The sequence below is a fragment of the Nyctibius grandis genome, chromosome 5 (assembly GCF_013368605.1).
Source record: "Nyctibius grandis isolate bNycGra1 chromosome 5, bNycGra1.pri, whole genome shotgun sequence".
Taxonomy (NCBI): domain Eukaryota; kingdom Metazoa; phylum Chordata; class Aves; order Nyctibiiformes; family Nyctibiidae; genus Nyctibius; species Nyctibius grandis.
Window position 1 is genome coordinate 62,309,297 of NC_090662.1, and position 141,576 is coordinate 62,450,872.

The 141,576-nt window shown below is 47.8% G+C and overlaps 4 protein-coding genes across 11 annotated transcripts; all 4 read right to left on the reverse strand.

Annotated features, from left to right (window-relative positions):
* Window positions 1-21,626: 21,626 nt before the first annotated feature.
* On the reverse strand, window positions 21,627-31,796 carry MCM5 (minichromosome maintenance complex component 5). Of its 2 annotated transcripts, none has more exons than XM_068402255.1 (17): window positions 31,733-31,796; window positions 31,338-31,520; window positions 30,307-30,433; window positions 30,067-30,195; window positions 29,431-29,603; window positions 27,999-28,154; window positions 27,726-27,892; window positions 26,954-27,125; window positions 26,663-26,774; window positions 25,755-25,898; window positions 25,367-25,432; window positions 24,312-24,488; window positions 24,095-24,207; window positions 23,525-23,653; window positions 23,128-23,270; window positions 22,439-22,527; window positions 21,627-21,984 (listed from the first exon to the last, which is right to left on the reverse strand). In XM_068402255.1, exons 2-17 carry the CDS (start codon window positions 31,502-31,504, stop codon window positions 21,883-21,885), a joined length of 2,166 nt encoding a protein of 721 aa, XP_068258356.1. In that variant the 5' UTR covers window positions 31,505-31,520; window positions 31,733-31,796; the 3' UTR covers window positions 21,627-21,882. The 2 variants fall into 2 exon arrangements, with proteins under 2 accessions (XP_068258356.1, XP_068258354.1); XM_068402253.1 differs by having other exon boundaries at window positions 22,400-22,527.
* A 2,534-nt stretch (window positions 31,797-34,330) lies between these two features.
* On the reverse strand, window positions 34,331-40,877 carry HMOX1 (heme oxygenase 1). The gene is made up of 5 exons (XM_068401478.1): window positions 40,652-40,877; window positions 40,213-40,333; window positions 37,301-37,792; window positions 36,577-36,685; window positions 34,331-35,069 (listed from the first exon to the last, which is right to left on the reverse strand). The coding sequence occupies exons 1-5, from the start codon at window positions 40,681-40,683 to the stop codon at window positions 34,933-34,935; spliced, it is 891 nt and encodes a 296-aa protein (XP_068257579.1). The 5' UTR covers window positions 40,684-40,877; the 3' UTR covers window positions 34,331-34,932.
* Window positions 40,878-51,861: 10,984 nt separating this feature from the next.
* Window positions 51,862-73,373, reverse strand: TOM1 (target of myb1 membrane trafficking protein). Of its 2 annotated transcripts, XM_068400733.1 has the most exons (15): window positions 73,259-73,373; window positions 65,795-65,879; window positions 64,047-64,125; window positions 63,753-63,902; window positions 63,507-63,641; window positions 63,124-63,270; window positions 62,007-62,123; window positions 61,421-61,554; window positions 60,720-60,753; window positions 60,024-60,132; window positions 58,884-59,004; window positions 56,031-56,106; window positions 53,786-53,845; window positions 53,398-53,434; window positions 51,862-53,293 (listed from the first exon to the last, which is right to left on the reverse strand). In XM_068400733.1, exons 1-15 carry the CDS (start codon window positions 73,308-73,310, stop codon window positions 53,145-53,147), a joined length of 1,485 nt encoding a protein of 494 aa, XP_068256834.1. In that variant the 5' UTR covers window positions 73,311-73,373; the 3' UTR covers window positions 51,862-53,144. The 2 variants fall into 2 exon arrangements, with proteins under 2 accessions (XP_068256834.1, XP_068256835.1); XM_068400734.1 differs by lacking the exon at window positions 65,795-65,879 and having other exon boundaries at window positions 73,259-73,342.
* Window positions 73,374-74,593: 1,220 nt separating this feature from the next.
* On the reverse strand, window positions 74,594-90,109 carry HMGXB4 (HMG-box containing 4). 6 transcript variants are annotated; one of them, XM_068402191.1, is made up of 11 exons: window positions 89,939-90,018; window positions 87,611-87,715; window positions 86,912-87,030; window positions 85,476-85,551; window positions 83,345-84,537; window positions 82,068-82,149; window positions 81,492-81,556; window positions 81,098-81,203; window positions 80,369-80,538; window positions 78,886-79,008; window positions 74,594-76,010 (listed from the first exon to the last, which is right to left on the reverse strand). In XM_068402191.1, exons 2-11 carry the CDS (start codon window positions 87,699-87,701, stop codon window positions 75,990-75,992), a joined length of 2,046 nt encoding a protein of 681 aa, XP_068258292.1. In that variant the 5' UTR covers window positions 87,702-87,715; window positions 89,939-90,018; the 3' UTR covers window positions 74,594-75,989. The 6 variants fall into 6 exon arrangements, with proteins under 6 accessions (XP_068258292.1, XP_068258290.1, XP_068258291.1 ...); XM_068402189.1 differs by having other exon boundaries at window positions 74,594-76,925; XM_068402190.1 differs by lacking the exon at window positions 89,939-90,018 and adding an exon at window positions 87,837-87,914 and having other exon boundaries at window positions 74,594-76,925.
* Between the last annotated feature and the right edge of the window lie 51,467 nt (window positions 90,110-141,576).

Here is a 141,576-nt window from a genome sequence, read left to right on the forward strand (position 1 = left end):
TGGGACTCTAATGCTTGGGATTTGCGGGTGCCCACACGTGAAACAGAGTGACCTGGAAAGGGATGGTGAGATTTCTTCATCACCCCTGAGCTAATGTCTGCATGTCTGGGCTCACCTTGGTCTTGTCTGAATCACCCCGTGATGATCTCTTGTATTCCCGTTCCTGCTCTGTGACAGTTTCTCACCTGGCCGTGGGATCAAGTGAAGGTGTCATCCTGAGTGGTTGCACACCAGTGACCCCATACGACACCTCTGCTGCTGCGGCATCCTTGCGAACGCCAGTGAAGCCTTCATCTTGCAGGTGCACGACCATGAGGCCTGGAGGCAGAGCGATTCCATCAGACGGTGGCATGGTCTCTCTGCTCATTTGGGCCAGCCACCATGTCAGAGAGAGGAGAGGCAACGGTGAGGGGCAGAGGCAGGAAGGAAAGCTCCTCGCTGCATGGAGTCAAGCAGGAGGCTCGGAGTGTGGTGGACCACACCATATATCTCTCTCTTGAGTTTGAAGCCATGTGGCAGCAGGACCTGGGAGACTCTGGTCCTGAAGAAGCAAGAGGGGCCAAGGAGGTGGTTAGAGGTCCCTTGGCCCTGCAGCCCACAGAGCTGGGGCTGAGCCAGGGACCCAGGCAGGGACCTGCTGCCTCTCTTTGACAGCTCCCTCCCACTGCCCTCAGTCCTGCTGGACACCAGTCCAGACTTCAACACTGGGTCTTTGATCACAGTGTAATATCCATCCTTTCAGCCAAAAGCATTTTGGAACATGTATGTTTAAGCACCTGGCTAAAACTAGCTCGAGAAATGACCACATCATGTCACCTGTCCTCTTAGTATAATGATATACATGCTGTGCATACACGCAATGGCCCAAACTCACTCAGATTCACCAAAATAAAGAGAGACAGCGACATTTAACAGCTGTTTCTGCAGATGGCTTAAGTAAATTTTATTATTCTTTCATGTTTGCCTTCAATAGAGAAACGTGATTTAACTGCACTAGTATTTGCAAGGAAGCTTTAATTCATTTTATAAAATAAGCAGGGTAAAATTCCTTTACCTAAATTACACGTGTAGATTACTTTTGATTCTTCACCTCTATTTCTCCCCAATTGCTTGTTCCCATCTTTCTTTCTCCTCTCACGTTGGCTTAAAATGTATTTTTTCTTTGTTCCCCATATTTCTCCCTCCCTCCCTCTCTTCTTCTCTTCCTCCCTCATTTTTGTTTCTTTCTGTCTTTAGTTCATTGAAATTAAAAAAAAAAGAAGAAAGGTGGATTTTTTTTTTCATCTGTCTGTCCTAAGGAAATAAGACATGAGACAACACTCTCTGGCCATCAGTCTCCCTAGTTTCTACAGGGAAAGTCACAAAGATAACAAGTTCTTACAAGTTGCATGAAAATCAATGACCAAGTGAAGATATCCAAGCTAGGAACTTGCTGAGGGAAAGGCCACAGTGTACATTTAACAGTTATTTTACCAGTTTGGTATGCTGTCAAGCCAAACTGCAAATGGGTATAAGCCAGATGATCACTCTCTGTGTTGTTTGGGCTCTGAGTGGACATAGAGGCAGGGACAGCGGGTACAAATTTATAGGAACTCACATTGCATTCTTTCTGCTGTTCATTGGATAACTTGCTTTCTAAATTCCCTAGAAGACATTTTATTAAAGTAAAAATAAATGAACCCCCTAGATACATCTGGTTTATGGGGGAAAAAAGGGTTAGCGCTGAGAAAGGGAAAACACAGGAATGATGAAACATAGAGAAAAAGATTTTGGGACTGAATGCTGGCTCAAAATCGTGAACAAAGAAACTGTTTTCTGCTGTTTCATTCCTATTTTGTCCAAGAAAAGAGGGTTTCTTATACCTTCTTTGTAAATAAAGCAGGGCTGCGATAAGGAAATACACGGCTCCATCATAGGGTTTTTCTCCTAAATGAAACAGTCCACAGGACGTTTAAAATTGGCTAACCATGCAAGTCAAAAAGGGATAATAGCTTTGTGAAGTGAAACAAAATGATCCTGACATTGCACAGACCTGGTGTATGTGCATTATCTTAACGCTCCACTTCTGTTTATTTTATACGTGTTGACATGTCAGAGCTCTGACAAGGCTGGAGCTGAGTTTCTATTCCCCTGCAAACACTTAACCCTCCCAAGACTGACAGCCTTGTTCAAATGAACAGAGATGAGCCTCAACATCCTCCCATCCTCTCGACCTTTTCCCATGCCTGCTATCTCCCCCCACCCAGAGATACAACTTCTAAGCTCTTCTGTCCTCCAGTGGCATCCAAACTGCAGTACTGAACACTCCAAAGCATTAAACTGGGATCTATGAAATTCCCAGCTGTACTTTGAACTGTGGAACGTTAATGGCTGAGAAACTTTGGGTTCACTGTCTTTCCCCGCTGATTTTGAAATTCCAAGGTATGTTGGTCTTCTTTTGTCAGATTTGTCTCTTCTAGCACAAAAAATCTGCTCTTTTTTTTCCTTTTTCTTTTAATTGAAGTTAAGATGGTCATCTAGGTCATGGTTTCTGGGGTTTGAGCTTTAGAAAAGCAGCATCCCAGATCACAGATAAAGACTGTGATAAAGGTCGAATAGTACTGGCATCTGCTTTAGTGCACTTTGAGATTTCTGCTCTTGTCTTGTCTTCCCTAGTTGCCAAAGGGCTTTCTTGACTCCCAACATGAGGCTCTTTACCCTCATTGTGATGAAGAGGATTTCTGATGCCAAGAAAGAAATTCATACAGATCAAGTACATCATGATTCAGTCCAAAAAGGGGTCACAGATTGTTTTGCTTTCCAAGTTGTCTCAATAACCTTACCCACATTTCCAGCTCTGAAATGCTGATAGCCCCATTTCTCAGATTTCAGATATCCTTTGCCTGATCGATGCACCTGATGCTGTCCAGCAACTTAAGTGTTAAGAAAGTTTACTTTATTGAGTTATATTTTCATTCTGTCTCTACCATTCCCCATCCCACACCCCCGCAGGATTTTATAACCTCCATGCTCTATTTCAGCTAGTGATGTCAGAGGCAGAGCAGTTACCATGGAGAAGAAGGGGACAGACTCCACTGAGACGGACACAAACATAGCCTAAATCTACAGCAAACTTGTGATTCATCAGCCAAACTGCATGTCATCATTAATGGCTTGCAAAAGGGGTCATCAATAATTTTTCATTTTAATGTATGCGGTGGTGGAGAAGTTTATTAAAAACTTCATGAAAGCCTGCCTAATGTTTACATCAGAGGAAGCCACAACACATGTTATTAATGAATAAGTGGAACAATATCAGGCACCATCTCAAGAATTGTTACAAGAACACAGCTATAGAAACCAAGTTAGGGGGCTGGAGTTTTTCACTGAAAGCAAACGCAATTACTCATTGCATACTAGGATCAATGTTGCAATGATGCACAGATAATGCAAGGAGCTCCTTAAATGGTGAGTAGAGAGCAAACCCAATGGCACTAGGTTGTTTAACGGTCATCTTCATGAGGATGCACTGATGCATTTCAAAACATTTCTGCTTTGCTTTCTGTTTTTTTGTTCATTTCTGATGTTTGGTTTACTCTCTTAATTTTGCTTGTTATGTGAAACATTTCACTCCTGCATAACCCTCTTTTCTCAACAGAGCATTGCTCTAGGAACATTTTCGTAAGGTGAAAGTTCCACAGTAGCCTTCGCCTTTGTGTGTGGCTAAGCTCAGTACCAGGCAAGGCTGTAGGAACATCGTTTGGCTCCAGAACACTGTGACATCCCATGTATTCACCAGCCAAATATGTGTTTAAGATCACTGGAAAATCCTATATGCTACCTGGATTTGGGAAAAGCAGTTCAGAAACACCAAGTAACCCTTTTTTGGTCATAGAATTTAGCACTGAAGTGCTCTGCAAAACTGTTTTATGAAAATAACTTTGCACGTTATTTCTTAGGAATAAGAAATATTCTCTTCTTATAAAAAATAAAAACACAGTTCAGAGTTATTTGTTTTCTCTGTGTCCTTGATAGTTGGGAGACGTTTTAGCTCATCATCAGGCTGCTGGGAGTATTTCTCTCTCTAGCAATAGTCTAAGCTGAAACGACAAATTCAGCTCACAATCCAACACGTGCAGAACTGCATCCAGTTCACTCTCCTATAATTTTACAATGTTTTGAAGACCATCAATTATAAAAATGCAGTTAAAATGACAGCAGTAAGCACTCTCTGAATCTTGGAAAAAAATGCTCATTATTTCACAGTGGAACTTCTTGCTGAGGTATTGTGGTAGCTATAACTGGGTTCTCCAGTGGTTATTAAACATAGTGACCAAGAAGCATATCCCAGCTCAGAAATTCCCATGACCACTGATTTTTGGAAGGGTTCTCCTGAGGCAAGACCACTCAAGATTTGCCCTGCATGCTGTACTCTTCCTTATGCATGCAAAACTTTGCTGGAAGAGGCAAAGGAAAGCTGGATCTCAGGTTTGCACCACCACAGCTGTTTTTACCTTATGTTCACATCAGGTCCACTGACATGAATCACATGAACCTACTTTGGAAATCCTGACTCTTCTTTCTGTCACTGCGTTGGATGCGCAGAGGGAGAAGTATGGGTCTGCTAACAAGTTGTCGTCTTTTTCATCTTGCAGCTCACTGCTGTGGATGCAACTGCTCTTCAACAGCTTATGTAGTTGTAATTGCTGTCATGCCTCCAGGATCCAGGATCCCAGAGAGCACTCTTCTGTGAATATGGCCATGCTGAGACCAGGAGCAGTGCTGTTCCTAGAGCCAGAGCAAACACAACGCACCAGTGAAAAGGGCTGAGAAATGCTGTCTGGAGGCTGCTACAACACCGCATTAATCTTGTGAATGTTTTAAATAGTTTGACTCCAATTAATAACCAATACCAGTACCTTTTCAAATCTTTGGGATTTATATTTGAGAACATTCATTTACAGGGTCAGTTGTGATGGTAATCATCCCTCTGCTAAATCTGGGGTTTTCTGTATGCAGTAACACTACCCTTTTCCCTAAAGGTCCTGACCTCTCTCAACTGGACATGTTCTCTGCCATGAAACAGGGAGTCCTGCTCAGGCAAGAAAAAGTTATAGTATCCTTCCAAACACATCCCACCCTGCTAGGGTAGGGAAAGAAAAAAATATTAATGAAATAGTGAAAGGCTCCCAGTTGTGCTGCAGTGCAAAGGAATATCTTGTTCTTTTTGAGATCCATGTGGGAAGCTTAAAATGAATTAGTTTGCTTTATGGATTTTTAACTCTGAAGTCAAACAATACCATGTATAACAAATTTGTGGACTGGGGGATCCTGCCACAAATCTGCAGTTCAAAGAGAAGAAATACATCCCTTTTCGCTCCATTTATTTCCTTTCCTGACCCCCCATCTCCCAGCTAAGGGAGAACTCCTGCAGAGTGCTTTTCATTAAACGAATCCCATTTATTTGACGTCTGGAACTCAGGGAAGCAGGAGTAAACATTCCCCATGAAGCAGTAATGTAAATTTATTTAAGAATCGGAGTTTGTAATGACCAAACCACATCTTGTACTCGTAAGCCACTTACATAACCAGACTGAGAGTGCCCAGAGACTGTCTGGGAGCTGTTTTTAGAAGAAGAAATATTTTGTTCTGTTATCTGAGCTGTCCCAGGAAGGTCGTGCTGAGAGGATGTTGTTACCAAAGGGTGTCCTAAGTGGGTATTCATGGAATGACCCTCTGTGCAAACTGAGAGATACCTGGGACATGGAATGGCAAAACACTGCTGTGGAAAGCCATCTGACCTCTCCTTTAACGTGTTTAGAGATGATTTATCTTCTTCAAGATGGATAGCCATCTTCACCAATTTTCATTCCTGGCTTTGGTGAAAAATGTAGTATTGAAAATTAAAAAAGGATTTCTTTTTCTTCTGAAATCCCAACATTTTTCTGTTCTCTATGACAAAGCAAACATTAGGAATGTGAAGGTTTTTAAAAAAAACACACTAAATTTTTTATTGCATTGAAATTTTTCATTTGCTGACCAGGTTTTCCTACCAACAATGCAAAGACCCTTGCCCTCCATCCCATTTCTGCTGAAATCCACCCTCCTTGGAGTTAGACCTCACTGGCTGAAAGCTCTCAGGGAAATGGTTCCCAAGACGATAGATTCACAGTTGCCTCAAAATGAATCATCTGAAAGTGGCCACTGCTGCGTGTCACAGCCTACACGCTCACCACTAATTGGATCTGGCAAATCAAGTATGACTGACCTTTTTCTGAGGAGTCATTTATTTTAGTATACCTGTCATTGCTTTTTCCACTCTGCTGTACTCCAGGTCCGTCCTGATGACCTCGGTACTTAGAGATAATACTTCCCTCCTCCTTTCTGATTTCAGGTGTTCCTGGGTGTTAACTTAATCAACATGCTTGTGTCTCTTTCTGCTGTGTTCTGCACATTCCCCTGGACATGGGAGCTATGTTGCCACTACCTCTGCACAGCAATAGTGCTTTTGGGCTCTGGAATGGGTGCAAACCGGTCACAAGAGGAGATGCTAGCCCTTCTGTCGTTAGGGATGGGTTTTTCCACAGTTGCTGGAAAACTTATTTTACCATTGTATCTCACACTGGCTTTTAGCAAATGGTCACATGTGAAGCCCAAATCAGTGCAGGGCAAAACTAGAGGCCCTCAGGAATGCACACAAGAAACAGGACTGCAGCGCTGGCTCTCCCAGGGCCCAAAAAGGCTCTGTCCTAGTTGCAAGGATCTGGGCTGTATCTAGTCATACTACCTCAGGGATATCACAGCATGCCTTGCTAGAGGACAAATTGCTTTTAGGTGGAGATGTCCAGGAGGACTAGAGGTCCCTTTGATGTAGAGGAGGCCAGGGAGAAAGCATGATGGTCAGTGGTAGGGTGTGCTTATCTTGGCGCATGCTGACACATTTTCCAGCTTGGCCAAGCACGTGGCTGGCCAACAGCTGGCATCTGCTTACCCTGAGGGTGCAGCGACATTTTTTTGTAGTGGCTGCAAGCTCTGTTTGGCCTCAGCCCTGCTTACTGCTGCTCTGTCGCTGCTCATGTCTCCTGGGTTTTCCTTCCCAGACAGGGCACCAAGCCTCACCAGCTACCTCCTACTGCTCCAAGGTGGTCTGAAAGCCAAAAGCTGGCTGCCTGCACTGGCCCTGTGTTATGCTGTCACTCCTAGGACTGCTGGACTGTCCACTGCTGGGACAACCCTACACCAGCATAGGTGTAGGTAGCCCAGTGGCACACACTAATGACCCCTGCCTTGGTCTGCTGAATCTGCCTTAGCCCCCATCAAGAACCTGCACTGGCTGCAGAGTCCCCAGTCCCTCCCTAAGCATCTCCTTTCTGATCCCCTTCCTTCATCCTCACTGGGGTCTCCTCTGCTTCCCCCCACAACAACCCCACTCTTGTCCCCTTAGCTACTATCTATTCCTCTGGCATCTTTGCAATGTCCCTTCCCTGATCTTCTTCCTTGACGTAGGTTCTCCATGACCTTTCTCGTATTTCCTTCTGCATAATCTGTGGCAACCACTAGCACCAAACACCTAATCTCTCCTCCCTCATCTGCCCTTCCTCCTTCTTTCTGGCACTGTCAGTGATGTCACCCTTCCCTCTGTCCCACAGGTGCCAAAATCCAGTGTGACCTTCAGCTCCCTCTTCCCTTTCCTCCTTCCCTGACTTTATAATTAATTCCCGCAGTTTCAGCTCAGCTACAGTCGAGGAGTGGCAGAAGCCTGTGGACCGACCAGGCCCTGGGACTGGGGCTGGTTCTGCAGATCTGTACGTACACTATCAACAGAGGTTTGTGCCAGCTGCTGAGACCAGAAAGCAAGGATTCATTCAGCCACGAGCCCCTTTAAAAAAAAAAACAAACCAAAAAAACCCCAAAGGTTGGTGAGAAATTGCAGCCATTTTCGTGTTTTGGGATGTGGGAAATTGCAGTTCTCCCTGGTTATTTATGCTGGTAGTGTTTTCAGCTGGCATTTCTCAGGGGTCTTTGGGACCAAGGAGCTACAGTTTTCTTTTGCTGAGGGGCATGGTGATTTATGACTTTTACAGTTGAGGGCATACACGCACACACACACGAACTCTTGCACATGTCAAAAGTGGCAAAACCCAAGCAATGCACCAAAACTGCAGACAACCACATAGTCACACAACACTTCCTACCTGCAGAAACCTTACTTACAGGTCCTGTGAGGAACTGTCAGAGGTAACGGCATGTGGCCATTGTCACCATCCTGGAAAAATCCACATCACCAGGCTCTGTCCTGTGAGGCAGACTCTGCCACTGCTGATCAAGCCCGCTCTGGACAGTGAGTTAACTCTGAGCAATAAAGTATTAGCAAAGAAACCACCACAGATCCATTGGGACTTCTCTAGGAAATCATTTCTGCTTCATTCCCACCGATCCAGCTTTACTCATCCCGTATGAATACAGAGACAAACTTCAACCCCAAGGAAATTACTAATGTAACATGAAAGAGACCTTCACTCCTTATCTGAAAACCTTACACAGATCCCACTCCCTGAAAGCCTCCATTGATGGGGTGGGGTACCAGCTCAAGCTGGGGTACATGCCATCTACTTTTGATGACCTGTCCCTCATACAGTGACTGTGATACTCTTATACCATGTATGCAGTCAGAAGACAGACCCGTTCCACATAAAATAACAAAACACAGTGGGCAGAATCAGGGGCAGGGCAATACTTCAATTACAGTAAAAGATCATAGAATCATAGAATGGTTTGGGTTGGAAGGGACCTTAAAGACCATCTAGTTCCAACCCCCCTGCCATGGGCAGAGACACCTTTCCCCTAGACCAGGTTGCTCAAAGCCCCATCCAACCTGGCCTTGAACACTTCCAGGAAAGTGGCGTCTACAGCTTCTCTGGGCAACCTGTTCCAGTGTCTCACTACCCTCACAGTAAAGATTTTTTCCTAAGATCTAATCTAAATCTGCCCTCTTTCAGTTTAAAACCGTTCCCCCTCATCCTATCACTATATGCCCTTGTAAAAAGTCCCTCTCCAACTTTCCTGTAGGGCCCCTTCAGGTACTGGAAGGCTGCTATAAGGTGTCCCTGGAGCCTTCTCTTCTCCAGGATGAACAGCCCCGAGTCTCTCAGCCTCTCTTTATAGGAGAGGTGCTCCAGCCCTCTGATCATCTTCGTGGCCCTCCTCTGGACTCACTCCAATGGCTCCATGTCCTCCTTATGTTAGGGATTGCTTGCCAGAAATAGTCTTTTCCTTTTTTCTTCTACAGATTGAGAAGAAGTTTGTGTCCCTCTAAGTCTATGAAGTTTGGGTCTCAGAAACATATTTAGGCCTTATGGCACAAAATAAGCCTCCTGAATGGGATTGATGTAGGCTTGAGCATAAGTGAGTGGTAAACTGGAACAATCGCAAATGTACTGATGATTACGGATTTTATACAGTTTTTTATCGTATAATTGTGGAATTAGTTCTCTAGGAAAACTGCCATGGACATCAAACGAGCTCAGATCAAGGGCTTAATTTCAAATAAATATTTAAAATGACCTCACAGCCTTTCCTTTTCTTCTCACATCCTTCCCCAGATCCTATCTTCATCTGCCTAGTAAGTACCACACCTTTCCATCCATTGGCATGGCTCTGTACAAACAGTAGATAAGAAGCAGAAATTAGGCAGAGTGGTAGAGGACACTCCTGTGAGGGACGAAGCTCATAGTCCTGCAGTCCCAAATAAAATGGGGAGGGCACTGCTGTGAAGAGGAGCCTGGTACTGGGCACAGGATCGGTCCTCTCCCTCGAGTCTGCTGCAGACGTCGAGGCCAAAAGGAGAAAAGGCAAGTGTGGGGATGGGAGGCTGGGGAGCTGCAACTGAGCAGAGTGCGACCTTATGAAACTGTTAGCATTTCTCTGCTTGCCTGCTCAGAGCCAGCTGCGTGTTTTGTCTAAAGCCAGTCTCTTATATGAGCTGCTTGAGAACAAGCACTGAGGAGCCCCTATGGTAAATGCCACACAAAAACACAAAGGAGAGAGCCCAGAGTAAAAAATATTACAATAATAAAACTGTCAAGGCGAAAAGAGAGACTAGAAACCTTTGTAACGCCAAGTAATTAAGTTAAGAACACTGACACCTTCTCCAAAGCACTTGAGATAAACTGTCTCCTTAATACTTTTATTGGAGAGAAGCAGTTTGGGGTGAGATGTACGTGCGGGCTAGGGGAGTAGGTGACCCAGGGAAGAGAGCCCAGGAGCTGCAGGGGTTGGGTACATGGCTTGAGCTCCTGCCAAGAAGCATAGAAATCCCTGCTCCCCTGTGGGCTTCCCGATGCTCCTTCCACAGTCTCTCCAAATTAGGTCACTCCCACACAGTCTACGAGTAACAGCAGCCAACACTGGACCACCCAGGGCAACGGGGAGGAGGCTAATGAAGATGGAGCAGAACCACAGATGATACAACCCGAGTGTGGATTGGGCAATACAAACATACAGTCCAGTGAACAAGGGAAAACAAAAGGTCCTCACCAGTGATGGTGGAATGTGATCTCTCAGTTGTGGCCCAGCCTAGAGTGGGAAGTCCTCTGTGCACGTATGCAGCCTGGGCTGGCACACGGGGTCCATCGCTGGCCTCGCTGCAACTGCAGCACGGTGGGTCCTCAGCCAGGGTGTTTTCCTGCTGACAGCAGAGGGTTGACTCCGCCAAAGGCATCGGTTGGCTCTGCCCAGCTGGGAGAGCTGTCCACATGCTCAGCTCTCAGTAAGAGTTCAGCAGCAAGGAATGAAACATGATGTCAGGGCCCCAGATTATTTCTCAGTTAAATATTGAGAATCCCCCTCCTCCTGTGAGCCATTTGGGATTTAATCTTCTCAGGACTGGACCAGTGGCTGTTTTCCTTCCGCATCTCACAGCCCTTTTCCTACCCACACAGCTTTTACCATGGGTCTGGCTGCCTGAGACAGTGAAGAGTAACAGCAATAGATCACTGAAATCCAGTTTCCCTCTCTTCTTCTGCTCTTCCCAGCTTCACAGGCCACAGGGAGCCCTACCAAGTAGATGCCAAATGAGAATCAGGCCTTTCTAGGGGAAATGATGATGAACTCCAGATCTGGATGGTCTGACAGAATCTCACAGGGGTTCAGTTCACCTTTGGGTTTGCAAAGAGAGTCCATCCAACAGACACAGGAATACCCTCAGGCTGGTTATTCTTCTTCCTCACTGTCATTAGGAGAAGCCACCTACTTATTGGAGAAAAATCACATCTGGTTCAACTCACAGAGCTGAATGAAGCAGACTGTGGCCCCTGAAAGCCACTCACACACCTCATGGCTCAAAGGCAAGACATAGATTATTGTGGGACTAGGAAGAGGATCCATGTTTTTGAACAAATCACCTGCCGTTTTTAGCCCAGACACTGTGGCGTAAAAGTGCGCCAAATGAAATCATAGATAAAGCACAGACATGGAAACCAAGACAACCAAGAACTAATGGACTTCAAATGACAGAAATAACTCCAACAGATCAATACGAGACCAGGCAACCCAGAAAACCCTGCAGTCTCAAATAGTCCTCTGTCAGATTGAGAGCAGAAGCTACTTCCATTTCAGAAGTGATGGAGTCACTCGCACGCCAGGTATAAAATATAAACACCAGACACTTGGCATTGTGCAGCTACCTGACAAAGGCATTAAGTCAGTTGGACTTGCTTGAAGCACAGTCTTTTTATATTTTGAAAACACCAAGTTCCGTGCAAGTATTCAGGCTGCCATGGCAACATGGCACATTTGTTCCCGAGTGTCATTTCCCATCACAATTGGGTTTTTTTTTTCAGAACTTTGCCCGACTTCAAAACTTTGGTTGCTGAGGCAACATCTCCCTTTGAAGGGAAGCAATTGGCTTTGCCCATCTGTGCTGAGGCAAGGGCTCTTCTTTGAAGACCGGCCTGCTACAGCAAGGGAGGAGGTGTTATGGAGGCTAAAAAGATACCCAGGGAAGCAGGGGGAGAGGAAGGAAATGTGCTGGGAAGTGCCTGTGGAGGGGTGGCACACGCCTTCGTTTGAGTCAGGCGGGATGGGATCTGAGTGGGAGGCTCCAGGCTTAGCACCGGTGAGCTAATGTGCCATGTTATATCACTGGGAATATTAAATGTGGTCTTAGTGGAAAAAATGCTTCGCTTTTCATATATCCCATGAGGATGTCGTGGAGATGCATAGTCCTCACAAGACCTGTGCAAGAAAGGAATTTGTCACTGGGTTTGTTTGTGACAAAGCGACCGAAGCAGAGAGAGCTTGAATGAACTAGTGAAGGTCACACAGTAAATTAGTGGCTGATATAGGAATAAGCCCCTAGAGGTGTTATGTTTCATTCGTCGGATCATCACTCCTCTGATATTTAACTTACGCTTAAACAGAAACCCATTTGCCTTCTGCAGAGAAGCGCTGCAATAACTTTTTCTCTCGCTAACATATTACAGTCCTCACCTCTGCTATTTGTCAATGTATTTGGCTGAAATGCACTGAAGCAGGGACTCCTTCCTTTCCAGGCAGTGGGGGCTGGATCCATACTCTTCCTGAAATCCTACTGCAATCAACGTGATTGCCACCAACAATCATAACAGCTCTGAGCCGCTCTTTAATTGGGGTCATTCCCCCTTTCTTTTGACTGGAAGCACGGAAGGGACACAGCACCATCCTCGCTTGGCTGCCTATGGGCTCTGGCCAACTCACAAACCCAGTGAGTGGCTTCGGGAGGCAGCAGTGTGCTGCATCCAGCAGAAAGAGCAAATGGGTTGTGGAGGAGGCCCCGGAGCGGTGGCTGGGTGAGCATTCAGCAGAAGCTGGTGGCTCTGAGGAATTGCACAAGATGAGTTCATGCACGTACCACAGAACGGGCACATGGCAAGGAGCACAAGATGAGATGAGAACAAGCAAGGGACCACGAGAGGACAAGAGGATGGAGGTGAGCATGGCACACCGCTGCTGCTAATGCAGGGACTGAGAGTGAAACCTGGGAAATCAGTACTGGGAAGTCTATCGTGCCATAAATCAGTATGAATGGCATGAGTAGGAAAATTAGCTTTCATTTCATTAAAGTTGCTGAGGAGACATAATTGAAGCAGCAGCAAATATAGATCAGCCAGGTAAAACTGTTCAGAGGGGATTTATTCACCATGTCACTGGCCTCCTGTGGGGCAGAGGTGTTCCTCACAGAGGGCTGTGATTCAGCCCATGAGGAAAGGAAAGCTTGAGATGGAAGAAAGGTGGGAAACCAAAAAAAAGACCTAACAACAGAAGGAGGGGGACATTACGGAGGTGAAAAGTCATGGCACACGTTTCTTTGCCTCTTAAAGAGCAGGGGAGAGTTCAGGAAGATTAAAAAATACTGTGGATGTGGCATCTGTAGTATGAAGGAAATCCCCATGAGCAGAGCCTAGGACTGAAGAAGCTGGATTTCATCCCTCCTTCTTTGCTGTTAACCCTTGTGCACCCTGGGCTAAGACATGCTGTTTTCCTGTGCCCCAACTCCCTCCTCTGCAGGAGGGATGACCGGACTTCTCTACCACCAAAGGGTTTGAAAGACAGATGAGTTACTGATTGCAAGGTGTCAAGTCACTGCTGGGACTAGGAACCAGTTTAGGACTGAGGAGTGAGGTTCCACAGGCATGCTTTACACAAGATCTCCCCTCTTGCCTCTCAGCAGCCCCCGTTAGCCTTGTATTTCCCTCACCTCCACCAGCACCCATCGGTCTTCTCACATGCACTGTCCAGGCAGCCTTCAACTGCACTGACAGCCCTTTGCTCTGCTGTCACCTTCACATGAGGGAGCCCACAAAAGTGGCCAGAAAAATCAGAGAAGCTGGCTTGTTTAGAGCAATTTGGGCTGTACAGATTTCACCTACCTCTTGCCGCTCACTGTGGGACCCAGAACAGAACCGTTTACATCCTTTCGTATGTAACAAGCAGGTGGTTTACATGCTTAAAACAAATTGCCACTTCAACAGAGGTTTTCCAAAGCCCTCGGCTATTGCCCTGCCTGTGAGTCAGCATCCTTCCCAGCCTGGAGATGCGCACAGTAGGTGCTGCTAAAAAGCAAAGCCAATGAGTAGATATAGGGTTGGTACCAGCTGTTGCTTGACCAGAAGGCACAACTGATTCATTAGGCTAGCTCGTTATGTCTCCACTTTGCAGCCTGTATCTTAGTGCCCCATTTCCAGACTGATGGTGGCTCTGACGCCCATGTATGGGTCACTGGAGATTAGGCTTTGGTTTCTTTCCATTTCAGCAATTCATAGCTGACTGCATAAGCAGAGTCAGATACAAACCCACTGCCTGGATCATCACCTGCCTGTTCCAAATCTGGGTCAATGCGGCATTTGAAAACACAAACAGCCAACACAGCCCCACGAGGCAGAAGCAAAGAAGGAAAGCAAACATGAGAAGTGCTCTTGATGTCAAGAGAAACATACAGACACAGGAGGCAGCAGGATTTGTCTTTCTCCTGCATTTAGTAGTCTTTGATGCTTCCTTCCCGAGGACATTGAATTTTAACTGCCTCTTCCATGTTGATGGAGGAGACCAAAAATGGCCTACGCTGATGGTATGCCTGGCAGGGAACTCCCTGAGGATCCTCTGCATCCTGGGATACTTTCTTCTGTTCACATGACTGCAAAAGCAGCCCAAGGAGTGACTCCCATGGTGATAATATTTCTCTGGTGATTTCCAGGGATTGCCCACATCCTGAGAATTCTCTTGCCTGGGCACCAGCTACAGGGAGTTTCTCTCACCAGTCTTGGGTGTCTCACAGTTTTGGCAACTCCACCTCATGTCTATCAGTGTTTGCTGAGGTTATGAGAACCCAAGGTAGTGCACTGCTTCTGCTGTCCCATGAGTGACATAGAATGTCCCTGGGGCATAGATGAACCAGGTGGAGAAGGTGAAGGTGACCCTATAGCCCCTGATATACTCCAGCACATGGCAGAGTCAACCTCTGAACCTCTTTCCTGCCTGCTGATCCCAGTGTGGGGGGAGCAAGTCCTCTCCCGTTCTGGAGCATCTAAGAATTGCCTGGGAGTCTCCTACTCCCAAAGGCAGGACATTCAGCAGCTGCTGGATGACCCAGCAAACAAACAACCTCTGTAAAACATATCTGGACATCAGCCATATTAACCATGAGTGCTGCTGTCCCCTGTGGATACAACAGCTGCCCATTGGAATAAACAGGAAACCATTTTATCCTCTGAGGAGCAAGAAAGGTGAAGGGGTCATGACTGTAAATTGTATGTCTCTGGGTTTGGGGCATGCATCATGAGCCACAAACAAATAGGTCTTCTAATTTTTCTCATAGAGCAGGGACTCAAATGCTGGGCTTCTCCTTCTGAGATGGTTCTCTGAACTAATGTTACCATTTTCTCTAGTGCAAGAGACAAAAGAGCAGAAGTCCTGGTTTCTCCACTGAGGTTTTGGAAAACAGTCAAATAGCATGGCACTACGCTTGCCAGGTCACGTGAAATACAGGTGTGGATCTGTCTTGCCTGATTCTGTAGGACCACACGTAGTTGTTAGGTGCAGTCCCGACCATGAATACATGTGCTTCTGCACTTTACCTTGCTACCAGTTGGTGGTGGTCACCAGGGAAAACTTTGAGCCCCTTTGGCATCAACTTTTATTGGCCATTTTGGAGTCTTACTTTTTTGTCCTCTTGGAAAGCAAACCAATTTTACATCAAATGAAGGCAGCCAGTGAGAATTTGCTTTTGCCCATGGAGCACTTTGATTGCTGGGCTCTTTGGCTGGACCTCTAGGGCCTGTGTCACACAGGTGGTCAGGTGAGCTGGGCCAAAAGGAGCCTTCTGACCTCAACACCTCAAGTTTCACTTCAACTAAAGGGACTAGGGAAGCTTCACCCTCTTTCCACGTGATGTATCCATTACTGTAAGTTGCATCTGCACCTGAATAGGGTACAGTAAAGTGACACTGGTGCAGTGTGGCAGTCATGATGTTGCTGTGGAAACTATGATATCTTAATTGCCTGACTCAGGAGCAGCTAGGTAAATCAGACACTGTGGATTCCCCATTGCAGCAACTCTGGTGCCAAAAGATCCGGACTGAGCATCGGGGATGTAGTGCTCTGCCCTAGACCAGTTTATGAGAGCCATGAGGCACTGGGAAAGCTGTTCCCCTCTTTGTGTCCTTTGGTTCTCCCCAACCCAGGCCTTCACCCTTCACCTGCTGGACCCATATGGATGGTGAATCTCCCAGACTGGTGACAGTCTCTACACTCCTGGTCAGACCACCAAGCACCTCTTCATTACAAAGCACAAATAGAAGATAACTGATAATGCCGAATGTGCACCTTATTCTGGTGCAAGGGTCTAGGATGGTGGTAGTACCTGCATGCTAGATGACCTGTCGACTGTTACTTTAAAAACCTTATAAATATTTCGAGTCCTAGTGATATACTGAAGTTCATCTTTATGATCAGTTGTGACAGAGTCTACAAAGTATCAGGTGCAGTTTGAGACCTGACAGATTCCATCAAATGAAGGATTTTCAGAAAGGAAAGATGCCTACATACCTATTTATAGGTGCCTATTTATACCACAGAGGTGCTGGATGCTGATGAGCACACAGCATGTGGCCAGCTGTGGATAGACCTGCTTTCCACTCAGCAAGCGTTTCATGGGTACTTTGATCAATGCAAGCAGGATAATGCTCCTGCTTTCCTTCTGAGGGCCCAAAAGCATGTGGTACAAAAGGCATATAAACTAGTATTGCCTGGCTTTTCTGGCCAGAGCTCTGTGTGCTTTCTGGCCAAATTGCCCACAGCGGAGTCTGAGAAAATGAAAAGAAAAAAAAAAAAGTGTTAGAAACAAAAAGGAGTGGTGAGATGAGGTAAAGATCAAGAACAGGGAGAGGTGGAACAGCTTGGCCAGATGAAAGCTGAAGGGCAGAGAGGAGAGGAATGGCCAAGAAGCAGCAAAATGGGATGAAGAGCACTAGCGGGCATTTGCACATCATAGCTGTGGGAGCATGAGTGGCTTGGGATTTTGAAGAAACCTAGCCCAGAACTGGGGGATACAAGCCGTTAGTCAAACCTCCTAAATGACTTGAAACTCAATTTCAGACACCCCCCCAGCAGACCACATCACAGGCACTCAGAGCCATGACACATGTGTGCCTTTCCACAGGGTGATGTCATGGCAGCATGGCATTGCTGCACCGTGGCCTCCCTCCCAGAGACTTCTCCCTTTGTATCTTGGTCTTTTCTGGCACTATCCAGAGCAAACCACAGGGATTTCCCTGCCTCCGGGAGATCAGTTCTCAACCTGTCAAGGGCTGGAAAGGCTCTAGCTCGTGTTAATATTATTTGTGTCAGCAGGGAGACTCTGACACTGAGATTGGGCTACCATTGTGCCAGGCACTATAGAAAATCATGGTAAGAGGTGGTCTGTGCTCCAAAAAGGTTATTATCCAGGACAGGCAAGGAGATGAAGTTGCTTGCTCAACTGGCCCAGTAAGTCAGTAGCAGAAAGGGGGAAGGAGCCCCGGCTCTCTTTATCCAAGGTCAGTGCTTGGTGGACCAGCTCAGATAATTTCTCATGTTGCCTATATCAGCATATTCCGCTTGCCAGTGTTTATCTCACATCCTTGAGCAATACCCCTCAGGACTCTGCAGCTTGGTTTTGTTTTGTTTTATGGAGGAAGTGACACTCACAACATGCTCAGAGGTTATGTTGCTGCATTGCAACAGCTCTCATCCTACACAGAGATGGAAGAGATCTGAGCGGTGCAGATGTGATGACTCAGCTTTGCTGGATTTTACAGTAGTGGATCTCCACTGACATTTCCACAGAGATATTCTGATGAATTTGGTGTAAGAGGAAAGAGAATCAAACCTAGTGAAACTGTCCTGAAGTCAGCTGCCCAAAGCAAGCCTTCACCAAAGCCCTCCTCCTCTGATACAGCAGTGCAGCACATGGGGAGGAAGGACATGCACATCTCCCCAGTTTGGGATGTCTGTGACATAGGTATACCCACCTGGCCTAGGTGCCCTGACCTTTCATAGTTAATGGAGAGGAAACAGATGCAATTAGGGCACAGCTTCTCTGATTTCTTTTAAGCATTCACTTTGGAGAGAACAACTTGCTGTCTGGAAGCACTCAGTCCCCTGCACTGACACAGACAGCAGACTCACCTTGCTCAGACATAGCTCTTGACGCCTGGTCAGATGAATCCCAACCTGGCCCTCCCATGGAGAACCAAAAAGGCTGGCAAGAGCCCAGTGCACTGGACCTCTCTGGAGTGAGAAACTGCCCTCTGCTCACACAGATCAGTGCATCTCATGCAAGATTACATGTAACCTGCAAGTTCTTTGGGGGCTAATTGCGGCAAGAGGTGGGTGGCTACCACACCTCACCAGAGCTTTGAATCAAAGGCATCGGAGCATCCCTGGTGGCTGCCTGGTTTGGGGTGGTTACATCCACCCAACTGTACTTCCCAAGGAAACAAGCCAAGGGTGGGGAAGAGGCCTCCTGTGCCAGTGACATAGCACTGAGTTAAGGAAGGGACAAGGTCAGCTCTGTACGCTAGGTAAGGGAACGCTGCGCTGCTCAGATGCAAAGTGGCTATGTCCGTCTGGTTTTACTCTCTTTTCACCTTGGATTTGAGAGTAGTATTTTTGGTATTTTTGGACACCCATACAGGGACTCTGTCCCAAGTCTCAACATGCCAAAACCTCAGGGATGACCAAGAAGAGACACCTTCACCAGGAGGATGACCTCTCCTTTATCAAGTAGCATCATTTGAGGAAAAATCTGGTCATCTTCACCAGAAGGACTACCAATCCCTTACCAAATAGATACCACCAAGCATTACCACTTTACCCAACTGAGAACTGCGTTTCCTCCCAAAATTTCCATCTGCAGTGTAATGATCAAAACAAGCCATTATTAATCAACGATCTCGAGTTCCAAGATAATGCCAGAGTTGCGCACATCCCAGCTCTGCTTCTTGTGATAGAGCTGCATACATTAGTTGCTAAACAACGTTGTTTCAAGCTGTACGTAAGCTTACATAACTTTGTACCATATAATCAACACATTTCCTAGCACAGAGATCAATCATTCTGATCCCTGTCACAGAAATATACCTCTGCCTCCCTATTGTGTCGTGAAAACAACAACACCACAACACCACAACACCACAACACCACACCACCAAGAATTTCCAACCTCCACACCTGTCAACACCCAGCAGAGCTTGATGTACCCTGAGCTGCTGGCTCTTTTAAAGCCGGTGAGCACCACATGACCACCACTGGCAGTCAGCAACCCAAATCCAGCCATGCACTACTGCTCCAGCACGGAGCAAAGATCATGGGGGAAGGTTGGGGGGAAGTCTGAGGGAGGGAGGGAATAAGTATGATGGAAATGGAGCCCTTTACACTCTGTTCCCTTCCCCAGTCCCCTTCCCAGGACACTCTCCCTCCACCCAGCACCTCTCCATTGCTGGGTGCTCTTTCCAAGCCTGGGAACAGAGGCTCGCAGCCTCCTCCAGAGGCAGCATTAACAGCAGGCTGTGGGTATCGGTACTGTACTCACCTCCCTGTTTGCTTTGCTCTTGCTGCACCTCTGGAAGAAGGACCATAGATAGATGGGTACTGCCAGCAGCTCTGAAGCCAGGACAGAGGTACCAGGGAAGGCTGGCAGTGGCTGCCAGACCCATAGGACCCGTTACTCCAGCACTGCAAGGGCTATGGTGTGCAGCAGGGAAACAGCCATGACACCACACTGCTGCTTCGGGACGTGTTGACCCTGATCTAACGGGCCACTACCTGATGCTGCAATATCAAGTGCTTGATCAGGGGCATAGGATCTTGCAAGGGAGGCGGGATGCTTTCAAACAGACTCTGGCAGTTTTGGAAACTTCAGTCTCCGGGTGAGGATCTGGCCCTGTTATTCTCACATTCACTTATTCCTCCTCCCTGGACCTGATCCTCTGCATGGAGCAGCATCTCAGGGCAGCTGCATCCCTCTCTTATTCCAGCCCTGTCTCCCAGCCAGGGAACAATGTGGGGAGAGAAGGTGTCTCTTTTTACAAAAAAGGGGAAAAGAAGGGTGCCCACTTTTGCCCCAGCATTGCTTGCTGCAAGAAGCGCAGTGAGGTGCTTGGCACCTGCAAAAATATGGGGCAATAAAATCACTGGGGTGAGCTTTCTGGAGACCTATCCCTGCCTATCCTATTGGGAGCCTGTGGGCCAGCATTCTCTCCCCTCCAGCCTTCCACAAAGATTAGGACCTTCTGAAAAATTGGGAGAATGAAGAGCAGGGAGCTGTTTCTCCAAGGTGCAGCCAGTCTCACCACCCTGGCCCCTCCAGATGGACCCCTAACCCCATAACCAGCTCCAGCCACATCAGGAGTGCACTGTGCACCTCTCAAAACACCCACACAGTATCAGAGAGGGATGCTATTGAACCTCCCCTACCCCTCCAAGGGTTGCAGTGAAGCCCAGCCCTTGCTTGACAGCTGCTGGGCTGGGTTCACCCTGCACCCCACTGCCCCATCCCAAAGGGACCCCCCGATTTTCCCTCGGAAAAGGATGCAGGCAGCACGCAGAGCCGCAGCCCGGCATCCTCGAGGCTCTGGTACCCTCTGCTGGCCCCGAGCATTTCTTGTGAATGAAGCTTCTAACGAAGCCTCTCCTGGTGTGTGTTTTTCAGCCTGAAGGTCACTTGCAGACGCCGCAGGAGCCTCTCCAGCACCTGCAGCAGCTTCACTCGCCTGCGATGCCCAACACTGCACCACCTTGGGAGGGCACAGAGTCCCCCACCAGCGCTCTCCTGCATGTGAGCTGGCCCCGACCTGCCAAGGGTAGGGACCTACCTGCACCTTGCCTTTGTGAGGATGCTTAGGAGAACCAATACTACTTCGCTAGAAATGAAAAAAACCTGCAGAGTTTGACAAGTACAAGGTCGCACAGCAAATGCAAAAGGGCGAGCGGCTGCACAAGTGCACCCCACTGCAGAGAGCCCAGGAGAGGCTCCCAGTGAGCAGAATATCCCTCCCCACGGCTGTCAGCACACAAGGTGGTAGAGGCTATGGGAAGGAGAGCATACAGCTCTTGGACATCGCCCTGCAGCTCCATCCTCACTTGGCACTGCTCTACCCCACGGGGGCAAGCAGGGGGCCCTGCCCACACCTCCAGCAAGGCTTTTCACGCAGCCCTTTTCACTGCGGGGTGAAGCGTTTACCTACCACAGCCCTTGTAGAGGGGAAGGAGGGATAACCAAAGAGCAGCTTTGAAGCAGGGAACAGCAGGTTGTATCCTTCGCTGCCACTGGAAGATGGAGAAGATGGCGGCAGCCTGCACAGTGACTGGGTAAGGTGCCTCCTACACCACTGAGCCCGACATGGCAGCCTGCACCAACAGGATCTATGCCTTAATAGACTGATCAAACCCTGAGCCAGAAATTAGTTTCTGCCTTCAGAGTTGCTGGTGCTGGCCACGGGGCTGCACCCTGCCTTGAGGCAAGTCCCCAGGGTGGGTGCTGGGCAGTGGGTACCCCAGGGCAAGCAGGAGGAATGCCTTTCCAACCAAAATCCTGCACCCTCTCTCCCTCCAGGCAGCCAAAGACCCTGGGCTACCAATATCAGCTTTTATTTTAATACAAACTAAAAGCTTTTGGAGTTCAAAGAAACACTGACATGACACAGTGACAGAGCACCCATGGGGAACCCCAACCACCCCAAACTCTATTTCAAGAGGGAGGCTCTGGGTTGTTTGGCTCCCCAAGGAAAAGCTTCTTCCAGGAGCAGGTACCGACCACACAGGGCTCTCTGTCCATACGCAGGCAGGCGTCAGGCAGCAGCAGTTCCCCCCATACATGGGACGGGGAGGTCACTTGATGCGGTAGAGGACTTTGCGTTGCATGCGGTGCTGGATCTCCCCCCGCCGCATCATCAGCTGCAGCACCTTGTAGATGGCATGTTCTGGGTATTTCTGGAAAAGGTGAGAGCAGGGGCAAATAAGCCAGCAGAAACCTCCAACCACCACTAAAGCCTTGCTGTGCCTCTCAGGAGGGAAGGAGCCCAGTAGCACCAGGCGCTGACGCTCCTTTCCCATTTCACTATTTCAGGTCTGACTGCAGCCAGTCTCACAAATAAAACAGTTCTGGTTTCAAGAGTAGGACCCCAAACTACCCCAACAGCCCCAAACCTCAGTGCTTGCCTCACTCCCCTTAAACTCTACAATCACACTGCCCACCACTCCCTACAAACAACTTCAAAAGCAAGTATGACCAAAAGGCTCTCCAGCCACCTCTTGGGGAATGGGTTTCACCCCTCAAGCAGCAGCCTGGGGTGCCTGGTTTCACAGCCCACCCCCTCCGCAAGGTCCCAGTCCCCCCGCAGTCCACCTGCCGCATGAAGTCCTGGACAATGCTGTGCTCCGACACCTGAGAGCCAATGGCAAAGCGGCGCTTGAGCTGCTTCTCAATGCGGGACAGCATCTCTTGGTCCTCCTGTGTCGTGAAGCCTTCTGCCCCTGGAAGGAGAGGCTGCGTGAGCTCTGCACTGCCCTGATATCACTCTCAAAGTGAGAGAGCCCGTCTCCCGTGTCTCCGACCAAACCTGCATGTCTTGGAGACTTTAGGGAACCCATAAGCAAACCCACCATCAAAGGTTGTGGAGCTTCAAAGATACAGCTGAATGCAGACTTGACTGCTGGAGCTTCCTTGAAACCCTTCATGCCACAGTCTCCCAAGGAAACATTGTCTCCACCCCCACAGGGAAAGAGGTTAGAGGACAAACAGGTTGGGGAACCACCTCCGGCACTGGACTCTGCCCTTGGGACCACCAGGGGCCAGACCATCCTTCCCTTGCCCAGCACGGTTAGAGATCCTCGGTGTCATTTGTCATTGCTCTCCCTGTGAGCCACAGCCCCACGGCCATGATAGCCTCGTGCTGCCACGGGCATCACTTTGTCTTTGCTCAGAAAGCAGGTCCAGCACCTGCCCGGGGGGTGCCTGGTAGCACCCCCTGCCCCTGCCAGCCCGGTCCCAGGAGGGGAGCTTGGCTCTCCTTGCCCTGAGCACCCAGGCCCAGCATGTCCCTCCTGCCCGAGCAGAGAGCATCTCCCCCTCACCTGACAGGCTGCCCGACATGGCCGCATCAAGTGTGGACACCTGGAAGAGCCGCAAGGCCTCCTCAACGTCCACCTCGGTGGCAAAGGGCTGAAGCTTCATCTTCCCCAGGGACTCAGCAATGCGCACAATGGCCTCCAGCTGCCTGCGGCCAAAGGAGATGTTCCCCGCTTTCTACTGTGGCTCCAAGGGGTCTTCTCCTTCCCCTTGACCCCTGACACCCCCACCTACACCACTCCAGGCACCTCCTGCCCCCCCCGTGGCACCTCTGTTGTTGCCCCATTCACAGAGGGCTCCCCCAAACCCCAGCACCCCACTAACCCCCTTTCCTGGGCTACCCCAGCAGCATAACCCCAACCCTGAGAGTTTTGGTGGGGTGAGGAGGGCAGGGCTGCTCACCGGATGGTGATGGGGATGCTCGAGCGGCGGTCGCTCTCCTGCTCGTGCTGGCGAGTGCCGCTCCGCATCAGGACGTAGCGGTTCTTCAGCTTCTCCGCCGCCGCTGCCGACAGCCGAGGGCCACACTTCCTGCACGAGGGGACAGGAGCTGGAGGCAGTGCCGCTGGGGAGGGTCCCCTGTGCACCCCTTGCTTCCTTGGGCCACGCTGCGGCACCACCATTGCAAGCTGCTCTTTCTTCCCTTTTTTCAAGGCAGGAGTTAAAAAAAGGTCACCCAGATCACAGAATCACGGAATCGTTTTGGTTGGAAAGGACCTTTAAGATCATCAAGTCCAGCCGTTAACCCAGCACTGCCAAGTCCACCACTAAACCATGTCCCTAAGCACCACATCTCATCTTTTAAAGACCTCCAGGGATGGTGACTCCACCACTTCCCTGGGCAGCCTGTTCCAATGCTTGACAACCCTTTCAGACAGAGCGCTTGCAAATCTCAGCTGCACGGTTTGCTTCTCACCACTGCCTCCCACCATGCAGCCCAGGCGCTGCTGAAAAGTCACGCCTCTCACTCACGTCCGACAGAAAGAGATGAGCTTCTTCAGCTTGTTCAGCTCGATCTCACCCTCCACAGCCTGGGTCTGTGTCAAGGCACTCACGTGTAAGGACATCACGTGCTTGGCCAGCGTCTAGAAGAGCAGAGGGCAGTCAGGAAGCTGGAAACCCCGCTGCCTCCCCCTCCCAAAAAATGAGGCACCACGAGTCCCAGCTGCACCCATGCACCCCAGCCCACCATGTCTCGCTCCTCGTTGTGCTCATCCTTGACGATGAAGATCATGTCAAATCGGGACAGGATGGTGGGCATAAAATCAATGTTCTCCTCGCCCTTGGTCTCGTCCCAGCGCCCGAAGACGGAGTTGGCAGCTGCCAGCACTGAGCAGCGGGAGTTGAGTGTGGTTGTGATTCCTGCCTGTGGTGGGAAGGAGAAAGGGATGGGGTCAAGACCACCTCCATGTCACAGCAGGGCTAGAAGGCTATTAACTCCTAGTGAAATGCCCAAAGCGGTTTGCATTTAAATAAAACCCCTTAAGTAGCACTCAACTGCTCTGTAATGGTTCCACAATGGAGAAGGGTCAGCACAGGAGCTACATGGGGCTGGACCCACATGTCCTTCTGGAGGATGACTGGCTTCAGCTGAGACTTGAGAGCTGAGTAACTTCATTTAAAACATCATGTCAAAGGCAAGTACACACAAGACACTATCACCAAGTTTGCAACCCAAGACAGAAACTGGGCGGCTGGGGCTGAGTCCTCCTGAGCAACCCCAGTGGCAAAGCATGGGTTTGCAGGTAGTAGGGCAAGAGTAACCAGCAAACAAAAGTTGTGGTGGGCATTCTGTTACCAGGGACTGAAGAGCTAAGGGGTGAGCCACAGCAACCAGGAGTGAGCAGAGGTGCTACAAAGAAAGGTTGAGCAGTGGAAATGCAGTTTCTGTAGGTCTTCTGAGGGTGTGCAGAGCAGTGGGACGGAAGAAAAAGAAGTGACACCAGGCTGTGACACAGAGATATCAGCAGAACTACTAAATCTAGAGGAGCAGAGGATAGGCAGAGCAGAGGGAGCTTGTCTCAGTCCTGCTGAAATTCAGGCTGCCTGAGGGAAGACAACCCAAAGTCTACAGGCAGGGCTGACCGGTCTCAGATCAGAGAAACCAGTAACTATCAAAACCACTGCCTGGACAAGCCACTCTAAGATGGGTGAAGGATGCATGACTGCTGGTTGATGGGCTGTTGGGGAAACCCAGCAGCAAGTCAGGCTCCTGCTCCAGGGTGACACACACCCACAGCTCACCTTAGCAATGGAGATGGTCTGCTGCTCCATGGCCTCGTGGATGGCCACACGGTCATCCTCCCGCATCTTCTCAACCAAGGTTGGAGAAATGAGGTGGTGAAAAAAACAAACAAACAAACAAAAAGTCACCATCAGTCACCTCCGTGGGACCTCAGCTACACACCCATTGATGCTGACCCCCGAGGTAAAGCTCTGCGAGGACCTCTGCTCAACAGTGCAGGACGTAACCAGAATTTCTCTGTAGCCCCATCCCCTGATCTTCCCCCAAAAGGAAGAAAGGCAGACTCAGGAGAGTCACCCTTTCTCCTGCAGCTCTGGGCTCTCCCAGGAGCAGCCGGCAGCCCAAGAGCTCTCTTCCCCACTCCCGTGCAGGCAGCCCCATGGGTACCTTGTCAAACTCATCGATGCACACCACTCCCCCATCCGCCAGCACCATGGCTCCTCCCTCCATGAAGAAGCTCCTGGAGGAAGGGTCGCGGATCACCGAGGCCGTCAAGCCAGCAGCACTGCTGCCTTTGCCCGAGGTATATACCTAGGACAAGGAAGGGGACAGCACATCAGCCACCACGGGACCCAGGAGGCCACCACTCCAGCTGGAGGACAGAGCACACCCGGCACTGCAAAATCCAGAGCTCCTGGACGAAATGCAAAGCCCTCCAGGAAGACCCCTCAGCACATGCCAAAAGCAGACCTGCTGGGTACAGAGCAAGACTATTGCATAATCCCGGGCCTCAGACGAAGCAGATGTGACACACCGGAGGGCTTTTGCAGACACACAAATACAGGTATTAAGTACAGAACAGGGAGTGATTCATTGTTTGGTGGGCTGCTGTATTAGCTTTGTTTTCCCCTCGAGTGAACAACACAGTCAGAAGCTGAGTTTAATGGAGACTACAAGAAAACACAGCTGAAAATATAATTTCATGCCTGGGCTCAGCCTGGAGGTCCGTGTCTGAGATGCAGTCAGCCTCACTTGTCCTGACCAGCCAGCTTCTCTGCTGATCAAGTCTCAACAATAAACAGCAGCACCACTCGTCTTTGGACATCTGCAAACACCCCGGCTCATATCATAACAAAAGGCATTATCTGCTTTCCCTTCCCTCCCTCGTCCCCTGTCCTGCACCCCATCTCTTCCAGCCTAGCACCAGAAACGGCAGTTCACACCTCTGCCAGCCGGTATAGCTATGGATGCACAGGCAGGTATCTGCTGTGACCACCGTCTGGTCTTCAGTGCTATGCAAGGAGCAGAAGGAAGAAAACAAGCTGCACTACAAGTGGGCATCTCAAACTACCTACCCCGATGGGCGAACACTTCTCAACAAACTTCAGCAGCTGGGACTTGGCCGTGCCAGGGTCACCCAGCATCAGTAAGTTGATGTCTCCTCTGCGGGTCAGTCCATCTGGGAGCCTGGAGTAACAGGGTGAGAAAAAGAGGGAGGAGTGATGGTGAGCCTTCACTTTGATAACCAAGCATTGCTGACAGGCGGCAGGTGGTTGGTAGCACCACCAGAAGACTGTACAAGGGCTTTAAGCTGTGAATGACACCCCTACCACCACCTTCTCTCCACCAGGCTGGCTTCTCCCCACCTCTTGCGAGAGCCTCCAAATAAGAGGCAGGCAATGGCCTTCTTGATGTCGGTGCTGCCGTAGATGGAGGGCGCGATGCTCTTGGCTACAGTCTCATAGATGTTGGGCATGGCAGCAAGGCGACGAAGCTCCTCTTCTTCTTGAGGGGTCACCGAACCAGCAAAGCTGTGTCCTGTACAGGGAATAGGAGAATGAAGCAACAGTGAACAAACAGATGTTTTAAAGTAAATGACACTACTCCCCTCACACCCACTACCACCAAAATCCCTTCTTGAATATCATGCCAAGTGCCACCAGGTGGGAAGGTGGAGAGGGCAGGTGTTTGCTATCCCAGCAAGGCTGGCAGGAAAAAGCAAGGATCTTGGGCAGAGCAGCTCTGGAGGAACCAGAGGCAGAATTAGTCAGAACCATGTTTTAAATACATAGCTCAGTTTTAACCGTCGACTTCAGTCCAGATCCTCAGGGATGGTTTAGCGGATTCCCACTAAGATCAATAAGACAAAAGCACTTGAGTACCCTGGAGGACTCAGGCTGAAGCCTCCTCATTTAATATCACTGAAAAAAGTCACACAGGACACCTGAATGTAGAGCATCGAGGGCAAGCCAGAGCCCTGGCCTGGCTTGAACCTTCTGCTGTATAAGCAGCAGAGAAGGGCCCAGGCTGTGATTTTGTACAGCAAGCTGAGGGACTGCCTTGTCCCCCTGAGGGACTCCGAGGGAGGGGGCTCTCCCAACACCAAGGTATCAACACAGACTACAAAGCAGCCATCACCTGAGCCCTCCACGTCCACCTGGATGCCCACCACACGGATATAAGCACTTCGGATGCCCACGCCCACGTTGTCACGGCTTCTGTTCTTGCTCTGGGCAGATTTCTTGATGGAGTAGATGCCCATGATAGTGACTCTGTTCCCTGGGACAACTTTGTCACACAGGTACCTAGGAGAAGGAAGGGGAAAGCAAAGGACAGTAGCAGGGAAAAGGATGGCACCAGCAACACCTGTGAGCCCTGCAGGGTGTGGGGGGGGACACACCGCGCTGGTACCTGTCGCAGTACAGCTGCAAGTGCCGGGGCATCTCCCCGTGTGGCACAGCATCTGGGGACTCCTGCAGCTTCAGGACCTGGAAGTCCACGCACTTGCACTTGTCTGGCATGATGAAATAAGGGTCCAGAGGGCACTTTGGGCGGCCAGCTTGTTCTCTGTGCAGAGAGATCAATCAGGGAAGGCTGCTGGCACTCAGAAGCCACCCCTGGGAGACCCCTGTAGAGCTGCCCCTCTGAGCGGTGCCCAGCAGGTGAGAAGGGCAGTCACACAGGGCCGAACCAAAGGCTCACCAAGCCCTGTGTCTTGTCTTCAACAGCTGCCAAAAGTGGGCAGGAGAACATGCCAAAGACAGGGTGATACTTGCCTGAGTATTCGCCCTGCCTCCCCCCTGCTAGCTGAAAGCAGGGAGGAAGGTAATTCATTAATTACACAGAAGGTAACAGCATAGACTCAGCAACATGGCAGGGCATTTTTCTTTATAACCTCACACACGAAGCAAATGTTAAGTGATTTCTGGTGAGAAAGCAATTAGCAATGTGACAAGGCTGCCATCAACCTCCCAGTCTCTCGAGACGTATCTGCCTTGCTAGACTACAAGCTCTCCGAGACAAGGAGCACTTCCACATCCCGCTGCTGCCTCAGTAAGTCACTACCGATGCGTGACTCCATGCAGGCAGGGACAGGGCTTTCAGGGAGAGTAACAGGAGGGTGCAGATACGCTCATGCAGTCAAGGATCAGGAGTGAGGCGCTGTACAGACCACATGCAATAACAATCCCCATCCCAAAGACCTCTCAAGCTGCATTAGAGATAAGGCGCAGAAAATAAATACTGGCAGGCAGGAGCTTGAAGACACAACCCACCATGATCGGTCAGTGCAAGAGCTGCCACAGTTACCTAATGCTCACGGTTTGCACACACGAAGAGCTGCAAAGGAGGATTTGAAGGTCAGTAGCAAAGTGTCCCTACAGAAGGCAACACAAAACAGCCCCCTGGGGAAGGGGAACACAGAAGCAAGCGGTTTGTTTGAAAAAGTTAAGAACTTAATAGGAAGTTAGGACAGCAGCTTAACGCAGCATTATGGGACAGCTGGAGGCAGGAATGAACCTTTAGGTACAACATGCAGAACACCCTAGAGATGAAAAGAACTCCCTGGACACGGTTGCTCAGCGCTGCTTGCAGCTCTGGTCATGCAGCGTCATGACCAGTGTGACCACAGACAGTTGGAGCTAAGACCTGCCAGCCACGGGTGCATGCAGGCACAAGGGCAACATGAAGGGAAGAGGCAGAGAGCAGCGCAGATGCTTCTGCCTTGTGCTACTGGGAGCTGCCTCGATACAGTGTGCACGGGATGGGGAGGGGGGCAGGAGGAGGGGACGCAGCCTTTTCTTCCCCACCAGCCCGCCGCACGCATCCCTGCGTCAGTCCTTACGTGTTGCATTTCCTGGGGAGAGCGTAACCCTCCAGGCCCGGGCGCACCGCAATGTTACTGATGGTGTTACGGCAGCTGCGGCACTGGATGGCTATTTTGGTGGCTTTGGCTCTCACGGGGGTTGCTGCAATTACGATCCCAGGAATCTTCACAAGGTGGGACATCTGGTCAGACTGAAAGGGACAAGGTGAAGGGAAGGTGAGAAAGCCATCACTGGAAGATGGATGGGAAACTGAAGATGTTAAAGAAACACGGTTCTTACTTAGCTACACTTCCCACATTCGTGAGACTAAGGTACCAGAACAAAAAAAAGCCTGTGCTTCTGGACAATGTCATTCTCTTGCTCTAGAGCAGTAGGGGAACGTTGCATGACTTAAGCCATGCTGACTTCAAAACAAAAGAGAAAAGGACAAAACACTCCATGCAGAACATCACTAGTAGCGATAACAGGGCAGCAATCAGTAATAACAGTCCTTTGCAGTCAGATTTAAATTGCAGAGTATCCCTGCTTGTAAATTAGTGTACAACCCCCGTCCTGAACTATGTGATCAAGTACCAAAAGCTCCCCTGCAATCACACCCACACACGAGCAAGCCCTGCCACTCACTGCTCAGCGTGGCAGCGGATTCACCTCACCTTCAGGCTGCGGATATTGGCTGCGTTGGCATCTGATCTCAGCATGACCTGGATGTCTTGGAGAGTTTCCTCTCCTGAAGGACGAGGACGGGTGACCTCATCTGCGACTTCTTTTGCTGCTTCTTCCAACTACAAATGTAACAACCAGGCTGTTATGGGTATATTACACCGTATCATCAGGGCTGCTCTCATGATGTGACAACGCCAGCGCGCCAGGTTGCCAACCTCCTCCATCCTTACCAGCTGCAGGTGCTCCGCTGGTTGCTTGTACAGATAGTCAGCAAGGTCTTCATCAAAGCTGGCCAAGTCTTCCATCTCCACCTCCACCCAGTACTGACTCAGGTTATAGTGCCGTTTCAGCTCATCCCTGGAAGGCAGTAAAGGTTTGCAGGGCAGAAAGCAGCAGTCACCCACAGCAACCTTATGACAAGCAGGGAGCACAGAAGGCAGGTTCTGCAGGGAGGCCTTGATTTGGAAAGCAAACGGGGAAAATCAGGAGAGTGCCAAGAGAAGCCTAGGGGGACCTGGGTAAACCTTTCACTCAAAACCACTCTGAAATGTGACATAAGACCAGGGACACCAGTGCTTGCAGTGACAATATAAGGTATAGCACTAATTGTTTACTAGAGTTACATGGCCAGATAGGCAATTAGAAAACTTCTATGCAGGATAACACCTATTATACCTAAAATATCATTTAAAAAAAGGAAGTAATAGCACAGCAGGCAACGTTCTCCTTAAAAAAGTCAAGGTGCATGAAATTCAGAGACGAAAGGTGAAAGAGTGTCATAGCCCTTGCATGATACATCTCCATGTTCTCTCACAGGTGTGTCTCCAAGCTGCACAGGCAAAGGGATGGCCAAGGGACCTTCACAGCCTCCGAAGGCGCACATGGACAGTGCTGTGCTGATCTTAATGGATACAGACAAAGCTCCAGACCAGAAAGCACTAGAACTTGAAGACAGGCCTTGAATTCCAGAACTAGGTGCAAGTTCAGCAGTGCAGATCCCTCTCTTGCTACCTCTGCCACTGTCTGGCTGCCTAAAAATTTGGGAGGACACCAGACCTCAGTTTTCCTATAAGGCTAAATGGGAACAACAATGTTTCTTATACTGACCAAGAGCTCTTTATGGTCTACGGGAAGAGAAACGCTGACGTGCTATAGTACGGCCGGGGTGTGCATAGCAGGAGGAAGGCTAACAGGAGACTGGATGTGCAAAGAGGAGTGAGTGGGTAAGGCCGCAGAAGGAGAAAAGGGGTCACAGCAGCACCTGTATTTGAAGGTGAAGCCCGTCCGGTCTGTGCCCACCCGGTACTGCCGCAGAAACTCCTTGAACCGCTTCTGCAGCTGGGACTTCCGCACCTGCCCCTCGTCCACCGACGCATCGCCCCCAAAACTGTCGCTGTAGTAAACACCAGGGTCGTCGAAGCCGGACATGGTGACTGCTGCTCCCCTGCGGGGGCGAGAGCGTGCGGTCAGCCCCAACCACCCCCCCCGCCCCCCCGACCCTCACCCGCACAAAACGCCCCACAGGATCCTCCCCCCAGCTGCACGGCGCCCCCGCCCCCAAACTGCCCCCGTCCCCCTCCTCCACCCCAAATGCCCCACGGGATGCCCCCCCATCCCGCCCCGCCCCGCCCCGCCCCGCTCCGCTCCGCTCCGCACCTCGCTGCCCGCGGAAAGCCGCCACCAACTTTTTCGCGGCAAAAACGGCGCGCGGCGGAAACCAAACCGCTGCACGGGGCGGGGCGCGCCGCCGCCGCCGCTCGCTCCGATTGGCCCGGCCGCAGCGCGCCGCCGCGGATTGGACCCCGGCCGCCCCCTCCCGCCCCGCCCCAAGAGGAAGCACGCGGCATCGCCTCAGCCGCCGATTGGCTGGGGCGCTCCGCCCCCTGTCGGCCGGGCGCAGTTTGGCGCGAAATCTGGGAGAGGCGGGGGGGGGTAGGCGAAATGGCGGTCGGGCGGGACCATTGTGGCGGTGCGGGGAGGGGGGAGCGGGTGAACCATTGCGAGCGGAAAGGAGGGGGAAGGAGCGCGTTAGTTGTCCTCAGGCGCCGGGAAGCGTGGGCGCCGAAAGCCAGGGGCGTGGCGGGGGAGTTGATTACCGAAAATAAAATAAATTAGTGCTGGAGGCTCCTTGGGGGCAGCGGGAGCTGTTTGCTGCAGGGCTTGGCGTGGTGGCAGGGCCTGAGTGGGGCGTCCCCGGGGCCGGGGCCGGGGCCGGGGCCGGGGCCGGGGCCGGGGCCGGGGCCGGGGCCGGGGCCGGGGCCTGGGCAGGCTGGCTGGCTGGCTGGCTGGCTGGCTGGCTGGCTGGCTGGCTGGCTGGCTGCTGAGGTGCAGCAGGCCCACGGGCACGAAGGGCAGAGCAGAGGAGAAGCCCACTGGATGGGGTGGGATGTACTGCGGGGAAATGGTGGGCGGGCGCTCTGGCCAGGGCCCCGCAGGGATGGCAGTAGCTGTGCAACAAGCCTGACAGCCCCCAGACAGGCTGCGGGTGCCTCAGGGTGTGTTCTGCGGGATGCTTTTCTCCTGACTAGTCGTGAATTTGGGGGGGGAGGCTGGTGGGTCATTGCACAAGCATTTTGGCTCTTCAGAAATGTGGTGGTGTGTGTCCTAAATGCAAACAGAGCTGGGAAGCGCCGTGTGTCGCAAGGGAGGTTTTAAAAGCAGCAGCTGGAAAGTGAAGACCATCACGTTGCAGAGAAACCAGATACAAAGATAGTAGATCTAGTACAAAGCAAAGCCTTAGTCTTCACCTCTGAAAACTTCTTTAGGCTCAGTCTGGAGTCTTTCAGTGTGCAATAGCACAAAGGCTGTGAGATACTGAAAGCACCACACCTCTTATGCCATGAGCAGGGAGGGGATGATGTCAGTCTGAATCCAGATTTCCTAAATTTGACGTCACAGTTAGGATCTCTCTGGGCAGTGGAGAGGGGCTGAGTGTGTCAGAGTGCATTTCTGAGCTCATGGGCATTTATTTGCATGTTTGGGATGTTTAGTTAGTCAGCATGGTTGAATGAACATAATGATTTAGTTGGGGTGAGTTAGAGGAACTGAATAGGTAAAACTTAATATCGATTTGAATGAATGAATAAGTTCTTGTATTTGAATAGCTATCAAGCCTCATATCCCTGCTTTTCAAACATCTAACTATCTTTTTTAAGAATTAACTATTTTTGCTACCAGGGGTTAGCGAATGGGTCCAAATAGAGAAGTATTAAAGGGGATTTGGGGAGCGCTACAGGGAAGATAAGAGCCTGAGCATAATGACAGCCCCTCTTTCCCACTGCTTATTCTCAGCAGGACCTGCCTTCTGATTCTTGCTCTTTGAGCAGGTTCAGTGCTGGTCATTAGAACAGATCGGTAAGAAAGTGTGTCTCTGGGATTAAGGTCACAGCCAGAACAGGCAGCATCACAGAGGCTTTCTCGTAGAAAGAGAGGAATGGACTCTGAGGTGATAGATAATGACCTTGTTGGTACCTGCTGTGCCATACCTGAACTGCCTCCTCTCCTGCAGTGACTCCTGTGTTAGAAGACCCTCTGAAGCAGAGAGGGCCTATGGCCGTAACAGTGGCTGGCCACAAAGCCAGACCTCCAGATCTGCCTCAGCAAAAGGGGCGGAAAGGAAGCTGTGTGCATGGGCTGCTCGGGCAGTGCTGTGTGTTTGGAGTGTCTTTAGCAATGCCATGCGTGTGCTGAGTCTTGGGAGTAAGTTGGGTTGGTTTGTTACTTAGGTGAGGGCATGCAGTTGCATGCTTGATGTCTCCCATTTAGCTGCCTCATGGGTTCAAAACCTAGTGTGCATTTCATTTCTGGGTGATGAAAACATACTTGCTTTCCTGATGCATGCTGAAGTTCTTGCAAAGGCAGTCTGGTAATGGAGCCCTTAGCTGGTAGTGGTCAGGGAGAGCTGTCCTGGTTTCGACCAGCTGAGGGTCCCGTCACCTTTTGCTTTTAATAGAATAGCGACCAGCTCTTACGTACGGCTTCCACCCCTTACAAAATACTTCGTACACTCACAGAATTTCATGACATTTCTAGAAATAGAGACCAATATGTAGCAGCTGAAGAAACCTGCCCCAGCTTGTAACAGGTTATTGTTAGCACTGAGTGGGAGCAGAGTCTGGCTCTGATGATAGCTCCCACTTTTGTCTGTTGTCGTGTCTGTGGAGGCAGCAGCTCCAAAAAACATAAAACTGTGAGGAAGAAAGACCCTTTCTTTTCCCCCAGGTAAGGCTTTAATAATAGGAAACACTAGGCCTGAAGACTTTACATTGAAGTTTATTATGTGTATAAATTATATAACCAGACAAGAGAATGACACTGTATCTTCAACAACCGTCTTCTGCTTTTTAAAAAAACAAAAATGATTGATTGGAAAAAGAATTAAGAAAGACCTACTAGTGTCATATAAAACAGGCAACCCACAGGAGCCATGTGGCTCCACAGAAAAAGTGATCACAGTATTATCTAGCAGTATAAAAAACTGAGCAAACAGAGCTCCGGGGAGCTTCACGCTTCTGAGGAGAGACAGATGTCAAAGCTGCATTGCTGATCCTGTAGGATTTTTGCAGGCACTCTGTAAAGCAATGACAATTCTTGGCCATTGTTTTTAGCCTTTTCTACCCTTAGCTTTTGGTGATAAAGTTAGTCTGTGAGAAGAGTTCATACCAAGCATGAGAGAGACTTTGCCTGAACCCCCTTACAGCACTCTCTTTGATTTCTGGGGAGAAAAGTCTTCTAGTATTAGTGGCAGAGCCAAGATCACAGTACCCAGTCAGGGGAATTTCTCTCACAAGGACTGGGAAAGGTGGATTAGTTCAGGGTGAGGGAAGGCACAAAGAGAAGGTGATGGTCCTGCTCTTTCACATGGCAAATAAGCCCACAGCAACTGTTGTGGCTAGGAAGCTGAGCGCCAGGATCCATCGCACCAGGGGACTGATGGGCATCATGTCTGTGTGTCTTCTGTTTGTCTTCTCACTTGCTTTCCCAGGCGCTGGACCTAGATCAAATAGGGAGGAAAAAAAAAGTGGGTGAGAACAGGTTGAGGCAAGAAGCTGCCAGTAGTCACACTTGCTCTACCCAGTGCTGGAGCAGACCCTGCTGGAGTTGTCAAGGGGAGAAGGAGGAAGCCCAGAGCCCAGTTGGGCTGGGGGAAACAGTGGCAGCAGGTTCTGCTCTCCAGGGTAGGTGAGGAAGGGAAGCAGCAGACTTGACCTGGGAATCACAAAGGCTCACAACCCCTCTGCCTGTATGTGACTACCAGCCTCTTCCCTTGTCTCCTTACAGGCTTATAAATGCACTGCTCACCTCCATCAAACCCCTGATGTGTGCAGAAGACAGTCAGATACTTAAGCCAGAATTTTAAAAGGCATTTTTTCCCCTGCGTCTCATTGGTTTAATTGGTTAGGCATCTAATGACCTTAAAGAGGTAGTCCTTAGCACTCCAGGCAAATAATTTTCCCAGTATAACTTCAGGATGGGATTCCTCATCCAACACCAAACTTTTCTGAAAATCCTACTTTTATGAGTGTATTGGGAAAGGAGAAGCAAAGTTTCACAGAGAACTTTTACTGCCTTTCCCAAAAAGTTGCTTTAAGCTTCATTGTCTAGAGATGCACAAGATGAGGTTTGCTTTTCATACTTTGCCACAGGAAAACTGTGGTTCAATCCAGTATGCACTGAAAAATCTCCCTTTTAGTTTCAGAATGGGTAGGTCATAAGGGCTTTTTTATTTGAATCACACATTATCAGGGAAACAACTCTCCTCTGTAAACTTCTGAGCCCACTCCTCACTCAGTCACAAGCCTGACTCCCTGAAAAGGGATTGCTTCGCTTGCAGCTGCTGCACCGCCTTTGCCCAGTTTGGGATCAGCGCTTGCCAGGAGATGGAAATTTTTCAGTTTTGCAAAGCTGATGGGCAGCTGTACATCCCCACTGCCCAGGTGGTTACATTTCACCATCCAGAACAATGCTCATTATAAACCCAGCACACTTTCAATAAATGTTTTCAGTAAATACTTCTGGAAGGCAGAAAAATGACCAGAGGGAGATTTAGCCCAAAAGGACAGGCCATTGGATAGGGCTGTGTGTCCAGAAGAACCTTCTGTCAGCATCACAGGACCACGGCTGATCTGCTGGGTTCGAAATTGCTGCCTTTGCTTCCCTGAACTGAAGGCCAGTTTTCCCTGTGGTTGAAACTCATGTGGCGAATGAACCTTATGCTTGTTAAAACCTAAGAGGAGGAGAGGAGAGTCTCTTCTTGTAAAGCTCCCTCTTTGACACTATCTCTGTAGAGGCCTGATGTGTCATCCTTGCTCTGTCATGTCTAGAAGAAGCTTTGCACACACCAGTGCCTCTCCTCGCGCTACCTAATGATGGCTGGAGGAGAGATGGGACAAGCACCTCATGCTCATTTCTCAGTGGCTTTTACAAACAAGAACAGAGGGAGGGAGGAGAACAAAACCACAAGGAGCAATGTTAAACGTCTGCCCTTAGAAGTGTCTTACCGTGCTCATATGATTTGTTAACGTTCCTTGTGCGAAGCTCTGCTTTTGGCTGCACAGGGTGACCGTTCTCCTGGCCCTTAGACACCAGTTCCTGCAGCGCCTCAAACACCTGAGAAGAGGGAATACTGTCTCATTATGTGGCCTCCTGTTCTTCTCTCACTGCACCCCTTGCTCCTGCCCCAGGCACTTTAGGAACTAGAGGAAGACACAAGCCTCCAGTCCAAGTCTCCTGGCACCTTTTGCATGGAACATAACCTGCCTGTGGGGTCAAAGGCATGTCTTTCAAACTCCTTGTTCACTTTACAGGTTCTCCCTGAAGCTTCCAGCTCAGGAGAAGGCTATTACCCATCTTCTGATGGGAAGGAAAGCAAGGTACCTGTGCATCTGGTCAGCATCCACAGAGGATCTGTGGAGCTGTACTATAGAGGTAGGACAGATAGGTGGTGATCCCCACTCCCAGTATAAGCCCTCATTCATATCTGCATAATGGCAATGGAAGAGCCTGAATTCAAACCCTGGGGGAGGGAGAAGAGCTTTACAGAGACCAGCCTTTTATTAGGCTCCCAGGATGGACAAGTGTAGCCATCCAACTCTGACTAGCTTGCCCTAATCCACAACTTCCCATAAGCTCCACAGCAGAAATACCGGCTTTGCCTTTCCCCTGTAGCTATTATCTTGTCTCAGAGAGGGTGTGGGCAGGCAGGGCTGGCTGGTTGTTACTCACCTGTATATTTAGCAGGAATGCTTTCTTGGCCTCCTCCAAGACTCTTTTCTTAGTGGCAAGATCCATCTCGAGGGCATTCATGCGGGATCGGTAGAGCTGCTTGAACTTGGTGGCATTGGAGACTCCATCAAAGGTGAAGAAAGCCAGCCCTTCTCCAGTGCTGGGCAGATGGAGGGCCTTTTGGGCAATTTTCTTCAGCACCTGCCCCCCAGACAGGTCTCCCAAATACCGAGTGTAGGCATGGGCCACCAGGAGCTCTGGGTGGTTCTTGCCTACGTAGTGGAGCCTCTCAACATATTTCTGAGTAGCCTCAGGACATGGGATCTCTTCCCTCCAGTTGCTGCCGTAGAAGTACTCCAAGTCTTCCTCCAGGGCAGCTTTCCGGTGCAGCTCCGCCGGAAAATACACAGGGGCATAAACTGGGTTGTCCTTGTTACGTTCAATCTCTTCCTCCAGAGCAGAGTAGATGAAGTACAAGGATGCTGTAACCAGCTGAAAGAGAAGGAAGAGGATAAGCTACAGATGCATCTGTCTGTCTTCTTCAGGTTTTGGGGACAGATCCTTCTAACAAAAAAGTTACTCATGGGCACACCCAGTATAAGTCATGCACATCTGTGATGTTGCAGGTTTCCCATGTGGAAAACAGAGTTGAAAGGTGCAGTGAGACACCTTTTAGCTCTTACCCTTACACTTGAGGCAGCATCAGGTAAGACCTAAGCCCTCTCCAGCAGATACTGGTCTTACCTGCCCTTGAAAGCTGCTGCCTTCACCTTCAAGTTAAAGGTCTTGCAGCTTGATGTAATGGAAACGGGAGCCCTGTTAAATTGTGCCTGGTCTATTCTCCTCATTCCCTCAGTCAACAGAGAGGGTATTCCCAAAGGTGTATTTCCTGGTGCATTGTTCAAATCTGAACGCTTCAAGATGTGGCTTCCCTTTGTGGGGCCTTGTAAGACAATGACACACCCTGTTTATTTTTCAACATATTCGTCCTGTTGGCATCCCACCATCCTGGAAACTGAGGCACCACTGCTCTCCTCATTCAGACTTGCAAGTGGGGTTGCCTCCTTGGTTGCCCCAAGGAGACAAGATAAAAGGGGGCTGGAAGCACAGCCTGCCTCTGAAAGATGCCTTTGTGAAGGAGCGCTGCAAGGCTGTGTGTTCTCCTCTCTATTTTGAAACCATTGTTATTGTTGTTTTTCCCAGCTTACACGATATTTTCTTCCATCTGCCAGCTTTCCCACGTGGCATAAGACAATCTAGCTGTGTTCTTTCCTTCCCCAGGCATTCTGTTTTCAGAGGCTGTATACATACTTACACCTACACCACCCCTTCCTTACACTGGAATCCCTTATCAGCAGCAAAGGGTAAAACATGAAGGTATTGCAGCACAGGTGAGTCAGGTTGGGGACGGGGCAGCGGGGAGGGATTACAATGCTGACGGGAGAGAAAGCAGTTTACTGCCCCACAAAGCAATCAGTTCTGCAGTAAAAGAGTTGCGTTCCAACTTTTCCCCACTGTGCCAGCAAACAGGACTTTGATAAGCACGGAGGTAGTGGCTTGGTTGTGGAAGCAAATACTCAGATTCTGGGGAGTCACATGTTGGGGCAGATATATAGGTTTGCCAAGAGAATAAACAAAAATAGATTTTTTTAAACAAGAACCTGTTGTCCAGCTTACTGGAAAAGAAACAAAACATAGGAACATTGCCTAACAAACTGAGAAAATATAACTTGACCGGTTGTTTTCAGAGTCAGGTAGTGATTTAATGGGCAACATGGCTTTTGAAGGCCGTCGTTACTTTTTTAAAACCCATGTCGCATCTCGCTCCCCCTGACAGCATCCCCCTGACAACATCTTCTAAGAAACTGAGCTGTATTCCTGAAGACCTGACTTTTCACATTATTGCCAGCCTGTCTCAAAGTTCACTGCCTAACCAATGCCGCATTTCTAACAGCAGGAAGTCAGCACCTGGGAATAAATTTACACTTGGCTAAGTATCCTGAATGCGACTTGACAGAAATAAGTAGTCTTTTTCCTACTTTTGTGGATTTATTTGCCAAGGAACAATTCAACAACAAAGTAATTAAACCACAGGTTGGATCACTGGCTGTTATTTGCAAGCCCATGCGTCACATCCTATAGCCTCCCAGGAATTTCTCGCCCAGGTGTGTGTTTTGTTTTTGCTCATGGCTTTGCTACGTGGCTCAGATCCCGGGAATCACGTATCTAACCAGGTTACGTGCAGACTAATATCTGCAAATGTTTCTCTTTTATCTTAAGGAAAGCAACAGGCTCCTACGTGTTAACAGCAGACATGGCTTGCTCAAACTCAGTCTGCCTTTGAGTTATTACTGTTCATGATCTCAGCTCTGGTGTAACCCAAGTGAGAACTGAAACACTGCAAAGTTCAGTGCCCGAGATGATCCCACATCCTCACTTTCTCACTATTCCATCATTATTTCTAGCTGTAGCTGCTTAGAGTGTTATAAATCTAGTATTCTCCCTCTTTTTGGCATTTCAGCCACTCAGGCGTCTGCACATAGTCATACCTCCATTAACTATCATTGCCAATAATTAACATGCAGGCATTTATGAAGAAAGAGAAGAGCAATTGCATTAATCCCATCAGCCTCTTCATCTTTTTATCCTGTTTCAGCTTGACTGCCCATCCCGATATGCACAGTCCTGCCCTGCCTTCTGCCAGAGGAACCGGTAAGATCTTAGGGTGCTGGAGTTTGATGGAGCACATGTTTTGCACAGGAGATGCTGATACCAGACAGCTGTAATGCAAAGCACCTCCTTGCGCGCGCCATCCCCCTCCTCCTCCTTCAGTCCCCGTGCAGCCCGTCTCATCTAGCAGTGTATTTGCTGGCAAGGAAATCCCATCCCCAAGCAATGCTGCTACCAAGTACCTTAAACTCGTGGAGCGACACCTGCCCCTTCTGGAAATTCTTCATGAATAGTGTGTTCTCTGCCTGCTCGTGCACCTCCTTGGTGGCTTCCTTCATCAGTTCTGACAGGTCCTTGGACATGCTGGGGAGGAGCAGCAAAACAGATGTCAGTGCTGTTGCTCTCCTCCAGCAAAATGTATCTATCTTAACTCTCTAGGAAAAAAGGGGGAGCCTGGGATCACAGGAAAAGGAGCAGAGCATTCCCGAGAGCCACGGATGGGAACAGGGGAGCACCAGCATCCCAAACGCTGTCCTGAGTGGGGAGGACTGACAGACTCCATCCAGAGGTGAAAGCAGGAGCATGCAGAGCAGAAACAGGAACAGCATGCTTAAAAGCCAGGGGAGAAACATAATACTCTTCTGGCAAAGAATTTCCCTCCCGTTCCTGTCCCGTGCTCACCTTTCAGAGCTGTGTGTCTGGGAAGTTTCCATGTTTTTCCACTTCGTTTCACTCCTCTGCTTCCCTGTTGTTTTTGTCTTGCTCGTGCTTTCCTCCTTCCCTTCTGCTCCCAGGACAGCGAAGCCTCTGAGCTGGGCAGCCCGGCTCCTGCATCCAGCTTTATACTGCCAGGCCACGTGAGCAGCCAAACCGCTGACCTCAGTGTGAGTACAAACTTCTTGCAACACAACTGCGCTTCCCTTCCCAGCATGGCTGTCACCCTCTCCTCGCCTGTGGCCCCAGGGGACCAGAGGAAGTCACCTGATGCATCTTAACAACTAAGCACAAACAAGGATGTCCAGCAACTTCTTCTTCAAAGGTGCCTGGCTCCGTAACCCTTTCAGCGCAGTGCCCATGGCACACAGAGCCCAAGTGCTGCAAGAGGTGCTCATTGTGCTGGGGGCAGCGGGGTTGGACAAGGAGGGGTGTATTTACAGGGCTAGTGCCTGGGGTGGGGTGGGCAGCCTCCTCTTCCTACACCCTAGCCTGTGCCCTGGCTGCACCCTGCTTGGGGAGCTAAGACAACACCCACCCTCATCTGCCCTAGAAGAACCCAGGTATAAATGTCTTATTTCCCATGACTGCGCACATCTTCAGAGAGTCTCTCAGGTAACACGGTTCTTGCTGGCCATGGGATGGGGACCTGAGCACTACAGGTTAGGAGCATACCTCCTTCATGGCAAGGAGCACAACAGGGACCCTGGGGTATGTACCAGTTGAGGGCACCAGGGGTAATCCAGCTGCTGCAGCACACACATGCACCAGTTCTGGTCTGCAAGCACCAGAAGTGCCCTTGCCCAGTGCTGGGCACTGGGGAATAAACCCTGTCTCTTTGCACAGAGCCAACACAGGTGTGCCTGCACCAATGCTCAGAGAAATCCTTTTCATGCTCCCTTGTGCATGAAAAAAATACTGTGATTTGTGTGGCAACTGGCCCCTGCTGTTACCACAGCTGTGTGCAGGGCGATTTAGGAGAATGGCACTCCATCTCCTAGATGCCCAGAAGGCTGGGGTAGCTGGTGGACTGAAAAGATGTGATACAAGACTTGGGGGAAACTGAGGAAGTCTGCAGAGGCTTTCAAAGGCAAATAATTTCTCTGATTTGGGAAAAGAGAGTTGGACAAGGTGCTTCTGCCAGTAGCTGGCTGCTCTGCTGTTTTGTCTGGTGAAGTAGTCAATGAGGCAGCCAACAGATGAAGTGGGGCCCTTCTTTTCCAACTGTAGCTGTGCTGGAAGCAGGGCTAGCCAGGACAGATGATGCACTGGCCAGCTGTACTTCAGAAAAGCACACATTTTGTGCTCAACCCAAAGAGCAGGGCACTTAAAGCCACCATTCCCCTGCTGCTGTGGGGGTGAGGAAGCCCCTGTGCTGCAGTTGTGTGCGGGGTGGTAGGGAAGCAGAGCCTGGGGAGGAGGGGGAAGGACCGTGGCATCATCTGTCCATCTGCCCCTCTCTCTGGTGAGTCCACTCTGGGGCTTTGCTGGTGGGTGCTGCCGTCCCAGCCGCATGCCTCGCATGTCTTCCTGTCGCTGCACCCACACCTGGCCACAGCTGGGTTTGGTGCTGTAGGTTAGAAAGATGTCCTGGGGGAAATACGCTTCCACACTTGTTTTTTGACTCGGGCAGACATCTGGCGTGCTGTGCAGCGCTACGGAAGGATTACTCAGCGCTTCCACCCTGACTCAGCCAGACTTTTCCTGTCTTGCTTTGTCTTTTAAAGCAACAGTGCATGCTAGCAAAAGCTGTCACGTTCCTCTCTTACCCCCATGCCATTGCAGACAACTTGCTGCTGGCTTGCTTGGTTTTCTGCAAGGTAAAATAAATGTATTGGGATGTGTGAATCTTTGAAGCAAGCACAACAAAGCCCCAAATATCTCCTGAGAGAGGGTTCCTGTGCAGAGCCCATGGGAGCACAGGGCTGCATGGCCAGTCCCTCCTGAAAACATTGATGCCATTTTGCCACAGGGGTGGCCTTGAAATGAGCATTTCCCTCTGGCATCACTCCTTAAATCTCATGTTTTCTGTCCTTTTCAGTGAGTTCTATTCTGACACGGGAAGCTGGAGCACAGATTGAACCTGTAGTTCTGGTGGAGGGAAGTAGGAAATATAAGAGAACGTGAAAATGAATAATATTATTCATTTAATGAAATAATATGAAAAAAACCCAACCTTCAAGCCCTGCCCCTCCTTTCACCTCTGTTCTGCAGCTCCAGTAATGCTCCCAGTTCCTTCCCAAGGATCTTCTGGTTGCTTTCAGGCCAGTACTTTTGTCCTCTGCCTGCCTGCCCTCTTCCAAGAGATTGCATGCTTGGAGGCACTCAAAAGGATGTATCCAAAAGGTCCTCCTCCTTCCGTTTCATCCAGGGTTGAGTTCAATGTGGATGTGAGACTGAGGGAAGAGAGAGAGTGTGTCTAGTCATGTCACTGCCATTCCAGGTAGGATACTTCTTCCCAGGAAGAAGTCCTGGCTCATAACCACACTGCCCCAGGACATGGAACCAATGTACCTCCTTCTGGATCTTGGGGCTGGACCTTCTCCTGGGCTGGTCACAAGAGAGAAGGTCCCTACTGCAGCTCACCTCCACTGTGAGCTTTTCCATAGGTGCAGGCAAGCAATCTGTGCCCCATAACTGATTTGTGCCGTCCGGTCTCCAGCTGATCAGGGTTACTTCGAATGGAGCAACTGTGAGACTGAGCCCAGCTCTCCGGAAAGGCCCAAATGCCCCTCAGCAAGATGGAAGGAGAACTGAAAGTGGGGTGTCATCAGCTTTGCAGTTGCTGGCCTGGGGCATTTCTGGCCCCAACCAGTCCTCTGTGGTGAGGACTTGTACTGCTTCTGCTGTGCTGTTGCTATGCAGTGTGGGGAGGTTAATGACACCAAGTGTGCCAATGTGCTGGTGGAGATCTGTGAGGGACTGTCTCTTCCTAGAAGAGAACTTGGGAAGTCAACACTTGAGAGTGATGCCCGGGGAAGGAGGTATGTGTTTTTAGCAGAAGGAACAAACTGCCCACAGAGCAACTCACTCTGGGCATAGTGGGACACAGGAAAGCAGAGTCCAGCCCTCACTCAGTTCACTAGGAGATTTTGCTTGGACCTCATTGAAGTGTCAGCCCTGTGGTCTCCATGGTGCCTGCCAGAAGTCCTGTCATCTCCTACTCTTCCAGCGAGCCGTGGCTGAGTCGTGCCAACATGAGCACCAGTGAAACTGCTCAGGAGATTTCTAGCAAAGATAAATCAAGTAGCCTCAGGCAAGATATTTGTAGTAGTTCCTGCTGGGCTTAAACCCTCCATCTGCACAGCCCAGCCCCTGAGAACATGCTTAATGAAGAGATGGGGTAAATGAATGGTTAACAACAACAGAAAGTTACTGAGGGGTCGGTATTTTCATCTGGGATAGGAAAGTGGGGGATTTTCTCCTCTTTATAGACTTAACAGCATGTTCTGCCAACAGATTTGTGGTCAGAAATGTCTAGTTACACAGGCAGTCACAGAGTGCCAAGTCAGCTCTCCTGGAGCTGTGTGGGAAGTGCTGTTCCACACTGGGCTCCGGCAGGCAGCTCTGGGCAGCTCGGCTGGGCAGGGCAGGGGAGGCACCACGGGGTGAAAACCAGCCTTCACTGCTCGGAGGGGTTAATGGGCTCTGTTGGACCGTGACACAGCAAAATGCACCATGACACAGCAAAACACAGCTGCCTGGTTTGCGCCTGGAAAGCTGACTCAGTAACCAGGAATTGCTGTGTAATGGCAGGGGAAAAAAAAAAAGAAGTTGTGATAACCACTTAAAATGACTTGCTGAGGAAGGGAGTCAGTGCTGGAGTATACAGAGATGTGTTATCTGTTAATTTGTGTTTACCAAAGGGAGATTGCCCGGCCCAGCTGGACCCTGGCAGAACTGACTGTGCTTGCTGCCGTCAGCATCGAACAATCCAAGTCTAGATCAAAGATACAGGTGCAAAAAGGGAGGTCAGGAGTCCAGCAACGCACTGGAAATCCCTATGGGGAGCACAGGCGCTGCAGGCATCCTCCAGACTGTCATTGCTGGTACCCTTGGGAGAGCCCTATAGACAGACACGGCTGTGCTGGGCAAACCCCACACGTGGGAACCCTGGAGACCGACATGGGGGGAGATGGAGGTGCAGGCAGTTTTCTCAGACATAAGTGAACCAGCATGACAAAAATAGGAAGTGCAGATTACAATACATATTTTTATAGATGTATGGATATATATGTGCTGCAGTGCATGGGTGTCTCCAGCACATGGCTACCAGCAAGGAGAGAGCTCTGGGCCAGCTGGGAGCAGAGCAGGGAGGAGGAGAGAGCACAGAGCAAGCACCGTGTTCACCTTGCGACCAGAGACCCAGGGTCAGGCAGCGACCTAAAGTGCGAAGCAGGTGTCCAGGTTATGGGTACACTGGGCTGAAATTTTGTGGGAGGGTACATAGAGCCCACCACCCTCCTCAGAGTCTTGGTGGTGGTGGGTCAGACCCCATGCCATGCTGGGGATTTGCTTTGGGAGCAAAAGGGAGGTGTGGAAGGGAGCAGGGCAGAGTTAGCAAATAAAAATCCCATTTGCGCAAATGTTTCAGACCATGCCGCCTCCTTTGTTTCAGTGCTACGACCATGTAAAACAAAGTGTGCCCTGCCTGCGAGACGGGACAAACTGTGAAAATCTGGATTTGAAAATCACATGTATGCAACAAGGAGGACCTTGTGCCACAGATCACACCTCTTTCTCAGAGGAGGGGAGGAGATGGAGCTGGAAACCAAGTTCTGCAAAGAGTGTGAGACCCAGACCCCCCCGCCACCCCTGCCCTGCCAAGGTTTCCAAACCACCCCTGCATGGTTCCCTGCCATGGGGTGTGGGAGACGTGTGTCCTCCTCCCGCACGGGGCCACGCAGCTGACAGGCTGTTTCTGGAGATTTCTCCGATTGCCCCGAGAAGCAGGACCGGGGCCAAGAACAGCAGCTGCAATCTCAAGGCGGCGCGCAGGAAACCGCCCCTTAATAAACCGCCTCACGCGGACCCTGCTGCACCGTGACTCAGCAAAAGAGCCCCTCCGCCACAGCCCGAAACCTTTACTCAGCAATATGGGGCGGCCCGGCGTGACCCTGAGACTCAGCAGGACGCCCACGCTGGGGAAAGGGCGAGTCAGCATTAGCGGGAGGCAGGCTGCGGGGTTTTGGGGCTCAAGCAAGAGCAGGGAGTCCCGGTGGGACGTGCGGCATCACTGGCAGTGGAAAAATGCCCCTTCTCCAGCTGTGCTTCCCAGCACTCTGCAGCTGCACTGGGGGGAGGCTGGGAAAGGTGAGAAAAGCTGGTGTCCCAATGCCCACCTTGCTGACCCGGGGACATGGAGGATGCTGTGGACATCTGCCCTGGGACTGGGAGAGTCCCCGCTCCATACAGGGGGAATTGAGGCAGGGGAACACTGCTTTCTGGGGTGCTGGATGGGCGCCTGGCTTCACCTGTGCTGGTAGAAAACACCAAACCCAGGAGATATGGGGTGTGAGGAGGAGTTTATTTTAGAGGCTGTCATGTGGGGTGTGCCAAATTTAAGCAACTTACCCAAGGCCATACAGGGTGTCTGTGACATAGCCTGTGTCCCCCCCTTCCCCCTCCCCTTTTCTTCACTTGTTACAAAAGATTGCTCCAGGGCAGGCAGGCAAAACTGAGTTTACCTGACTGAGCTGCTGTTTGAAAGAACTTTGTTTTGAAAGTATGATGCTACATGCTAACGAGAAGGAATATGAAGAAGAGAGAATATATAAAAATATACGAAAAGGCAGGTTTCTCTTCAAAACTCATGCTTTAGGGGCAGGGTGGGCTCAGCATTGGAGAGCCCCGTGCACTGCGGTGCTTGCAGACCACAGCTGCTAGCGTAAAAGAGCAAGAACATCCCCCTTTTTTTGGGGGGGTTCTTCCCTAGCATCCCGGGCACAGAGTGCTGGCTGTCTGCTCTGTGTGGCTGAGCCCCCGTTTCCCTGCGCTGTGCCTAGCACAGCAGCACCTTGGGACCATGGCTGCGGCACGTAGGCTAAATAATCATTAACGAGAGAGCACCTGAGCAACGTAGGATTTGAATTAAAGTGTTCGGCTGCCAGGTGCAGTCTGGCAGAGGTTAGAGGGACAGAAGGTGTTTGGCATGAGGTGGGTGACCCCCTTATCGCTCTGCTTGAGCTGGTGGTTGATGGTGTGAGTCCCTGCCTGGAGGCAGCGGGGATGGGCAGAGGGGCACTGCTGGCAGCAGATCATCCACACCCTGGCTTTTTTTCTTTTTTTTTTTTCCCTATTTGGACTGAAATTGTACAAAGAAGCTCAGAGAAATTGGCACCTATCTCTCACTGAGACTGGCCTGGTATTTAAGGCCCTTTTTTTTTTTTTGGTCAAGGAGCTAAAAATACCACTGAAATGCCTCACAGCAATTTTTCTAAACACAGATTTTCCTGCTGCTCTGTGCTGGAGAAAGAGCCTCCCCTAAAGCTGCGGGAAAGCCGTGTCCTTGCCTCACCCTGCCGTCAAATTCACCTTGTGCCTGATCCGCGCTTTTCTGCCATGATCGGCCAGGAAAACACAGCGCCTGAAGACTGGCACATGTGGCTTTTCAGTGCCAGAAGGAATTACTGATCCCCCCTGAGAAAAGCCCTGCTGCAGAGCCTGTCTGCCCTGGGGTCTCCTCGCCAGAGCTGAGCCCCCCAGCCTCGCTGTTGCAGAGCAAAACACCCCTGCAGCCCCCAGCCAGGAGCCCCCGGCAAGGACCAAGGTCCAGCTCCACAGAAACACTGCTGGAGACTGTGCTGCAGCGAACTCCCACCCATGGAAAGTGATCCTGTCCCCCCTCACCCGTCTCCATCCCTCTGACTGCTGGTGACCTTGCTGGGAGGGGGAAGCGAATCTGCCCACTCGTGCAGTCCAAACCCACTGCAGTTCCTCCCATGCTCCCTCACACACACAAGATTTTGCAAGGACGATGGCAGATGGGGAAGAGGAAACTTTTGCTTGTGGGCCCATAGCCCTGAGTCCCCATTCCCTTGCTCAGGTTTCACCGGTCACTGACACAAAGCAACAGGGACATTTGTTCCCCCAACACGCAGCAGAGCTGCTGGACACCGTGTGGGATGCTCTGGGTGCCCTAAAATCCAGGAGAGAGCAGGCAAGTCAAGGAGAGAAATCTCCTCAGGGCTACCAACCACCTTGGCATCACCCTGGTGCAAGAAGTCACCTCTGTCTGCATGGTTTGTGAAATATCTTCAGGGGAAACAGTAAAAAAACCCAGACCGGCTGCCAGTACAACTTGTGTTGCACCAGTGACCACCGGCCACCTCCATTTCCTTGCTCCTGAGCACTGGGCACCTACTTTTCCACGCCTGTGTTTGCACATTTTCCTATCCTCCTTACTTTTTTTTTTTGTCTCTTTCCCCTCTTCTCGTGCTTCCATTTGCTTATGCCCCCACACAGATAAGAGTGTGTGTTTTACAGAAATGTTTTCTCTCCTCACAGCCCCCCTCTCTGCTGCCCACTGGGTCCCTGCTGTACGTCCCTTCCCAGCATCTCCATCTACCCTAAACAGCACCACTAACAGTGATCTGAAGGCAAGGGGAAGTGGCTTTATTCTCATTTTGTGAAGGAAGGAGGATTTCCAAAATAAGCTTTGAGGAAGTTTTGACATGGCAGAGCAACATGAAAGTCCTGTGGGATGGAGAACAGCCTTCCCAGGGTACTAGCATGGGACACTTATGTGCTGATTTGTAAGATGATGTTGTGGGAAATCAGGAGATATTTTTTTTAGCCGCTCTTTAAAAAAAAAATTCATATACTGTTTGGAGGTTAGTAGTAGGTAAAAGAGAAGCATGTATTTTTTTGCCTTTACAAATGCAATGCTGGTATGCCAAGAACCACACAACCCAAACATCATGGAAATTCACATTAACTTTTAGCGTATATTTGTTTTTTAGAGATGTGGAGCAACGCTGACCCAGTACAAGGAAGTTATACTTCAGCTTGCATAGAAACAACTGTTCTGGGTCATGCAAAATATCCGTCCAGGTCAGGATCCTGTTCCCAGTGTGGTTATTAATGGATACTTAGACACAGTGCAAGCGCTCCTTTCCTGGCCCCCGTGCATTCGCAACGCCTGAGTGCATGCTCTGGACCGGTCGCCGTGTGAGCCCATGCTGGGCTAATGGCTGCAGCATAATACTTAGAATAAGGAAAAACTTTGTTTTGTTTCGTTTCGTTGTCAGTGGTTGTATGGCCTGCTAAGCAGGTCACTGTGAAGCGAGAGGTTGTCCTCTGCAGTTGGTGGAGCTCAGGCTGAGCGAGTGAGGGACCACAGCCATCTGGTGGTCAGAAGCGAGCAGGCAGCATTACTGCTTTTTAAAATAGCAGCCTTAGAAAACAGTTTTGAAAAGGGAAAGGCATTTAAAGGAATTCTTTATAGGCGTGTAATTTTTTTTTTTTTGCCATCATGAAGGAGTTTTTGCCAATGCAAAACACCTGGCCTCTACTTAAAATGATCCCTTGAAGACCTGGAAGGGTTTTTTTTCCAAGTGCTTCCTCAAAAGAAACCTTGCAAAATTATTCAAGCTATTACTGGTATAATCTAGAACAAGTACGACAGTACTAATTTGGGCACGGAATATTTCCGTGCCCTCATCCCCATTCTTCATATTTTCAGTTGCTTGAAAACAAGAGACATCATCCCTATAGGATCAGTCTCTGCTCTGGGTGGCCCGCAGTGAAGAGCATCGTGACCGTGGCTGGCTCGTGGTGGGGACAGGGTTGCCTGGGGGGGGCCACGAGCAGCACTCTGAATTTTCACCTGTTGGTCATCACTTCAGACTGACCCCACTTGGCAGCCACCAGAAACCCTTCCCACCTGTTCGCCCCGTGATCAAAATAGTGGCGAGCCGATTCCCTTGCGCTCAAGTCTTCCTCGAGGATGTTCCCTCTTGGCTTTGTCAGCTCCTGTGTTGCCTGTCTGGGGAGGGAGAAAACAAGGTGAGGGCGGAGAAGGGGTCCTTACCCAAGGTGGGCTCAGGGCGTCCCAGGGGCAGCAAGGAGGAGCTGGAACTCCCCATGCTTGGGGTATGCATTCGGGGATGGCTTTGTTTCTCTTTCAGGGGAAGCCACAGGCAGTGCACCGAGGGAGCTAGAGGCACCGAGAGCTTTAAGCGCTTGCTGAGGCACAAACCAGTGTTCAAAATATCACTGGTGTGAACAGGCTGGTGTCATCCGCAAATGCTGACTGGGCACCAGAAGCCCTCTCTCCCCGGCAGAGCCAGGCAGTCCAAATCCAGGCACTGGCAAGAGGGTTTGGGCATCAAGCCCCTTGCTCCAGAGGCCCTTCTGGCCCCAAAACTGCAAAATCCGCCAGCCTGGGTTCCATTATGCCCCTGCTCTTGCTTCCTCTCCTGCAGGTGCTCCAGGAGGAGAAGCTCAGCATTTGGCCCTTTTGCCTTTCCTCCTTGGTCTCTGTTTTTCTGTCGAGGCTCGCAGGAGGGAAGCTGCAGGGGCTCTCAGCCCCTCGTGTCTCAGCTCAGAGCCCTGTCTCGCAGGAGGGACCTGCCCTTGCAGGTCTGCAGTGCTGGGGGGATGCTGCACTGGCCTGTAGCTCATGGGGCCTCATGGTCCCTTGACTTCGAGTGTCCTGTGGGCCACACTGCTAGCACAGAGCCTTTGGTGTGCGCTCTGCGTGCTCTGACTGGGTGGGGGCGAGGTGCTCTCCAGGGAGCTAAGTTGGGCTCTGGGCTTGCTGGAGGGGTGACAGCAGAGGACAGAGACAGCAGTGAAGGGGCAAATCCTCTCCACCCACGTTTCACTTCTAGCATCTGCTGGGACAAGGATGCTTTGGAGATTAAAAAAAAAAAAAAAGCTATTTCAGGAAGCTGTGAGTGTGGTAAAAATGGACTTGTGATACAGGTCTGCAGATGTGTCACTCCCCAGCCTTTACCCGTGTTTGCTGCATGAACCCTCATGCAGCTGGTAAGGCAGAAACCTGTGGCTCAGGCTGTGCTCTTCAGAAAGAAAGCGCTTTGCACACTTTGTTTGATCTAAGCCCTTCTTAGGTGAGGAGTGTGGGGTCCTGTGGCACGGTGAAGTCCTGCTGCAGAAGTGGCTGTGGGAGGGGGAGCAGCTCAGGGATGAAGCCATGACTGTGACCCTTTAAATTCAGGCAACCTCCAGCAGAGCCACTCGTGGACTCATCAGCAAGATGGGGCAGGACGGGCGGCTCTTAGGCTCATTAGACTGGGTTTTTCCCCTCCCCACCACCTCCAGAAGATAGCATACACACCCTGGTTTGAGGACTGCTGCTCAAAGAGGGTTATATTAAATGTATAATACCACCTGGTTCAGAAAGGAGGGGGGTCTTGCCCAGTTCCTCACAGAGGCATTGGGAATGCAATGGAATTTGAAATGGCCATTCATTTTTCCAAGGGACAGACTGTCCAAGGATAGTATGTGCTGTCCATCTTGGAAAGCTGAGGAAGACACAAAGCCTCCTCCCATCCCACAACTGCTTACAGAGGAGAAAACCCAGCACCCTGCTTTTTCCAGCCCCGCTGCCACCAGCTGCACACCAGCTTTGCTCACAGCTCTTATCCTCAAGCCTCTGCCTGAGGCTGAGGCTGCAGTGCAGGCATGGGGAGAGGGAGGTGCTGAGGTGTGGACAACTTCAGCTAATTTAACTCCTTCCTACAAGTCTGGGGCTCAGATGACACTTTCAGCCTGTTCAACCTCCTTTTAAGAATCCTTCCCCCAGCTCCCACTCATCTGGACACCAGGTGATGGCATGGGGACAACTGAGGACACCCTGTGGATACCAGAGAGCCCTTTCGTAGCCACTGTATTTCTTGCATGTCTTTAAGTGATTTATGGTCTGTGAGGTGGGTATTCGGATCTGGTCACAAGGCAGAGAGGGAAAGGAGGGGAAGTAGCTCACCCTCTTGCTATTTTGAGATGGGCTGTAGTCACCTCCCCAGGAGACTGTGCTAAAAAGCAGCGAGCACCTGCCTTGGCTCACAGCACCCCAGCCCCCATGCCGTGCCTCATCTCAGCACCACAGTGCCCTTGCCCTTTTGGGGAGAGCAAAAGTGGCTGCACAGTTGCACCCCTCTTCTCCCCACAGGGTCCTCCGCTCCCCACGGCAGCACTGACAGCGTACACATATCTTCAAGGTAGGCTCAAGACTTTGCTCCTTTAATGTGCAATAAAAAGAGGCAACTCTCCCACGCTCAACAAGAAATCCCACGAGCAGGAGCCCTGGGCTGGGCACCCTCCTCTCTGGCTGCCTTTTACAATTGTGCAGCGTGTGCAGTTTGCTCAGAAGGGTTTTTCTCCCCATGTGCAACGGAGGTCCTGGCTGCTGCAGGGCTGCTTTGCTGGCCTGAGATGACTGATGTCTCGCTTCACCTCTGTGCTCACCAGCTGAACAAGCTACCCCAGCAACAGCATGTTCTTGCTGGTATAACAGTGTGGATGTAAAGGCCTCCTGCTTTAGGGAACACAGCTCTTCAGCCCCAGCACACACAGCTGCCCTGTGGAGTCTATAGCGTTGGCCTGATCAGAGGCTCAGAGGGACTCCCCACACTGTGGCATGATGTGGTGGAAGGCATCAGTGGAAGTGAGAGAGGGAGGTGGGATTGCACTGGGGAAAGAGAGGATAAAAGTATAATAATGGGAGAATTAAATTAACTGCAAAGAGTGTGCTGAAGGCACATCCTACCCCATAGCAGACAGCCCCTTCAGCCTGCGGTACTGGTGGCAGCTCAAGCCCTGTGTGCAGCCAGGGGCTTTGGTAACTGGCTGTCATGCAACAGAAACATTTGGGCTGTGGGTAGGATTCTAGATAAACTGATGGGGGTGGCGGAAGGAAAGGAAGAGGAAGAGAAGGGGTTGTGAGTGGGAAGGTGTTGCATACCACAAGCACTGTGCAAGGGAGGCGAGAGCAACAAGGCCCCTCTACCATTAGTGTTCCTCCTCTGCCACCTGTAATGCTTCACATCTCTGTGCTTTCCAATCTAACACTGGCAGGCAGAGGGCTGGAAATCCATTCTAGGGATGGGGCGAGGAAAGAGGCAGGCAGGAATGATTTCAGCAGCAGACTGCAGCCTCTCCTGTGTCTTTAGCAAGATCTCTAACTACCTCATTGGAGAGGAGGATGGGGAGGTTCTTCCGCTTTGCCCACACTATACCAAAAAAAAAAAGCCCACTGAACTCCCACATTCTCTAGCAGCTTTGGAAACCCCCTTCACAAGTCTATTGTGTGACATCCCTAAACACAACAAAGATTATCTTGAGATCTGAAAGCAGCTTAAAAATAAAAACAACTCAAAGGGAAAACAGGAAGAGAGTGGAGGAAGGGGACAGAGTCCTTCCCCTGCTGGCCCCTGGTTGGAGGCAAGGAAAACAGCACACACAGCCTCTTGCTCCACAGCACACCAGTCCATAGCATTCACAAGGCAAACATAGCATCATCTTCCTTTGCTTGCTTCCGATGATGGCTGGCAGCAGGAGGGGAGATGGATGACCCTGCTGAGGAGCTGGACAAAGTGGGTAGACGGTCTGCAACTTTTGCTCGCTCTTCCAGAAACTTGTCAAACTCTGGGGCAAGAGAAGAGCAGAGCATTAGCAAGGAGGGAGGTTTGTGTAAGAGCCAAGTTGCTGCCAGGAACAGCTGGAGAAAGGGGTTGGCTGGCAAGTCTTACCTTCGCTGGTGACACCTTTTGCATCCTCTGACTCTCCCTAGGGAAGGAGGAGAAGGGCATGGTTAGAAGCAAGGTAGACAAAGGCATCTCCACAGATGTGATTCTTTGTCTGCACGGGGAGAGACAGGATAGAGTATGCCCCACTTCCGCAGTACAGACATGTTAGAATGACCCTGAGCCTCAGTTCATTAGCTATGCCTCCCAGAAGGCTAATTATACTGGTGTGGTATCCCAAGCCCTGTGTCCTTGGCTTTTCCTCCCCTACTCCCTCCAAGCAGCCTGTGCCACACATGCAGCAGGGCCAGCGCTGCTGTATGATGCCTAAAATCCAGCCTCGCAGACAACTCTGGCAGGACTGCTAGCTCCAGGAAAGCAGCCCCTCACTTACCACATCAGTGGAGAGCCACTTTTCTATGTCTTCCATGAAACTGGCTTGAGGAACCGGCACCTAGGACAGAAGGAAAAAGATTGATGAGGCCAAGAAAACAGAGGATGTTCCGGGAAACCCACTCTGCAAAAAGAAAGCCCAACCCAAAAGCTAACCCGCTCACTCCACCATTCAGTCAGCTCAGGCCCTTCCAAATCCAGCCGGTGCCACTGCAAAGCTCTCCCAGCTACCAATGCCACCACTCACCTGCTTCCTCTGCCCCAGCCATACTCAGACACGCATAGTTTCCAGGATACATGCTATTAAAAGCATCTGGGGTTTGGTGATTGGCTTTGGGGTATTAGGACTGGACCAGGCTTTTCATTCTGGTGAGGACTCACTAAGTGGAAGCTGGCTGCTTGTGTTAGGCAGCCCGAAAACAAGAGAGATGCTTTTCTCCACACCTCCTCCCTTCTACAAACCTGTGACAGTCTGATGTCAAAGTCTGTGATCCTGAAGATATCGGATGTGCCAGGTTTGGTACCACATTAAGGGGGAAAGACACCTGCAAGAAGTGATTCCCTGGCAGGATCACGGAGCACAGCAGGATTTGACATCACACCAAACTACAGAAACAGACCTATCAAAGAGAAAGTCCTCTACAATTAACATAAATTTTACTTCCAGTAGGGACGAGGCTAGCTCAGAAGACTTCATGTCCCTGGCCAATTTAAACAGCAAAGAGACACCTTCCTAGTGGACAGCAATAACCTTGAAGGAAACCAAGTCTGATTCAAAACCTCAGATCCTTTTCTCCAGTCATGAGCTCCTGAACAAAGCTAAGCAAGGAGCAGCCTTTGCTAGATGCTCCACAAGCAGAAGCATGAGAGAGTACTTATGGGAACTTACTTATTAGTCTCCTGATACGTATAGCTCCCTTGCTCTCAGGAAAACAGCAAGACCAAGAAAAAGAGCAACGCCTTCTTACCAAGGAGAGGCAGATTTCCCCAAAACCAGGGAGCAAGTGCAGATAGTTACCACAGCTGGCAGATGGATGAATGAGGATGGAAGAGGATGTGTGAGATTAGGGAAGTTTTGAAGCAAACTGGCTTTGTCTACCCAGAGAGGAACTCTTTGGAGTAGAAGGGCATTCAAGCCAACTGGACAGCATGTGGGGAAACTTCCTAGAGCAGACATCAGTATGGGCAGTGCCCATTTCAGGAAGACAGGCTAACAAGCTTCAGACCTGGGAGCCTGTCAAAGCCTCAGTGTGCCTGAGGGGATGTAATTGCAGGAATTCCTGCTGCTAAAAGACCAAATTCAACAGCCTGAAGGCTCAAACACTTTAGCTAGAGGAGGAGGTCTTGAAGAGGGTAAAAACTGAAATATGTTTTCCTCCAAATAGGGTAGCTCATGCTGAGCAGGAGAGGCTGTGGGGGGAATGAATGGCAGCAGCCTTCCTCATGATGCCATCAGCTAGTGCCTCTGCACCAGACACCCACCCCAAAACAGGCCATCCTCTAGCTCAAAGTGGCACATGCTCTCTTGGCCTCAGAGCTCCTAGGATTTTTTCCTACAGACATGTTTACTTGAGGAAAGATGGACACTCTGCCTGCTTCCTTCCCAACCCTGGTCTCCACTACTGCCCCAGACCAGGGTTGCTCCAGTTCAGTTTGCAGTCTCTGCTGATGTCTGCTGTCCATCCTCATGTGCTGTGCCAGAGTCACTTCTAGTTCAGCAGCCCCAGCCTCCTTCCTCCCTGCTGGTGCTCCACGATCTCACCATTCCTTGCCGCATCATCCACTTAGTCAGCTGGGCTCCACCACTAGAGGCACCAGACTCCCCCTGCTCAAGAGAGAGTCTGCACTGAAAGCTACTATCACAGAGGGCAAGGGAGAGGGGAGGCAGTGGGTTTAGGGTTGGGGAAACAACACACTAGTACTGGTGGCCTACTTCTTTGATTACAGAGAAAAGGACTCGGAAACCTGCTGAAGAGGAATAAAACATACATTTCCAAGTGGAAATTTCCGTGCAGATACAAGGAGGCCACCCTGTTACTGACTTTCCATAGTTTCTCACCTCTGGGGTTTAAAGAATAGAGAACATAGAGCCCAGGTAGGAAATGCAGGTTGATGGAGACTGGGAGTTATCATCAGACGTGTTAAACACCTGTTTTTTTCCAAACAGACAGCACATTTATTGCATTGGTGAGCAAGGAGGATGCTCTCATTCCTGGTGACGCACTAAGAGCTCTGTGGCCACTTACCGTTCCTGTGTTCTGCTGCCGGGCATCCAGGGCACCAGCGAGTCCTTTGGAGGCTTGGGGATCTTCGTACTTCACTCTGAAAGCATGAAGTTAGATAACACACAGCTGATGAGAAGCCTGGGAGTGAAGAGCAGGAACCCCTAAACATATATTCAGGGCGTCTGACTGCACAGCTTTTCATCTCTCATCATTCTGCTCCCAAGACTTTCTAGAATGGTGTGCAAAACCCCTACTAAAGGTGTAGCCCATCACAAAACAGACTAATCTACTCACTGCAACATCATGGTGGGATACCACAGGACAGCCCTGGCACGTGACAGGAGGATGACAAGGCATGATATGAAAACAACCATCCAACAGACTAAAACACAGACTTTCAGAGCTAGGTGCATCAACCATGACATTCATCTGCTCTGGGGTTGACTACAGAAGAGAGGTAACTAACATAGACTGACCAGAAGATTACAGCTGCTTTAGACAGGATTCAAGCAACAAGTCCCTACATACTCACCTACCTTCACAGACACAAACACAGCTCAAAAACATCTCTTTAACCGGTACCACTCAAGAACTGATGGTGGCAGAGACTCACTGGTCTATGCTACAGAGGAAGTGGGACAGGATGATCAGAAGAGCCTAGTGTTGCTTCAAGGTCTCCAAATGCACCATTACAGCAACCTCTTTCCACACACAGACACGTCTCACCCATAATCTCCCTCATCCCATTTCTGTGTCCCCTCTAGGCTGCTACCACACATGCTAATGCCACACGTCACCATTTGATCCATGCAGAGTGGGAAAAACAGTCCGTCCGTGCTGGGAGAATGAAGCCTCTCCCATAAACTCTCCGCAAGTGTCCTCTCCAGCTGCTCCCAGGCCCCTTTTCGCAGATCCAGCAGACCATCAAGTGGAGCTGTTTTTGTTGGGGGCCAGAGGCTTGGGCCACCGGCGCTCAAACTTCTCGAAGAAGTGCTCATCAGTGAAGGGGCCGCTGTGGACAATGGCATCAAGGATGAAGTACAACGCTGCTATCATGCCACTGATGAGGAAGAACGGCAGGAAAGGCTTGAGGTGTTTCAAGCACTGCTTCACTGAGAAACACATGAAACATGGAGGGGTCAGGAAGAAACCCCAGTGGCCCTGCCTGTGTCTCCTGCCAGCAAGTCCCGTCCAGGAGCAGCAGGGCAATGGGTCTGTTCAGACGGAGGGAGACACTGAGTGCAGAGGCTGGTGAGTGAAACAGGAAGCCTGAGCCAGTGAAAGTAGAGGCTACCTGGCAGGAGTGCAAGTGCAGGCAGATGGAGGGCAGTGAGCAATAAATAGAAGATGTCTCATTACTTGTGCAGAGATCACAAGCCTCAATCTGTTGGGGACTGCGCCACAGCTGAGAGGATACGATTCCACCTCTGCCCAGATCTTCCTCATTCTCCAGCACTGAGCACATACCAGTGGCTCGGATTTCAGCCCTAGATTGGGTGCTGTTGGCACCACTGTTTTTGTCCCGGACTGCCTTTGTCCTCAGGCAGCACACCCCACAGTAAAAGTTGTGGGGAAACCCATGGACAAAACACATGAAGTTGTGTGTAGGCCACGGATCTCCCCACTGTTGGGGTCCGCGCGAGGAAGAAACTACAGCACACCAATATGGTGCTCTAGTAGCTTCTTTATTTTGGTTAATACACACTTTTATAACCTACATACTCTCTTATGTAACGGTTACACACTAAGCTATTGGCTACAAGTATTGTCCATAATCTGGCTGCGTGCCACCTCTACTGTTCTAATTGGATACTTACTATAAACTTAAGCAAGCCACATCCCTATGCTTTCTTGCTATCTCATGCTGTTACATAACAGTGTACTGGTATGTTCTCTCTATAACTTTCCCACGGTCCAGGCCCGTACATCCCACCACTTTTACCAGAAACAGTCTGAGGCAGAGGAATGAAAGGAGACATTGTTAAGAGACCTTAACTTGCTATTGCCCAGCTGCAGAACAAGGCACTCCAGTGGATGGAGATCAGGAGCACAGGTCTTTGAGGGCTGGAGGAAGCCGTGTACCTGTGGGCTCTACTGCTTGGTAACCCATGGAGAGCAGTGAATGATTCTGACAGGCAAAAGAGAGTGAGATCAGCTGCAGTCTCTCAAGCCAAAGGCATCCGGTCAGCACAGCTCTTGTTGGCTCCTCCCAGAACAAGGATTCAGGAATCCACTCTTTGTGGTAGAGAAAAGACCTCTTCAGTTCAGCCAGTACTATGGAGATCAAACTCTTAGTGCTTTACACCAGGAGGTCTCTCAAATATACTACGGACGAAGAAAAATCAGTCCCATTTACCAACAGGGAAGCTGAGGCACAGAGCAGTGCCCTGCCCTGCAAACCACAACTGACTGCATACTTCCTGCACTCCAGTTCAATACTCTGCCATTAGGCTGCATCGATATTCAGTGATTCCCAAATTCAACATCACCCCAGTCAGGGCGCATGAGTTCAGAGACAGACAAGAAAACTCAGCCAGTCCCACTCCACACCTTCATCTCCAGACGCTAAGTCTCCCCAGCACATGTGGCACCACAGTCCACTGACACAGCGGTGAGGGACTTGCGCATGTAGAGGCTGCTTCCTTCTTCCCATGCCCAGGAGGACACTGTGAAGAGGAGATGATGGCAGCAGGAAGAAAGACTGTGAACACAGAGGTCATCCTACAAACACTGTGTGTCAGAAGAGTGCATTTCTATCGCATCCTACCATCTGCCAGGAACTGCTGCTGGTTGGGGTCACAGCTCCAGTTGCCCTGAGGAGCCCTCCCCCTCTGCAAGAAGGCAGGACAGGATGGAGTGGGCTGCTACACTCACTCTCTGCGCTGCTCAGCCAGCGAGCTGCCGCGGGTCAGGGCAAACATGTCAAACTCTTCTTCCAGCTTGCCAGAGGTGTCGAGGGAGTGCAGCCCCGCGCTTACACTGCTCGAGCCCAGGTCTGTGAGAGAGAGAGCAGGGTGAGCAGGCAGCACAGAGCAGTAAACGGAGGGCTGTGGGCTTGGAGGGTGCTAGGTGGAAAGTTAGCATCAGAACAGGCTAAACGGCTCTAGGCCCACTCCTCTATCCTGCCCCTCAGTTGCAGCACAGTCTATGCGTGTGTGTGGTGTCATGGGTGAAGTAACAGAAGCAGTTTCTTTGCCTGCTCACCAGATATTTTTAGCTCAGTCTCAGGCAGCAGCAGCAGCATCAATTTACTGCACTGATCCTGAAGGCTAGATGTTCCTGACCATTTAAGACAACCCAGAGCGAATTGCTCCATAACCTGTGTTTCTGGGCAAGCACCTCTGACAGATGAGTGGATTTTCATGACTCAGACATAATCTGAAAAACCCTGACTTGAAAAATATCTCAACTGGCTTGTCTGTAAAAACAGTCTTGCCAATTTTCTGTAGCTGCATCCAAGCTGTACTGAATGTGCTCACAGCTAGCAAGAGCTTCAGGCAGTGCTATGTAGGCTGTTGATATGTCTTGAAGAACCCTCAGGACCTCTCAGGCTTGTTGAGTAAACAACCTGTCAAATTCTGCGTCCTGAGCCCAAGATGCTCATGGCTGCCTTTGCAGCACAGCTCAGCTGCTTTTCTTCTCCCAGACCTCAGTGGTCAGCCTGAAACCACACAGCAAGGGAGGCAACTGCACTGCTGCTAGGCATTGGAAAGGGAGCAGCTTTCTTCCCTAGCCTGCTGGAAGGCCCAGTCCTTAGCCACAGCCTAATGCTGAGGTCCTTCTTAAGTCATGTCCACCTCCTGCATTACATGAGGTGTGGATGCTGGGACACATGCTTGTGTGCCTTGGGGCATATAAGTTTCTTTGTGAGTTTGTTAGTTGACAATACACCCTGTTTCTCTAGGTTACTTTATGAATGTGACTAAATAATTTTGGGAGGTGATTCAAGAGCATTAAAGGATTCACAGAGCAGCACAGGAGAAGGACTGAGGGGAAAACTGCATAGCAACATACTCATTCCAGCCAGCTGAGAGGAAAGGTTGTTGGTGACTTCAGGCTGTTTCACTGCAGAAGGAGTACTGGGTCCCAGGTCAATCAAGCTGTTCTCTGCCTCATTTGGTGCCTTTGGAATAAAAAAAAAAAAAGGAAGATGGTGGGGAGTTTATAAAGCTTGAACACCCTGACCCTGCAATCCTAGCTCATTAACACTGGAGAGGGAAGCCCTTCTGTACCCATCAAAAGATACCAGCTGTGACGCCTCTCCTTGTGCGAAGGGGGACAGTGATCAGAGAACTGGCTGGGAATAGTGTCCCAGGGCAGAACACGCCTTGGTAGCCAGCCTCCCAGCTCTGCTGGGTGTCAGTAAGTAGGGTAGGTGCTGGTTCAGAGGACAGGACAGCACTCAGAGGATAAAGGGAGGCTTATATGAGAACTGGTCCTCTCAGTGTTCAATACTGAAAAACCGTAACTGCTGCTGGTCTGCTCTTGCTCTTTGGGTGAGAGGAAGGCTCCCACTGGCAGGGAGGGAGAAGCTAGCAGTGGGAACTGGAGTGTCCTGCACAGCAGCATGGCCTGGCACAGCTGAGCTGGGAGAGCAAAGCCTACAGCTTGTACGTGGGGTAGACTGAACCTCTCTCCAATTCAGCAGGACACTGCTGGACCTGCAGGATGCAAACCAAGCTGCACAGAGGGGCAGTTGCTCCGAGTTACCTTAACAGGCTGTCCTGTCCGAAGACGCTCAAACCTGCAAGAAAGGTGACAGGATGCATTTCAGTAGCACGTGCCTATTCACCCACAGCCCAAGAGATTTCGTACAAGGCTTGGCACAGTCTGCCCTTTCCTACATACTAGGAAAGGGGGACCATGGCTCAGGGCCCAATTCCCCCTCAAGACTGAAGACACCACAACAAGGCCCACAGAGTTGACGTCTCCTGAGAGGTGGTGTGAGGAAGCTTCTTGTGATCCTCCAGAGCTACTTCTAATGAAAATGGTTCAAACCCAGCTCTCCATACAGTCACAGGGACTAAATTCTCCAGACTTCATCCTAGCTTATAAGATGGGTTTGATGAAATGGAAGAAAAAAGAAAGGGGTGCTGATCCCACCTGGGCAAGTCCTATCTATCCCTGTCTGCCTCAAGAGCTAGAAAACCAGCTCTTTCAACTCAGTTCCCTCCTTCTTCTTCTGGGTTATGTCACAGGGACATCTTTATATTCTATCAGTAACTTATGCAGCAGTTTCAAAGGGACAGGAATAAATCAGCAAAAACTTGAGAATTGGCTTTGTTCTCAAAGATGGATGATACATCTTGAGCATTACACTCATAGGCAGATCAAAAGGGTAGGATAGAAGGCCTTCAAGAGGCAGTAAACTCTTGTGGAAGAGCAGGGCAGAGAAAGGAGGAGAGAGGTACCTGTCATGGCGCAGAAACACATTGTTGAGGTTGTCGTTGATGAGGAGCAACTCCTCGGTGAGTTGCTCATGGAGGACACGGGGAATCAGCTCCAGCACACGCTGCTGCATGGCTCTGCATGTCCGATTCAGCTCCTGTTCGCAGCAAGGGGAAGTTACCACAAAGGTCAGGCTAAGGCTGAGCACTCAAAGATTTGGAAGTCTGACTGGGACAGACAGAACCCCAGATGCTACTGGGGTCTATCAGCAAGGGTTGATGGGCAATAGATATCTGTGTGAGAGGTAAACTGAGTCTGAGCTTTACAGACAATAATTGTATGCCTCTTGTGTAACACATCACCCAGAAAGAAAGGCCCTTGGGGACTACAAGTACCCATGTGAGATGATTCCAGCCTCAATAGCGCAGCTTCCCTTGGCCGTCGAAACTCTACCTTCCCTGTGTCCCCCTTATCCCATCACTCCCTGATAAGCCCCACTCTAAACTGTCCAATTGTTCCCCACACCTACCATGCATCATGCCCCAGTCCATCAAGACATTGCTAAATCAAGCTGCGTGTGCAGCCCTCTGCCCCGCCAGTGTTCCTTACTTGCAGCAGCTCCAGGTCAGAAGGCTCGGCCTGGGATGGCACAAGCTCTGTCAACATCTCTGACATGACCTTCATGTTCCCATTCACCACTTCCAGCTCACTGCGTAGCTTCGTGATCTGTAAAAGGGAAGGGAAGTGACAGCTCCATCTGGGAAGACTGGGGAGATAGCTGAGGTAGCTCTGAATGGCAAAGCACCGCATGTGTCTGCACGTTCACAGAGCCAAAGGGAATGGCCACTGGGGAGCTCATTTGTCACCACTCAGTTTAGCTCTTGGGAGCTCCCAGCAGAAGGAAGTTCTGTGCTGGTAACAGATGCCAGGCCCTGGCCACTAGCCTAGCCTTCATTTTTAATAGCCAGCACAGGCTGCTGTTATGATTCAAATCTCTCCCCAGCTAGCAGCTCCTGTGTGGCAGCCACTCGAATCGTTTCATTTCCAGAGTGGTGGAAGAGGGGGAAAAAATGAATCCCCATTCAAAAGGCAAGCCTCAGCTAAGTGTGCAGTTGAAGGTTTATCCCTTTGGTTTCACAAGCTGCTAATGAGCCTCTTGAGAACAGTTTCTCTGTTCTCTGCTCTGTTCTGCGAGGGGATGCAACCTACCTACAGCTGGAGGTTTGGTGCTGAACACGGTGTCATATGAAGTCAAGATGAGGAAGGAGGAAAGAAGATGGGGAAACAAACGAGAAAGCCCTGGCCTTTGGAAACCACAGAGCCAGACAGCGTTGATTCATATAAAGTCAGCAGTGAGGCAAGATAAACAAAGATTATAAGGAGGCATCTACTGAGCAAGTTTTTTGCTGTACTGCACTACAAAGACCTCACTCAAAACTTCCGTGTCTCAGTTCCCCGTTTCCCTATAGCCAGGAGATCTTCCCTCTACCTGCAAGCAGCCCTGTCTTAGGAAAACATAACCGCCTCGTGTTTGTGGTATCCCAGTTCATCACTGTGACCACAATGGAGCTCTGGGGAGCTCTCGAGGGACTATGCTTTAGAGGAACAGCTCCTTGAGGACAGAGGCTGGGGAAGGACCAGGACAGCAGTCCCAGAAGAGTGTTTGTGAAACAGCCCCCAAACGCTGGGAGAGTCAGCAGCACCGTGGGGCTCATGTCCAACTCACCTGCTCTGGTGTAGGTGTGATGGGTGCGTCGCTGGATGTGCCTCTCCCAGTGGGCAGGGTGACAGGGTGGAGGATGGACTCTATCTGCTGAGGGGAGTTGACCGCAGGTGAGTTCTGTCCAGACTGGGAGTCGGAGCTATACACAGTCTACGGACAGAGGTGGGAAAAGTTAGACACTCACAGCTGACAGGGCAGGGCAATTAGGAGAGAAATGCTGATGGCAACTCCTCATCTGCTTTCAATAGCTCTTCCAGCAAAGAGGCTGTCCTGGAGCTCCTCACTCCCCAAAAGCCCACTAAATACAAGCTAGAGTTCCTGAAGTCCCCTCATAGCTCCAGAACGTCAGCTGCCCAACACCCTTCTCTTCAGCAATGCTCCCATACCCTCTGTGGTGTGTGGATGGGTGACAGCATGTCCAGATCAGTCATGGGGAACTCCAGACCCTTCCGTCTCAGGTCTTCATAGACAGCAACGACACCAGTCAAGTCTGGTGAGCTGCGGAAGGCGTCCGCCCAGGACTGGGGAGAAGGAGACAGTAAGCCCATCATCATTTACAGTAGTCTTCTGTACAAATACCTTAAGACAAACACTCTCTGAACTGGCACAGATGCTCATGCTTCTTGACTCACCTGGATGAGGGTCAGCACCTTGTCATGGACTACGGCAGGTGGATTGTTCTTCGGCAGGATTGTTCTCACCAGGACACCTTCTACAAAGTCCTGGCTGGACACAAGGACATGGAAGCGATGGCCGCAGTTTTTCACGCATGTCTCCAGGACCTTCAAAGGCAATGAAGCATTAGCTGTAGCCTTCTCTGCCTATGTGTTTTGCCTTGTTGGCTTTAGGTACCCATGTCTTTTCAGCCAGGGACTCAGCTTTACAGCAGGACATCACAGAGCTGAGAAAGAGCCCTGACCACTCACCGTCAAAGCCAGCATCACTTCATGGAAGTTCTTATTCCCTACAATTCTCTTCTTAATGGCTCGGAAGGCATCTTTGGGCCTGCAGGAGAAATCAGATGAAGAGAGATCATCAGAAGGTTGAGACCCACCTATAGAGAGGCAAAGCAAAATAGCCACTGGCTCTGGATGCCTCATACTCAGCAGGTGACCTTCCCCACCATGTTTTCAGGGCAGCTTGAAGCAATGAATGGTAAAGAAGCTTCTGCCTGTGGTTCTGCAAGAGGAGTGGGGTCCTGCTAATGAGTGCTGTTACTGAAATTGGACGCCTCTGTGCTGATGTCTGCAACAACTCAAGGTGTATAGGACACAACAGAAAATCCCCATGGCAGAGAGACCGAAGAAGAGGAGATCACAAAAAAGCTTGGCGTGGGTTAGGAACAGGAAAGAGAGAGCGAGCTGCAGCATTCCCTGTGTTGCTTGGAGAGAAGCTGTTTAACAACATTTCCCTGTAGGAAAGGAGGCTAAAAAGCAGCAGAGGAGATGCAGTGCCAAAATCTTGCATATATTGCAGGCAGGCAAGAGAGCAGCAGCATAGCAGAGTCTCCTTAACCATTCTCAGAGGGGAGAAGCACTGCGGTCTCACCCCACTGTGGTCTTGTGAGAGGGCACAAATGAACCAACATGCTCTGGCAGAGCACAGGAAGAGAGGCTGGGCTGGAAGAACAGCAGTGCTGGGGGAGAAGAGTGGGGTGGAGACACTGAGGCAATGAGGAGGGCAGGAGTGTATTGGCCTGTGGGGCAGCAGAGCTGCAGTGGATGGGCATTAGCAGGGCAATGTGAGAGCCTGCCATGCCAGGAGGGTACAGCTGTGTTACCAGGCTCCCAGAACTGAAACACCAAGTCGCCACAGCTCAGGACTGAGAACTATGGGCAGAGACAGGTGTATCTGCACCATGGGGATAGGATGGAAAAGAAGTGGTGACAGATCTGTGAGCAGAGATGTTTGACACTGTTTTCATACAACTGTGAAGCTGAAAACTGGGCTTGCTAGTCCCCTGTCAGCATCACTGTGGGGTAGGACAGCAGGAGTGAAACCTACATTTTTGATTCCATGTAGCACCTTCTTTTTCGCATGTTGCTCTTGACATCTCCACTGTGAGAAGGAGCAGTCCCCCTTGAATTCACTGGCAAATCCCCAGGTCCAGAGTTAACAAGTCTGTCAGATTTCTGAACATCTCCCTGCAGGGAGAGGGAGACAAGGGCTCCCCCATCCACTCTGTGCACATCGGAGTGACTGTACATGAAAATACCTGAGAAGCGAACCCTGAGAAGCAGGACTTGCACAGTCAGAGGACTGAATATCAGCCTGAGATTTTCCTTTCTCCTCAGTCACCAGCCTACAGATTTTTACATTCCCAGAGGAGAGAAAGAGAGGGGTATGAAGGAGGAATAAACCGAAGTGGAAGAATTGCAAATATACCTTTGGGAGATGGGAGGCAGCCTGGCTGGAATAGATGTTTCTCTGGGGACCTTGAAGGTCTGTTTGAATGGCTCCCAGTGCTCATGAAGTTTATGGGGAAGCATCTAACAGATGCTCTGACAGCTTTGCTGTGTCTCTAGGTCTCCTAGCAGAGTCTCATCTAAGGGACTTTTGGGACGCCTAGCCTATTACCTCCACCAGTGCATGCTACCACTGCAGTCTAGGGATGTAGTGTGACAGAGTGTGCTGGGACCTCCTGCTGGATATGTACCCTTGCCAGCTCCCTTACCCTTCTTCAGTCTCGTTAATGATGTCGCAGATCTCCATGTTGAGAGCCCAGTCCTCGCTCCGCAGGGACCCATCGGTAGCTCTGTCTGGAAAACAGAAACCAAGACCCAGCAAGGCTAAGAGCGGCCCTGGAACTCTCATGAGCTGCTGTTCACCTGTCAGGACACCCCAGAGCCCAGCCACCTTCTCCCTGGTTTCCACCACAACGTGCAAGGAGGTGAATCTGGCTGCAAAGTCCAGGCCATCAAGTGCTCCCCACTAGGTGTCACCACCACAAAGCGCACGGCTGGCCGGTGCTGGGACGGGTGGTTGCTCAACTTTGCCCACACTACCCATGCTACCAACACACAAACACACACTGTGTGATCTTTGGTGTCCTGCACACGAAGGGACGGGACTCAGCATGACTTCAGCTCCACAGCTGGAGAAAAGGGGGCTTATTTGCTTTGTTGCTGCAGGGCCAGAAACGGTGAGTTTGGTCTGCTCACACTGACACAGATCTAATGTCATCGCACCACTCTTGGTTTGCATCAAATTAGGGAGACAAAAGAATCAACCTCCTTCTTTTTACATGGGCCCTACAAAAACAAACAAGTAAACATAAACAGCCAAAGCAGGGCTCTCTCTTGTTTAACGTTTACATTTCTCCCCTGAACTTCTGGCCTCTGGGGAGTATGGACAGAAGTGGACTGCAGGCTGAAGTTAAAGCAATATTGTTTCAGCTTTGATTGTGTGCCCTTTAATTAGGAATTCCTCAGTCAGCCTTGATGTTATTCGAGGCAGAGATCTGGGAAACGAGCAGCTATTACTGAGAGCACCAGTGTCTCCACCCTATAATCAGCTGTGTCACTGTCCTCGCCACACCGACTGACTGATGCCTTCAGGGGCACCACCAGCGGATGGGGGAAGGAGAACCGTCAGCGGAAGGAGAACAGTCAGGATCCAGGCACTCTCCAGACCACAGGGAAACACAGGGACGCAGCAGAGGACAAGAACCATCCTTCCCTGCTCTTCCATCCTATAAAATGCCTGACTTAGCACTGGGGCAAGAGAATTAAAACTAGCCAGACTGGTTTAGCACCTACCAGGTGCTCTTCAGGAGAGCTCAGACCCAACAAGGTGCTTAGAGAAGTGCCTGCACTTTCAAAAGTGCTGTCCCTGCAAAATCTGGAGCTGGCCCTTGCTGCTGTGGGTCTTCTGCCCCTCTGGAGAGGTCCTTCCTCTGCAGAGCTGCCTTTTTCTGCTTTTGACCCAGCAGCTAATGATCCCTCTGTGGGCATGAAATGAAATGCCCATTCACGCAGTAATAGGATAGTGCCATAACACAGGAAGAAGATTTTTTAACTCCTGTCTAGGTAAGCACATCCATCGTGTTTGGGATGTCCCGTTTTTAAGGGTCAGGTAGAGAGCTATTCACAGCACTGTGCAATGCAGCCTCTTACATACGTGTGCCTCCCACAGATTACACACCACAGCGTGAAGCCACTTATCCGCATCTTATCGCAATCCAGCCACCACCTTTTCTGTTGACTGCAGAACGTATTGACTACACTGTGATTATGCTGATTACATTGTGGCCACAGCCAGATGGAAGAGGGCAAACAAGGGAAGGAGAGTGGCAGAACATTCTTGATGCTCTTCCACCTTTCTGAAGGTCTGGCTACTGCTGTAATAACCTGAAGGCCCCTTGATTCAGGTGAACTTTTGTCACTTTGAGTATTAATTTTACATAGGAATCCTGGTCTCTTGCAGATCTGAGCTTCCTCAGTGATGCACAGGAGGTAGCATCGCATTGATGTGGTGGAGAATATATTCAGGGCAGTGGGCTACAGGGGAGCATGTCTGGTGCACCAGGGCATATACCAATGGGTGAACCTGTGGTAATAAATGGGGGAAAATGTTTTCTGTCAGGGGTCCTTTGGGATCAGGACTCAGTAGAGTAGCAGAGCTCCAGGTTCCCTCCTGCTCTGGGACACCACACGGCCAGCCTTGCCAGCAGGCAGTCTGTACCTCAGGTCGGTCTAATGGATTTGGCACACATGGTCATAAAGCCACCCTTCACTTGCGCTCTCCTCCAGCATTCCCTGCTCATGATACACCTTGGTTTGAACCCCAACCTGCCCAGAAGTTTCTCTGTACTGTTTGCTGCCTCTGGCAATGAAGCACACAAATCAATCACACAGGGATTGCTCTACTGAAAGGCAGTCCACATCCACTCCTCTCAGCCTTGAAGAAAAACACGGCACGTGGAAGGAAAAAAACAACTTGGGAACAGGGCTGAGCCTGCTGGGAAGCTCTGAGCTGCAGAAGAAACCAAGGATGAAATGAAAACTGCCTTTAACCATCAAGTCCTTGCTGTTCAAGTCTCCCCAACCCTCCTCATCCTTATTTTCACTGTACACAAACATGAACTGAGTCTGCAAACACCCTTCCTTCGCCTCCCTATGTTTGGTGGCACTCTGTGACCTGCTCCCCACCACCACCCCTTTTCCTCCAAACACACCAGTCCTGCCAAGGTCGGGCAGCAGGTTTGCTTTTCAGACAGGAATGCAAACAAACCGTGCATGCTCCTTCACCTGGCTGGCCACTTAAGGGAAAATGGGGCTTCCTCAGAAGTGACACACACTGCCCCGCTGTTACCCCACAATGCTGTGGTCATCCTGCTACTGTCACCCCCATTCACATGCTGGTCAACGAAGAGCTGCAGGAAAGCAGCAAACCTGCCATAAATACAACATAGGCTCAAAAAATACAAAGCTGGAAGAGCAGTATTAGGGCATATGGGAAACAGGAACGTGACCATGAGGCATTTCCAAGGACAAAGCGCTTGAATTTACCCAGTGCAGATTAAGATATCTGGTCTAGCTGGCCTTGGGAGAGCTGCAGCTAATGCCCTTTTAATCCTCCTTGCTTGCTTCCAAGCACTAGGGGACTGTTCAAGCCTAGTAAGATATGTTGGAGTTTTCTCTGAAATCCTGAACTCTACCCTTTTAGTAAAGCCTGAGGAAGGGAAGAAAACAAAATCTATTCATTAGTCACATGAAGGATCAGGGTGGCTGGCCCCATTTCACGAGCCGTGATTAGCACATGAGCTGTCTGCCCCTCACGAAATCTGAGCCCAGGATGGCTGGGTTCAGCGATAAGTCCCTAAAAACAGCGAGCACGGGAGGCAGGGCATGGCTGCCCGCCCTGTGCTCCGCCTGGCAGGGCTGAGCCTGACCTGCTGCAGAGAATTCCCCCAGCAGAGGTTATTGGCCAGTGCGGCTCCCGGGGTATGTCAGCACTGGGGTTTGTCTGATTCCAGTCCGCTGCCTCACAAATTATTGGGATCGACCCGGAACTGCTGAGGACTGTGGTACGGGTTGAACCAGAGCATCGACTCTTTTCCTGCCTGGCATTTGATGTGCTCCTGTTGACTCCAACTAGGTCATAAAAATTATCTGGAATCGTCAGCTAAGAGACAACTCTGAGCTCAGCACAACTGACACAACGGAGCTGTATGTTGCTTCGTGCCATGAGTAAATGTCACAGCTTTGCTTCAAGCTTATTGTCTCTGCCCTCGTGGCAGGGGAGAGCCCACTGTGGGGCTGGTGATTCCACCCAGCCATCTCTGCAGCAGCACACCAGCAGTACAGTCAATAGCGCGCGGAAGCACAGGAGCTGGGGACAGAAGATGCTGCGCAGGCTCCTGTCCCCATTGCTCCCCGTCACCGATCTGAAGCACCCATAGCCAGCCATGTGCCGTTCAGAAACCCTTCACCCGTGACATGCTCTGCCATAGCTCGTCAGAGACTGTGTGCCTCTCCTCCAAGTCAAGCCCTTGACCAGCCTTCCCTACAGCGCTCAGTCCCGCTGGCTTTAAATTCCTCAGCAAAGCATCAAGCACCTTCTGACCCATTTCAACAGGTGTTTGAGGGCACTGGCATTTCGTTGCACAACAGTCCTTTCTCCCAACCTCTCTTCAATTCGTAACCTCCCTGGCCCAAATCAGCATCCTGTACAAAGTCTCCTTGCTAAGCCTCATCCTTTCGCTTCCCTTGAGGAAACTTCAGCACCAGCTCAGGCAGGACTCCACCGTTTAGCTGTATTGCTCCTCTGAAGATGGAGGGCACTACTTGTTTTCTAGAGAGGACAGAGATACGGCTCCAAAACTAATTCAAGGACGGTGATGGACACAGACTTGCGCTGACATAGTGCTGTGGGTATTTGAGTCTCTGAACTCCTCCTCCTGCTCCTTTCCTGTGAATCAGTTCAAACTCTTAGGGAGCAAAGAACTCTTCAACTGCTGCCTTTGCCCCTTCTCCTCCAGAGCGGGCACAGGAGACAAGGCAATGCCTTTTTGAGAAGCACTACCTTGCACGGAACCATCTGGCTCTGAGAGGAGAGTGTTATTGACAACAGCAGATATCTGCTTCCCACCAGCTCCCAAGGTCCCAGCTCACAGAGGGGTGCAGGGACACCTGCCAGGTGGGATCCAAATGGTTGCGGGGATTTTTCTGGCACATTGTGTGGTACCTGCCCCTCTTCCCCACCCATGAGCTGAGGCAATCTGCTCTCTCTTACCTGCTTCCTCTTTACAGTCTCAGCTTTTCCTTGTTCTCATGCTTAACCCCACCCCCAACCATAAAAAATCCTGTTCATCTCTGTGCTAGACCGTTACTTCTCTTCCTTGCCTGCCCTCACTCACTGAAATAACCCGTCTCTGTCCCTTTCCGTATTCCTATAATTACTAGTTATTCCAGACTTCCAGGGCCAGGAGAGAGCATTGGTGGTTTCCTCTCCATTCTCTCACTCAGAGCACCTCCTTGAAATTAGATTTTCCCTTTTGAAGTTTCTCTTAGCTCCTAGATGGAGGCGCAGTGGATTTCCCTTTTGAGAGGCAAATCCAAATGCTTCAGTAGTTTTTGGAAATTTCCCCACTGGTCAGAAGTACTGTGTTAAAAAAAAACAAAAACAAAACCCACACAACAAAAACAAATACCAAAAAAACCCAACCAAACAAGTCTGTATTCATCTTACTTGGGAAGAGACATCATGGTCCAAAAACAGGACAGAGGCAACTTTTGTGACTAAATTTCAGGACTGGGAGTAAGAAGCTAGAACACCTACTCCTCTGCAACTGACTCATTCTGTGACAGATCACCGAGATTATCTGAGCATCAGTTTCCTTGTCAGCAAAATAAATGGGATTTACTAGATTAACATTAATGAAGGAATTTAAGAATGTTGCTGCAGTGTGCCACAGGATTTTTTTTTTATACCATAGCCTTAATCTAAAACTATTTTAGACTTTCTAAGCTGTATCAGGCTTACATGACACTGCCCCAGTAATTTACAAGGACGCAGTACGAGCTTTCTGCAGACAGCCCAAAGCACCAGCGCTATGCAAGTTTGGTGCTCAGGGGTTCAACATGCAGCTGACATGGACCTACCAAACAAGTCTGGGTAAGTAATGTTCACGTCTCAAATTAAACAGGGAAGATTTATCCATGTCCCCAGCATGTTGATAGGCAGTGTTCAAAAGGAGAAAACATTCATATTTTCAGCCACCAGCCCTTTCAAGTCCTCCACACTGAGTTCCTTTCTCAAACGCTGCAATTCCTCCACCCCTTTGAGCTCCCATAACCCCAATCAACCCCAGTCATTAAGATCTCTCTACTGTCACACTGCTGGTACTAAGGACTTTAAATTCCTGTTTGACAACACTCTTGAAATACTTTTTTCCTTTTCTTTGCTGTTGGTTTGTTGCTTGAAAATCCCTCCTTTAATCGAAACAAAGCCCAGACAGAACTCACTTACAATCTGGCTATTATACTGATCAGAAGATCCAGAGGGCAAGAAGTGATCTGTGACATCTAAAGATAACTTCAGATTGCCTCTACCCAAACACAAAAATGTATCTGATGCACTCACTGAGGGAACCAAAGAGCATTAATTCTGGAAAGGGCAGGAGACGGCTTCTCCTGGAAAGTGTGATGAAACATGTGACATTCATCTGGGGAGATGTCAAAGATCATCTGGACGTTTTTGTTACAGACAACCTTCCCTGGTGGTCCTTCCCCCACCTTGCTGTAGTGCATCTCACCTATCTCACCCAACACGAGAGAGTGCCGCATCCGGGTGCCCCCTGCCCACATCATTTGAACACTGCTTTGGGCAGCCGCTAAAATAAGCGGCGCTTATAAAAGCATTACCTAAAGCAGCTGCTTGCTCCCTTCCCACCCCAGCCACAGCAGCCTATTCACCTGTGTGAGCAGACCAAAAACTACTGAATCAAGGACCAGATGCTCACAGTGAAGAACAAAGGTCTGCACAAGTGACAAAAAGCAAGACTGAGCAAGTGCATAAATAAACTTAAAAATGGCCATTGCACAAGCTGGAGAGTTTAAATGAGCAACATCAACCTTCAAGCACAGCCTGAAGCCACTTAGACAATACAACATGGGAAAAAAAGAATCTTTATTCTAAGCATTTTAAGAACTGCGTGTCTGTTCTGAGACCACTGTAGCTGTCTTGTTCTTTCTAACTGTAGTATCTCTTTGCTCCACTTTCTCAGACTACGTCCTTCTGTGTTCATCTAGTTGACCTGAGCACAAGGACTAAGAGAGACTGCATGTTCGCAGGCCTGCAAGGTCACAGAGTGGACGCTACACTCCTGCTGTTGATTTCACTGCCGGAGCTGGTACTGAGCCCTGTGAGAAGGCCCGCGGCGCAGGGGAGGTGCTCTCCACAGAGCCAGGGCATGGACCTGCCAGGTCTTGCTTGTCCCAGACCTCTGTGCTGGGAAGTTCAGGGTGGGCAGCCGCCCCCGGGGGGCCCAGGGCATCGTCCTTCAGGTGGGTCACGCTGATCTGACCAGGCGTGCTGCGCCGCCACAGGGCCAGCCCAGCCCGGAGCCCCTGTGCCCTGGCAGCCTCCAGCTGGTCGACGGCTGCCCCCAGCAGCCCTGTCACCTCAGGGGGCGCGCGGCCCCTTCCCGCCCACAATGCGACAGGCCGCTCTAGCTGCAGCCCAGCCAATCAGCAACCCCCGCTGTGCCCCCTGGTAGGACCCCGCCCCTCCTGCGAAGCCCCCAAAGAGGTGAGGGCGGGAGTGCCCCCGAGCCAATCACGGACCTCGGCTCTACCGGGGAGCGTGCCTCGGACCACCGGTCTGCGGCCCCTTTAAGTGAGGAAACTTCTCCTCTCCACCTCAAGACCCCCTCAAGCCCGGATTGGCTGGCGGGGCCGCCGGCGGAGCAGCCTCGGGCTGCGCGTCCGCTATTGGTCGTCAGTGCCCGTCAGTCAGAGAGGAGCTCTCCCCTCATTGGCCGATGCCCTCCCCACCTCCCACCGTGGAGGCGGGGGCCGCCGGTTCCCGGAGGAAGGGGTCCGGCGGGCAGGCAGGCGGGCGGGCGCCCCCGGGGGCGCGGGGGAGAGCGGGCGGGGAGGGGCGCGGTGCGGTGTCGCGCGGGTGCGGGGCTCACCGATGCGCTGTCCCACGGGGGAGCTGAAGGGGTTCCCCAGGAGAAAGTCCATCGCCGCCGCGCCGCGATCAGCTGACGCCGCCGCTCACGTGACCCGCGCGCCAGGCCGGGGCGGGCCCCGCCCGGGCCCTGCTGTGACGCCAGCGGCCGTCGCCCGGGAGGGGCGCGCGGCCCGGCCCGGCCCCGCCGTGGGGCTGCGGCACGGAGCGACGCGCGGCCCGGCCGGTCCCACGCTGCCGCTCGCCGGGCTCGAGCGCGGCCGAAGCGGGGCGGCAGCTGCCGAGGCAGGGCGGTGGCGCTGCCGGCGCGTAGCCCTGGCCCGCGGGAACCGGGAGGCTCCCGCCACCGAGAGCCGTCGCCCCTTTCTGCAACGGCGCTGCGCTTCTCGGCTGGTGCAGAGAACCCACGAGCTGGGCTTATGCCCCAGCACAGGACAGCCCGTGATGACGGGCCTTTGTTTTTCCATAGCCCAGTGTTGGAGCGAGCTCGTACGGGGGACACGGGCTGGTCAGCGAGGCACCGCGTCCTGCAGCGTCCTCCTGGCCTGAGCTTGTCACCCAGCCCCAGCCGAAGCTGCAATTGACCCAACACTCGGACCCTGGAAACGGGAACTTGTATGAAGTAAATCATAGAATCACAGAATGGTTTGGGTTGGAAGGGACCTTAAAGATCCATCTAGTTCCAGCCCCCCTGCCACAGGCAGGGACACCTTCCACTGGACCAGGTTGCTCAAAGCCCCATCCAACCTGGCCTTAAACACCGCTAGGGAGGGGGCAGCCACAGCTTCTCTGGGCAACCTGTGCCAGTGTCTCACCACCCTCACTGTAAAGAATTTCTTCTTAATATCTAATCTAAATCTACCCTCTCTCAGTTTAAAACCGTTCCCCCTCATCCTGTCACTACTTGCCCTTGTAAAAAGTCCCTCTCCCGCTTTCCTGTAGGCCCCCTTCAGGTACTGGAATAACCAGTGCAAATCACAATCTGACACCGCCACGCCTGGTGTCCTGTGTAACATGCTCACCTCGAGCCCCGTGTGCTGTTCTCACCTTAATGCCACGAATCTGAGCTGAGCTGAGGCAGCAGGGAAGAGAAATGCCCCAGTGGTATCTGCAGTGCTAGATGGTACATCCCCTTTCAGAAAGGTCCCAAAACGGTCAATAGTCTTTGAGCGATGTTTTGGGTGACGTGTGCTACTACATAAATAGTATAGCTTGCCTGCAAACTGGGTGAGTTTAACGAGTTTAGACTTGGACGTGTTTTGCTGAGAAACACTAAATACTACTAGTAACAAGCTGCAGAAAACACAGTGCGTGCCAAAAATGAATGACAATACTCTAAATGTTAAAAAAAATTATATTTTAAGTACAGTACAAAAAAGTTTCTTTGTGTAACTGTAATATAATCTGGATCAAACAGCAAGGAAATAACAAAAATATAAAAACTGCTAAGTCTTGCCAAAATTTTCCCTCTAGTACCAAATACCACAAGATACAGATTATACAAAGTGTACAAATTTTAAATAAAAATACAATACACCAGGGTTGTGTGTGTTTTTCACTCTAGTTCTAGAGTTTTCCATTGTACGGATGACAAAGCTAAAGCTGATCCCCTTCTGTTCCTTAGAAAGCAGACTGACCCCTTCACCATGATGCTCTTAATAGTAAAGGGCTGGCCAATGATTTTGTGCCGCTCCCAACAGCAGATGCTTTAGTACAGGCCAAGATCTGAAGCAGGATCAGATTCCCTTCCCTCCTGGGCCCTTCCCAACTCCAGGCTCACTGGGATTAGTCATATATTGTTAAAACACGTATGCTCTGGTCTGAGGCTTGGGTTGAGAACTTGTACAGTGGTCTGAGAACCTTCTGGCTCCTCCACTAACTGAGAAAGCCTAACACTGCACTGAGAAAAGCTTTGTAAGAAACAGACTACCTTGTACAGGCACAGCTGGGGAACACATGGTAAAGAGGAACGGGGAAAAAACTCTCCTGCACGCCTGAGGATTTAATTTAAAGATGATTTGGGGCTCAGCCACAATGAGGGACAGTTTGTTTTCAACTGCCCTGAAAAACAGAAGCTAGACTTCAGATTGGAAGTTAAAAAGTGCTCTTCTGCCATTTTAAAACTTTCATGTTATAAGGCTGGAAAGGCTAGAGTCAAATTATATTCCGTGTTGCCCCATACAGTGCCAATGCTTACTACTACGCATATAGCTGATTCCTGCAGGTAGCGGGGTGAGGCAAACTCGATTCGTATTTTCCACACGCTGTTGGTGGAGAGAAGAATTTTTGCTATTAAATTATGTATATATATATATACACACACAGAGAAATATACAGGATAAATTAAAATCTGTTACAGATATTGGTAACAGCTAAATACATGTGATATGAACACCACATACACGTACATACAGACACACAAAAGCCTATATAGGAATCAAGTGCTCTCCTGCAGCTCCTCTTCTAGAGGATCAGAAAACCAGACACCAAGTATGTGGCTGGAAGGAAGGGGAATCGGTCCAATCAACCCACATGTGCCTTACTCAGCTGTAACCGCTTCAAACTGGTCATTAGTCACTGCCTCACAGCTGCACCATGGCTCTTTCAATACTGCTGGTGAAAGGGATGGGGGATCAGCGATCTCAGAAATCAGAGCTGTCTGTTCACAAAACAGGTGCAAGATGGGCAGAAGCAATCCAAGTTTTTCCCATGTGCTTCCACGCTCCTCTCCATCAAAACAGGCTGACCATGCCCTGGAAAAACCAGCAGGAGGTTTATTCTCTCAAGCCAATGCAGTTGGTTGACATATCATGCTAATGACGATTTGGGTGCAAGTCCACAAGAAAAGACTAAATTTGTTGTCATCTTTTGCTTTACTTCAAATGCCAGCTACCAGACCAGCCAGCTGATGCTGACAACGTTCAGTTATTACTGACAGAAAAGAGGGGGTTGGAAGAGGTGACCAAGAGGCAAAGACCTCTGTATCTTTGATCAGCTATCCAGCTTTCCCCTGAAGCAGTAGATTTTAAACTGAAAAACAGTTAGAAATAGGGCTGGTGAAGAGTGCAGTTCTATTCCTTGGTCCAAAATATATTATCATCTCTACCTGCCCACAGCGTATCAGAATACTTTAGGTTGGAAGGGACATCAGGAGGTCATCTGGTCCATCCCCCTGCTTAAAGAAAGTCAGATTAGAGCAGGCTGCTCATTCAGTTTTTGAATATCATCGAGAATCGAGGGTCAGCAACCCCTCTGGGCCACCTGTTTCAATGACTCCTCTCATGGTGACATTTTTTTCTTTATATCGAGAAGTCCATTCTCTGTCTGCTTCCCCCACTAAAGGATCTGAATTTAAGGCGAGTATCTCAAAAGCCTTCTGAATTCTTCATACAAAGTACTTTCAGATTGGAGGACATTTCACCCACCAACACAAAAGGGTCTTCTCAGCTTAACTTCACAACTTTTCATAAAACAGAAGTCAAATAGTTACAATCCTATGTATATACTATACAGATATAAAATTTTAAAACCCTACACACGGAGCCCTTTGGGAGAGCCAGCGTAGTGCATATGTACACAAGTCAGTTACGCAGAGGTTGAGTACATCCCAGGATCCTTTCCCATCAAAGCCCAGGCATGATGTAGGCGATGTTGTCTAGTGTGTTTGACTGGGAAAAGAAATTCAGTATTTTTTTAGTGCCAGGTAATGACTCAAAATCCTTAAAAAAATGACACAGACGAGGGTACTACGCATGTTCACTTGCCTTACAAGTTACCATGTGGTGAAACAACCGAATCTGCCTAGTCATCACCACCACTGCTAGGCTTATTTTCCTATTTTTGGAAATGTAAGTTTGCTAAACATAAAGGTAGCCTCAGTATTTGTAAGCACCTGGAAACAACGAAAACGCTTAAGGCTTTCCTCAAGTGACCTCCTTCTTACAAACCCTTTACTCTATCTCTGAATTTGAAACAAGCCACATCGACCATATCACATCAACCACACAAAAGACTAGTGATGAAGGGCTTGAGCAAAGTGATCAAAGTTGTAGCATATAAAAAAAAATTACTTGACTTTACACTCATAAGTCCTTTATGAAATTCTGTAGTGTAAAAGTAAAGAGAAAACCCCTCAAACACACCCACTAATAGGGTGTCAGATGGGAAAAAGAAGTGCCTTCCAGATTTCCTTGCAAATCTTAATAGAATTCTGAGAGTAAGAGTCCTTCTCGTGCACACCAGAAAACAAGACCCAACAGTATATTTTCTGTATGTTCTTCAAATGCAGTATTTCAGTAAGCTCAAGCCTGTGGCTGGATGGCTGAAGAAGGCCTTAGGAATACCACTTTTAATTGCTGAAGACAGAGGAGCTGATCTGCACCCGTAGTGATTCTAGAATTTAACAATGCCACCTACTGACTGAAATGATAAATTGCATTCTACATGCAACACGACCGCTGACCATTTTATCCATGTCTTAACAAATCACTGTTATTATGCATTCAGTGGTAAAAATCAGAATAATTTATTTATTACCAAGTCCAAATACCAGTTTTCAGAAATGAAGGGTAGTGCCTTAATCCACCTAAAGCTCCATTGCTCCTTATAACAGTAAGTCGATCGAGTTTCCAATATATGCACCATTAGTCATGTGGTGTCATTGCTCTGAATGCACTTGGCAAGCAAGAAGGAAAAAAAGCATACGATGTTTTTCCATGGCTTAGGATGGGAACACCCCACTGACTCAGCTTTTGTGCAGACAGCCAGTTTGTGGGAGCTCACAGCCTAAGCTGTCAACTTTGTTGTTGTTAATAGTTCTTTCTCAGAATGAATCAATGTTTGGGCTGCCTTGTTATCACATGCCAATTCATATCCCATTTTTGTTGTTCTCTCTGCCAGATTTGGTTTTAATCTCTTAACTTTTGCAGACTATATATTTATTTTTCATTTCTGTTCCTCTCCTTCTCTGCTTTATTCATGTCTCTTGTTGGAGGTTTGACTCCTGATTCCTTTTATGCTGCTGCCACCTTAATCTATGTCCACATCACACTACATATAAGCCACAAGCTGTTGCTAAATCAGGGCTCAATAGTAAGTGTAGTTTAAAGTGGAAAATAACTTGTAGCTATGCAGTTCCTTAAAACACAGACTATTTTTCTTTCCTTGGTGAAGGTTACAGCCACATGTAAAACACCCTACTCAATCACATTAGGAATCCTGAGATCAAAAGTTATTTTTTAAAAGCAAAACAGATTGTGTGATACAGAGCAGCTAGAATATACTTTTTATTTTTATGGAAAATTAGAACTTTCAAAAATACTGGTATGTGTACAGGTGCTTTGATTCAGATGGATTGATTCAGTCACTAGAACAGGATCTACACACACTGCATCAATGCTACAAATATTAGGTCAGTTGCCACTGCGAGAAAAAACATTGCACAATACCATACAACGTAACATCTTAAAGAATTTCAAGAAATATTCATCTGTAAAAGTGTGTGACCAAGACAATTTTCTTATTGCACTGGAATTATAATCACATTGTAAGACTGATTCATCAAAAAACTCTAGCTGGACTCTACTGAAATTAACAGTGATAGAATGGAAATAACCACAAGGAACTCACCAAAACGTGCTTAGGGCAGCCATTCAACTCAGGTAGTTGCGTGGTCAGACATGTTAACGGGCCCAAAGCACAGATGATTGAATCCAGAAGTACTGACAAACTTCCTGAAACAGCCACCATTCCCTGGAAGTAAGGAAAGAAAAAAATAGGGAAGGATGAGTAGTGGAAATCAAGGTTCTTTCACAACTGTACTGAACCTCATGCAGATACAATATCTTCACTCTTGCGCTCCTCTAGTCCACTTTCATTACTTACACAGTAACAAAACTATGCCAAGCGCTTCACAGAGAGACTGCTGGCTCAAAAAAAATCAAGAATTCAGTAGGCAACGTACTGGTGTAGGAAAAAAGTAGGGAACAACAGCGAAGGTCAGAAAGTTGTCAGTTGCATAAAATACTTAATTCCACAATTTTTTGTAATGTAATTTCTTTGCCATTTCGTACCATCTATTTTGTTAACTACGTGAGTCCTAAAGACAACAGTTGTTTTATTACTGAAGTCTAAAGAAATGCTAAGTCTCAGAAATGCTTTAGTCATTGATATACTTTCAGGAAAGGGAATTTGAGTGCTTTTCTGTAAAGGGGGAGATTTTATGCCAGTTGTTTCTCTGAAGAGTGACCTCAATTGGTCACACCAGAAACAAAATGCAAGAACATTTGACTGCTTATAAAACAAGCAAGCATAGTGGGATGAGATGATCACGTTAGACATAAAATTCAATGATATTTTTTGAGCCAAATGTGCTCTTTTTACAGGCTGGGGCGAGTTCTGAAAGAGTGCAAGAGCGTGTGTGTGTGCGCGCGTGCATGTGCATAGAATCACTACCATCTACCAGTAGGAAACCATTAAAATGGTGTAAATGGTAGAATGTGGCGCTTAGGGACATGGTTTAGTGGTGGACTTGGCAGTGTTAGGTTAACAGTTGGACTCAATGATCTTAAAGGTCCTTTCCAACCTAAACGATTCTATGATTCTGTGATTCTACAATACATCATCTTCTACGTTACCAGGTAAGTTGAAACAACAGTAGCCCCTATCCAAAGCACTGGCAATGTGATACTGCCAGAAAACACCAGGACATGCAAAAACCATCTTGGTAAAGGCCTTCTCTGATGGTTTTCTAAGAAGGCTTGAGACAGTAACAGAAACTGGACCAGAGATTGGCAAAGATAGCAAGGAAGTACCAGCTCCAAGGAGAACATATAGTAAGAAAAGACTGAAGAGTTTGTTGAACTAAGAATTACCTTCAAGGACTCAGACCTGCAAAGGACCTGTCTTTCTTTGATGCCTACTGTTTACTGAGAAACAAGATTTTATTTTGCTGAAAAGAAACAGCAATGCATCAAAGAAACATGATACACCATCTCTAATTTCTCTTCCTAACAGAAAAGCACTGGCTAAACTTTTAAGTAAAATAAAATCCCCCCCAGTCCTGTGTGTAGATTACATGACATCATTGTGACATTGCTGGTTACAGACTCACCTCTGTTTCCTGCAATCTGTGTCCAATGAGGCTCAGAGATTCACCCAGCAACTGTAAGTGTGCAGCTACATCAATAGGATCTGTCTCAGGGACTTTGGCTGGTGAGGAAGACACCACCACGGTGCTCGTGGGGGATTTCTTATGAGGGGAAATCACTCCTGTTGGAGAAGCTGGAAACAGAAATTAACATTCCATATTCTCTTCTTTCATTCTTTTACTTACAAGCCTATTTAATTAGTGAAGTTCAAATCTCAAAGGCATGAGATGCTTAAATATTTCTGTAGACTTGGTCCTGTGGTCTTTGGAGTCAAAACTTTCCTTCTATGTGTACAAAGCATCTAGCTCAGCTAACTACAATTTGGGAGATTCAGTTCGGGATATTTGATAAACAGAGATGCCAAGCCAGAAACAACCTTTTTTCCTCTAGCAGCAAACTAATCCCACTAGAACTTCCCTGCTACCTCTTCTTATTTTACATTTCAATCCCTAAACTGTGAAAAACAATACCATTCTACAAATCAGCCAGGGAAATAAATTTTTAAAATGCTGATGTCATTCTCACTCTCACAGAAACATTGTTTTAAGCAATATGATGAGTTAAATGTCATGACTTGTCAGAAAGCAGGTAGGGGTGTGAAGCAGGAAAGGACCTTTATTCCTTATTCCACAGGCAACACTACCTTCCTTGTCCAAGAAAAAAGACCAGAGCAAATAAAGTGCAACAATTACCTTTTATTTTTGGTGCACCATCTGAAGATGATGCCTTTCTCTTCACTGTCGTGGCCTCTGCTTTATTCTGCTTGTGTTGGAGATACTGAGCTTTCTGTTTCCATATCTGCAGTTACCATGGTATGAAAAGAGAGATTCATAACATTAGGTAATTCTGTTACCTGATGACAGGGCCTGGAGGCAGAGTGATGTTATGTAGCTAACTGGTGAAGCAATACCATGAGAAGAAAATGGATGCTTTTATAATGGCAAGGTTTCCATACTTGCCATCTTTACATACTTTGGGGACATAGGTAGCACTTTTCAAGGTATGGTGGCAATGCTGCCCACATGTTCTGACCTAAGCACCTAGTTTACAGAAATCATTTTACAAAATCATCTCACTCACACTCACCAGTTTATCCTTCTCAGGTAGCTGCTTCCACACTTCTGCCAGTTTTTTACTCAGCTCACCAAAATCTGGCAGAAGGAAAGAAGAAAAATGTTTAAAATAGATGTTTAAAACAGAAGAGATCATAAAATCATGGCGAGAACATAGGAAATTTACTGGCCCATGCATACACATTTAGGAAGCAACCCATTCCACAACTGGAACTCTTCACACTGTCCTGAAAGTGATGGCCAGTGTGCATTCCCATTACTGTTTAAAATGAAAAAAGCAGCTGATACCGGGAATATAGTGTCACACGTGTCTATACAGGAGAGTGACACAATGAAGATAACTCTTTAAGTAAAGAAAGAGCGAGATAGCAATTTCTTTATCCAGATTCCCAGCTTGGTTAAAATGCAATCTAATCAAATCACGGAATCCACTCCTGTCCCCTTTGCCACCTCTTATTCAAAGAAAATTGGCAGATTCTTTGCATTCTGTCAAAATTAAGGGGTTGGTATGAAACAGAGATGATATGTTCTGCTAATTGATCTGACTGGTGTATAATCAAGAGAAGAGAAGGCTAGATTACTCTCTCACCTATTCCAGGGTGCTCAGACACAATAGTTGTACGATATTCCTTACAGAACACTTGATAGGCAGACATGTTTTTCTTCTTTGGCTAGTCAGAAGAAAAGGAAACAAAGAGTTTTAATTATAAGGAGACCTACTCAAATTTAATAAGAATTTGGCATTTATTGAAGACTTAAAGAAAGATGTGATGCTTAGATCAGGAACCTAAAAAAGCAGTGTTTTACACATTCTGGCTGAATTTAGTGTTTATGAAAGCACAGGAACCAGCCAGAACCAGTCTTAGTACAAGGCTTATCTTGCAACAGCTCTATCAATGCATTTCATTCATAAGTTACAACCTGCTATTCTAAATCTACAACTCTCTTAATATATCTCAGTTTTAAAACTCAAAATAATAAAAAATATATATCTGTCATGCTATTCACAGTACGTATCATGGATCTGTCAAAACAATTCAGTCCTCATCATAATGTTTTGTTCCATTCCTTGCATCCTTACAAAATACTTCAAATTTGCAGGAAAACAGACAGTATAAGTACATTGACAGCAGAGGCACGAGCAGTTGCCGAGCTATGATCAGAGAAAACTTACTAAACAGAATAGAATAATGGCTGAACAAATCTGGGCAACGTCTGCCCATTTCCTGACACAGAGCAACTCTTGTCTATCTGAACACACAGAAACTGCTTTTCCCCATTCATATACTTACACAGCTACAATTATATCACCTGTAAACTCATTCATATGCTAGCTACCATTTCTCCTACTCATATTTTTATACACTAACCATGGAAAACTGAATTTATGAATACAGGACAAAACTGAGAATGTGGTAGTCTGTAAGAATTAGAATTTTATTTGAATACGGGAGTAAATATCTTCACTTTTCAGGTTAGCGCTCGATTCTCTTTTGCAGAAACTGTGATGATGGACTAGATCACTAGTCCAAAAGTCTGCCTGGCAACAGCTAGAACCAGTTACCTTAGAAAATGAGGCAGTTGTGCTCAGTACATAACCTGTACCAAGCAAATTAAGTATAACCTTTTCAAAGAACCTCTGTCGGCTAAAGACTGCCTGTGCCACAAAACCAGAGTGATATATATTCCTTTTGCTACAAACAGAAATCACAGTGGCTGACACATTTTTCCAAACATGCTTCAGTGAAACCATCCATCCTGGTATTAGTTATCCTTCTGTTTCAATTTAACATGCCTTTGTAATGGAGTGCCTAATTCACCATTACCCATCACCCAATTTCTATTTTCCCTACAATTTTTCCTTACTTTTTCTCTTTCTCTTTCCTTTTCTCTCTCTCTTTCCTTTTCCTTTTCTCGTTCCTTTTCTCTTTCCTTTTCTCGTTCCTTTTCCTTTTCTCGTTCCTTTTCTCTTTCTTTTTCCTTTTCTCGTTCCTTTTCCTTTTCTCGTTCCTTTTCTCGCTCCTTTTCCTTTTCTCGTTCCTTTTCCTTTTCTCGTTCCTTTTCCTTTTCTCGTTCCTTTTCTCGTTCCTTTTCCTTTTCTCGTTCCTTTTCCTTTTCCCATTTCTCACCTTTGTCCTTCTCCTTGTCTTCCTTTTTCCTCCTCTTCTCACCTTGACCATCTGAGTGAAAAGCAGCAGGAGGAGGTGGAGGAAGACCATAGGCGATACTGGGAGGAGGCGGTGGTGACACTGTTACTTCAGCTACTGCCACAGGAGCATGCCCAGAACTCCTTTTAGACTTAGAGTGCTTCTTCTCTCTGTGTTTCTCCTTGTCTTTTTTTTTCTTACTTTTTTTTGACTTCTTCTTCTTCTTGACTTCCCGGTAGGAGTCATCTATCACTAGCTCTCCAGCCTCCAACTCCCCACCAGAAGAGGAACCAGATTCTGGCGGTGCCTCCATTCCCAGAATCTCATACTCGCTTCCATGGCCCTCTGAAAAAAGGGAGGTGTCAGCACCAAAACTCTCAGAAGGTGGATGTGAGTCCTGAGGTGGTTTGTGCTTCTTCCGAGATGACTTCAGGAAACTCTGCAGTTCATGACCCAGCAGGAATGAGCCTTGCTCATCTCGAGCTGATTTCTTTGAAGATTTCTTTGCAGCTGCTGGTGCTGAAGAGTAGGAGAAAGAATCATCATCTGCTGCACTACTTTTCTCTTTTGGTGAAAGGATTAGCTTCATTTTCAAGCCATCAGGTTCACGAAGAGTAAGTGTCTCTGTGTTCACATAGAGAGGTTTCATTTTTTTTGATTTGTGGAAACTGCCATCGTCCACTGAGTGCTCCGCACCGCTTCCACTCAGCTTCTTCTTGTGGTGCTCCCTTTTGCTTTCGGAATGGCCAGAGGAAGAATAAGATGATTTTTCAGAGGCCTTCTTTGAAGACTTTGAGCTTGTGGCCAAAGGTGAGGTGATAGCCTTGAGTAAATCCATGGTTGTATCAGCTGAGGATGGGCTAGAAACTGCTTTCTTCTTCTTCTTTGATGGTAGATCCAAAGGTGAAACACCTGAAAAAGATCAAGAAAAATGTACATCAAGATGACTCCCTTAAAGAAAGCATTATACTAGCCCAAGGAAGTGAAGTGGGAATCCTGCAAGACCTATGATTACAGCTAACAGATTTGCATCCTGGCTTAAACAGCAGACCTCTGAAGCTTGTAGCCAGCTCAGCGCGGCCTTACTGATGCAATTCGGGAGTTGTAACGCCCGAGCTCAAATAATCTAAAGCAGGAAGACAGAGTAGGAAAGTTCCTGAAGTTTTGTCAAACTGTATTCTATTGTGAAATAACATACTTTGATGAAAATGTCTTATTGAGCCTGAAATTACATCTCAAGTGCAAGGGGTTTTTTTTGCCAAGGTGAGACCAATGAACTGAAAATACAAGCTTTTTCATTCTGAAAACAGACTTTGACAAAATTTCAGCTTGGCTTTCTCTTTTCATTGGGCCAGAAATAAATCTTAAACCTGTTAAGCTTTTATAAACAGAATTGTAATTTTCTGGTCAGCTTATTAATTGTGAGAATAATGTTTCTGTATTTAAACTGAACCCAAAAGCATTTATTTTTCACCCTGATGCATTCTATTTTTATAAATTCAGAGAAAGTAATACTTTCTGCCAGCAAAACTACAGTTTGTAATGAAATAGGGAAAAAAGAAATGCAAATGCCAAAAGAGAAGGCATAGGTTAGAACAACTTGTCAATGAAAAGGTGGGTGCTGCCCCAAGAATGGCAGCTTGTTAAGCTAGACTCTGAAAATATCATTCCTTAATCTTTTGCTGTCTGGTGCTGATCAGCATCTGGTTTCTGATTACTTCTCCTAAGACAGGCTGATGTACCTTCCCCCCATAAAGTGCTAACCACAAAGCTTGATGACACTGGTTTAACAGTATCCTTTCCTCAAAAACATGATGTTAGCCCCTTCCCCTGCCTGATTACTATCTTACTTCTGTAGCAGAACTCATCGGAGGAGTGCTTTCTCTTCTTTTTGTGAGGTTCTGTCCCTGGAAAAAGCTCACTGTCCTAGAACAAAAAGAAAAAAGTTGCTGACAAACAAGGGGGAAATAATATGAGATTCACATGGACTACTGGCACAGATAATAATTTGTAGGAGATATCAAGAGTTATTTGTACTACTGTAACACCAAGGAACCCTAGGTATGAACCAGGATCATTATTCAAGGTGCTAAAATAATCGAAACATACTCTGTCCCTAAGAGCCCACAGTTTAGGTTTAAGGTAAGAGACAAGAAGCATGGTATGGATAGGTGGGAGAATACAAAAAATGGTATTGGTCAGGATTGGTTTTAGCACATCAGCCACCTAACAGGCATCAAGCTTTCTGTAGGCATTGCAGCACAACAGGGCTATAACAAACCAGAAAGACAGATCTTTATAGGGAGTTCCCCCAAGTGAGAGGAGCAATACACAAGAAAACTTGAAAAAGCACATTTTAAAGTGTTAAGAAATGGCCAATGAAAGCCAGCACTTGGAGATCAGCTGATCAGTTGATAAAAGAGAGACATCTACCTTTTCGTAAAGTTAAGAACTAACTAAGCATGCATAGGCTGTCCAGCCTTGAAAATGAAGGTGAGCAGTTCATGTTTAATATGCTGAAAAAGATAAAAGAAATGAAAGGAGGTACAGAGAGGTGACAATTAAAATGCACCAAAAAATTGACCTTAGTATATTATGTCACCCAATTATTATTTTTCTCTTGACCAACTGATGGTCTGAAAATGAAGCTCCTCTACAGAATTCCATCTGCACGGTAGAAGATTTTCATTTTGAACTAGACCTTCTTTTCCAGATTAAAAAAAAATCAAATAATCACAAGATAGTCACCTTTGAGCTAACAGCAGAAAATTTAGCTCAAAGAGGAAAGTTTTGAAGAAACTTAAGTTGTCAATATGTGATTTCAGAGTTAAGGCCCCAAAGAGGTGAATAGGGCAAGTTCATACCTCTCAAGAGCTATCATTTCAGGCTGTCTGCAGATTCAGGGAGACAACAGCGCATCCGTTAACATTATATTAATCCTTTGCTGGCTATTTATACAACCATAAATTCTAAAAATCTTTTTTCTCGTGTGTAAAAAGTTATTCATGCTATCTTATGACTTGCAAGGTTCTACAGCAAGACTAGGACAGCATCCTATTACCCTACTTTCTGAGGCCAGAAAAAATCAGAATCAGTTGTAACTGGGATTGACCCCCTCCTTTTCCCCAGGAAAGCTACTGAACAATACAGGGCATGATTAGCTGCTCTTGCTGTCTTCTACATGCATTTCTATATAAAAAACAATAAGAAACCCATCCATCCCATTCCATCACTAGCTTTACACATATCCTTACACCTTCAACTTTTTCTCTGAGGGCTTCCTGACCTGGGTTGCTATCTCGTCTTCCTCCTGCAGCAGATCCTTGTAAGAGCACTTTTTCTCTTGCTGTATCCTGCCAGTTGCCAGCCCCACGTCACCAACACTTCGGTCACGCTCTAGGAACTCTAAGATATACGTGAAATGGGAAAAAAGGAAGAAATGAAATACCCCATTAAGGAGTGATAAGACATGTGGACTATGCACAAAATAACAGCGGATGTTGGCACAGAGTGATGCACAAAACCCAACAAGCACAGGGGCCTAAAAGATAACAATTTCTACTCTCTGACCACAGGGATGGGGCTCAGTGCTCTAATGCTATAAATCACTCAAGATTTCAATTCTAACCCTTGAGTATTTCTTCCTAAAGACAACTGGACCTAGAAATGTTACCATGACTAAACATATCCCTATCCCTGGTCTCCCATTCCGTTGACCTGGCAGGGAGAAGAAAGGCTGCAGTGGCAGATTCCAATCAAGGTGTTTGCATTAGGAAATACCACCCATTTCTCTCAAGTTCTAATCCCAGTACTTTACACCTGGAAGTCAAGGGCTTGGGATCCTCCAGCCACTCGGCCACATTAAATTTAAGGGCTCCACAGCATACTAGCTTCCTTTCCCACTCTGACTGCATGCTCTGGCAAGGGCTGCAGAAGGTACCCTTATTTTTTGGCAACTCCCTCTGAGATTATGAAGCAGTCATACCTTCTTTCTTCTTGGAGTCATCATAAGCCATGGTGGTCCTGCAGGAGCCTGAGAATGTGTTGCCACGTCTGGGCTCCTTCCCCGTTCCCATCTACAGGAAAAGGTCTGAGAAACAAGAGAATGAAAATAACCCTCCCATAAAGAATAATCACTATGTGAAATGGGAAACTTCCTTTGAACCAAGTCAAGATTCTCTGGAAGACAGTGGGAAAGGAAAGGAGTCTACCTGCTGGTCGGTTCATGCTCACTCTTCAGGCTTGACAGAATTTTTTTTTTTTAATTAAATTGGAGGTTGTTCTTCTATTATTTTAAAGACATAAAAGATCACCTCTTCTTTATAAAATCTCCAAATCACTGAAGTAATTTATTTACAAAAATAGAAAGAGGGTGAGAAGACAGCTGAGTTTGATTTTCATGACACACAAAACTGCACGCAAACTTGGTGTCAAAGCCATTTTTTGTCAGGAGCCACTGTAGCAGAGAGTGGGATGTTTAAAGAGAGATTCCAAACCCTTGAATCTCAGATGAAGTGAAGGAAAAGAAGGAACCAGGCAGGAATCATTGTACTACAAAAGAATGATTTCAAATCTTTTTAACTAAAGGATCGCACATTTTTTAGTGAAGGTGTGCATCCTTCAGATGTGTTTCCCAGCACTACCACTGCAGCCATTCTGAATGCCAGCCTGGGAGAGGGAACAGAAGAAAGCACTCCTTTTCACTAGGGCTTCCGCAGCACCCCAAACCCTGTCAGCCCCCAGGTTGCAGGCCTCCATTGAGTCATTCTGTTCCACAGTTGCTGGAATATAGGAGGACAGTGCCCTTATGGAATAGCTGCACGCCGGTTCTCTCAGAGTAAACAGCTTTTGTTCTTCAGTCAGCGACGGGCTTAACATGAAAAGATCAATCTTCTGCTCACAAGTGATTAAACCAGTTGCACCCAACTGATTTTGTGTATGTGGGTATGTGCACACGTGTAAGGATTCAACCACAAAGACCATGTAGCTTCTTCACGCTAGCTGTCACAGTAATCTTTCCACACTGAAGTTACATTTGAATACCTTGATAGCAGGGAACTTGTGCTTGTACGTCCCTGCACATACCTCAGTTTTATGAATAATTGGCTGAGGCTGAGAATGTACAAAATATTCATCCTATAGTGGTTACGTAAGTGAAACAACAAAATCCCGACTAAATCAAGCTTGCAGGTACACAGGAGATGTTTCTGTTTAAATTCACAGGAATACATGTTATTTCTTCAGGTTTTGGGAAACCATCCACCACAAAATGTTTTAAGTCAGTATTCTGACCACTACACATTGTTGGTAGCAAGCACAGGAATTTGTAGGCAGAATTTATGTATAGACACAAAAGCACTGCACATGTACACGCACTAGAGCACAGCACTTTGCAATAAAAAAAGAGCATCTTGCCACTTGTAGGCTCACAGTCTTGAACCAGATCTTGTCAACATTTCATGATGTTCAGGTGTCATACGGACTTGAGTGGGAACACGTATGATACTAAAGCACTGTGCTCAAAAGGGCAAGAGCCTAACCTAGATACTCTTCAGCAAAACAAAGCTGAAGACAGTCATTCATGAACGGATAACTTAGAGAAACTAAGATTTGTTTATAGCTACATGTACACCTTTCACTCTCTTTTTAAATCTTACCTGCTTGGCAGGTATAAAGGTTGGTAGATAATGCCCAAAGGGGCTTACAACCTAGACCTCTAACCCTGCAAATACAAAACATATCCTTAATTTGTTTTGTCCTATAAATCCTGATTAGGTTCCCCTGCTTCAAATTCCTCTGCTTCAGCAGTAATGGCACAGGTTCCGTGGAAAAGCTCTCGCTCTCTCTTCATGTCTCCCACTCCTTAACGCTCATGCTTGCGCGATCAGGGCCACGCGTTGCTTTTCTGCAGCCCCCGGGACTCCACCGGGACCTCCGCACCTCGGTCCCCCAAGGGAGGCCGCACACCCTACCGGCGACAGACCCCCGTCGTGGAGGCAGAGGAGCGGCGGCGGCTCGGGCCGGGCTCCCTCGCCGCGTGTCCCGCCGGCGCTCCCAGCGACCCGGGGGAGCCGCGCGGGGGCAGGCGGGCCGCCCCGGGAATGCCCAGCGCGGCGGAGGGGGCAAACGCCGGCACCGGCCGCTCCGCACGCACGGGTCCGGTCCGGACCCGTCCCGGGGCACCCCGCAGCCCAGCCCCGCGCATGCGCGCCAGCGCCCTCAGGTCCCGGGCCCCGCCGCCGCCCGCGCCTCTCCCGCCACCTCCGTCTGAGGCGAGCTCGGCCGCCCCGCTCCCGCGCGCACGCCCTCTCACCCGAGCGGGCTCCGGCCTCACTCCAGCCCACGGCTCCACCCCTGCAGCAGGCCCGAGCGTGCCCCGGCGGCGGGGCCGCCCAGCGGCGACGGGGGCTGCCGGTGCCGAGCTGCAGCCGCAGGGTGGGGGGGTGCCGCGATCGCCTCACTCTGCGCCGCTGCTTCCCGCCGCGCCGCTACCGCCCGCGGCCGCCATCTTGGAGAGGGAAACAAGGGACACCCACCTGGCGCCGGGGCCAGGGGCAGACAGCCGAGCGCCGAGCACCTCCAACGTGGCACCCGCGGGGCGAGGGAGAAGGCGGGGTGCGGGATTGCCGAGCGCATCGATGGCGCGGGCGGGGAGCCCCGTTCCCCGGGGTGTGAGCGGGGCCGGGGCAGCCGCCACCCCGCACCGGGCGGCGCGGCCCTGGGGCGGCAGCCGCCACGCATTTAGCCTTCCCCACCACGGCCCGCCGCTCCTGCCGCCGGCGACGTTCGGTATACTGTGCGCCGGGGCCTGCCCACCGGCTTGGCCCCGAGGCCCGGCCCGGTGCCGCGCTGGTGCAAGCGGACGGGCCCGGGGCTGGGGTCACAGCGGGGGCCATAGCCGCACTGCTGCTCGCACAGGGGCTGGGCCACCCACCGTGCTCCCAGGCACTCCAGCGTGGTTCCCCGGGTGCCGGGTACCCCCGCAGAGGCCGCGCCTGGCCTGGGAGCCGAGAGCAGGCCGCAGAGAAGGCCACATGCAGGGCCCCAGCGCTCGGCCCCGGCTCTGCCCCCGACCACCCGGTGCGGAGCGCGCGCCCACCTTCCCCCTGCCGTCGGCACAGCCTCCTCTTTGTGGGTGCACGTGCTGTGCTGTTGCGGCACAGCTTCCCCTCGCTCATCATCCCTTTCTTTGAGAGAGATGCCTCTGAGTTGCCTGGGCTTGCAGCATGAGTTGGTTGATGGCTGCCTATGCCTGCCACGGTGGGTCAATGGGAAAGGGTGAATTCCTGTTATTAAGCAGTTACAGAGCCAGCACTTTTCATGAGATTAGTCATGCATGCACATGAACAGGCACATCTCCTGTAAGCCTATCTGATTGCCTCAGTGGATGTGCTGCACAGGTGGAGAGTCAGAACCAGCTGGAGCTGAGATAAGGGTGTCCGAAGAGCACGCTCAGGTCTACTGCCTGAGAAGGCATCATGCAACCCTCACACCCTTCCCATCAACTGTCCAAAGGTGGCAGGCAAGAGAAAGGCAAATTACCCCAAGCACACCTTCTACAGGGCTCATTAGTTACCGCAAAGGATTCAAGATAGACGTAAAAAAACTCAAGAAACAGCCTGGTCAGAAAAGACAATTCTCTTTCCCACTAGGTTGGTCTTTCTTCACTCTAACCGCTCAGGAGGTCCCTGTTCAACAAGCCTCATTTAACTCTTACCTTAAATCCCATCATCTCCACTGATGCAGGAGTCTTCTTTTTATTTAGATGCCAGCAGACACACACATGACTCTATCAGAGGCTGCTCACCGTTGCATGCTGTCTGCAGACTACAGTTCCCAGCCATGCCTGAGGTTAAACCTGACCCGTCACAGACATGCTGGCTTCCCAGTGCTTACAGATCTGCCTTCTGATTCTGATGATGCTTTTGTGACCTAACAAGTACATAATGATGACAATAATTACTTGCGGTACAGTGGGGTCTGGAGGAATTAGAATAGGATAGAGGCCTATGCCTGTTATGCTGTGTGAAAGTATAGTTTGATCCAAAGTGAGGGGTACAGCATGTATGCACAGATCAATGATGTCTGCAAGTGCAGCAGCTGTAACACATAAGACTAAAACCCACCAACCGTTAGGCTGAGCGCAAGGCCTGTGCAGGTGTTCATAGAATCATAGAATGGTTTGGGTTGGAAGGGACCTTAAAGATCATCTAGTTCCAACCCCCCTGTCACGGGCAGGGACACCTTCCACTAGACCACGTTGCTCAGAGCCCCATCCAATCTGGCCTGATATTCTCATGCATATGCACATGTGTGCCTGCTGCTGGTGAAATTCTCTCTCACACCTTGCCCTCCAGCCTGTAACCTGGAGAGGAGTCACCCAGGTGGACAAGTGCCTCTGCAAATTTATGACCAGGATCTTGCCAGAGTTGAACTCATCAAGACCTGCTCTTTACCTCTGATTATTGATGATGTTTCTAGGGGTCCCAGTGATAGATCCATACCCCACTCGGCAATGCACAGTACAACAAAAACACAGCTCCTGTCACCAGGATTTTACAGTCTTCAGATTTCTTGCTTGTATTACGGACTGTACAGAAATATCAGTTAACTCCTGGGAGCACTTGGCCTACAGGTCAGGCAGAGGGAGAATGGGAGCAAGTCAGAATAAGCCATTAGCATGGTTGGGAGAGGCTAGGTGCAGTCTAAAGGAACAGGGATACAGATTGCTTTGAAAACTGAAAGCCTAAATTAGCCTGGTATTTGGTGATGGCAGGCATTTAATAATGATAGATAGTAAACGTGTAGGGATGGTATGTTTAATCATCTTCTGCACCCTAAAATGAGAAAGGATTGTAGCTCCCCTGCAGTTTAATGTTTTTAGTGCTGGATGGTTCGTAGGTATTAGATTGTGTCAGTGATTGTGTGTGGAGGAGAGAAAATGAATTTGCAGGTGAATTTGCAAAAATGAGCATGTAGCAGGATACTTGTGCATAAAGCCACTGATGCGCCAATCATTCAGACTTCCCCTGGTGAGGTCTGTCCATGTTCCTTTCCTCCCACAGAACAATAATAATAATAATAATAATAATAATAATAATAATAATAATAATAATAGGAGGAGTAGTAGGAGGAGGAGCAGTAGTAACAACAACATGTAGTCCCTCCTACTGCACTTTTCATCAGTGCAGAAATGCTCAGAAAAACTCATTTCAGTCGTTGCAATTCTTCAGAGCTAATAAAGGGAACCAGCCAGCACAAACCACTGGCATTTATTGGGTGCTTTCAAACAGCTCAGCCTTTCCCTTTTCTAGACAATCCAGGGATCCTTGGAGTGTACACCTAGATTATACAGGTCAGGTGGGGAAAATGTCAGGATGCTGATAGCAAATTTAAGAGAGTCACAACCTCTGACAGAATTGTTTCTTTGTACTCTTGAATACAAGAGGTTGTAGTGGGGGAATCAGAAAATCAAACAGCCCCCATAGTTTTTAAGACCTGAAGTGCAGCTTCAGTCAGTCAGTCTCAGACCATTGTGAAAATATTGCTTATTCCTTTTGTTCAGAGTATCTTGCATTTTTTTGCCTACATGCCAGGGAGGGAAACTGCAAAAGGGTACATGGTGTGTTTCCTCAGGCGTCTTCTTGGCAGTGAGATACATATTGTATGAAATGCTCTTGCCAGTGCAGAATGTTTTAGCACATGTGTATACTTTCTTATGCTTAATGTAAAAGATTATTTGTGTGCTAAAGGTTACTGCCCATGATGCCACCCAATATGGTCTTGCTTTCCCCAGATTATATCCACCATCCACCCTTGTCTGCCTATTTTCCCCTGCCTGCACTAAGATGCAAGTTGTTAGATTCAGTAGCCCTCTTTTTGTTTCATTGCTTTTTAGCACTTAGTGCAGTGGGCTCTCAAATGCAATGCATACAAGGGGAATGAATAGTAACATGAGCACAAGCCCACAGCTGAGTTATGTATAGAATTAAATACGGCACTCAGAGCTGTATGAAGAATTATCAATTCTCCGTCATAGTTTGCAACTCACAAATCTCTCTTCACACCTGCCCCATTTTTCTGTATTTTTTTCATAGATTATCATGGAATCATAGAACAGTTTGAGTTGGAAGGGACCTTTCCAAGATGGTTTGACATTAACTGGAAAGGGACCTGATTTGAAACCTCTGATCCCCACCTATGCATGAAAAGCTTGCTTTGTTTTGCACAGGCAATGCTACTGTTCTCTGTGCACACTACAACACTCGTATGTTACTAGCTCCCAAACTGCCCTCAAAAAGGAAGTGTAGCTTGTTACATTTGGATAGGTTCTATTAAAAATAAATACATTTTAAAAGGCTTAGGGATATAAATATGGAGGAAGTAACTACAATGTTACAGTGGACTTCAGGTGAAATGGTCCTTGCGTGCCAATTACCTCAGCCGTGTAATTTCCTTAGTCTAATTTATAAACGAGGCCAGTGAGTCCTGTTTGAATACAAAGACTTGCCTCCTTAGAGAAGCAAACTTAAAAAGATTTGTTATGTGCATTGTTTTGGTGTTGGGGATTTACTTAAATTACTTCCCATTTGTCTTTGTTTTTTGCAGGATGCATTCATTTTCTTGCCTCTTCATCTGGGAATATAGTCATTAGCGAAGCCACAAGGATGCGTGCATTCATTTGTAACATCAATAGAACAGCCTGCATGTTCCCCAGAGCCACAGCGTCTGTCATGGTGGGGACACACCTTCTCCCCCTGCTCCTAGCGCTGCACCCTCTGTATTCACATGTGCTGAGAGAGGTAAGGTGAGGCGGGAGGACAGTGTCCTCATCCATCTGGTGGGGAAACAACACTGTGTGTTACAGCAGGATTAGCGGGGTCCTGAGAGGAAGAGCGTGCTCCTGGCTGTGGTTAGGCAAAGGGGAAGGGATGGTACCCGGGCGGCATGCATAGAGCAAAGGCTAAATGCAGAAAATCAGTCAGCCTCGGATTTGCCTCTTTTTGCTGATTTTGATCTCCTCCTCCTCACCACCTGCCAGGGAGGCAGAATTGCTTTAAACTGAATTTCACAGAGCCATACGAGGCCTATGCCACTGTTTCCAGTGCTCAGCTCTCCCTCCGTGCCTGCTCCCTGGAGACCTTGCTGATCTCCGCTGGTCATAATTCCTCACAACCTTGGTCCCATAAAACATCAGGCATTCAGCCCTATCTGTATTCTTGTTTTACATTTTCCTTTTTTTCCTTGGATCTGATGATTTCTTTAATTTCCTCCTCTCACACCTTGACTCTCTCCATTACAGCCCTCTTCTGTACAGGCCAGTTTGAGCTGCTCCTCTCTTTTTAGGCAGAGTGGCATGATCTTTCACCTGTACGAAAAAGCCTGTAACTCTGGGCTGCTTCATTCCTGCAGTTTTCTGTTTATGACAGAACCACAGCTTCAGCATCTGTCCTGCACTGGGTAGCAGAAATTATTATATTGCTAAAATTTCTCTTCAAATAATGTAGAAGGGTCATGGCTGTTTCTGTGGACGAAGCCTGAATATTGCTTCTGCTTCTGGCTACAGATGTTGTAGCTGGAGATCAGAACTTTTGGGAAGAGCAGAAGACTTCACTGTTCCCTGAACAGCTGCAAAGTGGCAGTGGAGTTTGCAGAGGCTAGCAACAGGACAGTGCTGCCTGCAAAACTCTTGGGATGCCAGCTGGGCTAATGCCAACCTCATGACTGTGGTGTCCCATGATCTATGGAGCTGCTGCAAAAATATAGGCAAGAGGTGACATGTGGAAAGGGCTCCAGACTCCCAAAGTCTGGAGGCATGGCAAAGGCAATAAGAAGATGCACTGGTGTTGGGACTGGGTGAGGAATAACAAAAGGTGCCTTTTACACCTGCATGCATTGCAGAGTGGTATGTGTTGGGGAAAATTGGTGGTGTTGTAGGACATTTTATATGTTGCAGCCATTTACACAGTAGGTAATTTGCAATGCGTTCAGGGTCACGGGACTAGACGAGATGATCTGGGTCATCAAGTGTTGCTCCCTGCTATTGCAGACCCACTGTCATTCAATCCTGATTGTGAACTGATCGATCTTTATCTTAAAAGCAATCAAGTCTCATCCCCTCACAACACTCGTTGGGAGACTGTTCCAGAATCAACTTTGTCTGATGGTTAGAAGCTGTTTCCTGATTACCAGCCTAAATATGTTCACGATTAGCTTGCATCCATTTGTTCCTGTGACAACATTTTCTTTTAGCAAATATAATTGTTGTCTCTTGTTGCTGTTTTTGCTCTGATGTATTTATAGAGAGCTGTCATACCTCCTCTCAGTTCTCATTTTGCTAGGCTAAACAAGGCATGCTCTTCTAGTTCCCTCCTAGCTGGTGGCCTCCTCCTTCCTCTCCCCATGCTGGCAGCCTTGCTCTGTGATTGTTCGCATTCAATCCTTCCCTGAAGCTGGGTGACTGGTAATGGACAGAGTTTGCTCGGAGGTCTCACCAAGGTCTTGTAGAATGACTAATACTGCCCTCTCTCTAGAGGAAATACTTCTTTTCTTTTGTGAGGATACAAGAGTTGAGTACTTTCTTAGAACCTTTTGATACAACTTTCTGATAAGATGTTAAAAAAACAGCAAGGGCCAGTCCGCATTATAATTTCACCTGTAGTCACAGGGGTATATGGCAAACAAAGAACATACACAGCTTATTCCTGGCCTTTTGGAGACCAAGCCAGAGCCTACTCAGCTCTAGGTTTACTCTGTGACTGCAGCACATGTAATGTGGAGGAGGGACTGTTGTCTCAGGTAGGTAGCACTCTGTGATATCACCCTGCAGGGTGGGTCACCACCATCACGCTGGAGGCTTTGGGGTGCTGATCTTCTAAATCTTGGAACTGACCTTCCTTTTGCTTCATTTCTCCAACATGCCCTAGCTACTGCAGGGCTGTACCATCTTTCTTCTCTTCTTTCTCTCTTTTCCTCCCTACACCACTTTTTCTCCTGATAGTCAAGGTGCCAGTGGATGCTGAATATGCAGTTATGACCCTTTTGCTGCTTAAATGCAGATACTCCTTTTACCACTCTCCATTAACTGGTCAGCTGCCTGCTTGACCACTATCTGTCTGAGATGATACTGGATTTATATTTAGGTGGGTACCAGTTTTAACTGTCTTAAATGAAAATTAACTGTTTGCTATATTGTGCCAGACATCACAAGACTTGTAGCATTTGCAAATGGAATACAAGGTGAAATTACAGAAGTAGGAAAATGGGAGATGATTATAACATTTATTAGAGAGAGCATATTTATCCTGGTCATTTGGCTTATGTGTGCAGGGGCACACACCATGATGGAAAGACCTTGGAGTACTGAGACTTTCTGGGAATCATCACTCAAGGGAAAGAGAAACTACTACATGAAGCCATCAACCCGCCTTTCCCCAGCTGTCTAAAAGCAACTGGTCCTTGGCCTTGGGGTAAATACAGACGGTCAGGGATACAGTGACTTTTTTGTGTGGTTGCACTAGTGTTTGTTAACTAACTTGCTTAAAGAAGCCTCACCTCTCACTGTGCCACAAGCTGAAATAAATATTAACTAACTCAAGCTCACTTTTATGGGTTACAGGAGAACCTAAATATAAAGACCCATGGCATTGGAACATGGTACAAGAGAACTATCTTACTGGGAATTCTGTAGTCTGGGCCACGACTGAGCTGGTGCTGGGAAAGATGTAGGTGTGGAAGGCTTCTATAAAATGGATTTTAACTGTACTTTGCACCAAGCAGACAAAGGAGTCATAAAGCTGAGCTTAATTGTTTTGTGTGAAGACAGTATTGGTCTGAAGTGTAAGTAAAAACATGGGATAAACTTGCAATGAGAATATTGTCTGTGCAATCTGCATCAGAAACCTACAGAAGAAGTTGAGGTGCTCTGAGACAAATCAGAGTAGAAGCTTCTTCAGCTCATAGTTCACTGAAATCATGCAACAGTAATTTGAAATTTCTTCTTTTATTCCTTTAATTGCTGTCCAGGTGGAAGTTGAGGGTTTTCAATATTGTCTCGGGGTGCTGAAGCTGTGACAGTCTGAGAAGCAGTTTTCACCATCCTCCCAGTGATCCCCAAATTCTTGCCATGTGCCCGGGCTGCGTACTGATCAGTTGTACACTGTACAAGGGAGGACAAATTGTTGTCCCAAGAAGTTCTGATCCCAAATAAGGCCCACAGGTCTGTGTGCCCCACATTTATTTTGGGGAGAAACCTGGGGAAGAATTTGATGTTTTGTAATTAAGGTTTCAGACTGAGGGAGTCCCAAACAAGAAAAAAAGCTGTTGTTTATTTCTATGAAAGATACAACTCTTAGTGTGCTTACGTAGAGAGAAGTAGAGAGATTGTATCAGGGTACATCCCAGTCATAACTCATTTCTCTTTTTAACAGTACCAGCTTGGTAAGGCTATTGACTATTGGTGCTGGACTTGGTGCACAGAAAGAATGGGATGTTTTGTGGTTCTAAATTCAATTCACGGTTAAATGTCTCAGGTAATGGAAGCTTTTACCACATCACTTGAGAGACCATTGTATTGTCTGCTAGATTTCATAAGCAAGGAATTTTCTTTTTTATTTAGTTGAGCTGCTTGCTTTTTCTGAAGAAATAAATGACCAAATAAAAAGCAAATCTGAAAACCTCCCCCACTGAGTCTATTTCAGTTGTTGCTGTTTTCTTCACATTTTCCTCCTTGAAATGCATTAGTTTCCAGTTGAAGGAACCTGAAGAATAGATGATTATTACCAAGAAATTTGCAAATTATCACAGCTCAAAACACCCCCACAGCAGTGTTCTAGTAAAATGAGTGAGGCTGGGCTAAAACCTCTATATATTTATTTGGATCATTCTGTATTTGGATTTAGCAATCCTATTACTGAGCTGAAATTTAGGACTCTGTAGATACATTTGTCCTGGAAATAGCACTTGTAAATTATAAGCTCTGACAGGTGGGAGGATGAGGACAGTGTCTAAGATCAAACAAGGAGAAAAGCAACAGACGTTCTTCCTTTTTCTATTAAGTGCCTTTGCATATTTTCAGCACATTCAGCAAATTAATAGTCTCTGTGGATGGACAAAATTAGTGGTTAAAGAGAAGCAAAATGCACCAAGTATGGGATGTGGGATATTGCAGTGCTATTGTACAAATCGATGCTATGCCTTCAGCAGGAGTTTTCAGTTCAGTTTAGATCACCTCCAAAGGAGGAGAAGAGGGCAGTTGAGTCAGACCATCAGGATGAGTCTATGCATGGAAAAACTCCCACATAAAGAAAGATTGAAACATTAGTGAAGAGATGGAGTAGGGGTGGGAAGTGTACACCGTATAAGGTACAGTGCAGGAGAAGACGTGACCACTAATGGCTGTTTTTTATGAAACAAGAAGAAAGGAGAGTTTAGTGGAAAAAGACTGATAAAAGGAAGCTTTCTTCTATATGACAGAAGGAGGCAGTGGAAATCCCTGCTTTCGTGTTTCTTGGAGTCTAGGAGCACAACTCTAAACAAGGGTGGAAATTTCTGTGTTAACTCTAGTGTAATTACTGTAGTTGAAAATGCACTTTTATTTAAACACTGCCATTCTGGAAAGCAGAGCCCTGCCATGTTCCAGAACAGAAGTCAAATTTGGATTCTGAGAACTTGTCAAGAAATGCTCCTGGGAGACAAATGATCACATAAATGTCAACTGCAGCATTTCTTAAATGTTCCTGCTACAGTCATTGCCAGCAATAATGTTTCAGTGATATCTTTTGGGCTGAATATGGATCTATACAACATTATGTTCATTATATTCTGAAGACATCCAGCACTGAATTTTTCACCGTATTCCTCTCTTTACCACAGCTAAGTTCACAGTTTATGTATATTATCCTGTGCTGCTAAGCTAGTGCTACCTGCCAAGATTTACAGCATCTTTCCTTAAACTCAAATGGCTACAAAAATCACCAGATGGCAGCAGAGTAATTTCTGGTCTCCTCTTGCCCTGAACTCCTGGTCACAGCTGCATGTTCTGAGGTGCTCCTTGTAGCTACCGTTCCCATCTTTGCAGTGTATGCAAAGGCAGCTATACCTACTGAGAAAGTACTTGCCTCTTCCTCAGCGAGAGATTCATGTTCTCTATTTGGTGCCTCCACGAAGGCTGGGTTTTAAGGGGTTGTTCTCTATTTTTAATCCAGATTCCTTGTTTTTCTCCAGAATTGCCCCGATGTGTATCTTGCATACACTGGTATATAACACATGCTAATGGCTGTGTTCTTATGGTATGTTATATGCTGCCAAGGTAGTGCAAGGTAACTAACTAGCTTAGCTTTGGCTAAGGGCAGAGACTGTCTGTGGAACCAGCAGAGGCTGACTCCATGGCTCAGGGGTGAAACTGGCTAATAGGAATCTTGTTAATGGCACTGTTTGCTGTTGTTCCACTGTTGCGGCCGGTTTTGCTCAATAAAATGCTAAAAGCAAAATATTAAGAGGAGAGAAATACCCCAAAGGATAACAAGATTCAGAATAATTTTGGTCTGGAACAATCTTCAAGTTTCTCAAATCTGGAATTTCCCATAAAAAGGAATAATTCCCAGAGAGTTTCCCAGCTACAACCATTAGACACTGAGGCTCCGTAGCAGCTTGACGGATGGGTGCACAGGAAAGCAGCCTGGCCAGCAGTGTCAGTGTTGTTTTTCCTGCTTTCCCAAGAAACCTCACCGAACTTGAGCAGCCTCCAGGAACCATTCAGATGTCAGTGCCAAAAGCAGAAGAAAGTTTCCTCTGGTAGTCATGATCTGGTCTCTGTGGCTCCAATAGCTCCTTCCATGCCTGCTTCAATGACAAGCCGAGCTCTAGAGGATGGGGAAGAGGGAAAGGTTATTGTGATTTTTCTGGTTACTTCTTTTAACAGAAAAAAAAACCAACACAGCCCAAAACAACCCACACATCTATTCCTCCTAAAAGAGCTCCTTTCAATTGAGTTTTAGGTCTGGGAATGGATCACGGCAACTTTGTTCAGACCTACTGGAAAGGACATGGCTCTGGTCATCGATTTCAAAATCGCCTTTACTAAACTCTTGCAAAATCAAAAACGCTGCTGTGCTCAGCAAAAGACAGATGGAGGCTTCTAAGCTCAGGGTTATCAAACACGTTCCTGGATACTCTTCCAAGGTCACCTCCTATGTAAGCTGTGAAATTACTGATTTTTTTTTTTTTATTATTGATACCAGGGTTCGGTGCATCTCAAAACTTTCACAAGATTAAGGGCTTAATTCTTATTTCCACAAGTGTCCCTATTACAATTTGGCGCTGGAAGGAATCCACCAGATTGGTGCTATTGCACCCATTTTTAAAGCCCTCTTTACATGGCCAGAGTTGTGAAAATGTAGTAAGTGGAAGAGGAGATGATTTTATGGATTTGCACACCCAGACACACATTTAGGCCTCCAAACTTTCCCTTCCTCATTCTCCCTCCTACTTAACTTTCTCCATGCTGTCCTCCAGCAGGGGCTGGAAGTTTGAAATGGACTTAAAGCAAAAATACACGCTCTCTTTTATTATGAGCATATTTCAGGTGGAAAATGGATTATACTTTTATTGGACTGAATGCATTCAATTGCAGCAACTTTTATTATTTCGAAACAAAGTTTTGGTATTCAAACAGAAGGGTAAATGTTACCCACTATGCCAACTCTAAGCATTTCCTATAGCTCATTTTTAAAATAGCCTTTAGGATTTATTTGACTAAATTAAACCTCAGGAAGGAGAAGCTTGCAGGGGGAAAAATCGCTGCATTAGAGGTGATAGAATGAGAAATGAGAGAGATGAACATCAGTGCAAACTCATCAGCATCAGAATAAACTCAGAAATAGACATTCTACATTTCCATAATGCTGTCAGCTGCCGCTACAGAGACAGGGATCTATATTACCTCTGTTTATATTGCTGCTAACTTAATTTATAGCAATTTATTCTATAAAAGTAGACAGTAACTTGACTGGCTGGGAAAAAACAATCCTCTTTGCGCTGAAAATAAAAATGACAATGCACATAATAGATTTCTGAAAGTAATTTGAATAGCCAGTAAAAACACAAGGTGAGTTAGACATATTTTTAGTAAATCTCAGCACAAACTACCTACTTCCTTATGCACATGTGTAGATGGATCGATAAAGGGCAGACATGGGACATTTACTTAGTATGATTGGATGGGCCTGGGTTAGCTCACCACTCGCAGGTTTCTTTATTTTGCTGGTATTGCATGGGAGGAGGAAGCGAGAGCAGAAGTGGGCATAATGCCCTCAAGGCTGAAATCAGGTGCCTTTTCATGATCAGCATTGTGAGAAAAGAATCTGATACATCTTTGTCCGAGCAAAAATGAGCAGCTTGAGTAATTTCTGTCCAGGTGGTGGGGAAGATGAGAAGTGCCAAGCTTTCCACAGCTTTCCGTGTAAGGGGGTGTCCGGATGGTATTTTGCAGGCAGACATCAGTGCGTTATGCTTTTGTCCCGATCCGTCTGACACAAGCCCCAAACTGGAGGCTTGTGCTAATGCCCATCCCTCTGCATGGTGTCTTAGCTCAGACTCAGCCCTGCGCTCACCACCACTACTCCATGTTCAGTCTGGAGCTGACTGTTACCTGTCAGATTGGCTCCAGAACAAATTAGCATTGGTTTGCAAGATACCACAAAGACATACCTAGAGATGTTGGGATCTCAGCCCTTTGGGCGAGATTGCATCCCAGCTTGTTAAAGCCCATGATCTGGCTCAGTCAGACCTGTTCCGCTCTCAGGCAGCAGTCCTCAGTCTTTTCATTCTCTGAGCATGAGTTTGGACCTTCTCCGTAGCAAACAAGCCTCTTGGTGAGAAGCTTGCTCTTTTTAAGTACCTTTAAGGCACCCTTAGAAGTAGTTCATGAGCCTCTAGGTGTCCATGAACCAGAGGTAGAAAAGCATGGCTCTGGAAAGTCTAATCATCAGCCTACAGTTAAACATATGCTTAACTGCTTTGCTGATCAGAGATGGACTGCTGAGTTGGGGCCTTGGGAGCTGCCTTATGCCCACAGTTATTCCCTTTATGACAAGAAGTTGACCTTCAAATTGAGGTAGAACATTTTCCTGTTGCAACATAACCTGTTTTTGTAGGGGAAAAGAAAGGGAGGAAAGGACTGGCAATAGTTTGTGGCAATCTCTGCTCAGGATAAAAATAGCTGGGAGCAGAGCAAAATTAGGAGTACTGTCACTGCTGTGCAGATACCACCAGGTTTGAATAAAACAGGGAGTGAAGTAGCTGAGAACTGAGCTGCATGGACTAAGCAACAGAAGGAGAAGTGTAACGCGGAAACAGCAAGGTCTGGCATCTCTGATAGTGACTCTAGGGGTAGAGAGGCATGAGAAGTTTGCATGATACCTGTCTGCCAGCTTTCTGGCTCCAGAGAGCGCTGGTCCGGAAGAATCTCACATCTCATGACAATGCCATGAGCAAAAAGAAGCCTCTATTGCATTTTGCACCACATTTATCCCTCTGGCTCAGTGGCATCCCGTGTTTCCAGGATTAACAGGAGGAGATTGTCTTCACGTGGATCATCGCTTCAGAATTATGAGGACTCCCATGATAGCTCATGTTTCTCACCCCAGCTTTGCCCATGCCTCCCACCACTTGGAGGCCTCCAATACGCTTTCCCCTGAGCAGCTGCAGATTGGCACCACATCCTCACCTCCCATGGCTGTGTAAATTGCTGAGTTCTGTGCTGCAGTGCAGGAGCAGCTTGGGGGAGGACTGGCAGCACCCTCGGCCACACAAACAGCCTGCACATGTTCCCCTACTGCATGGTAACTCACCTGGCATACACAGAGCATCCACGTGAGTCCCATCTGAAGGCTCACAGTGTGGATGGTAGGAAAGGCCAGTCCTGTGTCAGTGCCTCGGGATCAAACCAGTGGTTGAACTACTTTGTTGATGCCTTCACTGCTTCAGATGTGAGCTTAGTAAGAGTCATTGTTGATAAAACAAAGCTGGACCATGTTCAAAAGCCAAACTAATTCTCTCTGCTTCAGTCCCTGGACCCCTTAATTTGCTGCTACTGGAGGCTTATCCAGCTGCTAGCCACAAACTCTTCCTGCTGCGGGACTATGCTGTCTTATGTTCCTGCTCTACCCCGAGGGAAAACAGGAGACAAGAAAGCATTGAATTTAGAAGGACTTTTGATTTAATATTTCAAAGCTTTACAAAAGATGCAGGCAGGGGTCTGTGTAGACTCCTCATTCTAACTGAGAGCTCAGATTAAGAAAAACAAGCTGTTGATTCATTGGTGCAGGTCTTCAGTTGTGCAAACCATCAGGGCATTGATTTATAATAGGTGAGAGTCTAGGACTGAGTCTGGTAGCCCACATCATGAGTAAGAATACAAAAGGCTTTATAAGAGTGCAAAAGGATAGTGTTTCTTGTCCTTATTGGTTTTTAGCTGCTAAATACCACCTATTTCAGTGGATGTCAGAGGATTAATAACTTTGAGGATCTGCCATCTTGCACATCAGTTAAAATGTCCTAATGGGGTGAGAGAGCACAGAAAAATTTTCTGAGGTTCTGTGAACCTCAGGTCCTGTGACAGTGTTTCCAAATTCACACAGTCAAGCAGAAAACACTGGCATGTGTAACAGCATTGCAGGAAGGAAGGGAAATCTCATTGTGCATGGTAAGAGATGACAGGTGCCTTATGCAGCAGGACACCAGGTTGGCTGTGGGAAACAAAAAGCAAGACTAGATAGGGGGTGATGAGTGACACTGGAGTAGTGAGTGTTGAAATGTGAAGGAGCAACTTGCATGGCAAGTCGAGGACTTCTCAGTGTACAATATGTACCAAAGAGAAAAAAATAATTCTCTATGATTTCAAGCCTAATTGCTGCTCCTTGAGGTCCTCAGTATAATGGTTTATGATTGATGTGAAAGCAAGAGCTTGCTAGGAAACATGGTTAAATAAAGTTTTGAACTCTAAAAGCTTTGATCATAGGCTGATTTGTGTCCACTCCAACCCAACTTACTTAATGTATAGAACAATAGCTCATGACAGCATTTTTGATAGTAATCATATAAAGCTGGATTTTCCTTTATTTGACCACCCATCAGAGAGCTAGAAATTAAGAGTCAGTTAGCAGTGTGATGTAATGCATTCAAATGCGACACATACTGCACCAGTCAACCACGCTGCAGGTTACAGACAACATCACACATTGCATTCAAATGGCTGCATTGTCAGCTCTGTGGAACTCCATGAGGTTTGCCTTCAAGTGCTGTTCTGCTCTGAAAAGCTCACTGTGTGGCTTCATGTTTATTGCATTGCTATAGTCCTTATCAGATCACACTGCTTGAAAGAAGATGCTTTCTTCCATCTATTTGCCAGCTCAGGGTGGGATTGGAAAAGAAAGACGGATTGTTCTTCCACGTCAACTCAAAAATGATAAGTGATACATGAATGATTTCATCCCATTATGTTTTCCACTATGCTTGGGCAGCCTTCTTTGTCTCATCCAGTAACACTGCTGCTGAAGCATTCACTGCAGTATTTGCTTTTTATAGAAGCCAGCTTTGCCTTCCCTGCCTGGTGCAATTTTAGGTTAACACAAGTAGTCCTGGAATTAATGGCTGCAGTACTGTAAGCTGTGTTTCAAGGCAGCTCACAGATCAGTTGGTCAGCTAAGAAGCTGTGGTATGGCCTCCTTTTGATGTCCGTTCTCAAAGATCTGTCCAGCCTCAAACTCCTGGGGCTGGGTGAAAAACACCATTAGACACCGAAGGGTGCTTGTCTGCTCATACTTGCATGAATCAAAATCCCTTGCTAACAGATGAGAGGGCAGCCAAATGAAGTGAGACACAGGGTATTGAACACATCTGTCAGAAGCGTCTGTGAGAAAAGCTGAGTACAGTTTCACTGCGGTGAGATGCTCATGCTTTTTCAGTAGCTGCCAACTGGGCCTTCTGGATCTCATCTAGTTTTCCTGAGTAGCTTCCTCCTACCCCTCCTCTTCTCCTTTCTTTCCCCTTCTTTTATGCAAACAGTTTTTCTCTCGGTTCAGCAGGGTGGCACGGACGGACGTGTGCTGAGACTTTGGCCCTGTGCTCAAAAGAGGGGTCTCTAGGAGGCAGGGGACAGAAGGGACTGGGCAGGAGGAAAGGCACCAGGAGGTGCGAGCAGCAACACAGCACGGTGTCCTTGGGATTTGTGCTTTATGGGGAGGTAAGTTCCACCTCAAGGTCTTCTTATGGTTGGGGTGTCCTCAGATGTCTCTTCCTTATGGATCCTCTCATTTCTGTGAAAGCTGAGCTCACTCTTGAAAGCTGTTTTTCAGCTGTGCTATTCAAGAGTCTCTCTCCACCCCTCAGACAGCTTTTGTTCACTGACTTGTTAGGACATAACAGTCTCTGACCCTCTGTGTCCAACCTGTCTGGTATCACAATCAGCCTGTTCAGAAGTCGCCTCTGTGAAGGCAAGGGGACTGGAACTTGATGGTTTTATTAGCCTTTTTTATTAGCCTTGTTTCCTTGGGAAAGTAAGGTAACAAATGCAGATCCAATGAGTTTTCCACCAACTAAGGAGATGGCTTATAAAGGTAATGCATCCAGTTTCTTCTAATGTGCCTCTGGGTCTCTTGATCTACTCTGTAGAAAGTCTACTAGGAAATGGTGATAGTGAGCAATCTTTGCATTTCTCAAGTGATCTTCCCAACATGCTTGTTTGTTTTCTTCCTAATCCACCTTGCAGCAAGGCCATGATCTCATATGGGGTGCTATCTATACTTATCTTAACAGAAATAATTACACTTCCTGCTTTAATTAACACTGATCTCAGCCTTTCCTTCCAAAATAGGAGGATGAATTTCCCTTAGCTGTAGCTGCATAGCTCTTGCTGACTTGAAGATCGGCCAGGTGCATGATAGGAAGCACCCAGCCTCCTTCAGGGTTCCCACATGTATTGTCATGGGGAGAGAATCCTCCTTGCTTTCTTAGAATGAACTGCTCAAATCCCTCCATAATCCCTAAGGGAAAGAAATTAACTCAGAAACAAACACTGCCTTCAGATACAAGCTGCTTATCTGAGCAGGGGCTTTATAGAGGCACTCCCTTAGGAGGCACTCCATCACATGCTTCCCCTCCAAAGCAAGCAGTCAAGTGGTGAACCCTCCAGCAAGAGACAGTGATACAGCTTAATGTAACCTACTTAGCCACCCCAGCAGCCTTAAGCAGGTTACCCTGGCTGTTGGCACTGCACAGACACAGGGATTCCCTGCCTTTGCTGTGTTGCCTCACATCTACAACCTTGATGGTCAGGTGGGGTTCAAGGACTGCTGCCTTTGCCAGCATCCCCGGATGGCTGTATTCGAGTTTTGGTGGTGATGCTCCCCTGCCCCTGTGCTGGCTGTGCAGTCCATAAGTGGCCCTTGATGCTCGCCATTGCTATCCTTGGGCCTTGACAAGGTCTCGTGCTTGTGAGTGACAGCGGATTAGTAGTAACCTAATAAGAGGGAAGTCACCTGTGGGGCAGCAGTCACAAAGAAAATAATTATCCTCTCCCTGAAAGGCAGTTTAGAGGAAGGTGGAAGCAAAGGATAGTTTCTTCCTTTTATATAATTATGGGAAACAGGGAAAACAGAGCCTCTGCTCTGCCTGAGCAGCCAGATGGACAAGTGGACGTGGTGGGGGCAGAAGTGGCAGTTCTCCCCTTCCCCTTCACTATCCCCATTTCCCAATAAGGACAGAAAAGATGGAGGGGAGTCAGTGCCTGGAGAGGACGCTGCTGATGGACCCAAAAGGTGGTGAAAACCTGCTGGGAGTCTGTAAGGGACACAGGAGGAAACAAGTGAATAGTCTATATGAAGAGTGGAACTAATGAGGCCTGGTTTCAATACAGTTTTGTCTCACGGTTAATTGTCAGTCCAATAGAAATTTTCCTGTGGTTGGGGCATTTATAAGGCTTCTCATCCATGTGGGCTGTCTTGAGTCTAATAAGCTGTGAGTTCAGCCTGCAGATTTTCCATCATTTGGGACGGTCATGCCAGTGAAATTCAGCTAAAATTGTGGTGTGTGCTCAGAGAAGTGAGGGAAGGAAAGGCAGACAGCTGAAAGGACAGACACACGTGCATTAGTGCCTCTGCACAAAGAACATAATTGGGTGAATTCTGTTTCCTTAGAAAATCTGGGTCAAAATGTCTGATTTTTCAGCAAGTGGAAGATGGACTAAGACACCCTGACGGCCTTGGGGAAGTGAAGGACCATGCAAATGGGATGCCTAGTTTTTATTGTCCAACGTCCATAGTTGTTCTAGAGGAGAAATGCCACACATGATACCTGAAACCTCCTGCCAGCAGCTCCCTCCAGCTTCTCCCCTGCAATTATATTTTAAATGGAAGAAAATTGTTTTCTGCTCTTGATGTCTCGCTGCTGCCGCCTTCTTCATCTTCTTTTTTTTTTTCATAAACATCATGAAATCATCACTTGAAAAGAGGGAGAGATTAATTAAGAAGCTTGTATTCCAGTTTGAGGCTTTCACTGATAATCAGAAACTGCTTGAGTTGTGCTTTCAGGGGTTTGTAATATGAACAGATTCTGTGGATAGGGAGACAGGCTGTAATTAATTTCTCTCTCCAGGATGATTACAGATACAAATAGTAAAACAAAGACAGGCAAATATCAGCAGAGGTGCCCACATTGCAAGTACTCCATCATAATGTTGCTCAATAGCAGATTATTTTCTACTCAAGGTCAGTGGTTCACAGAATGAAAGGGATATGTCACTGAATTTCCAGAGGGTCACTGTTCGTGGTCTTTGCCAGCACGACACCTGATAATCATCGCTTTCAGCCACTTTTCCAAGTGTCAGGTATAGCAAAGAAACTTTCTCTTCTTATCCTATCCCTGCACTATCAGAGACCTGTCCTGCGGAGGGTTGGCAGCATAAACTAGTTAAGCCAGGGTAGTTTGAGCATAGTATTGAGTGCAGTAGTATTGGGGGAAGCAGGAAGCCTTAGCAAGGAGATGAAAGGGAAGGATTGGCAGAAGCCTCTAGCTGCTTTTCAGCGTCTCAGGTTTCATGGAAAAAATAAGCGCCTCGCTGCCAGGGCTCTGCAGCAAATTTCAAAAGAAAGAGCAAGTCTAGTGTCGCAGCACTGAGCAAGTTTCCAGACAGCCTGCAAAAGAAGCTCTGGTATATCAATGAGGCCAATTTGTTTCAGCAGGTGCCATCTCCACAGCCAGCACTGACACTTTCAGTGTCTTCAACATGAAATGTTTTGTTGCTGAACGGAGCCTGGGTAGAAGAGGGAGAAGGCCAGGTTTACAAAAGTTCATGTATTCTTCTCAGACAGACCAGTGGCCTGGGCAATGCTTTGGGGTAGGTGCTGTAAGACAGCAGGGGGTAGGGCTAGGGGGAGAACATGTCCTTGCTTTCATGTCCCATGAGGATGGGGAGGTGTAATGTTCTGGAGATGTGGCTCTTCTGTATGCCCCTCAGTCCAAAGCTAAGGGAAAGCCAGTGAGATACCAACCAGCTCTTTCCTAGAGCTCTTCATTAGCAGCCATCAATGTTGACCAAGCAAGTCAACAGCATCATTGACTATTTTATAGAGAGGGACAATGAGGCATGAGAATACACAGAGTAATGTGCTCACAGTCTCTGTTAGCAACAGATACTGTGTTTTCTATGACCCATATTGTGCCTGACCCAAAACCTACAGCTTCCTTTAAGGGCAAATAAGCTCAAAAAAGCGAAACTATGAGCAGCTTCCAAAGCAAGTTGATGCCATAGCAATGAAAACTGCTCCTGTTGTTCTCTCCAGGCTTGTCAACAGCAATATCAGGTTCCAGCTCTGCTTGTATGTTAGTAGTAGGAATGAGGGAATAACTCACTTTGAAAGCTTTCTTCTGGGGTTTATGTAGAGATTTTATCAACTGTTCTCACACTGACAATCTGCCTAAAATAAAGGACTTTACTTTGAAAACAGGGACTCTGGTATCTACTTTTAAATAAGCAGAAAGGAAGCAATAGTCAGGGACTGGCTGAATAATGCAGCAGGCTCCCTTCCAGGGGAGGACAAGAAGGATTGAGCAGATGGTGGGTCAGAAGTCGTTGTTTGTCAGGTGAAGAAAAATGTAGGAGATATTGAAAGGTCCAGAGAAGGTCAATGAAGATAGAAGTGTCATTGAATTTCAGATGATGAGAGATTGCGGGGACTCTTTAGCCAGAAATGATGACTAGTTAGAGGGAGACTTGTCTGAGATGTTCACAATGATTAAAGATGGAAAGTGAAATTGATTGCTCCTTCCTTTTTTTTCCTTTCTTTTTTTTTTTTTTTTAAACTCTGTTCTGCAACATGGGAGCAAGGGGTCGCTCACTGAAATTAAAGGGCAGCGGCTTTAGAGTTGATAAAAAGAAATCTTTTTTTTTTTAAAAATGCTGCATGTAGTTTATCTATGGAATTTATTGTCCTTCTCCCTCAGGTTGTGGAGGCAAAGGCTGTGACCGGATTTTAAGAGGCAGGACTAATTTCACAACCCTTTATAAAATTTGTGGCTACCTGAGGCAAGGCAAAAAGTGCAGGTATTGAATCACATCCTTTGGGGCAAAACCTCAAAAATCCCGCTCCTGAGACAGGATGGACATCTCCTTGTCAGAGCACAGCAGGAAGCTGGGGTGAGTTTAAACATGCCCATCCCTGTGCTCCACTCTTTTGTGAGGGGTTTCTGCTTTGCTGTGGAGGCATTTGAAGGGAACATGAGCCTCAACTCACCTTCTCTCATTCCTGGAATGGGATCTCAACAAAAGCTCACCCTAAGGTGTGAATTGGTGCACCCTGTGCCTCAGGATTGTCAGCTCCAGCAGAGGGGTGAGGGGGGTGGCAAGGGACAGCCCTTCTTTAACCTGATACAACTCCACTGGGCAGAGCTTATTTGTCAGAGTCCACAGTTAGCTTGGGTGCTGTTATTTATCCAGTGACTCTTCTCTTGCCTTTACTCTGATGCAGCAGGGACAAGGTGTTGCAACAGCACTAGGGACACCAGCGCTCAGTTTTACTGCTGCCAGCCTCACACTGCAGTATGCTGCTGGACTGGAGGATGGCTGCAGAAGCAACGGAGTAGCATTTCTGCAGGCAAGAAGTTGGTCGAAGTGGAAGGGTGGGCACAGGATGGGAATATTGCAAGGCATGGATGGGAGGGATGTTAATGATGTACATGCTGGTTTGAGAAGTGCTTGTGAGAATTGAACATTATTGTCAGACTGACAAGATGAGTCCTCTGTCAAAGACATAAATACATGTCAAGCCCAGCACATGGCTCTTGAGTGCTCTCCAGAGTAACTGGGATCTGGGCTCAGAGCTGAAGCATGGACTCAGCTCTCGCATTTATCTGGGCCTTGTCTTTTCTTAACCAAGGTAGCAACCATCGCGTTTTGTTCTTTGTAAAGAGATGGTTTCATTACTCGCTGGCCACCCTCCATCTGCTTGGGAAAATAGTGAAAAAAGGACAGGTAAAACTGCAAATCTGTTGTGATGCGTGTCCCAGGATGGTTCTTCAAAGGATGAAGAACTCACTATTTTGACAGCTGCACCCTAAAGATAAAATTACAGCCATCTAGTGTGCCATAGATACCTCACACAGAGTAAAACGTGGGCTGGGCTTTCACTTTTGGGGGCTGGGATTCAGTTTTGTTTGCAATTCTATCTTCAAAGGAAGATGGTGATGGAACACATGTTGTTGGTTGAAAGAGAGCTTGTCCTCCAGCAAAACAAGGATTAGAGAAGTTTATTAGCACTAGAGTCTTCACTGGAAACATCAGTGGTCACACCCCTGTGTCCTGGAGAGCCATTAGCCATTTTCAGTGTTAAGGGAAACACAGACCTCTTAACTTAATGCTCTTTCCCAGTATTTTCTGAAGTAGGGATTACTTGTCAGGACCCCTAACATTTCTTTTCATACCAATGGTCTTCTGGCTAGTCTTTTTTTCCCGCCTGGACGTGTTCCTGTGTGATATGGTCTAGGTAATTCTGCTCTGGCAGGGGGATTGGACTAGATGATCTTTCGAGGTCCCTTCCAATCCCTAACATTCTGTGATTCTGTGATTCCGTGACAGCAGCCATGACTAATAGCCGAGGTTCCTTATTGCTCTATTCTGCCACCGGACATAAGATTTCCTACCTCACCAGTCAGAAATGAAGGGATAATGTCATCCTATTGACAATGCTGTGAGCTCACTAAAATGTTGCATGATGTCCTCCTAGTGACCACTTTGTCCTGGCAAAGCTGTTATCTGTCGGATTTCCTGCAGAGTTTTGGGGTAAAATCCCCATCCAGCTGCACACTCTCCACATACTGATCTCATCAGGATAGTTTCCTGATAAGTGTCATTTAAAAGTGTAAACCCTCTTTCTCTTCCCTGTCACCTGTCCTTCTCCTGTATTGTGTGTGGTCAGCTGGAGAGGGTGCTTTAACTAGTGGTGGATTGTTCCACAAACTGACATAGGGCAGACTTCTTGTGAATTTTTCCAAATCCCCGGATGGTGCCCTCCACTGAGACTGCTGTTGATCAGGTGGAGCTCTTTTCCATCTGGGCTACAAACATACACATACACACAGAGGAAGGATTATTAATAATGCAACAGTGACTGTGATGAACCATGATAGGTGGTGACAGAAAGTGGGAGATGAATACATTCAAATCAACATGCTTGGCAGGTATACGAAATATTATTGTGTTAGAGATAGGACCTTTAACACTGTAATGTCAATACCCCAGGCGAGAGATCCAGCACTGATGCTGTCAGTCAAATTTGATTTTCTGTAAGTTCCTCTCACCCATCACTATGGTGTAGGAGCACCTTTTATCAAGCAATATCACTGGTGTCTGTCACAGGTGGTTCTTTCCTCTTTCCTCCTTTTCTGGCTCCAGGAGAAGGAGAACAAAATTAAAATAGGCAAATAGAGAGGAGGAGAGTGGGTGCAACTATGGGAGCTGTATTACAAAGGGGAATGCATGACACTGCAGGCCATTTAATAGCTCTAGCCAGACCCCCGGTGCTAAAGCAATTAGTAGATGTGAAAGGCAGGGAGAAAGAGATATTCGACTGCAAAGAGGATCACCCTTATGTATGCAAGTGCGATTACTTTTTGAGACCATGAGGAGAAAATGGGAGGCAAAATTTACCAAACAGCCCATCAATCAAGCTTATGCTTTTCTTGATCCTTTAGTCAGGAAGGGATGAAAATATTTCTAAATTTGAACCCTGCCTTCACAGTCTGAGGGCATACTTTATCTCATGGAAAAGCAAAATGTCCCGTGATCTTTTATGCTTGTCTTCTCCTCTGATCCTTGTTCCTGGGAATGGTTCCCCTTTTTCAGCCTGAAGAAATCAAGGCTGAAAAGAGCAGTGTGTTTGACAGGTACCTTGGCAGTCTGTGAAAGCTGACCTCTTGAATGAAGGTCACACCAAACAATTTGTGGATGAGCTACGTGCAGTTAAACATGTTTGCACAAAACGCTTATCAAATAGTTCTGAATAATGAGTGCAGGTGCTAAAATCTTGATGTGTTTGCAGGCATTTCATGATCAGAAGAAAGAGCTTAAAATTTGCCAGCTTAAGTTGTTCCTGACAGAATAGCAGCATGCTCTGCCATGCCCTGTGATTGCACACTCTGTTTTGTGCCTGAATTACAGATAAAGGAGATGCTCCATGCACTTAGCCCTGCACATCTGGGTGTTATAACAAGCAAGTTTTCTCATTCTGCCAAGCAAGAAATCTCAAAAGCAGACTCACTGCAAGATAGATTGGGTTTGGGGAATTAAGAACGAAAATGAAAACACTCTCATGGTTCAGATTCAGAGGAGACTGGAGGTGACCAAGTGCCAGTCACACTCATTGGTAAGTTTTTATGAAACAAAACTGTTGTTTTGGTAGTCATGCTGGTCAGCCCTTGCATCCTTGTTTCCTGATTTTACACACACAACTTTCATGCTACACCCAGGTGTGTTCTGAGAAGAGATGACTTGGCCCAGGCTGGCTTTGTGTGAACCAGCGAGCTGTGCTGGTTCAAATCCCCAAAGGCTGCATCCAATTGTGTGCGAAGGAGAGGAAACAGGGACCTGGGTGAGGTCGGCACTGCTGCTCATCAGAAGCTGGGATATGTGAAGACAGGTGCAGTAAAAACCCCTGCAATCCATGAGCCTCTGTGTTTGGGATCCGTGCTTTGTGAACTCTTTAGTCACAGAAAGAAACACTAGCATCTCATGTATGAGCAGTTTGGACACTGTGGCCAAGAGCTAGGCAGGACTGATGACTGGGCAGTTCCCTTGCCTCCAAGGGACCTTCTTCTTTAGGAATACTTCAGACCACTTAATACTACCTATGGTATAGATGTGTCTAGTTTTCCTGACCCTACAAAATCATGTCAACATCCTTCTCCAGCCAAGAGTCAGCAGACAACATGTACTCCTAGAGCCAAGCTTGAGAGAAATGCTAGGAGAAGTTTACAGGCAGGGATTGACAAAGCCTGGCCAGGAGTCCTATTTCTTCACGGTGAGAGGGGACCGGTCTAACTCAGACATGAGGATGGGGCTATGGTGCTTTAATCTACTTTCCGTCACAGCTGGGGATACGGATTACTTGCAGCTCCTCCACTGGCATGCCCCCATTGTGGGATAGATCCTACATTTGAGCTGCACTTGAATTGCTTGGGAGTCTTGGCTCAAGAACTACAGGCTGGTTTCTCCTGATTAAGGGTCAGAGATAGATAGTACAATACAAATATGGGGATAAACATCTTTGCTCAAACTACTCTAGCACTGGTACCAGTGCTGGTCAGTAACTATACAACAACCTAGAGTGGCTGCATCTCTAATGGACAGGATGAGACTCCCTGAGAGGGCAGCATCTGTTCTCTGGATTGAATTTGTTTTGTTTAAAAACAGAGGACTGCAGTCTTTAGGGCTGTTGGCTTGGCATATTATAGGGGTCCTATACGCAAATGTAATTATACATATGAAAAACCCCTGAGAAAAATCCAAATAATTCTTAAATTGGCACAAAGACTGTACTGCTATTGAGTTTGAGGCGGGTCAGCCTGCTGGCTGTTGCATTTCAATGACCTTTACATTCGTTTGGTGCCACTGAAGTGATTTTCACTGATTAATGCCAAGAACCAACAGATATGTTCTTCCTTTTTGTTTTCTTCTTTTCAAAATTGAATTTAGGGCTGGTGAGCAGTGCCAAAATGACAGCTCTGCAGTCTGCAGTGTTTTATTCAGCCAGGGAACTATTCCTAGCACAGTAAGAGCAAGGGATGCTCAGGAATGGATGCACTGAGGAAGCAGGAATCAGTCAGCTTCACTTTCTTTAGCAGTGTGGCACATAGTCCCAATGCTGGGGATGGAGTGGCAACTCTGTGAATTTTCACAGCCCTATCCCAGCTACATGAGGCACATTTTGACTTTCCTGGTGAAAGGCATAATTTTTTGACTAGAGGGAGTAGACGGAAGGGGATCTTACACTTGTGCAGTGCTTGGACACTGTTGTCTTGTGCCTGACGGTGGTAATGGGGTGTGCATACAGTGTGCAGTAGAGTAAGAGTCTCTTTTCTTCTCTCAGAGCCAGAATTTATCTGAGCTCCCTACATCCACGTAGCACAAAGTGTCTCCAGGGTGTTAGGTTGTGGAAGTGGTGCAGCCCAGCTAGCAAGGCTCTGTGCCTGCCTGCATAAAGGCGGATCCTTGTGCCTCGGGCTGTATTATAGAATCATAGAATAATTTAGGTTCGAAAAGACCCTTAAGATCATCGAGTCCAACCATTACCTTAACAATACCAAGTCTACCACTAAACCATGTCCCTATTGCTTGGATGGGAATTGTTGGTGCCAGTGTCTCCTTGGTTCACTCTCATGAACTGTATAGATGAGCCCTTTCATGTCCCCTGGCAACGGGACTGGCAGAAATCAAGTTGCACAAACTACAAAGCAGCTAGCAGGGTAACAGTCGTCTCCAGCCACCTGTCATGGACTTGGGCACATTGATGCACAGGACCAGGCTGTGGTCCCTGCTGTACCCTTGAAGGCAGGGGAAAACAGTGACTTCAAGTCTGGAATGGGCTTCTTGGCCCACTTGAAACACAAGCAAGCAATGTACTGGACGGACGGTCTTCAGCACAGGCCAAATGGTCCCATGGGGACAAAGGAATGAACTCCCTATTCTTTTGTACAACAGCACTTCCCATTGACATGAAGATGCTCAACACATACTAATGAATGACAAGGTCCAGTTGCCCCAGTCACCAGGGATGTCGCAAGTGGCCTCCCTGCCTGTATCTCACTCCCTTCTCCCCACCCTGCCACCTCTCTGCCTGGACCCCTAAGAAGGAAGAGGAGGAAGGTGGATATTTATGAGCTCATCTGGGAGATAAAAGAGAAACAAGTAGCAGGCATGCTGGAAAGCCATTAGAAAGCATGCTTTTCTTGTGACGTTTTGTTATCATAATTATTATTTCAGATTACTTTGGTGTATAATCCACAGTTGTCTCCCCATGAATGTGCTTAGCAAAAATGTCTCAAATGCACGAGAGAATCCATTTATTGCTTCTGAGTTGCAGGAAGATGATATTACTGCTTAAATAACCTCTCAGTTCAAGTGAGGGTAAATCAATGCTGACCGCAGAGAACAAACAGTGCAGATTTTACTCTTGTGACCCAAAGCTGCACACTATCACAATTAATCTGATCTTGTCAAATGAAAATGGAGGTGAATTATCTGTCTTTTTTTCCAGCCAATATTATTATGATGTGGACAGGAGCTGCATTATTACAATAGTTCAAAGATTTTTTTTATCTTTGGTTTCTTACTTGTACTTTAAAAAGGGAATAGGAAAAACCTTGATGCTGTGCTGTTTAATGTGCTTGTGTATATTGTCTCTTGCTTAAGGTTTCCTCCAATGAGTCACTTAAAATCTTATTAAGCATCTGCTTTGTCTGTTAAATATCTAAAGTAACTATGGACCAAACAATTCTTTCAGCTCTGCCTGAGCCATCTTCCTAGGTCTGAGGGGGTATGTGGTGGTAAATGAATTCAAACCCTTGTCTTCTCAGTTTTCATTGTGGTGTATACAACATGTGTGAGGAGCTGGATTTCCCCCTTACTGCTTTGGCTTGCTCCAACTCTGACAAAAGCAGTGCACACATATCATTGCTTGTATTACAGCTTTACGTCCAAAAGAGTGCTGGTGTCTATTGAGATTTGTTTTGACAAAAAGTGGCAGAAATTGGTCTGGGAGGTTGCATTTTCTTGGTACCACTTTTCTACAGTCATGTTCATAGCAGATTTACCATCTCATGCTCTTTGGGGTCCCTTGATTTTGCTTGCTTTTTGCACCACTTGCCCAGCCATGCAGCTTGGCAAACATTCAGCCATGAATTTCACTGTTAAGGCTGGAACTGTCAAGAAAGGTTTTTCCCCTTTTCTGAAAATATGATGAGTGACGGTAGGTTATAGCATTCTTGTGTGTTGGACTTCCACCTTGGTTATTTTGCCAGTTTGACTCCTACAGCAGGTCCAGAAGACCAGTGAAGAGCACAATATAGAAGTCAAGACTTGCGTAGACAAGATGCCTAAGTGTTCCAGGGATATTCCAGCACCCCGGGGTTGTCTGTGAATAAATCTAGTTTCCAGCTGTTTGCTCTAGCTTCATAAGGTTTCCAGACCTTCATATGATCCTTCAAAATGCTAAAGAGTCCTTGAAGTTGTTAATGGGATGATGAGCTGAGGAAGCTCATCATCTTCCAGACAAGGACCTTTTCTAGAAGAGGCATTTTAATCCTACTGCATATTGGTGCGAGAAGTCGAGGATGACATTTATGGTCTATCATGTGCATGAGTGAAATTAGTGGATCTTAATGGTCTCTTCTTTGGCTTTAAATACAATTTTCCTTTTATTTTTCAAGAAAGTTGAGTTGGAATGATTTTAGTACTTACCTAAACAAGGGGTTGAAAATGTCGGTTATGATCAGGTGGAGAGGGTCTTGGGAAAAGCTCTGAAAAAGCTGTTAAATGAGCAAAAAGTTCCTCAATGCGATCTAGACACTTGGAATTCACTTGTTTGTGACCAGGGAAGGGGTCACAGAGAGGGTCCCCACTGCTTGTCTTTTGGAATGTAGTGTCTTTGGTCACCACTGCTCTGACAGCAGAGCTACAGGCAGAGGAAAATTTACATATGGAGCGAGCTTTCAACCACCTCCAATTTAATTTGAAGAAAAAGATCTGTCTCCATGGTTGCCATCTACATACTTAGACCCCCCCATGAAACTTAAATTAGTAAAACCTGTCTCCAGGCTGTTGGATGATCTTAATTAAATTAAATTAATTATTTATTCAAATAAAATAAGACATGTCAAGACTCTCCAGGGAGTCCGTAAGGATAATAATGCCTCTTATTAGAAAAACATGTCAGTACCTCACACAAACTGGGGCCATTTTATTTGTATGGGATCCTGTTTTCTTAAACTCTTCAGGACTCAAAATAATGTCCTGAAAATAATGCATATGGTGGGACCCCTCCACCCCTCTCTTACCATCACCTTCTTGCTCTTTTGTGTTGTGGAACTGCAAATACTAGGCAGACATCTCTTTTCTTAAGAAGCTTCTGTCAGTCTTCACCCAAACTTTTAAGATCATTTATACAGACTGGAAACTAGCAATGGCAAGAAGATATTTCTTTTCCATGACACATCGTGAGCGATTCTTGCATAAAATTGCCAAGCACTTGACAAAGTCATAATCACTAACTAATGATCCATAATGCAATTGCTGTAATTAGTAGCATTATTGATATTACCTTACTAGAGTAATTGGACTCACTTAGCCTTTGTTTGTAGAGAGAGAAATTGTGATATTGATGTTGACAAGGACTGGCATCAAGTGGACAATAAACAGTCTGTAGAGCAGCTATTTGATAACATGCCTGCAGCTTGGACTGTGCTACTCACCACAGCTATGTGGTTGGTTTGGAGATGCAAGAATTTGGAGCTGTGGAGAGTCCTTTTTCCAATCAAGTCTTCTCAGACCTGTCAAGGCTATTCCTTGACTGAAAGGTTAAGCGTGCTCCAAGTCCGATGACCTGTGGATTAAGCCCAATGTCTCCATATTCTTCATAGGAAGAGTCAACTGGAGGTATCTGCTGGTGGGCAGAGCTGGAGTGTGTTTGACCCCTCTCCAGGGAGGTGAGTGGGGCAATGCACCCCTGCAGTGGCCTAGACCTAGAGGTACATCTTCAGGGGATGACGAGGTGCTCCCCACACTGCCCCATCTTTGGGGCTTTCCCAAAAGCCAGGAAGCTTTGTGGGGAGGTATGCTTGTTTTTCCCCCAGCAAGGAACTCGACTGAGCCTGATCACCCATCAGATGGCAACAGCTCTAGCTGCTGAGAGGCTGGGCTGGATTCAGCATGTTGAATGGAGCAAAAGGCTGGCTCAGATTTCATTGTGAAACCAGCAGCCAGGAAGAGGGGGTTTACTCAAACGTGTCGCTCCTCCAGGAAGGGGGTGAAATGATAGTGTACTGGATGACTGCTATGTGGCGTAAGGTGCAAGCTACTTTGGGCTGAAGCCCTGTAGTAAAGCCTTTGGGGAAATCAGCATCTTTCTCTTTTTAATGACTGCGACACATTATATTGTCCTCCTCCTATTTGTTTTAATAGGAAATATCCATCAAACATGTTCATCTGCTCACAGGCTGTGTGTCTGAGGGCAGCATCTCTCTTGTCCTCTCTGAAGGCTGGGGATGAGGAGGAACACCACCTCTGTTCCTACTGCCCATTCACAGGCATGCTGGATAATCATGATGCTCCTCTTGGCTTTGTAATTGCACACTTCATGGCTTGAGTAATAATAATAATAATAATAATAATAATAATAATAATATCTGGAGAAAGAAACCATGTCTGTATGGAGCTCTTACCCTCCTGCTGGAGCTCCATTTTGAAGGGTGCAGTGGGGAGAAAGGGCAGAAGCATTCAGAGGGGTCGATGTGGAGAGCTGCCTTTCACCTTAGCAAAGCCATCCCTCCCACCAACTCACCCCAGGGCATGTGAAGGAGCTTCCCCGGATGCAGGGCTACATCCAGCCTCATAGAGCATCTGGCAGGGCTGGGTGAGGGCCAGCCTGATGGCTCTGTCTTCATTGTCAGGCCATCTACCTTGGTGCTGTTCCAAAGTTATCTCCTAATTAACCTTGACGCAAGCTTTAGTTTTCCAAAAGCCTGATGGACCTCTGAAAAATTCATTTTTTTTCTCTGATGAGGTACATTCGGATGAGTTTCAGCTTATTGGGGCCAACAAACAATCTCAGTCCCTTAAGTGTACTGGACTTGTCCTCTTCATCATAGGGAAAACCTGCTACACGCTAAAAAAATTGATTTGCTGATCTTTATAAAATCTATTTATAGCAAAATCTACAAAGGGGAAATTAGATTGAAAACTGACTCCAGACACCACTTAGTAAGAATTATTTCATGCCAGTATGTGTTAAATTCAATATCTATTCCATTCATGCAGTGTAGTTTATTAAAATGAACAGCATCTCAAATATGCATTTCTGCATTCAGTTACCTCATCCTGTTCTTGATGGATCTATTACTGCTGAAGGATACAAATTTCTGCTGACTGCAGAGAGTTCATGGCCATTTGATGGTGGGAAAAAAAAGAAAAGAAAAAAGGGGAAAGTTGAAGGCATAAAGTGCCTCAGCCTAAAAATAGCACTGAGAACTAACCAGCAGGAGACCCACATCAGAGCAATATGTAGGCTGGTTGTGGCCTTTCTTGTGACAGAGCCTGACTGCCACATCACCACTACAGATGGTTTATTGTGACCATTTTCCACTGATAGGGAGGCATTTTTCTGGGGCTATCTTGTGGTGCTCTCACCAGCCTTCAAAAACATCCCAAATCATGAGAGTTTGGTTTTGTTTGAGCCAACAGATGAAATTCCTCCCCAAACCCAACAACATCTTTATGCCACGAGCCCTGTACCAGCTCTGCCCCTGGGACCCCTCCATCAGCAGGCATCTCTCTGCCCCCATTCCTGATGGCATCTCTGGCCAGGTCTGCTCCCTCCTCTCTCAAAATGAAGCTGCCCTCACTTCACAATCCTGCAGCCTGACCTCCGGGTGCCCGTCCAGCACCAGGCAGCTGTGCACTGCGCTTTTTGTCTCTCATGCCATCCAGCCACTTAAAATGTCTCTGTCCCAGGGACTAAATCAAGTGTGTAATGGACTCTCAAGGGGAAGCCCTTGTAAAAGCTGCAGCAGTAAACACAGTCCAAAGAGTCCGAGAAAGCAAATGAAGAATAACTAGGTGTATTGGCTGATTTAAATGGGCCATCTTGGCTTCTCTGCACACATTTTCACTTTTCTAAATTTCTTGCCTCCACCACCTCTGATGTTTTGCTATATTTAGTTTTATAACTAACTGCATTTCCAGTAACCTTGCAATACATTTTGAGCTGAATGAATATGGAAGATCCTATCAGAAACAGCACAATGTTATTATGTGTTAGACTTACTTTTCCAGTGTTTTCCCTACCAGGATGAAAAAGCTTAAACCCCATATGTGCCTAGTGGTTTTGGACTGCTGTCCAATTGCTAATTACTTGTGTGAGGTAAGTACTCCATTAACTTTTAAAAGAGGGGAAAGATGACACTGATGGAGGAATAGACTTGCTAAAAAAGTCAGAAGAGAGTCCGTGGCTGAGGAGAAGTTGAAACCATGGGTGCTGATGCTTGTTAAGTCTGGTAAATCAAAGTTCTCATTAGTACTATATGCCAGCACTGACTTACATGATTAGAGATTTTGCATCCCTCCCTTTCTGGTGCATGCTGAACCCCTGACTTCAGAAAATCAAGTGCTTCTCCATGAGTAATAAAAACAAATGTACTCTAAACCATTAGCCATTGCTGGAAAAGTAAGGCAGGGACTGTGCTGGAGTGTGCTGCTTATAGCTGGATTGTGATACCTGACATCTGTTACGCCAGTCAGCAACAGCCAGAGATGTGCTGTGTGCTGGAGCACACCTTTGCAGATCAACTCACTGAGACAGCTGAAGTTTTAGCCCTGTAAATTAAGGCTTCCACAAAACTCTGGGTAAGGATATAAATCAGAGGATCAGTCCAGCACCAGAAATGTGTTTAAAAGGAATCCATTTTTTGCCAAGGTTAAATCTGGCTTTGTCATACAAGACTAATTGACAAACCTCTGTGATATAATATTATCTCTGTCACCCCACTGAAACTCAATAGTAATGCTGGCTTCTATAAATCAACCTGATCTTAAAAAGGAGAGTTAAATGAGCATCGCATTATAAACCACAAAGCACATTCTTCACTCTGCTACAAACCATAAATGTGACAAGTACATCCATCAATTCAGCACCTTTCTTTCAGGTCTGTGTACATGGATGTTAGTAAGTTAATGGCTCCAGAAAGCTTTCCCTCCTTAAATACACTGTGGAGTCTGGTCTTTCATTTGCTGCGGTTACCAGAAGTGGAGCTCAGACATCTATAGCTATGTTCCTCTGCCGAGAGTTCCTGCAAGGGAAAAATCCACCTCTTCGGAGGGTACACCTAGGGTAATCCCCTTGAAAAGGGTTACTCTCATGCTACTCCACTGCTAGTGCTTTGTACAAACTGTGGCAACAGCGGGACGTCTGTCTACTATAGCCATCGAGTTATGCAAACTAGAAAATAGTCTAACCAAAAGGGGATAAACAGATCTACAGATAAGTTTTCAATGATTTGCTGTCAGACTGTAAAGATTTATTGAGTGGGTACTCTGGGTCTTCTATAATACCATGTTTTCATTACCAGCTGGGTGGATGGGTTAGGGAATTAAAATCTGCAGATGAGGGTGAGTTGCAGACGAGGGTGAGCTGGAAGGGGCTCTGCACACATCTGGAAGGCAGGATTTGAAATGGCTAATGGGAAAAGTGGCCCTGGAAAATAGTATGTGGTTCAAGAAGGACAACCACCAGTCGGAAGACTGCTGGGTCCTCTTTTGGACATGGTATCACCACGCTTCAAGAGAGGTCTGAGCCAACTGGTGACAGTCAGATAGAGAGCAGAGAGGGCGGAAAACATGACAGGTGAGAAAAGAGCGAAAGAACTGGGCTTAACCAAGAGAAGAAGTGACTGAAGGCAGACATGACAATGATCTCTAAACACACAAGAAGGCACAGTAAGGAGAACAGGAATACATTTTTTTTTCCTGCCTGCTGTGGTGAGAGAAATAAATAATGGCCTTACATTGTAGAAAGAGAGATTTAGGTTTGGTATTAGGACAAAACTTCCTGATAATAATGGCATATAAAGAAGTGGAATAGGTTGCCTGAGAAGGCAGTGACGTCTCCATCGTGGGAGGCTTTGACAAGCCGACTAGACAAACGGTAGACAGTGCCTTGCGGGAATGGGGTGGACAAGATGTTGTGTGAGCCCTTCTGGCCCTGTTTTCTATAATTCTGTGTTTGGCTAACACCAGGGCTGTTAGTCCTGTTCGTCCTACAGGACATTACAATCCATGCTCTGCCTGCCCATTTTCCCATGTGCAGTTAGATTATGGAGGAAGCATACTTAGCGGTTTCCCACTTGCATCTTTCCTGCCTCCTGCTGAGGAACAGGTCCAGATGAGTTGTAGCATTTTCCCTCATTTCTCTTGATCCTTTGGGGTGAACAGCAGTGGAGCCCAGCCCAGCCCTGCTACACTGAGGGGAACAGATGGGCTTCAGAAGCAGCACATGTGCAAATCCTCATGGAGGCATTGCCACCAGAGCGCTGTGCAGCCCCAGAAACATCTTTTAAAAGTCAAATCCCAGGCACCACTTTTAGATAGAGCAGCTGACAACATAAAGACTGGCTGTAAAATATCTAACCCTCCAGAGTTGCAGTAAAGCTGATGAACGCTATGCTAAGCCCAAGGGACAAGGATCCTTCCATGGCTAGCACTCTGGGGGAAGGGAGTGGTGGTTTCGGATGGGTGGAAGAACCACCAGAAGTAGTTTTGGGGGAAAATTTCAGGATTTCATATCTTGCACTTGCTGCTTGTTGTTGTGAGGGTCTGCGCCTGATGCTGTGGGGCTGACGATGTTCCTCCAGATCATCAGGGCTGAGACCCTACGACACTAGTGCTGACCCTCAGCTCCTCTCCTCCTGTCTGGAGGAGATATTGCTGCCCTTCAGTTCCAGCAGCCCCCTCCCACCGGCACCCTGCCACTGTGCCACAGAGCACCAGTGCAGCCGTAGCTCCCAGTGCCATGGTGCTACTGTCCTGTGCCCTGGCATGGCTGGCAGCAAGACAGCACATTCACGGGCCTGGCTGGGAAGGGGAAAAGAGTGGGCTCAATACTGCCTGCCTATGATGTGGATCAGGTTGGCATTCTCAGTCCGAGCCACAGTGGTGGCCAAGTGTCCACAGCAGAGCAATGAAGGCTTGGAGGAGCACTGAATTTGGGGTGTCCTGTGTCAAGGTTTTGGCTCCAGATCTTCCTGAGCTGGCAGTGAGCAAGCTTGGAAGTTACCTGTGCTGCTTTCACTGCCTGCAAAGCCCTGCATTGCTCCTGCACTTGTCATAGTCGACTGTGACCAAATGGGGATGAAAAGACCCAGTCTCACAGCTAGAAACAGCCCCAGAAGGTGCTTGGGGGACAGGGACAGGCATGGTGGGAGGGTTCCCTCAGACAATGCTTTCCCTGGGTCTCTTTTTAATACTTGGCAGGGAGATTGAGTTCTCCAAGTGGTATCAACTAGGCACAATCCTCCAGCCTCAGCTGGGCTGGAAATATTTTTAGAATTTTTATTGTACCCTTGAGGAAAATAACTACATGAGTTCTCTGGCCTTCTACAGCCCAAATCTTAATGCTATTTGGCAGCCTTCATAATTTCACCTTCATCATGATGCTGTGAAATAGGCTATCCCCGGTTTATAACTGGGGGATCTCAGGCAGAAGGCAAGTCAGGTGGCATGACCAAGGGTCTTTGAGAGGCCAATGGTGGGATTTGGAGGTGAGCAGGACATCCTCACATCCCATGAGATGCAGATAAAGGCCTGTTAGTCATTAACTGGAGTTTATGGCAGCTGATGGCACTCTTCCATCTTCTTCACCAGGAGCCTGCTGCAAAGGCTGGCGGTGCCATTGGAAAGGCTGCTACTCGCACGATGGGCTTTTGGCCAGTTCTCTGTGCTCCGCCGCCAAACGTTAGTTTGCAAATGAAGTTTACGATTTCCTCTCTCTTCACTTACCCCCATCAAGGGCTCGGCTGAATACAGCAATAAGGAAGCAAGGAGGGTCAAGTTTATAAATGACTGTGGGAAGTTTGGTTTCCATGGCTGCCAGCAATTACTGTGCAGACTCAGATGAGTGGAGATTACAGCCCAGGGCTGCTATTTTGCACGCTGGCAAGACACAATAACAAATGACAAACTTAATTCACTGCTGCAGCAGGGAGGAGGCATCTCACTCTGTGAACCTGGGGCTTATCTTACAGGAGAAGCAGCTCTAAGTGGAGTTTTCCTTTTTCTGGCTGTGCTGATGCCAGCTAATGCATATTCTTCAGTCACTAGCATCATCTCACCTCAAAGATCTTAAGTCTGTTAGTCACCCACCCTTTCTATTTCTGGGAAATGTTAAGCAAATAAGAAAATCCAGCCCTATTTTAATTTTTTTTTGCTCAAAGGATCTGATGAGCTCTTTGCTAATTGAAATACAAAGTAAATAGTTGCTCAGCTAAGATGCAGGGTGGCAGCTTGTATTCCACAGGGTCTGGGAGCTCACCTCTTGCCAGAACATTTCCACATGCTGCCTGCCATCAATGCAGATGCCAGGGACTTTATTTATAAGATTACAAGTCCACACTATGGAGCCATGTATTACTATTAGCAATCAATTAATAACGCACAGCCATCTGCGATAGCTCAGCTTGGTATCATGACTTAAACCACGGTATGGGGTATGCACTTAGGCAGTGCATGGTGCACGTTAGTATTCCCAGCAGGAAGGTTTTGTGAGAGCATCTCCAGCTATCTTGAGCCCTTCCTGGTGCCTCTGAGGCAAAAGAAGCCATTTGGGGCAAAAGAGAAACTTTGCAGTCTGCTCAGTGCTGAGCGGACACAATAATAAAATATATAACTATATAGTGAGTTGGCACCGAGGCAGTGCTTTTCAACTGTTATCTTAGTTGTTGTTACAATGTCCTGACATGGAGGACAAGTAAATGTTTCTTTCCAACAGACACAGGAGATAAATACTTGGCATAGAGTTATGCATCAAGGACTAGCTTCAGAAGCAGGTATCACTCAGCAAGTAGCTACTCCACTGAAATCAATGGTACTTTTGCTATTGATGCCTTCCCCTCTGTTGGATGCCAAAAGATGGTGGTCAGATCAGCCCCGCAGCCATCACTCTGGCAAACTGAGCAGTTTGGCTCTTGAAGTCGTGCCTTGGAAGGCAAGTTTGCAATTCCTGGGACTGTTGTCCCAGATCTTCTCTGGAGCATCTCCAACTCATCAAACTGTTTCTTGAGCTGAGCAGTCTGGGTTTCTAGTGTGGTTGCACCGGTTTCGAAAAAAAGGTGAAATTATGTCCTTATTGCCCTCAGAGGTGGCCCTGATCAGGTGTTTTATCAGATGTTTTGATGACAGTATCACACTGGATATTTGTGCTTGACTAATTGGGGTCCATAACTAATTTTTGAAGACATTCCTGTCCCCTGTCCTGTAGGTACCACCTATATTTTCTGTTCCTAGATATGTTTACTTCACATATGACTGAACTGAAACACATATAGTTCTGCCATACTTGTTTCTGCCAAGTTCATTAAGAAATTACAAAGCTCTTTGTATCAGTGACCTCTCCTTACAATTTTCCATCCTTCCAATCTTAGTATGACAGATGATAGTAACAGATTTTAGTAGATCACAGGTATATGAATGTAAAATACCATCATGCCACCCACCTAACCTTGTGGGACCCAACCCATAAGACAACTGCAGGATGACAGCTTTCTGTGTTCAATCATATTTTCAGAGTCATCTGTCACTTTAATCCATTTACTACATACTCTCTTGGTTTTGTATTGTTCTAGCATTTAAATCCAGCTTGCGTGTGGTACCAAGTTGAATGCTTTGAAAAATCTTAGTGGTTTTATCATCAACACCATTGACTTCATAGAATCATAGAATCATAGATTTGTTTTGGTTGGAAAGGACCTTTAAGATCATCAAGTCCGACCGTTAACCTAGCACTGCCAAGCCCACCATTAAACCATTCATCAACTAAACTTGTAATCAAGGCAAAGAAAGATATTAAGTTCATTTGACCGGGTCTGTTTTCCATAAACCCCTGCTGATGGGCATGAATTATATTACCCCTATTAGCTGCTCCTTTATTTTACCTGGGATCGATGTCAGCCTGACAGGCCTATAATTACCTGGGTCATCTCCTTTACCCTTTTAAAATATTAGCTCAACACAAGCTTTCTGTCAGTCTTGTGGAAATTCCCTGCTGCTCCATGAGTTATGGAAAATTAGCCCTCATAGTACAGACAGCTGTAGCCAAAGGAGCACAGGGCAAGATGAGGCTGTCTTCTCTCACTTCCCGTCACCTGCCATACTCAGAAGGTGTCCCCCAGCATCCCTGGTATTGTCACACATAGTCAGGAAATTTGGACTTTGGCTACTTGCCTTGTTTCCATGAGCGCAGGTCCCCCTTTCTTCCCAGCACCACTACATAATGCCTTTCTTCTGCTCCATACCATGGTCCTGGCTCCCACAGTGTGGGCTTTTGGGACCGGAGCTGGGGTCTCTGGCAGAGCCATGCCCCCTGGAGAGCACATCCCAGTTGGGGGTGGCAGAAGCTAAGGGCTTTTCAATTGCCGTGGCTGGGCTGCTGGAGCACAGGGCTGCTGGGACCCAAGAGGTGATGGTGTGTCTGGCAGCTCTCCCTCCTGCCTGGGAACAAACCCTGAGCAAGTGGTTCCCCTTTCGATGCTGAGTCTCCTGGGGGGCAAAATAGGGGTGACTGTTTCTTGGCAGGGAGATTTGTGAACTGTAAATGAGAGAAGGTAAATGTCAATATATTCCCTGTCTTATTTTTAATTCCCTCCCCCTTCTTTTCCTCCCCCTTCTTGTCAGTCTTTTCTCTGCTTCTGCCTGCTTCTTAACCCTTGTCTGTGTCTGGGCTTCTGTTGCTGCTATCATAACCAGGCAGGGTCTGACTGAAACAAATGCATATGCATGTAGGCACAAGAATCCACAGCATATTGGACCACAAGATGAGTGCTGTGGCTTTCGTGCTCTGGAGCTGTTCTCATATGTATATGCTGCAAATTTAACCGATGTCAAGGTCCCCTGGGTGAGAGACAGACATCTTTTAATATATAACTAAAAACTGGCATGAATAGCTATAACTTCTCCAAGGAGGCAAGCAGACTTATGTACAGGAAAGGGTTCATAATCAATAATATCAATAACATCATAGAACAAATATGCAAGCTTCTGCTCTCCCCATTCATGTAAGCACAAACAAGAGTCAGCACATACACACAGAGCATGAAGGTACTGAAAGGGAGTGCCTATGTCAAGCCAGGTTAGAGGTAACCCATAGTTTAATAGCTGATTCTTTTTTAGGTATGTATTTCAGCATCTTCTTTTGATCTGCACCTTTGAGCGCACTGCACCATCTCATCCCAGAGCCAAGAAATTTTTATTGCAAGGATCTCCATCAACCTTTTGTGCTGAGCTCTTTCAACTTTTTCTTTGGCCTTCTGAGAAAAAAGAGATCTGGTTTTTGAAGAAAAAACCTCAAGGGTTACTGGTCTTCACTTCCAAAAGTGGTTTGAGTTAGCAGTGAGAAAGGGTATAAAAAAAAGTTATAGACCAAGAAATTAGGAAGGAGATATGTCAATGTAGAATTTTTCCTCATGGGCTATTGACAAGGGACACAGCCAGTGCAGTAGCAGGGGGTGATCATCCTGTCAGGTCAATGAGATGGAAGAGACACAGAGAACACGCTCGAATTTATGAGGGCCCATGCAAGATGCTAAGCACGGCTTGCATTTGGATATTAGTTTGAAGGTAAGTGGTGTTTCTCTTCCCAACACAGGCCCCATAGAATAATAATAAGGGAATGTTAAAGACTGGAACCAACTCAAGGTTATTTTATTAGTGTATGTGTTTATCAGGCAAAGCCTAGCACTGGGGATCCTGTTACACACCACTGCTTCCGAGTCATTACTCCAAGCTTATGAGAGGAACACATTTCCCTCCTGGGGGACTCCAGATAATTGTTGATTTGGAAGTGAAGATGAATGGCAATGCTGAAGCACACACACAAACACATACACAAAATGTCAGACTTCACTCCCTGTGTTTTAACGTAGATGCTTCAAGAAGAAGCTGAGTCATTGATTTCCCTCTTCAGAATGAACTCTAAAGAATAGGTAGGCACCGAAACACAATTTGTTTCTCTTTCTGATAGCAAATAAATGAAGCGGCACTGAGAGTAGCACTGAAGCCACTCATCTACCATAAAGGACCCACCCTAGCATACAGGGCAGAGCATTGGGATAATGATGCAGTGCACCCCGGGGAAGGTGTCGTTACAGCATTAACTCTTGCTTGCCCACAGGCAAACAAGCCTGTGCTGAAACTGAAGTCACTTAGTGACTTAACTCCCAGCATGAGTTGAGGGTGCTCGTATTTACTGGAGACACTGGAAGGCAGCAAAGTCCTAAGATGTGACAAGCCTGTCTTTACTAGCACCTTAGAGAGGAAGGAGCCACATTTAAAGCTCAATCAAAAACTTGTTGAACTTATTTGTAGCTCCGAGTGTAGAGGAGACTCCAGGAAAAGTTTTCGTAGGTGCAGAGCTGCTATGAAAAGGCTGAAATCCTTTATTCCTGCAGACTCCAGGGGCACAGGCAAGTCAGTTCATGTAGCTTAGTGGCTTTATGGAGATCACTTGAGACAAGAAATTTTATTTCCCTTCTGGACTGATCCAGGAACACCTGAGCTCAGTCGGTTACAGCGGCTCAGCTGATGAGTGGTAATTCCATTTCTGGAGGCCACTCTGCCACAGACGTACTGCAGATATACTGCTCATCCCACCACTGCTTTAAAGGAGAGGGAATAAGGACATGTGAAAGAAAGAAGGGAAGAAGAAACGTTTGTTGGTGCTCACAATCCCTGCAGGTGGTGGGGTGCTGGCTCGTTGGTGTTTTTTTACTGGGAGGGGGAGCAGCTTCTTCCTTCTCAGATTAGATGAGTACTGCTCAGTCCAAAGAAAATTATTTGATTTTAAGAAATTCGGAGAAGCAAGCCATTTTCTCCCATGGCATTGCTCTGTTCCCTATATTTAACTTCCACTTATGGTCATCAAAGCAGCAATGGCCTTTGCCTGTCACTAGCACATCCCAGTGTATCCAGGGACTACTTTGGCCCTCAGTGAAAGTGAAGTCAGCTCTAAGTACACTCCAGGCAGACCCCGGGGAAACTCACGTGTTGCCAAGGCTACACAGCTATTGGTGTCCAAAATAGCTGAAATCTCTCTGCTAGGCAGTGGTGCCTGCAGCACAGACATCTCCAGAAGGACAGGGCCCATCTTGCCCACGGCAATCTTATGGCAGGGACTCCTTTAGGTCAGGGTTAACTCCTGTCAAAGTAATAGTCACATATGCTGCAGTATCTGCAGGGATGACTGTGTGTGACCCTAATATTATGAGTGGTTCTTGTAAAATGCACAGGCAAGGGCCAGTCTTCCGTTTCTCAGGTCCAGCACAGGCCATTTAACACTTGCAGAGTGTGTTGAAAACATGAAGTCCAGCAAGATATTCACTTCTACCACCACGGCTGGCAATGTAGCCCTGAGTGTTGAGGTGTGCAGAGCCCTGGCAGGTCTTGCTGCCCCACTGTGGGACAGCAGGAGTGATTCCTGCTGATCCATCACAGGCAGCGCCTCTTTAGTGACCCGGTGATGACAGGGCAAGGAGGAAGAAAGGATTTCTCACTGCCCTAATGCAAACAGCAAAGAAAAACTGAAAAATTGTGGAAAATCCTTTGACAGCTTGTCTTTAATTACAGAGCGTCAGCCCTGTGCATCGATCTGGACCGAGCAGGGTGGTCCCTCTGGGGTACAAATGTCTCTTGCTCTCCGTGCTGTTTGTCCAGGAGCTGGAAGGGATGGCAGTAAGTCATCAGGAAATACCATATTCTCACAGACCCGGAGGTTTCTTGATTTCCATAATAATATTGTTTTCTTCTCTTAATTATTGATAGTCTTCCTAGATGAATAGTCTTTAAAAATGTATTAAGCAGAGCTGTTCTGCCCTGAAGGAAAGAATAATAGTAGAGCTTTGTCTTGTAGCTGCCTGGAGGCTTTATCCTACAGCAAGATGTTTGAAGGAGAAAGAATAACCTAACAAATAAGGTATTGGATAGAGACTTCAGGAACCTTACTTCTCTTCTTGACTGTGCCATGGATGTCCACTGTCACTCTACTCCCTCACTGCCTAACTGTGGTGCAGAACAAGATGCACTTCTCTGGTGTGTGCTTTCTTTTGAGGCTTTAATTTTGTTGCTTTTTACTCTGCAGAGGAGACAGTGGTCCAGGGGATTGGTGTCACATGGGGGAGTTTAACCGCTTTTGAAATACTTGTAGGAATGTAGGGAGCATTGGTGCTGATTAGGAGAGAGTCTGGGAAACATGTAACTGCATTGTGGGGGTTTTCTAGCCATTTTTCAGGTAACGCTGGCTATCACCAGTCTCTAAGGCAATGTCCCAATGCTGCCATCAAAATAAAACCATAGCTCTGAAGGTAAAAAATCAATGTCTCTTAGCTGTGGTCTCAGACCTGCTCGGGTATGCCCTGAGAGAGAGAGCACCTGACAGCAGCCTTCTGCCTCACTATCCTCTACAGGTCCTGTAAGGCCAAGATCCAGGTGAGGCAACAGAGAGCAATCACAAATATTATCCTTAAGGGAATTCTGTGCTGGTATAAATAATAATCCAAACCAGTAACAGAGTAGTTAGCTCACAGACTCCCCCCAGAATATAATCTGCCTGGTTCAGGTAGGGAAAGAGAGGCAAATAGCTTAAGCAATTTATCCCAGAAAGCACATGGGCCAGGAGCAGATCGGGACCAGCGCTCAGAGGTACCTGTGTGCATACCTTCCTCTGTGTCAGATGTTCAGTGGAGCAGTTTGTCCCCTTAAGGCAAGCAGAATCCCCTGCTAGGATTGTTTAAACTTACTTTGCAAAACTCATCTATTCCGAATGACTACCCAAAGTAATCATTTACATGCAACCGAATATTGTCTCAGAAGTAATTTACTACTGATTACTTTTATAATATGCATGCTGCTGGTATGCAGCTGCACAGCATTGCATGATAATCAGCCCTGCACTTCAGAGGGGAATGCTAACTGGCCCAACACAGTCCAGACCCCCTCACCAGCAAGAAATAATCTGATTATTCCATAAGATTATTGTTTTTCCTCTGCAGAAAGTTCTTATCCCCTGTTACACCCAAGGACATCCATGATCCCAGCATGCGTGGAGCAGGCCACTAGGTGGAAGTGTTGACTGAGCAAGCTCAGGAGATGAAAAGATGAGTAAGAGAGGAGGAAGTCTTGGGTTCCTGGCTTTCTCTCACTTTAGGAACATCTGTGCTAGCAGCCCAGACTCGGACTCGGGTCTGTTCATGGAAGGTGCCATTAGAGAAGGCTCTCCGTCATTTTGCTGGTGCCTTGTTTTATGACTTGCTGTTGATGAAAATAAATGGAGAAATTACAACTTAAATCGAGGTGGGTAAACACCTCATTGAGACAGCCCCATAATAAGGAAGCTGATTCCAAGAAACGCTGGCCACTGCAGAGTTCCTGCTGAGCTCAGCAGTTCTGAAAAATACTGCTCTTCATTCAAGTGCCTTGAAAAAATATAAAAACAACCAACCCAACCCACTTGACTTTAGGGACCAGCCTGTGACAATCCTGGCCTGCCATGTTGTCCTGGTACCTTCTTATGCCCTATTTTGCTGCAAGTAAAAAATTCTGGGGAAAATGAGCTTTTGTCCAATGATCAGACAGTTTTGGCTGGAGGAGAGCTGGTGTAGTGATCATAAGAGCTGCAGAGGTGTGGTGCCTCTTGGCCTTGCTAAGTTGAAGGGGGTGACCTGGGGGGGCACGCTGCCTTCAGCGGCGCGAGGAAGACGGTTGATGACAACTGGGAGGCTGAGCACCACGACCGCAGCCTGCCCATCCCCTGTGAGTGACAGGGCCTTGTCATAGGCAGAGACAGGGACTCACAGGCAATGGGGCAGCTTGGCTGCTCCCCTGTCAGACACTGGAGAGTGCTGGTAAGTCTGCATCCTGTGGAGATTTCTTCCTTCAGGATGACTCTGAGGATGACTGAGGCTACTTGCTTCTCTTGAAGTGTGAAGGAGAGGGGCAGTGGGAGTTTCTTTGCAGTCTGGGAGGGCAGGTTTGCCAGGGGAGGGAGGTGTTCCTGCAAGGGAAGCTGCTGCTTTACTTCAGTATTTACTCTCCCACCAGTTCCCACTTAATTAAAGCACTCCAGAAACAACAAATACTTCGGTGCGCAGTTTGGCTCGTTAGCTGTGTTACATAGCAGGGTTCACAGGGCTGCTGCATTTCTGTGCTGTGCGGTGACACTCATCCATACCCGCTGCTTCTCTTTACCACCTTTTTAGTCCACGTGAGCATGATGAGCTTGTACCTAAAGGGGGCATAAGTGAATCTCGAAAGGATGGGGGATTCATTTGGAGAACGTGACACATCTCAGTGTACACAGGTGTGGATACCACAGTGTGATAGCCCTGTAAATCCCCTGTCCAGCCCAGCTAAGGTGGAGCACTGGATGTTGAGAGTTAAACACTGGCTTTCTGGCAAGAGCACCTCATTGCACACTTGAGAGAAGATGGGGATGATGAAAATAAGTGAATGCCTTTTAATAACACTCTTCTTGGAGCTGTAAGGAAGAACTGTGAGTTAAGGGGACAAACTATACAGACTCAATCATATAAACCTTAGGAGGACTCATGCAAGTAGGAACTTAACAGGTAATCGTCTTAAAGATTGTTGTCGTTTGGGTAGCTCTTTCAAGAGAGCCTTTTGGGGGACTGGCTGGCGCTGTCACTGCGTTGTCTCAGCCTCCCAGGCACTGAGGCTAAGCCAGGAGGTCAGGGCAGACAGTTTTAGGAGATTGCAGCCTCCGGGCTGCTTCTCAGAGCAGATGAACTGTGCTATTTTATACAACAGAGAGGTAACGGGTTGGGATGCAGCTAGCCAGCTCATAGTGACACAGACAGGTAGCATTTTGGATAAGTGCTTTTTTTTCTGCATGCTCCTGTAAGTCAAAGCTGTGCAACCTTATGTTAGTCCTTTCAGTGTACACATTAGGAGATAGTCATTATTACATACGAATGTACCCCTTCCCAAATATTTATTTTCCCCATGCCCTTTACATTTTCATAGCATAGTCATTGGTAGATATTATAACACATTCATTACTTCTTAGGGGCCACACATAGCAACCAAAGGGAAATTGCTGGAGGGAACACTAAAGAAATGCTTGTCTCTCCACACCATCTTCTGTGCTTCTCCATAGACCGTCTGTAGAAGCAAAAGTGTCAGGTACCACAGAATCACAGAATCACAGAATCACAGAATGTTAGGGATTGGAAGGGACCTCGAAAGATCATCTAGTCCAATCCCCCTACCGGAGCAGGATTACCTAGATCATGTCACACAGGAACCTACTGCTTTCCTTGCAAGATGTTGCTTCTGGGGCCATGATGGTCTGGTTCATGATGGCAGAGAAAAGTACCTCTTGTTTTTCCCCCTCTGTATGTCTCAGAGTGCCTAGGAAGAAGGTTGCTGGTGCACCAGAATCTGTGTCCTGCAATATAACCCTAGTGTTGGTTTTATTTTGCATGGTGCTGTAGTCACTGAGAAAGTGATAGCTGCTACCAGCAGAGCAGCAACTGCCGCAAGTGGGGAACAGCTTCAGAGCATGATGGAAGACTGTCAACTCTCAGACTTCCTGTCTTTCCTTTGCTCTATTGAGATGTGCCCTTTCTTGACAAATATGTCACAGTGTGAGCAGAGCTAGTGCAAGATTTGCAAAGCTGTGAGCATGTATCCCTGAGTCTGGCCACCCAAAGTAGGTTTGTGATGCCCCAGCCCTCTGCAGAGAAAATGAAATCCCAGCTACTGTAAGCATTGGGTTAGAGGCTGAGACCATATGGCCACACGATATCTTTGGAGCCGTGGAAATCTGGGAAGGTGGAAGGTACAGAGGTTAAGGCATCCCAACACTGGACGTACTAAATAATACAACAGATCATTATGGTAGGAAAAATGTCCTGCCCCTGTGGTGGCTTCATCAGAGCCTCATCACTGAGGGCCTTGTGGGTATAACTATGGTCCAAGAGGAGGGCAAGGCTCCTGCCAAAGGTACAAATGTGGCCCAGCCAAAGAGCTAGCACTGATTTATTCCAGTTGAAGATCCACCCCAACTGCATGTGTTTAGTGTGGTTTTCCTGCTCCCCAAAAACGAATTCCCTTGTTTTCTGAAACAGCGAGATTAATACTTAGCACTTGCTAACCACTTTACATGTTCAGTGTGCTATACAAATATTAACTAATGAATCTCATCATGACATAATTAAATCTTATTTCACAGCGATTGACTGTTATCTTACACTTTGTACAATATTGTAATTACAAAGATAGGAAAAAAAAGCCAAATATATTAAGCAATAGATCTAAGAGTGAGAACGGTTGACAGTTCTATGCTTTCTTTTTTTCCCCTTCCTTATATCCAAGATGACTGGAGAATCCAGGACGGTTTTCTGAAGGCCAGGACTTGTGAGCAAATTAGTTCAGAAGATGAGCAGAACAAAAACCCTGCAATAGTCTTTTTTTTTTTTTTGAGAGGTTCTTTTCAATGCTGGCCTTTTTCCATGTGCCTGAGACATAAACACAAGTCTGAGCGCAGTCAGCCTGGCTCTCCCATTGGTCCCTGAAGGAGCCAAAGCTAAATGCAGACAGCAAAGGGTACTCCTTCCCCTGACTCTGTGCCCTGAGGATAAGGGTTTGCTGAGCAATACCAAGGAGAGCACAGATCCATCCCAGCACACAGCCTCCTTGGCTCCCTGTTCACATTTCTATGGGTTGGGCAGCCCACTGCACTCCCTTCAGGAACCCCCATGGGGTATGCACCGCCACAGGACCTGGCCCTGCGACTCCCGCACTCCTTGGTCTGATGGCAGCCCTGGAAATCTGAATGCCAGCGGTTTGATCCAGGGAAGTGTGGAGCAGGGCACCCAGCCACCCGAGGTGCTGTGTGTGGGGTGGTCTGGTGGCAACCCCTTGCAGCGCCCATCCACGCGAGGTGGCCGAAGCAGCCTGTGTTTGCAGGCACCCTCTTGCCTGCTGCTCCCCAGGCTGGGGCGACGAGCAAGCTGTGAGAGGGAGTGCAAAGATGGTGCATGAGAGGAAAGGAAGGGCTGTTATTGTAACGCAGGATCACCCTCCCACAGCCTCCTCCGTGTTACGTACTGTCATAAAGAGAACAACATTTGACTCGGAGGGGTTATTTACATGAAACTGCTTTCCAAAAGGAATGCTTTCCTCCCTTATCTCTCCTGCCTTGTTTGCCAGGGATAAAGCTCTTCTGAAGCTCCCCTCAGGACACAAGGATTGCTCTGTTGGCACAGAGCAGGTGGGGCCAAATTGCTGTTTCCAGGGCAGGATATTTGCTCTGAGGTCCCCAGTGTTTGAAATATGGGGATGGGCTGGAAGCTTATTTCACCAGGGCAGCAAAACTGAGGGCTCCTTGCAAATAAAGCAGTCCCACAAGGCCAGTGGGGCTAAGCTCTGCTCAGCACAGGACATGAGGAAGGGAGTACCTGGCTCCAGACCACCATCTGGATAGTCAGAAAGCTGTTCTGCCATGCTCTGAATATCCAGCGCTCCTAGGAGACCCAGGGGTTTCTGGGATGCTGAGGGGTGGTGCGACTTCCACTTGGCAGAGCTTTTAGTGACCCGCGACTCTGTGTTGGCAGCTGCTTTGTGGTGGGCAAAAAGGTACAGCAGCAAATCAGGCATGTGGTAGGCAATGTTAGCCACGAAAGTGAAAGGACACAGGTGGTTGTAGAAGGGCAACAAGACTAATTTGGTCTGCGACAGGAATGTTGTTAGAGGAAAACTTCCAGGATGGAAGATAAAGAGGGTGCTGAGGGTGATCAAACAGGAGTAGAAGCAACAAAGTGGTGAGGAACTGACTCAAAAATGCGCTCATGTAAAACCCAGTCTAAGATTTCACTGAGAAACAGGTGACAAGTAGCAAGCAGGGGAAGCAAGCAGACAAGCTCTGAATGGCTTTCTGCTTCATGGGAGTCCAGCCCTCCTCTACAGGGTACGCAGACAGCTGTGGTGAGCATGGTCAGCCTTGGTCCCTGGGGCACTCTAGGCATGGCTGATGCAGGCAGCAGGAGACAGTGCCCACTGGGTCTGGTCCAAAACCAGAAGAGGTCCAGCTGCATCCCAGTGTCACCTCTGGAGGAACAGGGTGCGAGTAGCTCAATAAGGAGCCTATGCTAGTGCAGCTGCCCTGCTGCTAGGAGCAGACCAAGCCCCATTCAGGGCTTCGGTATCCCCACATGCCTCAGGTTTGGTTAGGTTTCCCACTGTGCTAATGAAGACACAGTGGCGATGCTCCTGGGAGGTGCAGAAAGGGGTGAAGGTGCTTGCGGTGCTATCCAAGATGCTGAATCAAAATTTCTCTCCCTCTGTCTAGGAATGAAATCCATAAAATGCTCAGCATTTTAGCATGCCTGTTCTGCAGTGGATTAGTGCTGGCAAAGCTTTTGTTATCCCTGGCAGTTTATTTTTTTTTTTTAGTTTTCATTTAACCATTAATATCTGAGTTATATCCATTAATATCTAAGTTGGCTTTTGTGTGACCTGCTAGCCAAATGGAAGACTCTCACAGCTCCTGGAGCACTGGAGTTGCTCCCGTTGCTTTATAGGAGGTGGTGTGGTCACCAGGGACAGCGGGTCCCCCTCACCAAGTGACCATTTTGCAGCAAAGGTGACAGCAGAGAGGAAACCAGCTGAGGCTGCCAGGGAGAGCAGCTGCAGTCTGTGCCCTGTGAGTTCAGGCGGATTCTTAGCCTGGCTTTTTGAAACAGATTATATGCATAAATAATAAAAGATCTTGCTCTGGGCAAGTGACCGCAGAGCTGCTCCATCAGGCAAAGTGTGGGCACCGCTGGGGAACACAGCAATCTTGAACTAATCTGGCTGGCTACACGGGAGAGTTTAAAAGGCTGGGTCACACTCAGAGTCACGCATACCTCTCCTGAAAGGAAGATAGTTGGAGAAAAGGATGAAGAGCAAACTGCTGCTCTCCTCCAGAGGGCTGGTGCTGGCTAGTAAACCACTAGACCAGCTTCTGTGGGTCCCTTCTCTCCTCTTATTTCTCAGGCTTCAGTTTCTAAACGACTGGCTTCCAGTTGGCAAAGGGAGCTTTAAGCAACTTTGGTTTAATTCATGGTCTCCCAGGAGGGTTAAATGGATCCCGTGATCCCACCACAGCTGCCAACTGCATGGCCACCCTCTCCCCTTTGCGCGAGGGTTGCCTCTGCACCCCACTTTGCTTCTTTTAGTCTGGATCCATGCTGGGGTCCTGCTGCTGGGGTCCTGCTACTGGTATAAGAAGACTGCCCAGTAGGGACTCTCTCCGTGACCCAAGGTGGCCTTGCTCTGCATGCTTCTTTCAGGTGGAGGCCAGCAGACAGGCTTTAGGCAAGGTCCAGCTGGCCAGGAGGCAACTGAAACTGCGAGGTTTCTTTCTGCCAGTTTTTAAGCCCCACTGGACCACAGTGCTGTAACTGGGAAAGTGTCCCTCTCTTCCGGACCAGGCTGTCAGTGCTGCTTTGATGGTTGTTCCTGCAGCTTGCAGGGCTGACTGGGATTGCTGCATTATTGCTGAGCTGTGCTTCTGCCCCTGCCCCTGCCCTGTCAGGCACATCAGACATTGTCCCTGGCACACACTGGGCTGAGGGGATGCCATCAGGACATTTCTGCTCCTGCTTCCCATGGACTGGTGGACAGCCCAGGTGCCAGTGCAAATCCTGTGGCAGGACATTTTCTGCAGGAGGGGTGGCTTGGTCATGTTTAGTGCTACTTTGAGCACTTTTTTCATAGCCTGTAAGCCAGGCTATGAAAGATACCGGCCACAATGTTCAATTGAACTGTTCAACTGGGACCCATCTTGGAGCTGCTGAGAGGAGAGCTGAGGGTAACTTGGCCCCATAGCAGACCCTGAACTCACACTGCTGCCTTGACAGCCCAGACAAGGGTAAGTCTATGCTCGCTGCCATCCAGCCCAGTGGCAGAGATCTGTGCTCAACCCTTCCCATGCACAGCCTGGGTGCTACGCTGCTTTGCTGGCTATGTCTGCTCTCCTGCCCACCCAGCCACATCACATGCATCTCTAGGCACTCTTCCAACATCTTTGTGTGGCTTTCTGTTAACCCACAGTGATGCACAGTGTGTCAGGGAGGATGTCTGAGCACAGGCATCCTCCAGCTATGCGTGGGGCTGTGCTTACAGACTGTATGTGAGCAGTTAATCTGCACGCAACAGTGACCTGGAGGTGGTCCTTCAGATGTACTGTAGATGCAGCTGGAGCACCAGCTGGATAAGTAGTCTGTGGTGCAGGCAGAAAGCATGCAATCATGAACTTTCTGCATTTAAGGCAATTTGAGTCCGTCTCTAATGCTGCAACACAAGCACAACCGTTCATGCTGGTCTCTTGTCAGGAGGTGAGTTTCTGTTGTTGCCCTGAGATAATGGGAAAATAATGCTTGTATGGGGAAGAGTTGCCACCCAAATTCAGGTACAGGGACACAAAGAGGAGGGCTATGTCCTCGCTTTCACCTGGGCTGTCGGCTTTCTCCCTGGGTCCCCCTTCCCTCCCCAACAAAAGCTCTGCATGATTATGAAACTGTGACAGCAGACAAAAAACCCTGACTGAGGGAGAGAAGCGCAGTGGGCAGCCACATATTATCGCAGTTAATCCCTTGTAGTTTTTCTCTGGTGAGAATTTGTGGCTATCAAATAGCCACATTTGATAGCCGGCAATTTTTCCTCCACTCAGGATCATCCTGTAATGCCTAATGAAGGACACGATAGTAGCTCTGGTGTGGATTAGCTGCAACCCCTCTGTTAACCTGTGCTATCCCACCGAGATGATACTGCAATCAATAATCAAGCACATCAGTGCATAAACATGCTGCCTGCGCTCTCCCCAGGTCTTATTCCAGCGGAGTGAGCATTGTGTATTCCACACCAGGCTAATCATGGGGAGGAAATTTGCTGCGGACTGGAATCTCATCAAAGCAAACAACAGCAATCTCAATGAATTGCAGCGACCTAAGTGTCTGCTTTAATCACTCACTCATGTGTTTCCTTTAGTAAAATAAAAGAAAACACAACACATGTAAACTTGACAGCTCTTAAATGAACAGTTTAATCCTGGCACAGTTGTTGCTTGTCTACAGAAGGAAGGGGATTGTCTTTACAGACAGCCTTCCAGATGCCATAGCATTGAAGTGTGTGTTGCACTGTAGAGAGTAAAAAGATAATAAGCAAGGGAGGGCAGTGATGCTAGGTAAAAATCTGCTGCAAGGAAGCTAAAAAAAAAGTCTTACTGTAAGTAGGACAGACTGGACAAGTGCTTTGGAAATCAGGGAGCGTGTTACTGGTGCCACAGTGGACAAGCTCAATGGCTGGTAGCAATTGCAGGCCTGGGTAATGTTGAGGGGTCACCAAACTTTTCCTTCTGGAAGGAACAATTAAGGCTGTTATGGAGAGAGATATTTAGAGACAACAGACAATTGCCCAAGACAATCTGTCAGATATGAGTTAGCGCCTCGGGCCAAAGATAGGCTGCATCAGAAGTACTTCTTTAGGCTAGCTAGACTTTGAAACCTGCTCCTTCTGTCACTGGGGTGAATTGGAAGACTTTTGCTGGAACAGAACTTACATTTTTTGCCCCATGGAGCTTTGGTTGTATTACATGCACTTATGGTGGTGTTGCACTTCAGCTCATTTCAGGAATAAGTGCACAAATCCTTTCCATCACCCTCTCCCCTCCCCCCAGCAGAAATCCAGAGCATCTCCATTTTAAGCAAGTGGAAAATGGACTTTTTCTTTCAACAGCCTGTAATAGACCCGTACATTATTTCGTTTGCTATTTTGTCCCACTTAACCATCATTCCTCACTTTCCACTACCCTGAAAATTATTTGGTTTGGTTCAGGATTGTGTTAATAGATTTACCCCAGGGCACTGGCATTGACTCCAGTGGTATAACACCTGATTTATGTCCTGTGTGAGATCAGAACCAAACATACCACCTCTATCCCTAAATCATTTTCTCACTTTCATATTGTAATATTGATCTGTCCATTTCAAAGCAGTCCAGGCATTCATCTTGTTATCAGATTCTCGCAGGGAGCACAAGGCTACGTTCAGTCAATTTCTCAATAAATGCTCTATTTTTTAACAAAAAAAAACCCAAAGCAGACAAACAAAAAGGGTTAATCCTTAGATTTGATTACAAAACAAAGCTAAGTTAATAAACTGTAAAATAGAGTGGAGCAATGGGGCTAGATTTCCCTATATTCATGTTAGTTTTAATTAGTGATTTACCCTGGGATAAAGCCCGTGAACCCAGCAGAGCTTGCTGCTAAATAAGATGTTATTGAGCAATAAAGAGGCCCGACTTCCCACCGTGAAGCTCTCAGTGCAGATGAGCATACGTGTACCTTGGCCGCTCGTATTAAGGAATGAGGA

Excerpts from the sequence above, each read along its gene's own strand:
- MCM5 (XM_068402253.1), bottom strand. The coding sequence starts at position 31,504 with ATGTCCGGCTTCGACGACCCTGGTGTTTACTACAGCGACAGTTTTGGG. Across the intron at positions 22,528-23,127 it reads CATGTCGGGCAGCCTGTCAG|GGGCAGAAGGCTTCACGACA; the intron begins GTGAGGGGGAGA and ends CTCTCCTTCCAG. Across the intron at positions 21,985-22,399 it reads TCCAGGACTTCATGCGGCAG|AAATACCCAGAACATGCCAT; the intron begins GTGGACTGCGGG and ends CACCTTTTCCAG.
- HMOX1 (XM_068401478.1), bottom strand. The coding sequence starts at position 40,683 with ATGGAAACTTCCCAGACACACAGCTCTGAAAG. Across the intron at positions 37,793-40,212 it reads TGTCGCTCCACGAGTTTAAG|CTGGTTACAGCATCCTTGTA; the intron begins GTACTTGGTAGC and ends CTTCTCTTTCAG. Across the intron at positions 35,070-36,576 it reads TAACAAATCATATGAGCACG|GTCCAGCGCCTGGGAAAGCA; the intron begins GTAAGACACTTC and ends TATTTGATCTAG.
- TOM1 (XM_068400733.1), bottom strand. The coding sequence starts at position 73,310 with ATGGACTTTCTCCTGGGGAACCCCTTCAGCTCCCCCGTGGGACAGCGC. Across the intron at positions 64,126-65,794 it reads ATTAACGAGACTGAAGAAGG|GCCCAAAGATGCCTTCCGAG; the intron begins GTAAGGGAGCTG and ends TTTCTCCTGCAG. Across the intron at positions 56,107-58,883 it reads CTGGCTGAGCAGCGCAGAGA|AGTGAAGTACGAAGATCCCC; the intron begins GTGAGTGTAGCA and ends TCATGCTTTCAG.
- HMGXB4 (XM_068402189.1), bottom strand. The coding sequence starts at position 87,701 with ATGGGAACGGGGAAGGAGCCCAGACGTGGCAACACATTCTCAGGCTCC. Across the intron at positions 87,031-87,610 it reads TGACTCCAAGAAGAAAGAAG|AGTTCCTAGAGCGTGACCGA; the intron begins GTATGACTGCTT and ends CGTATATCTTAG. Across the intron at positions 80,539-81,097 it reads TGGTGCACCAAAAATAAAAG|CTTCTCCAACAGGAGTGATT; the intron begins GTAATTGTTGCA and ends TTCTGTTTCCAG.